Raw genomic sequence first — 102,697 nt, 5'->3', positions numbered from 1 at the left:
GTTTCTAATGTCTCTTCCCTTCTTCCTCTTGGACATTGTGAGTTTGGGTTGCTGTAAATTAGGCTACTGCAGTCGATCACACCGTTGTGATTAACGGTCAGTGCATGACGTGATCAGCTGCTGAATTCAAATGTGCTTTCGCGTGTTGGCTGGCGCTGAGCCAGAGACAGGCGCGATCAGAGCTGTCATATATCACAACTTTACAGTGTTTTCAACCACATAATGTTTATTTTAGGTTTTAGACATATAAGTACTAAAAAAAACAGTACATTTAGAGTTTGTAAAATACACACTGATGTGAAAGGAAGAGGCAATAATAATCCTTTCAATTATAATTAGACACGTTTTATTCATATCAGATACACATTGTGTAAGTAACTTTAAAGTTTACTCTATTCTTCTCCCAGTTCACCAGCCACTTACTTTTATGTATTTCGGGAGAAGTGGATGAATTCACGTGTTGTAAATCCAACAGATCCGATTCTCTGAACTGCGTCTGCGGCACAACTCGCGCATACAGCTCAACTAACGCGATCGTTATAAAGGTGTTTAAACAGCAAAACACTTCAACTTGCATATATTTGACAATCGGAATATCAGTAATTTCATGCCATATCTACAAAATATTTGAATATTTTGAATAAAAAAGGAAAAATGACATAAAAGCAGATCATCATTCATTCAGCTCTATTGTTGCTGCGGTGTGTCACGTGACAAGCAATGACGCGTCACCATGGAAACCATAAAGCGACACATTCTAAATTACGGGTGCCTTGAAAAACTCATACTGGGGGGTCAGCCAGAATATTTCAAACTTACGTGTGAAAGGGTTAAATGTTTAGCTAGCTAAGTTACTGCATTTTTCTACAATTGATTATCCTGTGCAAGTGTTGCTTATTTATGCGTGTTTTTTTTTTTTTTTTGTCCCCACCACTTTTCAACACAAACTGACGCCCCTGTATATAATACATAATTAATATAGTCTATAATTAATATATAATTTAATTCAGTGATGCAAATCAGAATTTTCATCAGTTTCAGAGTCATATGGTCCTTCAGAGATCATTCTAATATACTGATTTATTACCAGCGCTGAAAACAGTTCTGATGCTTAATAACATGTGACAGTTTGTTTAGGATTCTTTGATGAATAGAAAGCTAAAAAGAACATCATTGATAGTAAATCAACATATTGGAATGATTTCTGAAGGATTATGTGACACTGAAGACTGGCATAAAGACTGATGAAAAAAAAAAAAATATATATATATATATATATATATATATATATATATATATATATATATATATATATATATGTGTGTGTGTTACACACAGTGTGCATATAAAAGTGAAGTCAGTGTTTTATTCATTACTTAAATCAATCTAAATATCTAAATAAAAATAGACTATAGATATACAGTATATGATCCAAAGTAACTAGTAACTAACTACTTGAGTAGTTTTTTTATCCAATACTTTTTTACTCTTACTCAAGTAACTATTCAGACTATTACTTTTACTTTTACTTTTACTTTTACTTGAGTAAATATTTCTAGAAGTACTTTTACTTTTAATTGAGTAAATATTTCTAGAAGTACTTTTACTTTTACTTGAGTACAGTTTTTGGGTACTCTACCCACCTCTGATGGCTACAAAGAAAACTGGAAAAACTCACACAGAAACATGTGCCTTGTTGCTAAGAGACACATGACAAATGAAAACAATGTGTTCTAAAATCAGCTCAAAATATCAAACATGGACTGGATGTAATCACAAGCTTAAAAAAAAATCTGTGAGTCTGTGCCCATTCTATACTGTGAAATTCAGTTAATAAAGGTATATCATTGAAAAGTGCCGAAAAAGATTTCACAGAAGAAAAAACAGCCTGGTAAGCTTTTCTTCTGCTTTAGACAGTTTTTACGTTTAGGTTTTAAAGAATAACTGCCGTTCAATTTTCATATGAAAGGGGCACTAGAAAAGAATGATATTTCAGTAGAGTCTTTTTCTAGACAGACATCAGTTCCGTTTAATGCCAACTTCCTCTTTCACACCATTACAAGATTGACAAACACACAAGTTTCAAGAAAAAGGAAGATGTTGAAATGCACAGATGACGTAAGACAGTAAGATACCATGGGAATTTGATTCTAAACAGACAGAAATATTTGCTATAAATGCATTTGAGTTGTATCACAAATATAAAAGTGGTTTCATCATAGAATATGCAGTTGCAATTTAAGTTATAACATCTTAGTGAGTATTAAAATATACTCAGAACACAAAGAACAAGGCACAAGCAAATATTTTACTTTTCTTACAGTCTCATTGTACTGTATTCAGACTTATGTGCCCTCTAGAAGCTTGTGTTCTGCAAGTGAACGTTGCTTGATTGTGCCATCCCAAAGAAGCACAAAATCACTTTCCCAGACTTTTAAATGAAATGTTCCCTCCTGGTGGAATGACCTGCCCAACTCAAGTCCTTAGACAAACACAAAAAAAAGCAAAAAACCCATCTCTTCCATACCCTCTAAACCAACCAACCCAAACACTAACTATACTAATAAAAAAAAAAACAAAAAAAAAAACTTTTAGACTTGCAGTCTATTCATTTACTAATTGCTTGTTTTCTTTAAAAAAGATAGCTTCTCTAATCTTTTTGTATTCTGTTTTCTTTTTATTTATTATACAGTTAACAAAAGCAAAAAAAGACCTCTAACACTAGCTTGCTCTATTCTTTTTTTACTCTGTTTTCTTTTTATTTATTATATAATAATAAAAAACCTTGCTATGTGTACTGCATTAAGCTAACTGAGACTTGTTATAGCACTTGTATATCATTGCTCTTTTGTTGATTTTGATTGCTTCCATTGTCCATATTTGTAAGTCGCTTTGGATAAAAGCGTCTGCTAAATGACTTAATCTAAATGTAAATGACAAAATGTACAAAATGTTTACCTTTGAATACAATTCTGAAATACAAAATTACATGAAAAACTTCAAGCACTCTTTTTTTTAGAAATAACCATTAAAATGGTTATAACGCTTCTTACAAAGTCAGTCTGAAGTAATGATGCTTGATTCCATAGCCACATCTACAGGCACTTTTGAGTCCGTGAGACACTGTGAGTTGGTGGTGTGTGAATTCTGTCTTTTGGACACAAATGATAACTCTTTATTCCCTTCACCTGATCCTGCACTGGACAAATGCTGGAAGAGCTTCTGTATTCCAGTTTCCCGGAGCGAGGTGCGGAAGGTACGTGCCGCAAACACGTAAAGCACTGGATTGACTGAGCTACTGATGAATGCCAGGGCTCCTGCTATAATGGTCATTGTGGTGCAGGCGTCCTCCAAACTTTTCGCCATGTCGTGGTCTGAATGCTTGAGAGCGAGTGAGATGAGGGCAAGAAAGTTCCCTGCATGGTAAGGAATCCAGCAGAGAGCGAACATCACCACCACACTGCAGATGAGAACCGTCGACTTACGCTTGGATTTGAAGTTCATCTGCACTATGCGACTGAAGAGGCAGCCGTAACAGACCAACAGAGTGAAAAAAGGGATGACAAAACCTATAAGAGATTCTAAAATGAGCAACACAGCCTCCTGGGTGTCAGTCTCATACTCCCTGAACAGACATTGATTTTGTCCTTGAACTTCTTCCAAAGTGTGAGTTACAATGACGGGAATACTGAGGAGAAATGAAGCCGTCCATATCATTAGAAGTACCTTGTTCAGTGCTTGTCTCCTCCTCCAGACCACTGAGGCAAAGGGGTATCTGACGGCCAGGAAGCGCTCCACACTCATGGTGGTGATGATGAAGACGCTGCTGTACATGCAGGCATTGATGATGTACACCATGGCTTTGCAGGCTGCCTCTCCAAACACCCAGGAACGGGCCAGCGAGTAGATCCACAGCGGCAGAGTGACCAGCACCAGAAGATCTGCGACTGCCAGGTGGAGGATGAGAAGCACCGTATGTGAACGCTGTTTTACATGCTTCAGGATGGTCCACACCACTAGCAGGTTCCCAGGTGTTCCCACTAGGAAGCACACACCCAGGATCACACAGGCCCCCACCAAGCCCAGATCGGTCTCCTCATCTGCCTGAAAATCAGCTGTAGCGTTCATGATTCCCTCTCTGTCCACTCGAGTCTGCTATACATCTAAACACTGAATTAGAAAACCACTTTGCCTCAGCAAAACTTACTTCCCGTTTGTGGAAAAACAGAACTTGAGCAAAGAAGAGAAGAAACGTCTGAAGTGATTGTCTGCTAAAAACACAAACAAAAAGTATGTACGTAAGCATGGGAGGAGAATCACAACTGTGAAATTAGATGTAGAAAGAGGATGCAATTACAGTTTCTGTTCACACTTAAAACTTTCACATGAATTTCTGGCAAATTTGAGTCAGTTTACCACACTGTTCATTTTAACTAGGCCCATCTTAACAGCACAGAACCCTTCAGATATACAGCAATGGAGCAGAGAAATGCTCAAGCAGAATATTTTATTTTACATATTTTTTAAATAATTCTTTTCACCTCTGTTTTAAGTATAATGACATTTAAACAACTTGAATAATTAAAAAAAAACAAAACATTGTGGCATTTAAACAACTAAAAAAAGAAAATATAATGGGATTTAAACAACTTTGACCACAAATGTTTGAGATATTATGGCATTTACACAAGTATTATCATTAAAACATCAAAACATTTTGTCATTTCAATAAATGTAACCACAAAAGTTTGATATTTCAACAATTTTGACCATAAAATAGATACATATTATGGCATAATAAAAACTTTTACTAATAAAAAAATCTAAATATTATGGTATTTAAACAAGTTTTACCAAAAAAAAAAAAAAAAAAGAAAAGATAAAAAAAAAAGAAAAAGAAAATAAATACCATGGCATTTAAATAATTTTAACCATTAAAAAATTTCAAAATTTCTCATAAGTCTAACATTTACTTAGACATCTGTGAGATCCCTCTGTTCACCACCACTGGAATCTTCAAGGATCTTTCCATGCTGCAGGCCAGAATCTGTGTTTGTGTGGCTAACTCCTGAAACATCTTCACTATCCCAGAAGATTTCAGATTTCCATGCAAGTTTTTAGAAGCAAATGCATACAAGACAGGGTTTACTGAGCTACTGATAAATGCCAGAGCTCCAGAAACGAAGACAATGCTATTTGGGACATGAGGCTGTTCATCTGATTGTCCTACTAGAAGAACCACCATCCCTATGACATTGAGGGTGTAGTGTGGTAACTAACAAAATAAACAAAATAAAGACCACGACCACTCCATGAATGAGGAAGACCGATTTCTTGGTCCTAAAGCGCAACTTTCTAAGCTGGACAGCAACTAGACAGTATAGGAGATCCCAAGTGTGAGAAATGGAATAATTAAACCAAGCAGAGTCTCCAAACACATACAAAAGACTTCAAAAGACATAGACTTGTACTCCCGGTACAAGCAATGTTTCAATCCATCATCATCATCATCTAGATACTGGGTAAGGATGACTGGAATCCCCGAAATGAATCAGAGAAGCACGGTATGTGAACACTGTTTTAAATGCTTCAGGATGGTCCACACCACCAGCAGGTTCCCAGGTGTACCCATGAGGAAACACACACCCAGGATCACACAGACTGCAGTGTTCCCTGCAGAAGACCAGCTGTCCAGTACTGTATCATTGTCACTATAGAGAGAGGAGCTGTTCATCTTTTGTCTGTGGTTTTAGTCTGATTTCTGACTGAAACTTTCTGCTTTTCAATTCCTTTTCATTTAGCTTACAAAGCAACACTTCTACTTTGTGTTATCCATGACTAAACTAGTATCATCCGAATTACAAAGTTCTCTTCTGTTTATTTTGAAATAATTAAGGCTTTAGGTTATAATTAAGTATGTGTCTGATGCCTGCCGTATAATTAAATCCTTATTATTATTATTATTATTATTGAATAAAATGTTAAATAATCAGACAAATGATATATGAACAATCCCCTCTGTAAAAACTTTCAGAATAAAGACAGGAATATAACTGAAAGGTTTGGTGTATGTAAGTGCTATTGAAATGATTTCTGACCCAGTGCAGGAGAAAAACTCCTTTTGAGAAAACAGCCTTTAAAGATATGTAGAATTGAAATCTGCAGACACAAACGAATAAAGGGATAAAATAAACTTTTTTGTAACAACATATTTTTCTATTTGACTATAATTCACACAGTTAAGGGATAAATTATATATTTTTAAACCACAAGTTTGAAATATTTAATCTATGTCTACTTAATTACACTCATTATTAGTATTTTCATATGACTAGGCCTATACATGAGATGTTTTAAGAAGTGACTATTTGATGATCAAATACGCAAAGTTTTTTTTTTTTTTTTTAATGAAAATCTGAAGTCAGACAAACATTTCTTACGTGCACGTCAAGAAGATTTCCAGGAAACAGAGAAGACATCTCAACAACAGATCTGTCACAACAGACACATGAAGGAAAGTCTGTGGCCAGGTGAATGTGACAGTAGCGCCATCTGCTGGTCACAATTCATGCATACTGTAACAGCCGCATTTCTTCTGGTGGAAAAGTTGCGTAGGCCTATTTATCCAAAACTTAAATTTCCCATAATATAGGCATATCTTTTGTTGATGCATTTTACTGATGGGTTTTTAGACATTTATGAAAGCATGCATACATTCCATGCACATTGTAATGCCGACTGAGTGTTAAAACCAACAGAGTGAGTTATGTCAGCTGCATGATATTAGTGCAGAAATTGAATTTTGTTTTAGTTCTTTATTTCTTCAGATGAGGAAGGTCTCTCTGATCCAGTATTTCATTGTCTGTGGCAAGGTAGGGAAAAACTGGGCAAGAAAAGCCAGTTTGATCCCTTTCATACAGGCACTGCAGGACAGGTTTAGCCTATTCAAATGATAGATCAATCATCATTAGCATTTTTCTTAAACTCTGTGTAATGAATATGTGATTTTACCATGTTACAAAGACATTTGTTTCTATTACTTATTAAAGCAATGCATAAGAGCTCCAGCATCTGGTACTGCATTCAACACTCCAGTATTTCACCCAGTCTAACCAGTACAAAAACACAAATGCAAATGGATACACCAGAGCAGCCTTTGTATGTTTTGTGTGGTGAGTCCTCCCTGAGCCAACAGCATCAGCAAACCTAATTCTACTGGTACAAAACAAAATCTGATCTTCTACAAAATATGATCCATGACAGAGGCTCTATGGGAGTTTTTCAGCAGAGGACACATATCTCTTTGTCACTAGCATACTTCTCATAAACTTCTTTGTTTCTTTCCCTTTCTTACCATGGTTAAGTTGAACATCAAGGATTTAAATGAAGCAAAAATAAAACTTATTTAACTTTTAACACAAAACCATAATTGATATAACAATTATTTATATATTAATCTTGCAGAAAATAATCTTTTATAAAATATATTTTTATTACACAGACAGGACCTGTAATGAGCATGTCATTTCACAGCCTATCCTCTCTCCACTGAGACTTCCAGCACACACTCAGAGCAACAGCATATATTGGTTTTCCACCCACTAACACACAAGTGTGAAAAGATGCTGGCACCTAAAAGAGACTGAACAGATGAGTTGTCCCAAGCATCACCTGGAAACCATTCCCATATGTAACAGGCAACAGCCAATAACTCGTTTCCCTCAGCCACCCGCGCCAGATTTCATGGAGTGCCTGAGATGCAACAGAAGTCTGTCACCTCAGTTACATTACAGAAATTGCCCTCATGATGAATATACTGTGGGACATTAGCAGACATCTGGGTCTCTCCAAGATGCGTCTGTTGGACGGGATGACTGTACTGGTGGAAGCCAAGGGGGACGGCTTGAGGACAGGACTGTCAGATTCAGTAAAGGCTGCACTGCTGATGAATGTCGTCTCCATCAACAGACAGATGATGAGTGGACGCCAGCAGAACCCGGATACAGGCAGAACTAATAGAGCACAATGACACACACCATTTACAATGCAAAGAGACAAACTATGACACCTGTGTGAGAAAGCAAAGGGAACTAACACAGATGCCGAGAAGCCCAGAGGGCCCTGGACGATCACTCAGCACAGTGTCAGCATGACAGAAGTGTCCACATTCCAGCAGCACAGAGCAGAGGAGGTTTGGTTGAAATTCAGACAGCACAGGGACAAGCATTGGGTTGACACAATGGTATAGAAATGGTATCAAATGATAAGACTGTGGTATTTTGTTTTCTGTACTTATCGAGATACTGCTATACAGTCATATACCATCGTATTTTATACCACCGTATTTTAAGGTCCTTAAAAAGAATTTCATGGAAGTAACTGAGTTCTTCTTCAGTGAAAGATTCTCTGAGGAGACACTGTAGTCATATACAATATTTATGAAAACAATGATGTATACACCCAGTTTAGGATAGGTAGCAGTTTTATGATTTATGTTATTCCCAATGTATCATAATAAACACTACAGAGGACGCAGAGAGAGCTTCAGTATTCACGGCTGGTTGATTGTGGTACAGGTTGATCATCCACCAGTGCTAGGAAGAGGAGACACAGTTTTTATACGCTAGGAAAAAAAGATAAGCAGATAAATATCACACAGCATTCATAACCAGTACATAATAAAAAGATAAAATAGTGCATTATAAATCTAACAATATAAATAACATGCATCAGAGATATAGGCCTACTGTATTTAACCTAAATTGACCTATCGGTAAGCCCCTCCCCTCAAACGCAAATGAGCCAATGCCTGTCGAGTATCATTTGCACGGGGAGCGGAACTCGGACTTCTGGAGCCATGGTTTCAGCGCCACAACATTCCATACACTGGAAGATCTGAAGCTCGCATTGGTTTGATAGTGTTTATGCTAAAAAAAAAAAAAAAGGTAAAACGATGTGCCTGGGGTACTTGTAACACACTGAGAGGATGGGCAATAGAATTTATTACATTTTCTAAACCCAAACAAAACAGAGAAAAATGTCCCTAAGCGTTTAAGGTTTAACCCCAGTCCCAATTAAGACAAAAACATGACTTTTCTTGTTGTCATACTGTCATTAAGTTACAGTTTTCAGCTGCTCATCTTCTGCTTCAGCAAAGTATCTCTGGCTAAAACTAGCTAACGTTAAAGTTAGTGAGTCCATGCTAAAGTACAAACCTAAATAGCGGACTGTTCTCACATCATGTACAGTGTAGGCCAAAAACACAGGTCTGCATTTCAGTGTCTCTCCATATTAAAACTAGTTAAATGTACATTAATTTAATCGTACTCTGCGATACATGAACAGTGTTGATCCTGCATGTTGTAAGGTGACCAGATTTCTGAAATGAAAACCAGGGACATTTCCTGATTCAGTGGTCAAAATATCACTGAAATCTCACTTGTCATTATCTACGAATTTAAAAACGGGGACAAGGTTTTTTTTTTTTTTGTGGGTTCCATACATTAATATCATAATTGATAACAGTGGTGTTAGTAATAGTTTTTTTATTTTTTTAATACAATTCACCAAAAAAATCACACTGAAAAATAGTAAATAGTAAATAGTAACTTTTGCAAATAGCCTGGGGTGTACAATGTCCACTCCCTGGTAAGAACATCACTAAACATGATTAATAATTAATTTTACATACAATGCTCATTTAAACACGTCTTGGAAATTTGTAACATTTAATTTTAAAAAAGCTGTCATCCCTAACAATATCCATTTTGTGCATTCAGCCAGTATACTACAGCTAACAAATATATCAAAATGAACATATATATATATATATATATATATATATATATATTTTTTTTTTTTTTTTTTTTTTTTTTTTTGAAGGGGTAAAAAGCAACTTTGCTACCTTGAAATGCTTCCTCAGATTTGATAGCAAACTTTTGATGCCAGAAATTTTCCTGATTAAAGTTATAACTGAAGCTGAAATGTGTGTGCTTGATGCGTGAAAACAAACCTTATTGGTTCTTGCACATCAAAGGCACTTTTGAGTTTCTGTTTACCATATTTAATGTGCATGAGATAAAACAAAAATGCAAAAAAATTATGAGTACATCTTAGGTAGAAATACAATTGTAAGTAATAAAAAGTAGGCTACAGTTTTTTATCTTCTGAAATGTAATCAAGTAAAAGTACAAGTAATCAGTTTAGATGAATAAAGTACAAGTACCCCAAAAATAATACATAAGTACAGTAATCCAGTAAAATTACTCAAGTATTTCACACCCCTGCAAATAGCAAACATCTCAAAACAGTAGGCTAGTATGGTAAAAAAAAAAAAAAAACAATAAAATTTACAAAAACATATTAGCAATAAAACAATAAATATGATAACACATGATAAATAAAACAACATATATGTTATTTTCTAACTGTATTTAACATTTTCATAACATTTTCAAAACCTTTCAAAATTTTATGTTTATAAGCATATGCTTCTGGAAATGGATCTTTTCTATACCTAATCAGGGTTAATATTTTGCATTTTAGGCTCATATTGACTACAAAGTATGTGCTTTTTAAAATGTAATTGTGCAAGTGTAATTGATTAGTTTATTATTTTTTATATTATTCATGTCAGAGACCTCAGAGTTGTGATGGCGGAAGTTTCAGGAATGTTTAATGGGCCTATTTTGTGCAAAACAATCCCGCAACCTACATGTCTTGTTATGCACTGCACACAAACAGTATTACTTTATTTTAATATGTATATAAAGCTGTCTCTTTTGATAACTGATAATAATAGCGCACTGATCTCGTCCAAGCTTTTCATGGCTACAGTAGCGGCTTGTGACCAAGTAATCAGCTCGCAGCGCCCTCTGCAGGTGAAAATAATCCCAATCATATGATAGCCAGCTGGCTAAATTGGTCGATACTGTGGGTTGTTTTGAACGTGCTGTAAAACGGGGACAAGACACCAAAAACAGGGACTGTCCCCGGAAAACGGGGACGTCTGGTCACCCTAGCATGTTGTGATCCGCGATCGTTATGACCGTAACAGGAGACTTCTCTTCTTTTCATCTATTTTCCAAAAAACACTGGAAAATTCTTCTCCCGCCTGCACTGTGATCTGTAAACCCTCGCTTCGAGCTATTCACCATATTTATTTTAAAATATTTTATATATCCCTCCATGGCGTATTTAATTCCCACTTGAATGGTGGACCATATGTGTCCAAAATTGTTCACAATTGTGACAAGGTTTTCACTGACAGCTGTCATTGTAAGTCAGTGAGCAACTCTGTCTGTTTGTCCGAGGGAGCAAAGGTAACTAAGAGGGGCGGGGCTTACCGATAGGTGGTTTGAGTATATAAGAATAATGCTAGGCTTAGGCTCTTTGTAAAGTTAGAGTTAAGAATATGATTCTGTGAATATCTCTATGTGCTGGTTGGTTATTGATTAATTTCATGACTGTCTGATGATTTAACATGATTGATTATGTTCCCATAACTCATATCCAGTTTTTCCCTCTTCATCAGCTTCAGATTTGGCTGTAATATCATTAAAGATAGATGGTGCAAAGTATTCTTGCCCATGCAGCGTCACTGGAACATTCAAAGCTCATCATACTCACTCACGCTGTGCATGATTCAGACAATTATGGCTCATTGAGTTCCGTTCCACTCTCAGGTTTGTGGTTTTCATCCATGTGTGGACAAAACAAAAAAACACTGTAAAATTCTGTGGTGCTCCCTACATGCTAAACAACGTAACGTGGTATCTCCCTGTCCAGATGTGGACTTTTTGGATATTTCAGTCTTTCTTAAAAGATGATGTTGGCCCATGGATGCCATGCTTTTCTCATGGGGATACACTGACTCCACCAAAATGGACTTAAATCTAGTCTATTTCCTCCAGATGAGGCTTTAGAAGAATAAAAGATCTATTCAATGAATCCTCACCCAAATTTGTTTTTAGATTAAGATTAAATTGATTAATGGGCTTCCTTCCTGTTACAGACAAACCTTGCTACTGTGGATTTATGTAGAGAAGAAAATATGGTTAAAGGTAACAATAGTTTCAGAGGCAAAGGCACAGTATTTCCTGACACATTAGTCTGTTTAAACTCATTACATGGCTGTTGCTTCTCTTATATATGTAATTATAAAAAGTGTTGCCAACGAAGTACAATTGCTTTCCACAAGCCATTCAGAAAGAGTAAGTGTGAAGAAGCTATTGATGACAATGTTCCTCAGGCTAAACCGCTACAGTAAACCAAACTGAGCATCATTTCTCACACCGCTTCTTTACAAGTATGTGAATGTACATTTAAACTACATACTGCTTGCACCCCAAGGCACAATAACATCATTAGTAACAATGAATCGGATTCTTAGCTCAGTCAGTGTGTAGAAATTGAACACCAGCCTACAGGGTTTGTGGGATATGTGTTTCTACTTTATGCCAATCATAAATGATTAAAGACAGTGAATAAAACACTTCCTTTATCGGTACAAAACAATCCGTCTTTATTACTTCTGTGAACTTGTTAAGATTGAAATATAAAACACTTGAGTTAATACTCATGCTTCAGCGTGAAGTGGATCTTGCAATGCTTTTTATTATTATTATTATTATCTTTTGTTTGTACACTTCCAATTTGGGTTGTCAGCAAAGAATGGCACTTGAGTGTTTCCCATGTTGACTGGTTAATACATGTATAAACATCACTTCCTAAAGGCTATGTCCTCAAAGCACCACTGGTGCAACTATTTACAATTTACATGTTGTATTTTGTTATACCTAATATAATGTAATTACGAGAAGTGAAGTGAAAACTCTCACCATCTCCAAACAGACAGCAATGATATCCAGCTCCCATGAGCAGCAGTACTGGGTAGAGCTGACCTGAAGCCAGTCGAATGATTTGAATGAACGCTCTCTGACTGTGGATCAGTACAGCTATCAAACAGCATACTGAACCGACTGACTACAGGTCCACAAACTACGAAACACTAGAAAGAACAGAAACTCTACAACAAATGCTTTAAACATTGCTTAATGTCTTTAGTGTACTGATGCTTAGAAATCTACATTAATGCATTTTTTTTCTAAATCAAACCAACTGAAGTCTGCAGCAAAGAGGGCAACAACAACAACAACAAAAAGAGTGGGAACTGAATAACTGCATCAGTTCAGAAGTGCATTGTACACTACTACAGCATTTACAGTTAATATACAGCTGAGGACAATACTGTATCTTAACATTTGGAAAGAAGATAAATACTCAAGAATATTTATTCAGTTTTATAGCTCATTTTTAAATTATATAAAAGCTATTGATGCTAAAAGTGGTTTAAAAAAAAAGAAAATAAGCAACAGTGCTATTTTGAGTGCTTTTTAAACTGCATGAGATTTGCTGGCACTCAATGGAACAATAAATACTAGCTCTGTATTCCTCTCCGGTGTGGCAATGTTGTCTTCTCAATCTGAAGCAGACAGGACTTAAACCTAAAGGACAATGGAGGACAGAATAATAAGCACGTGTAAAAGCACTAGTTTAAGCATGAAGAATATTTTTACTAAGCTGAGATGAGTTTTGATGCAAATAGCTATGGATGTGTGATGCCACAGAGCGAAAGCCAGACTTACTGTAACAGTGGTTACTGAGCTCACACTACAGTAGAGGGACCAATCACCTGAGCTTCCCCCTATGACGAGAAGGAGATGTGTGCAGGTGTTATCACAGGTTAAAGGGGAGGCTTCGATTCAATCGTCAGGTGATCAGTGTCTTCTTCAATGTGTTAATTAGTGCTGGCATAAGCATGGGTGTTATGAGATGTTTCTGCATGAGGCTGTGTCCACATATATCCAGATATATTTGAAAACAGTGTTTCTGTTTTAAAACACTCTATGATGATACATAGAGACAGCTATAATAAAGTTCTCTCGCTATTCTTCTGGAACTATCATTTCTTAGCACATACCCCACCACTCACTGGTGCATCCGGGTTGCACTTAAAATTGCCATTCCATATATGGTCTAAAACAACATTAGCAACATCACACAGGTACAACAATGCCAGTAAAACAATAGACTAAACATGCAGCATGGCTTTCGAATACCTGTTTTCATAGTCCACACTACAGCATGATGAAAACTGTTTTCAAATTTATCCACTTGGAAGCACATCTTCAAAAATCTCAGTTTTGCTGGATAAAATGCTATCTCAGAGTGGATAAAAGGCCAAAAGGTAGAGAAAAAGATGCGTTTTCAAATTCATCCGGATTAATGGAAATGATAGGTCATCTGAAGCTGGCAGAACCCTGAAGATGTGCAATCAAAATACTGAAATGGACACGTGCTATACTAACCGCTGAGATGTACTGGCTGGTAAAGCAGGGTTTCTCCTGGGAGGGAGAGGTGATGGAGGAGTAACAGGAGGAGTCACACGGCAAGCTGGGCTCCTCGGACAAAGCCTCGGGAAGGTGACTCGACACACATCCGCTGTCTGACCCGCTCGAGCCACTACCTGACAGACAGTGAGACGACGAACCCGAACTCTCTGTAGCTACAAACACAAGTCCAAGACCAACATCCTGTTATAAATATGTGCTTTCTGAGAAAGTGTTTAACACTTTCACACGTTATGATACATACTCATAGACGGCTGACTGCTGGTCTCATGTTCCAGCTCGTCTTCCTCGATGCAGGGGCTGATGAGAGGTCTCTCCCCTGCTAACAGGTTTTGGCTGTTGTACATATGCAGATTCAAGGGCCCCAGCAGCGTGGAAGATGAGGGCCCACCGGACACCGGGGGGCCGCTAACGGGAGCATTTACTGCAGCTCGTTTGAATGGGTTTGTGTGGTCAAAAAGCGAGACAGCAATGGAGGCTCTCGTCCTGGCCCCTGTAACAGAAGAAAGAGTATGACAATAGCAAAAAACAACCTATTGAATCATTTGCTGCTTTTTTTTATCAAAATATTATTCTGGTGAGAGCAAAGTTATTCTAATGAGTTTGTCATGTTAGACAGGCTCACCTCTGCCTTTCATAATGTAGTCAATGGCTCTGTCGTTGATAGCAGCATCACTGGGTTTAATGTCCAGGAAGGGTTTATTGCCCACCCCCATAGAGACCATCTCCTGCATTCGAATTTCTGCATACACGCAGAAACATGTTTAAAAACGCTGATATATATCAGAAATTGAAAAGTACTGATGATAATGATAACTGATGATAATACTGGTGATATTTAAATAATTTAATATGGATATCACGTTAATACTACACAAATGATATTATCATTAATAATCCAGCATCAGTAACCATATGGTTGACACTCCAATAACTAACATAAAGCTGCAGAAAGCACAAAGCACATATGAAGTATAAAAAGGATTTCCTTAGGGGTTGAGTAAATATATGCAAATACAGGATGAACAAAGCCCTGGATTTGCATCATTTTCTCACACTCATATCAAACTGTAGAAACACAACACTGGTGTGACTTGAAAGTGTTTTAAATAGCTTCCAATCTGCCTGAGGCCTATACAGATGAAATGCTAGAAATGTTTGTTTAGATATGCTAAGATGGTATGAGACAGGAAATATTATCTGCAATTATCCTCTCACGTTTAGCATGTTGAACAAAACAGATTTTATTAAAGCTCAACCGCTTCAGATTTTCTTTCCCACCTTTATTCCGTGTGGCCTGCTGCCATAGCATCCGTGCAATGTCGCAGGTCCAGGCGTGTTTGATCTCGGCGGTGCTGGCTTGGAGAACGTAAGTCTGGTTCTTTGAAGTTCTCCTCCTGAACCAGACCTCAAACCTCAGAGCATTCTCACCCGACGTCTCTGTCATACCCACATCAGCCGTCTACAAAGAGAATGACAGAGTAGACAGGATATTCACATATCATCTCAATCAATATTGAGGGCTCATGGCATCTTGTTGTTATCATGGCTTGCAGGAGACCAAACTGATGCTGATATTAACATAGGACAGAGGACATATAATAAAAGAATGCGAGTGTATTAGTAAAAGAAAGAATTTTCAGAATGCATTTGTGTTTTTCTGGAGATATTTCCTGTCCCTCTAAACTTCAGATGTCCTTTAGGTGCTTACCTTAAAAGAGTGCTTGTAAATGTAAACATCTAGGCCACCCTCAATTCGTTTGGGTTTGCTGAACAGCACTAGATCCTCAAACAGGAACACATGTCTTTGGCACTTCTTCCTGCCATACCAAACAGTGAACTCATCTTGCCGAACCAACTGCCCCTGCTCTTTCAAGTTCACCTGGAAGAATAAAATATGAAGTGATAATGCAGAAGATCTTTTGCTTTCCTGCCTCTCAAATGTGAAGTGGTGTGTGTGTGTGTCCACTTACATCACAATCTCTGATAGCATCCATGGCGAGCAGATCGTTGCCATGGCGAAGCTGGAATTTGACCATCTCGGCGGCGGCACGTAGGTACATTAGCTCCTGCTCCTGGACTTCACTCACTTCTTTGATCAGGTCTTTCAGCAGCAGGGCGTACTTACTCATGCGCTGGATGGGCTTCAGCAGGTAGGACGCCAGGTCCATCTTATCCCCCAAGTCCAGCTGCTTATGCTGAAACAGGAGAGATTTTACAGTTTCAGCTCATGAGGTGAGATGAATGTGCTTTGAGCAGTTCAACATGGAATAGTGGAATAAACTCCACTCCCAGATTAAAAGTCGTGTAAGATTTTATTGAAAAACTAAAAGCTTATCACAGGTGGTTTAAAGTGTAGCACTGATTTAGTTACTCACCCTGAAGAAGATGTTTCCATGGCTGGCCAGAAGTGTGTCTGACTTTGGCTTGTTCTTGCTGTATAAAGCATACAAGCTGAACTGGTCTTGCTATGTTTATATGGAAAAAACACAAAAGAGAAATATTTTAAGTGTTATCATCCACATTGCTGTATTCATGTTCTAAAGAATAATTCTCTTGTTGATCCAGAAATGGATTGTATTTTGTATTTTTGATGTATTTTTTCTTGGATGATTTTTAGTCATGGTCTGGGAACAAATGAGCACTGACAAATTAATCCCCTTTGTTTCATCTCCAATGAAAATATGATTCAATATGTGACATTTTATTCAGAATCCCGAATGATCTCTATTAGAATTGAAAACATGAGAAAAGTTAGAATTAATAGACAGTGAAATGTAAAAACAGATCTGAAGTCAAGCAGTTTGACATGCCCTAGTTTCTGTGAAAAGACTGTGACTGAAGGGACTCTCTTACATGTCGTAGGAAGCAGTGGCTGACGCGCAGTGGATGATTGCAGCAGCTCTCAAGCTCTTTCAGGAAATACTGGCTGTGGAAGTCCACCAGTTTCTCCAGGTTTCCGAAGATGACGCTGCGCTTTCCCCGCAGGTCCTGCGGCAGGTCAGCGCGCTCCATCTCAGGGAAATAGTTGTCAATGATGTACCGCAGAGAACGCACATATTCCCGCTCCGTCGTTACCATTTCATCTACGATGTGGCATAGTTTACTGAAAGACAGAGAGAGAGTGGACAATTAACATACTCCAGATGCTTACATTTTATAAGATTTTAAATTTTTTGTGAGATTTTAAAAACTTTTACAACAAAAAGATTAAGCGGCACAACTCAAGAAATGTTTCTTGAGTTCTAAATCAACAAATTAGAATTATTTTTGAAGAATCACGTGACAATGAAGACTTGAGTAATGGGTGCTGAATATTCAGCTTTAGCATCAAAGAAAAAAAAAATCATTTTAAAATATATTACAACAGATTTTTTTTTTTTTTTTTTATATTGTAATGATATTGCAAAATACTGCTGATTTACTGTTTTTTTTTTCTTGGGCTTGGTGAGCATAGGAGACTTCTTTCAAAAACATTTTTTAAAAATCTTAAAGACCCAAAACTTTTTCACAGTAGTGTCTATCAGTGTGACATCAGCATGTGTGCCCTAATAGCTTTGTCAGACTGTGTAACCATAAAGGACAGAGTTTTTCACACCTCTCTCTAGGATGTCATAATGCTTTCTCCCTGAAACACTCAAGCCAATCACTTGTGAGAGCCCATGATCTCTAACTCAGACTGGATGGCTCGCTGTGACAATTCCCTTGGAATTCGTTTTAAACTCAGTAGTTTTAAAACACAAAGTTTAACCTTGACTGCCTTTTTGACCACATGGCCTCTCTTCATAAACCCTCCATCATGTCAACCTAATGACAGCAAACCTGAATGCTATAAATAAATGAAAGCATAGAGCAGCTGTTGTCTGATAGTCTTACAAACATTACTTTCAGCACCTTTACCTTCTTACCACACAGCTAAACGTGTGTGTGTGTCCAGTACTGAGAAAAATAAGGTGATGTTTTAGTATTTACATTGAATTCTTATCAGAAATTTTTCATCAGCCTTAAATATTTGCAGTAACTGGACCACACAGAGCCGAATGGCATTTCTGTCTGAAAAACTGTGTCAACATCACCTCTGTACAGTACTATAATCTCAGAGAGTGAGAAATGTGTTTTGAAAGGAAGACACACAGATTTAAAGACCTACTTAAGACGTCTATATAATCAACTCCATCCATCTCTTCAGTGTGGAGGAGCAGAACACAAACACACTCCCCACCACTTCAAAGCCCAGAGGACCAGCGCCCACCTGGGTAAGTGATCTGTATCTCAGGATCTTTCCCAAGGGGGTCAAGTGGTGACCAGAGGGACCCCACAGCTGGAAAAGACATCCATGGAGATTCAGAGGATTATGGGACTGTGACCGTTTAATTGAGACATATTGAGTTCCTTTACGCACAAAATTATGAACATAATTTAGTCAATATATGTTTTATAGCTGGAAAAAGCTTTTTTTCCTGGATGTCATGTGTGTACGTGTTCAGTTTTCCAGCAGTTAGCTGGGAAACCTGTGAGTACAGATATAAAGGAGTTTTCAAACGTTTTTGATTCCAAGGATGGCCAAATATATGCAAAAGCACCTCTTCCTAAGAAACTAAAGACAGCTACACTGTCCATTTTCATGTATAGAGACCCATTTATAATGTGTGTAAAAAAAAAAAGTATGATTTTATACATGAACAACATTGTTTGCAAAAATAAATAATTGACTTTTATTTTGTCATTGAAATACAATTTTAAAAAAATTCTGGACATCACTATCTGTACTGTTGGATTTTTACTATAAAGATAATATTTCTAATCCAATTCAACATTATGTATGCAACATAAATGTATATATTCATATTTAATATGCAATATTAATAATTATATAATTTATTTATCATAATTATATAATTAACCCTAACCCTAAGTAATTAATTGTTTTGCTTTTCCATGGACCCCAAGGGCTCCCGGAACTACGTTTGAAAACCTTTGAATGTGTTCTTGTTTTGCAAAAACACTGAGCCAGGCCAAATATATTTGTCTGCGTTTTTTGGCAGCCTTTTTTTGGTTGCATTTAATCCAGTGTGAGTGTGTGTGTTCTGTGACACAGCTATCATAAAGTGGTGGATATACAATAAGTGGTTTTATGCTGAAGCATGTTTTAGTTGATGCCCTGGTTGATTGTGTTTATATTACAGCGAGTGAGTGTGGTTTAGCACTTGCTTAAGTGTACCCACCTGCCCTTGTTACGTGTTTCTTGTGCAGGACTCCCGCTGCAGTGTGTGTCAACAGAAGACCATCCATGCATGGGCGGCAGTCGCGGGCTGTACGGCCGATCGATCACTTCAGTGCTGCTCACCTCCAGACCCTTAATGAACACCCCTGTGTTTCCTCTCCGTGCAGGCTCACTCAAAGTTCTCTGACAGGTCCCATACCGTGACACAGACTCACTACCGGCCGTATCAAAGCTCTGGGTCTTCCGCAAAACCCTGCGGCTTGGTTCGATGGAGGTGAGGCTTGGGCTTGTAGCACACGCCTGCCCCTCCAGATGTGGCTGCTGCGGAGACTCGTCTGTGGAGATGCTACGTGTTAGCCTGTGGGACCGGACAGGGGTGCTGTGGGGGATTCTGTGCTCAATGCTATATGGACTTCCTGATGAGGTTCGGACAGAGTCACGGGTGTCCATGCGAATGCCTGAAGGACTGCTAGGAGTTGAGGATGTGCTTGACTGTGAGGAAAGTCTGTCCCGGCCCCAGCCTCTGCCGAATGCTTTCCGACATGAGAAGGAAATGCTACTGCTACGCTCCTGAGGTTTAGTGCTACAGTCCGAGTTCTGGCAAGAGGAGTCACCCCTTGCTGATTTGGAGTCACTCTCACGGCGGGTGCGCAGAGCCATCTCCAGCTTCTTCTCAAACATCTGCTTGGTCTCCTGACACTTGGACCAGGCAAACTTCCACTGCTTGAGTCCCTGTTCACTCTTCAGCTCCCCAGCGAGGTCCTTCATCTCCTGGAAGTGTGCGTCTGGGATCGGGGGGTGCTGACTGCTATAGGTCTCCAAACACGCGATCACACTCGGACACTTCTCAGACATGCCACACTCCTCCATACTAACACACGCCAAATGACGCATGCCCTCTAGTGCCCATTCATATGCCTAAAAGAGAGAGAAAGAGAGAGAGAAAAAAAAGAAGAGTCAGAATATGTGATGCCTACAATGAAAAAAAATAAAAAAGTGTGAGAGATACATTAAAAAAAAAATCTGTGTATGTTAAACCCAGTGTTATATACTATTGTAGTATTTATTAATATCAAAAGAAACTTTTTTTTTGAGTTTTCATTTTATTTTTAGTTTAAATTTACACTTTTATCCAAAGCAACTTACTAAAGAGAAACAAAAGAAATTTGTCAAAGAATATTTATAATATTCAATGCCAATTTATAGTAATTTTAAGTGGTTTTTTATTAGTTTATTTAATTTTCTGAATATTATTATTATTTATAGTTTTTATTATTTCAGTTTTAGTTTCAGTCATTTTAGTAATTCAACTGATTTCAATTAGTTCTATTTCTATTTTTTCCATCTGATATTTATCTTATTCTAGCTTTATTTCAATTACTGAAAGCATTTTTAATAGTAATAGTAGTTTTAATCATTTTTTTTATAATTTATTTTTACATAAAAATAACAACATTGGGTTAAACTGCAGCTTAAATATGTCATGTAATATGTCACAATAAGAAGTTTTTATGCATGTGCGAGAAGACAGGAGACTTTTTATGGAAAACAACTACACAACTATAAATGCAGCGTCACTGGGGGTAAGGGAGGGATAGAGTGAGTGAGAAACCTCCCAGCATTTCTTTCATGTGAAATAAAGAGGTTTTTAGCCAGGAGCTGGGAGGTCTGGGTAAGAAGGCTTTAACATGCAGCTCAGCAGCAGGAGGGCCTATAGTCTCAACTATGTGTGACAGCACCCTGCCACAAAGACACATGGAAACCACTTTACTAGCTGTCTTTCCATTTATGAGAAAATCTAATGGCCCCTTCTTACATTCCAAGATAGATGCTGTTACATCAACTGGGCGGCACTCTTGTTGTTAGACCTTTTTTCATCAGCACCCTGGCGGGCAGGTTTCCATAGTGAGTGCTCCTGAGGATACAAGTGCTCACCGTGCTGGGAAATGAGTGGTTAAACTTCTGAGAGGATTAAAACAGATCAAACGCAACCCCCTTCCACCGCATACACACACACACACACACACACACACTTCAGTGCTGACTGCAAACACAGCGTTGTGTTTAGACATTCCTGAGAAAGGAGCAAAACTCCCCCTGTTCTCTTTCTTTCTGTGCACACACAAAATCTCCACAATCTACTTTAGCTGCTATGTGACATGTTGACATCGCTTGGCTCCCCAAGCCCCTCGGCTCTGTCTCTTTTTCAGGTTAGGGTGACACGGAGGCCACATGCCAGCGTATGGGGCTTTGGCACCCAGATACTAAAGTCTCTCACAAGAGCAGGGGTCAGAGGTTAGCTGCCCACAGTAACAATACACACAGCTAAGAAGTGACAGAACAGATAGAGGAGAGAGACATATACAAAGAAGACACAAAAATACGCAAATGTGACATAATTGATCAGTGAGAAGGTCCTTGTTAACAGAGAAGTCCATTTCACCAGAAGATCGAGTTATGACATTTTCATTATAAATTGCTCTCTGTTCCTGCAGTAAAATAGCACAAACGGTTGATGGTGATAAAGTCCGCCACAGGTTCTGCAGAGAACCTGGGGCCAGAGACAAAAACTACTCCCCTTGGTGGAAAAAATACCCCCCCCCCCCACCCCCGCCCAGTGCTTTCCCCTTAGTGAAATAAAGCAGACACTTTGATCTATAGCCCAATATAGTTCCTCACTCTATCTGATGATGCCCGTAATACTGTGGGCAGGGGATGAAATCATCATTTGGTTGGTTAGCGTTTGAGGCTCTTTGAAGTGTGAATGGTGTGTGTGTGTGTGTGTGTGGTGGGGCTCTGAGTGGTGAGAGCAGAATTAGTTTGCCTGAGGGAGGCACCTCTAAAGGCCCCACTATTCAACCCTGCACACAGAATGAGAGAGAAACACAGAGAAATGGAGAGAGAGTGTTAGATGTGCTAAAACAGAGTGAGACAGATCCAGTCTTGGACTGAGCTTTTGTACACTCCCATAAATGGATCTCTTAGCAGTTTAAGTGGGTCAAGAGGAGCATTTTAAACTTGAAAGAAACTATCTTTTATTTTTTCCTCTAAAAGTAATCCACAAAAAGTTTTCATGACATCAGCCAGTCTCTGATCTCATGTCTAAGCCATGCCAAGAATGTGTTTTTTTTTTTCTGAAAGGATAGCGTGTGTCAAAATGTGGGTGGGTATTATGCACACTGGGTTTTTAGGAGGCACAGGTTTAAATTCTTCTGACAGTTATTGCTCTGTAACTCCGCAGGCCAAGCTACAGGCAGGGAGCTTAACCCCAACACAAGACCCCGGCATACTGCCTGTCATTTCATTACAGCTGAAATTATCTCCTCTTTTTGAGCAGCTGAAAATAAAGAAGGAATGGTAAAATTAGGGAAAATGTAAGGTGAATGGGCTGTGGACCCTCCTGAGCCAAAAAGTAGGATTTGGATGAGTGATTATGGAAAAAGAGCATGAAAAGAAAGAGAGGGAAGCAAATAAAGATGGAACACATACAGCTATGAGCTGCAGAATAGAGTCAGAGGAAAGAACTTTTTTAATGAAGACATCCTGCAGAGTGTAGGAAGACCAACCGGGACCAGTTCCACAAAAAATACATTCTTAGATCAGCAAAACTATTTAAATACAAATATTCACAGCACCCTTCATGGATAAAATCTAATAAAAATGAAACCTTGTCATTTTAATAATTTAACACCTTTTTAAATGTTTATGATTTAACAGCAACAACTAATACTTTCATAAATTAATGAAAAAAATATTTACGGTATTTGTTATAATAAATACTAAAAAATATTACTTTTCAGTTCAATGACAGCATGTTGTGCACATGCTAGTATATGCCATATGCTATCTGGAAGCTCAATCTAAAGTAATGGAAATAATATGAAATGAATAGTAAAGGATGAGGATTAGGGACGGAGAGCACAAGAGAGACAGCACCTGTATGATAACTAGCCCCTGTGATGTTGACTAATTCAATCTAACTGTGGTTTTCAAAGCACAAGAATGGTGCATTAAATTCACCAAACCTAAAAATCAGTAAAGGTCATTAATCTTAAACCGATCAATTAATGCCTAATGCTGTTGTATGATTGATGAGGTAATTTTGTGATTCAGTTTGGTTTTGTTCTTTTGTTGTGCGTGTCAGTGGTGACGCATGCAAGTATGCACGCGCTGACTGTGGGGGGAACGTCTCTGTGTTTCCTATAAAGCTTCATGAATGTCAAAGCCGGAGGAATCATGCTCAAGAAAGAAGAGTTCAGCGATGGCATGCACACACACACACACAGAGGAGGGGACTCGCAGCCTGTGACAGATGCGATTGCAGTCTCCTCTCTCTGGTTTAATATGTAGAGTGTGCTGAAAGACAGACGTGTTGCATATGTAGAGTTACGCGAAGCACATACACGCCAGCTGCTCCACAGCTAAAGACACCATCAAACACTCTCTGCCCACTAAAGGCCTCTCGGAAACATTAGGCCTTTGCGAGAGCTTTATTTCCTACTTCCTCTCTGGTTCAATTCCAATTCAGATGCAGGAAAAAGACTCATAATGATGCAGATTCTGTTTAACGGCTGCATAAGCTTTGATACTTCAAAAGGCACAAGAAGTGTGTCTATACAGAACAGATGTGGAACAAATTGTTGCACTGCAAAAGCGCAGGGTCTGTTTCTGATATAGAAAGGGTTGGCTGGCTTTATAGGGGGTAATGATTGTTTGTAAAGAGGAGCTGAGAGGACTGTGGGACTTCTGCTGACTTTTTGCCTTGGGCTGGTTGGCAGCAAGCTCACGTGAGGACTATAAAGTTGCCACTGTCTGCCCATTAGTCCAATTTTATGGGTAAAACAGGAAACATTTCTGCTTTGCAGGAGAGCACGTCTAACCCGGGCTTTTTGCAAAACAAGTGTGAGACCGTTTACAGCTGAACGAGAGACTAGTTTCCAAATGTTATGTACAGAATTTGGATTGATTCTAAAAAATGTTAAAGCTAAATATTTGAAGAATAATTATTCAATTATTTAACATAAAAATCAATTTGTAGCACATGCTTGAAAGTGAAAATATGGACTTTGTTGCCAAATAGTTATGAAAGACTGAAACTATTTCTCTTTCAATTTATCTGAACACAAGCTGAAATAATAAAAAGTGCAACCAGTCACCAGTTGTTGCATAATAATGGAAAAAAAAGTCATAAATGTTACATCTAAATTATCACCATTTTAGGCCCCTTTAATATGTATAATTCCTAGATAATAGCATTTCATCCCAGCAAATGCCCAATTTAATAGAGGTAGTGAAAAGAAAGTGGTATCGCCTTATACAGGGGTCTCCAAACTCTGTCCTGGAGGGCCGGTGTCCTGCAGAGTTTAGCTCCAACTTGCCTCAACACACCTGCCTGGAAGTTTCTAGCATGCCTAGTAAGACCTTGATTTGCTGGTTGAGGTGTGTTTAATTAGGATTTGAGCTAAATTCTGCAAAACAGCAGCCTTCCAGGACAGAGTCTGAAGACCACTGGCCTATTGCTTAAATTGTTGAAAGTCACTGGCTGGCACTTTCTGTGTTTGCACTTATAATGTGTGTGCACAAAAAAAAAAAAAAAAAAAATCACAGCAGTGTGTTCTGTTTTGTTCTGTCTGGGTGAGTGTAATTTGATTGAGTTGTGCCTAGGAGGGGGCTGGGAAAAAGGGTTCTACAGAGCGAGCCAATCATGCTGCATTTGAACTATCATAGTGGCATTAATCAGACCAGATCACAACACTGATCAGACTGAGTGGCTACTTACACGCCTCGCACACATGCGCACAGTGCTGGAAAAGCTTATTAGGTCACGCAAACACTCACGTGCCCTAAGGGAATACACATTAGCCAACCTAAAAAAGAAAAATGACAATAAAGTCTGAATGAAAATCTAAATTAAGACTAAAGCGGTTTGCTGGCTCTGCTTATACTTAATTGAAAAAGGGAATGGTTAAGCTTAAAATGATGGAAAAATCATGTTTGTTTTGGATGCACTTTGGATGACCAGGAAGTAAAAACATCAGCTCTCAGCTCTTTAAAGTGTTTTGTACATCCAGCACATGCTATCCAGGTGGCTAATGAGTGCAAGGTGCAAACTCACCAGAGATTAGTCAACATGTCATTAACAAGCTGTGAAACAGAAAACTGACAGCCCTCCTCCCTTTCCGCCTCTTATTCTTTACAGAACTCTATAAGGGCCACATGGGAGGCCTAACCCTAACTATCATACACATTTGTTTATCATCTTTTATTTCATGTCAATGAACTGGTGTGGAGGTCAGTGTTTTGTATCCACAGGTACTAACCCCAGGTTCTGCCACAACAGAGCAAGACACAGGGACTGCGAGACAGTCAGACAACCACAAAAGACAGACGCACCTAATTAATGGCGCTTTTCCACTGCATGGAACAGCTCGCTTTTGGGGGTTTTTCACTGAGTACAGTACTTGGTACTTTTTTCAGTACCACCTCTGCTGATGTTCCAAGAGAGCCGTATCGTTAATTCCAACGATATGCTCCATTGTTGTGTGTTTGTTTGTGTTACGTTTACAATGATGTCATAAGCAGTAGAGGTGGCTATAACGACAAATCTATAATCGCACCCACTCTAAAGTGGTACAAAACTGCAGTGGAAACACAACCTGAGCCAAGCCATGCAGTGGGAAAATGCCATAATAGTGCATGGGGCCTGCTTTGTCCCTCAGAGTGCCGTCTCCTGTTGTCCGTTGGGGGTTTGGGGGGCAATGAGGTGTAGAGAGGGGTCTAATGTTTTTGGGGGGAACTGTCCAGAAATGGCGGTCTACATGGGGGGCACATGCCTCAGGCCCAGTCAAGCAGCATGATGAGAAAGCACATCCATTAGTCTGTAAATGTTAGTGAAGACATGGATGATGAGCAGAAAAGAGACAAGGAGAGGCTCTTCAGTAAGTAGGGTCATAAATGCACACACACGCTCAGTAGGATTGGCATATGTTAAAAGTGACTGGATAATGAGTTTTCCAATCAGGGGCTCCTACTATCTCAAAGCAGTCACCTGCATTCTCTTAACCAATTAAACAGAGATCAGTCTGAATCCCTGCTTTGTGCTTTACTGACCTCCTCACTCCCTAAAGAAACTACAAGTCCAAAATAAACTCACTTTGACACTTTCTCTGGAGAGTCTCAAACAGAAGCTTCTGTTCTCATGTCCAGATCTGTGTTTAACTAAACTGCAGATCTCTCACAACAGTGGCTGGAGCTTTTTAAATGAGAGGAGACACAAATATTAGTTAATCATTGGCAAAAGGTGTACTCAGGTCTAGTTTATTATTTCGGAATCTGCAATGTTACACCCCAAAGCATCTACTTGGTTTTTTAAGTGTAATCTATTGTGTGTGTACATCATCAGCATACTTTGAGCGTACTGTATGCGTGTAGCCAGATTTGATTAACTGTGCATACCTTATGCTCAGCTCGAACATGCGCCTTTAATGTTTTTGTATTAATTTGTTTGTCCACAAGGTGGCAACAATGACCCAGCTCATTGTTTAACATTCGAAAATGAAACAAATGAGAATGAACAACAGCAACAACAAATTACTCGAGAAAGCATAAATTCTATAAATTCTGGAGAGAAATCGTGCAGATGCTGGACAAGGATGAAACTTTCTAGTGTGCAAGTGTCAATTGCTTGTGTTTGCACACACTACCAAATGGAGTATACTTTGAAAAGTTACGCTTTTGCCGTATGCATTCTACAGTAAAGTGTACACTATGGGCTTAAGTGGTAAGCCATTAAACTACTACTAAACAGTCTATGGAAATCAACTAAACATCCACCAGAAAAATGTGAATATATTAAAAAACACAATACAAAGATAATTTTGAATGGTTGTCATCAATAGAAAAAGTTGTGGTGTAGTTACAACTTCTGCCAGTAGGGGCTAATGGGGCCATGATGGACAGCTGACCCTTGACCTCTTTGATCAGTATCATTGAATACTCTGCATTTGACAGAATAACAGCAGTATTTTTTTTACATTTCAAACTCAAAGTATATCACAGTTTCATTCAGTGGTTAACTGAGGATTAATTCTGAAAGACAAACCCTAACCAAAGCTCTCAGAGTCATACAGAGAAGCCGTCTGGTCAGGACAAAAATACACTAATGAAAGCCACGTAACCTAAAAGCAATCAGATAATTATTCCCCGAAAAGAACACAATCATGAACGAAAGGCAACTCCCATAGACTCCCAGTGAGGTGCAGTACCTTTTCCTATTACAAAGTGTGTATTAATAGGGCTCCATTTCGTCAGACACATTCATTTATACACTAAAGCAGATGTTAACTAAATGACCTGCAAGATATTTTTCACTAGAATTTGCTTAAATACTGAAATGCACCATGAGTGACAGGAAATGTACGCTACCGTTCAAAAGTTTGCAGGTCATTTATACATTATACAATATTTTTTAAAATGTAATTAATTCTTGTGATGGCAAAGCTGAATTTTCAGCAGCCATTACTTCAGTCTTAATGTCACACGATTCTTCAAAAATTACTCCAATACACTGAATATATTCTAATATTCTAAAAAAATAAATGCTACTGACCCCAAACTTTTGACCTGTAGTGTAGATTATCCCTGCATACTGTATTTAAACGCTATCTGTCAACAGAATTCTGTGAGAAGCTGTACTTCCAGTGTAGTCCTCAAGCAATCGCCACTGATATATCACTTTCACAGTATCACATCACATCACACTACAGGATGCTTTATAAAGCAAACACACTAATACACGCAACAGCAGAAACGTCCTGTGGGCAGGAAGGTGAGTAAAGATATACTGATGTCACGATCATGCAAGTCACCTTAGATGAGCTGAATGACAAAATATATTAGTCTGCGTGCAGATCATCCCTCTTCAAAACTTGCTCCTGGGGCAAAGCTGTTGTAAAGTAATCCACTTCCATAATGATCTGACTCTCAAGGTGTGGAGTTACACTGAGATAATGGATGGCATAAACCCCCTGATGTGGCCATTTGCCCAGGGCACCAATCTCCAATCTTAGCTGTGTGAGAAATGTTGGTCAATACCACATGCAGAGAGGAAGCTCTATTAAAAACACTGCCGTTCACACACTTACAGCCTGGGCTCCCCTCACATACACACTTTACCAGTGCATGAATGAACAGGGGATTGAAGATAGACAGAAAGTAGGGGGTGGAGATTGAGTGAAGAGTAAGAAACTCTCCATGGACACCAGAAGAGCTCCATTCAAAAGTGTTTTGAGCAACATATCAGTTGGCCCTTCAATTATAGTGGCCTCTCATGAGAAAGAACATCTGTTAGAGTAGAAACATAAGCCTTGACAAGTCTTCAAAGATTAAAAAAAAAACTTCCTGTGCATCACTAAAAGCACCACATATCAGTCAAACAATCTTGTTTTAATAAGGATAATGCTCCTCTAAACTCCTACCTCTCCATGGTTATATCCGTTTTCCTGCTCGGCTAAGACGCTGGTGGTCCCATGATCAGTGCACGGAGCGGCAGCGGTCATCCTTTTCTCTCTCTCTCTCAGAAAGACAAAGTAACTGAGAGAGAGAGAGAGAGTCAGTAGCACACACTCCCCTCTTCTCTCCACCTCCCTGCTATTCACAGGCAAATGCAAGTCTAAATACCAGATGGGTCTGCCCCAGCAACTTCACTAGAGGGGGCGGAGGGGGTAGAGGGCAGAGAGGGAAGGGGGATGGGACAGGAGGGTGTCTGTCAACAATACTACAAAGCCCCTCACCAGAAAGGGCAAAGGAAAGATGGTAGAGCGATGGCTGAAACTTGGCACGCTGGTGCTAACTGGACCTTGTGAATGGAGTGAAAAAATCCGGAGCGGTGATGGGAAAGGGTAAAATGAGGGCCAGTTGATGATCCATAAACACACAGAAACACACACCAATGAACTGACTGGTATAATCATGTAAGGTGTAGCATGGTCAAAAGTATATCTGTTGTTTTTACTGGTTCTGTATGTATAACACTTTTGTGGTTGAGGCTTGCCTAAATTCAGCTAGAGCTGAATTAGAGGAAAACAGCAGCAGAAGGCATGTAGGGAAAGTGTTCATTCCTTGGAGACATGGGAGCATCAATAACCTGATCAATACTCAACTGCGCACAGTATGTTGCACACATACACACACATTATTCCAATACAACAACTGCTGCATGTGTCACTGCTGCATTTGCTCAAATGATAAATGACACTTTTTCTAAATAAAATGACATAAAATTTGATAAATAAAAAATAAATTGTCATTCCTGTGAGAAAAACAAAAGAAAATGAAAATTAAGCCTATTTTAGAAACACTATAATGTGAAAAGTGAATGGTATGTATACATCATATTAGTATTTGCTGAAATAGTTTATTTTGAATGCAATTAAAAAAGTGTTTTCTGTGATTCACTACAAATATTAATGAACTATTACGGTACTGAGCATCATTGTTGTTTTCAGAGTTGTTATTGTTAACTAAAACTGTTAAAATTATTTTTGTTAAATGACATAAAGCTAAAATAAAAAAGAAATATTACAAGAAAAACTTATGCATCTGGATCCATTAAAATTAAAACATCACAAATCAAAAAGCTTTCCTTTTCATTTTTGGTTAAAATGTACTCAGACATGTCTTTGTGAGATTCATCCATTTACATTCACTGTGAGAGAGCATTATCTGAGCAGAGGCCTGTAGTGAGTTAATTCAGTTGTACTGTCATATTATCATTATAATGACAACACGGAGGTGCTATTTCCTTTGACTTGCAAGGAATGACTGTATGTGTTTAGGGCATAAAACCATGTAGTACAAAAGAGTAAACGAGTTTCCTAGTTTCATTGTAGAGATCATCCTGAACCTGCATTTTCAAACACTAATATGAGGGAAAAATCTTCTCAGACTATAGTCCCACAATGGCTTGCAAAGATGAGCATTATGTTCAATACTGTCATTGCCCTCATCTATCCATCAAACACCATCTCTGTGATTCCTCACTCTGCAGTAGAAAGGACTCGGCCTCACACACTGAGCTCTACTGTGTGCTGTGCCTCAGGCTGTCTCACATCTTCACTGTCACTTTCTGCACTGCTGGACGCCTTGATTGCCCGCAGGGCTCTGATCCAGACAATAGATTGTCAATATTATGTTTGTCACCCAATGTGTGTCAGTGGGCTCATACAGCGACCAGTAAGGTTAGGGTAAATTCATTCATTCAACACACACTCACTTACTCACTATAGTTGTTTATTTTGAAGTGAAACATTTTGCTGTAAGTCACACAAAAGTGAAATCTCTTTAATTTCTACAGGATACTTTTTTTTAAAACTTACAAAAAACATTTCTAGCTGATTTAGAAAAAATCATTCACTACCAGTTTGGGGTCAGTAAAAATTTTTTTACTATTATTTTTAAAGAATTAAGTACTTTTGCTCAACAAGGATGAATTAAATCATTGAATTAAAGTGAGAGTAAATAAATCTTACAAAAGATTTAAATTTAATTTGAACTTTCTATAACCAAATAATTATGAAAAATATATAATGGTTTGCACAAAAATATTAAGCACAACTGTTTTCAATAACTTGTTAAGATTTTCTAAATTTCCATTACTTTATTTCCATTAAAATAACAATTTTACAATTCTATGCTTTTTCAGGTCTTCTATGACAACAGAAACATTATTCATTCATATTGTCCTGTTGAATAGTCTCGTGTCCTGTGGTTTCGCTCAGCTGTCATAGCATAACCACTGTGTTTGATAACCACAATCCACACTTGCCGGCTCATCAGCCGTGTTCGGTTTGGTTGCTAGACGACACACTCAAACAGTCAGTTTCTAAATCTGGGATGAGCCAGTCTTTCATCATAGACAAATCAAGTCCAGCATGTGGTCACTCATGACTTACAGAAAAACAAGACAGAGACTCTGTACTGTCAGTGATCTCTCTCTCTCTCTCTCTCTCATACACACACACACACACTCATACACATACATATGCATATAATGCTTACACAAGGCTAATACACACCTGTAGACTGTTATACAATGAATACATAACCACCAGCATTGTTCAATTCATGAGTCCAATCAAAAGCATGAAATTCACGTAAGCCAGTCAGATGACGGCAGTGAGATCCACAAGTGTCATGGCGCATCTTAACACAACGTCAAAAAGACTCTGCAGTGCCAAAGACTAAAGAGGATAAATGTGTGCTCCATCAGAGACTGATCTAGGAACAGGCAGTTGTATGTAAGCTAAGCCAGCTTTTGATTTATATACAAACAAAGCCTTTAATTAATACACAAATACACTGACAGCTTTCGTCAAAATGCGCTTGGAAGAGGTCGCCATGCCAACAGGGCAAAGGGTCTAAGTATGGATGATCTGATGAGTCAGGAAAGAGCACTATGATTATGCTAATGATAAAATCTGATAGCGGTCAGTCAACAAGACCATCTGTCCCTGCTGGGGCTCAGGGGGAAGCACTGAAGTCAGACTGAAGCATTCAACACTCACCCAGTGTCACCGCAGAGGAAAAACACAAAGGTCTGATCACAGAGACAATAGTGCATGTGTGTTTGTGTGTGAATGTGTTTGTTTGCCTGACATCACTGCCAGTCAGGGATTTCTGTAATGGCTGGTGCTTTAGAAACACTGTATTCTTTTTAGAGGAACTAGAGTCTGATGGAAAAAATACAAGAAAAATCCTCCATTGCCATCACTTAACACTAATTAAAACTTCTAGCCCTAGATTTTTAATAGCAAATTATCTGTTCATTCATAAAGTCTTATTGTTATTTGAGAAAATGGTAAAAGTTGAGCAAGGTGGGACAGGCTATTGTTTGCTAAAAGTCTCTCTGACTATAAGGGTTATCTCTTCTGACTATAGCAAGATAACAGTTTCTGTTCAAAATAAATAAATAAAATTAAATGAAAAACTGTTTCAATATCCATCTGAGGTCATTTAAACACTAGAGTATAAATAGTGTTCAAAAAGACAAGGTTTCACAACACACCAGGGGTCGCCAGAGCTACTTGAATATAGAGAAACTACATTTAGACTTAACTAAATTTTCAAAATTAATGAAATTAACTGAAACCACATTCATTTTTCAGAAAAGAAGAATGTGTCCTGTAAGAACATACTATGATATGTCTTGCGATATTAAAAAAAAATTACATTATGAAAAAAATCAGGGAACAATACAACAAAAAAAAACAGAAGTGCAGAACTTTAAGTGAAATATTGAACTACATCTGGCCAAACAAACATGCATCGAAGGATGGAAAACGGCTAATGCACGTCTAATCTAAACTGACTAAACTGCACTGGTTAGACATAGGATAGGTTAGAATAATCACTAATTTATGGATTTAATTATCAAGAAATAATTCTCAGCAATTTACACACCTTATAATCAGAAAGCAGTACTGGTGCACTGAGTAATCTTACGTTATCCACCAAACCAATTTTAAAAACTAGTAAAGCCTCAAACAATCCAGTACATATAATTAAAGGGATAGGTCACCCAAAAATGAAAATATTGTCATTATTTCCTCACCGTCATGTCATCCCAAACATGTATGACTCATTTTCTACACAAAAGAAGATTTTTCAAAACTAAATGGGGTCCAAACAACATTGCACCACAATGACTTTTAATGTATGTAGGAAAAATAAAACAATTTTTTTTAGTTCAACGTATTAAAAACAAAGCGAAAAAAGTGACGTCACAATTACAGAGAGAATATAGCCCTATGGGCTGTTGAAGCTCATTACCAAGAGCACAACAAATAATCTGATGTAAAAAAATGTAATTTTTCTGAAGTGAGCCTAAGTAGTAAATTTATAGAAATAGATGACAGAAAACAGCAGGGGAGTTTATATTATGAGCAACTACTGACCACTCACCTTGTCAAAGAACTCATAGAGTCGAACAGTCTTGTCAATTTTATCCTTGGTTTCCTCCACTCGCTGGGAGAAATCATGTAGATGGACCCAGAATGAGCGTACTTTCACCTCATACACCTGCAGCTCGGCAGAAGAGATGTCTTCCCACTTCTCTAAGCGCTTGAGGAGAGCTTCACCGCTCTTACAGTGCTCCTGAACACACACACACACACACCCAGAATTACGCAGTGAACTGGTATGAAAACAGAGGGTGCGACTGAGGTGACTACATTTGAACGGTTACAAATGTTCTTGAAGCCCAAGTTGACATAATAAAGCAAATGTTTAACACCTGCTGTAAAATATTACCTCTCAGTTCAAATAAAAACATCATAAGGAATTTGCTGAGAAAATATGAGAACTATGCAAATTAAAACACATGCATATGCTGTGGCAGGGGCAAAAAGGGCTGTGTTCAACAAGTTTAATAAGAGTTGACATACATATGCAGCTGTGTAAAAATCTCTGAAGACAGTCTGTTTATGATGTAACTGCTCCAAGGAATCTTCCAGCTCACTCAGTGTCTGAAGACGAGACTCGCCCACCTCTTCTATCCACTGACTCACCTAAGAGACAAACAGTTATTCCTGACACCGTCCCGCTTTACTCTGTTAGTTTCACCCAGAATGACACATATTTATACTCTTTGTTCTCTGTGGCAGTAGACTGAAACATAAGCACACAAACACATCAATCACGTGTCTGTCATCTGATACAGATGCTATGGTACTAGATTACACTTTCTCATGATGTGCATGAATGTGTGTGTGGGTGTGCTAGGCTGATTTGTTTCAGCAACTTCCACTATATCTATGCCAACAGGATTTTTCCCCCTCTTTCTGCCTGCTGGGCACAATCATGCATTAAAACAATCAAGCGGATAAATCACCAGGAGGTCAGTGTGTAGCTTAGTACGGCTGTTTGTGAGTCAGTGTGCTTGTGTGCAGCACTTCAGTACAGTATTCACTATTTTTCAAGTGTTACAGGTAAATTCTCAAGAAAAACCACTGCTAAGAATAAGCCTGTCTAAATGGAGTCCAAAAGTCTGAGACTACCCATGCAAATGCTTAAATTTTATTTCCCAATAAGAAATTTATTTCCTTAACAAATTTCTAATTTTCTGCATAATTCAAATTAATTAAAAAGGTAACACTTTATTTTAGGGTTTCTTAACTAGTTGCTTATTAGCGTGCGTATTACTAGAATATTAGCCATTTATTAGTACTAATTAAGCACATATTAATACCTTATTCTACATGACCTTATTCTACATCTCTAATCCTACCCAATACCTAAACTTAACAACTACCTTACTATTAATAAGCAGGAAAATTAGGAATTTATTGAGGGAAAAGTCGTAGTTAATAGTGGTTAACCCTCTGGAGTCTAAGGGTATTTTTGGGGCCTGGAGAAGTTTTGTCATGCCCTGACATTTGTGCTTTTTTCAGTTTCTTATAAATATCTAAATGGCTAAAGTCTAATCTCACTGTAATCAGCACACACTGGGCTATAATAATATGTGAGCAGTATGTATGTACATGATTGTGTTTTTTGAGAAAAAAAAATGTTATGCGTGGTTAGTGAAAAAACTAAAAAATGTTAAATCACTTGAATAAGGCAATAAAACCACATATAGAAAATTGGTTCCCAGGAATTTGGAGAACTGGAGCTTGTAGCCTAGAATTTTTTTTTTCTAAATGAGGTGAAAATCATCTTGTTTTACTCACTTACAGACAACAATATATTGATTTAAATTTTCTAAGACACTTTTTGTTGGTAAAAAGTCATATGCGAGTAGGCGTCAACTATCATGAATTCACACCTGAGAAGACAAAGGCCCTGCATAATGAGCTGCATAATGAGCCATTCAGTCAGCTGTGTCACTGAGAGGGATGAGTTACAAGAAAGAATGTGAGGACAAAATAACTGTATATAATTTTATGTTTGTAGTTTATTTAGAATATATTTAATTATCCCACAACATAATTTAATATTCACTTGTGAGTGCAGTTAAACAGTTTATTAGGAACAATCAAAGCTGACTTTCAAACTGAATTTTTTGCATCATTACTCCAGTCACACAATCCTTCAGAAATCCTTTTAACAATCTTATTTTTCTACTAAAAAAACATTTATTGTTATCATTATCATTATTATTATCATTATTATTATTATTATTATTATTATTAATGTTGAAAAGAGCTGAGAATATTTTTTTTAGGTTTTTTAGGGGGGATAAATTGAAAGAACAGCAATGATTGTTACATTTGTTACAGTTACATTTATTGTTACATTTATATTATTTACATCAAGCTTTATGAATGGTATAGTAGTGTATATTGTTATTGAAACTTCATAATATTTCACTTGATTATACATTTAGTCAGGAATTATAGTTTGGAAAAAGTCTTTGGAAAAAGTCTAACTAGTAAAATGTTTACACGTTATGTGAAAACTAGTACAAGTATATAAATAAATAAAAAGAGACTTACTCATGTTTATGATCTCTGCTGAATAAAGTGCTTCATTCTTTTTTTCTGAGGAAATCCAAATCTCAAATCCTCAACCACATCACATCTTTTTGGGGTGAATTATGTCTTATTCCTCTCATCGCGAAGCAAACAGTAAAATAATAAAAACTTGAAGAACAATCTCGCTGCGTTGTCTTCTGTTGTGTGGGCGTATTCAAAAGCCGCGCGCTTCAGTGAAACATTTGAATCTCAAAAGCGCGCTCGGCGCGGGGGCGTGGTCGCATTAGAAGATAATGAAGGAAGACGTGAAAAACGGACATCGGGTTGTTTTCATATGGATTACTTTATCACAGAATATTTGTTTTCAGCAGCACTCGTTTAGTTTAAAAGTAGACATGTCAGGCTTTCTATAGATATATCTCTCATGTCTCTTCGTTGAGTATTCACTGAGTTACAGTTCATTTTAATGACGCATTTGTATCTGAAGATCAGCGCAGACAAAGGCTGCAGACAGCACTCCTTGTTTGTTATCTTTATTTTATAAGTGCACAAAGTTTTGTTGTTATTATGTCTGTATACAAAAAAAAGTAGACCCTTTACAGATTCGATTGATGTATTGCTCTTCTCTGTACGATCAAAACTGAAAGTGTAATTTAAGTTCTTTTCGGGGTTATCAGGAGAAAATACCCCAAAACGCGTATACGCGTTAATCGACTCCAGAGGGTTAAGTGCTCCCTTTTCCAAAGTGTTACCATTAAAGATTTAGTAGAACTCTTATTCTTTATAAATCCACACTGAAACTTTGATTCAATGTTAGGTATGATATTTAGTGTATATTTACTGTATAGAGGATTTTTATAATAAAGTATGAAAAATAAATCAAAATGATCTATTTTCAAAGCCAATATAAGAAATGGTCACATTAAAGAACATTTGTGTCTCAGACACAGCTGTTACAGTCACCTGTCATGAATATAGTTCATAATAGCAAGTGCAAAACTTGAGTCCTCACCTCTCTGAATCCCTCCTCCAGAGTCTTAAACTCCATTATGAATTCCAGTTCCTGTGTGCATTTGTTGGACAGCATCACCAGTCTGTGAACCAACTCGTCCACTTGGTTATACAGGCGGCCTGCATTCTCAATGGCATCTCTAAAACACACACCAACAGGATGTCTTTAGCATATTAAAATTTAGTCTACATATTGTCTTGAGCTTGTTTCTAATCCCTGAGAGAAACTCCAAGCATCTGAGCTTGGAGAAAACGCTGACCGCAGGACTCGCATCTCATTGGCCGAGACACTCTTGTAGAACTCTCATCTTATTGGCTAAGACAGCCTTAGAGAATGTATTGACTGGACAGGGCTTTTAGAGTTTGAATGTAATTAGATGTGCAAGTTGGTTTTACAGAACAGTCTGGCAATGGGAGACAGTATGGAACAGAGCTGGAGTGTGTGTGTGTGTGTGTGTGCTGTATGAGAAAAGAAAAAGACTATAAATGAGAGAAACTATGTGAGAAGTCATTGACTGTATACTGTGTTATGCATACAAACAGTTGGTGAGAAAATATGTATTTCTTTAAATGCATAATTGTGATGAAATATGAGTAAAGATGCATTTTGTGTATCTGTGTGTTTGTGTGAATTGCCAACACTGTGACAGCGCACACTGTGCACAGCAGCAGAGGTTGATGTCTACTGGATGACTTCATCACTGCTGTAGTTCACTTACACAATACTGTATTGTGCCCTAGTCAAACATACATACAACATTTCCCCTCAATCATATGCCAACTGACTCAAATCCACTCTCTGATCCAAACATAACACCAGTGTCAATATTAGAATAGAGAACTGTTTTTGAAGAGTGCCACATTCCCATTTTGACTGCCAAAATACTTATCAAAGCAAATAAGGCTTAGTAATGCAGACAGACACGTTGCACATGCATAATAACACAACCACACTGAACTGTGCCCCCTGCTGTTAGATACACATTTATGCATATTCATTTTAAAATAAAGTTATCTCCATGGTAGTGTGTTTGGAGTTTGACAGCCCTAGTTCCTATTTAATTTCAGTGCGTGGAAAAGAGCTGCAACAGAGTTCCACAGAAAAAGAAAAGTTACACAAGTTCGGAAAGACATGAGGGTGAGTAAATGATAATTGAATTTTAATTTGGGGTGAACTTTAGGGTGTCGGTTGATGTAAGTTCAGTGTTGGAAACTATCTGAGTGTTAGACACAATGAGGGGCATAAGGGGCAAATCAGTGACCTCAGAATCAGTCCAAAACCCATCAATTATTCACAGCACACACCCAGAGCAAACATGGGTTAACACAGCATGCAGGAGATATCAAAGACATTCCAGCAGGAGAACGACAAAAGAGTAAGGATGGAGGGATGACAAAATCAGTAGCCTTCATTATCAGTTCAATTAAGCATTCACAGTACTGATTAAATATGTTTCTATATATAACCAGACAGATATCTACAGATATCAAAAAATTAGCATATTGTGATAAAAGTTCATTATTTTCCATAATGTAATGATAAAAATTAAACTTTCATATATTTTAGATCCATTGCACACCAACTGAAATATTTCAGGTCTTTTATTGTTTTAATACTGATGATTTTGGCATACAGCTCATGAAAACCCAAAATTCCTATCTCAAAAAATTAGCATATTTCATCCGACCAATAAAAGAAAAGTGTTTTTAATACAAAAAAAAGTCAACCTTCAAATAATTATGTTCAGTTATGCACTCAATACTTGGTTTGGGAATCCTTTTGCAGAAATGACTGCTTCAATGCGGCGTGGCATGGAGGCAATCAGCCTGTGGCACTGCTGAGGTGTTATGGAGGCCCAGGATGCTTCGATAGCGGCCTTAAGCTCATCCAGAGTGTTGGGTCTTGCGTCTCTCAACTTTCTCTTCACAATATCCCACAGATTCTCTATGGGGTTCAGGTCAGGAGAGTTGGCAGGCCAATTGAGCACAGTAATACCATGGTCAGTAAACCATTTACCAGTGGTTTTGGCACTGTGAGCAGGTGCCAGGTCGTGCTGAAAAACGAAATCTTCATCTCCATAAAGCTTTTCAGCAGATGGAAGCATGAAGTGCTCCAAAATCTCCTGATAGCTAGCTGCATTGACCCTGCCCCTTGATAAAACACATTGGACCAACACCAGCAGCTGAGCATGGCACCCCAGACCATCACTGACTGTGGCTACTTGACACTGGACTTCAGGCATTTTGGCATTTCCTTCTCCCCAGTCTTCCTCCAGACTCTGGCACCTTGATTTCCGAATGACATGCAAAATTTGGTTTCATCCGAAAAAAGTACTTTGGACCACTGAGCAACAGTCCAGTGCTGCTTCTCTGTAGCCCAGGTCAGGCGCTTCTGCCGCTGTTTCTGGTTCAAAAGCACACGCCTGTGCACGGTGGCTCTGGATGTTTCTACTCCAGACTCAGTCCACTGCTTCCGCAGGTCCCCCAAGGTCTGGAATCGGTCCTTCTCCACAATCTTCCTCAGGGTCCGGTCACCTCTTCTCGTTGTGCAGCGTTTTTTGCCACACTTTTTCCTTCCCACAGACTTCCCACTGAGGTGCCTTGATACAGCACTCTGGGAACAGCCTATTCGTTCAGAAATTTCTTTCTGTGTCTTACCCTCTCCCTTGAGGGTGTCAATGATGGCCTTCTGGACAGCAGTCAGGTCGGCAGTCTTACCCATGATTGCTGTTTTGAGTAATCAGGCTGGGAGTTTTTAAAAGCCTCAGGAATCTTTTGCAGGTGTTTAGAGTTAATTAGTTGATTCAGATGATTAGGTTAATAGCTCGTTTAGAGAACCTTTTCATGATATGCTAATTTTTTGAGATAGGAATTTTGGGTTTTTCATGAGCTGTATGCCAAAATCATCAGTATTAAAACAATAAAAGACCTGAAATATTTCAGTTGGTGTGCAATGAATCTAAAATATATGAAAGTTTAATTTTTATCATTACATTATGGAAAATAATGAACTTTTATCACAATATGCTAATTTTTTGAGAAGGACCTGTATACCTGGAGTCTTTATTTTATAATATACTACTAATAATTAGAAATAATAGTATACAAAAAGCACTAATAAAAATATAGCCAAATAATAATTTTTATATTAAAAGTTATATTATATTAATATCATGCACCATACCAATTAATACTAGCACTTATCTATTCTATTCTTTCTAATTTATATATACACATATACATATACACATATACATACATATATATATATATATATATATATATATATATTAAAATCTTGTGCTAGCCTAACTGAGACTTGTCACATCATTTGTATAGTGTTGCTCTCTTGTTGTTGGTCTGATTGCTTCTATTGATCTCCTCATTTGTAAATCAGTTTGGATAAAAGCATCTGCTAAATGATTAAATGTAAATGTAATGTAAAATCATCATCATCATTATTATTACAAGGCTAATTTCTTTTAAGGATTAATTGTGACAATTTGATGTATTTTTTTTTTCTTATTACTGTTAGTATATATTGTACTGTTCGACAAGGACTATAGAGAAGAGATAAAAAGAGGGATAAACAAGATCAAATTTCCTGTTTATATATACTTGAAACAAAAATCAGCAGGTTATAGGACCACCGGTGAGTAACAGCGTAATCATTCCAGTCAGTAAAAAAAGCAAGGGGTCATAGTTCACCTTAAGGATCCAAAGGAAGTGCTGAAATGACAAAAGGTGCGTCCCAAATGGCGTACTTGTGCACTATTCTATAACTTTTTTAGTATGAATAGTGCGAGTAGTGCGTTCACACTGAAAATTCCAAAAAGAAAAAGTGCACTTTAAATACACAGATGATGCACTTAACTGAAAAAACAAAGTGTGGAATGTTGAACACTTTGTGCACTCAACTGTTGCAGCTTTAATTACGTAGCAAAGGGGGAGGGGCTATCAGACTCCGATTATGAATGACAAAATAACCTTGTATAATTCATACACTACAGAGTTGAGTACATAAGTACAAAGTGTATGAGTGCATAGCGTATAGTGTGTCATTTGGGACACAGCTAAAGTCTAGACTGAGAGGGATTATGTGTGAGGGAAGAAGTAGGAGTCATGGTCACAGAAAAAAGGGCTGGATTTGTTCACTGTTGTCAAGCACTTTAGACTCAGTCACACCTGTGAGACTGAGTGCTTTGTGTGTCTGTCAGCATCCAGGTCATGTGTTTGTGTGTGAGCAGTTTAGGCCACTAAGGTTTCATTTCTGCATTTGTTAGGCAGCAAATGAGCAACTTGAAGTACATGTGCAGCTTTTAAACTATAATTTCACCTAATATGAAAGGGACAAATGGACGGAGATGACAAGGCTCACATTAAATCAGGTTACAGAACCAGAGAGGCTGGCTCAGATTCCTGCCGCTTGCATGTTTATTAAGTAGATGGAGACTGTGGGAAACCTAAATCCGAACCCTCAGTCTCAATGAGCAATTAACCAGGTCTTTATCAGCAAAGACCCTTACAAACACCAGGCTTGTGTCTGAGGCTTTGAAAGTGGGCTTGAGTAAGCCAGTGCAGACGTGCCCGTGTGTTTTAAGCAAAGTCAAACAGGAAGCAGCACCAGAGCTCTGCTGCATCCAAACCACAATATGTTATCAGAGAGACAGACACATGCGCATACTGGTGTCTGTTTAGCTCTGAGATTATGTGAGTACGTTTCAGTACGAAATGATTGTGTGCAGATAAAGACATTTCTCTTGGCTTGGCTGTGGGAAATACCAGTCACACTCCCTCAACCTCGAGCTGAACCCAGCCCTGATCATCAGAGTCTGAACATGCTCTCCCACGCTCTCAACACTTCTTTTTGTTCTCTCTTTATCCCTCTCTTGTTTGACATTCTCATGTCTCTCATTGTTCAATTTACTTCCAGAACTGCCTCGCTGCCTACTGCCTATTTAGGCAGCATCCTTACTGGAACTTCATTGGTGGCTCATTTGTAATGTTTTACATAGGCAGAAACTCACATGAAGCACACAGGAGACTCAATTTACAACTGATTTCTATACGTGATAAGGACGTGATACGTGATAATGAGTATGCATATAACATACAAACTTTATGTAAAACAGTCATTTATAGTCACTCCTTTTATAAATACCTTTTCAGTATTCATTGAATTGCATGTACATGTACATCTCACCTGTAGTCCTCTGTCAGACTGACATTGGTTTCTTCTTTTCGCAAACAGGACAGAGCGGCTCCTCCCTCCAGCTGTAGCCGCACCAACCTGCTGTCCTCCAGAACAGTCCTCATCAACTCTTTGTACTTACACAATAAGATCTGTGCCTCCTGCAAACATATAAACACACACATGTCTTACTATAAAACACAGACACTGCTCTATAACTGCACACATTCCCATACACCTTATTATTACATATACACATCTCATCTACTGTTCCTGTCTCACAAACTCCCTCCACATTGAGAGGAATATCTGTGGTTTCCACAGCAGCACACATTACCTGTACACACTCTCATGCACACTGGCATTATTATTCATTAAATGATATCTACACCTCCTTCATCTAATACCAGCTCATGTTTGTGCTCATTAAATGATCAAATGAGCTTAAGCTAAAGTACAATGTGTAATACACATAACTGCCACACCTTCGGGTGTGTGTGTGTTTTGCCATTTTACTTAAAGCTGGATTTTATTCTTAACAATACAACACGTCTTGCACTTTATGTACTGACCCCCTTTGGTGTAGATACAGAATGATAGAGCAAATGTTTAGTAAATTCACTGTAGAAATGCGCACAGGTGTAAGTTTTCAGCAGCTCCAGTCTACAGTGTCACATAATACTTTAAAATAATTTAATGAGATAATTTGGTGCTTGAGAAACATTTCTTATTATTTTCATTGTTGAAAACAGATGTGCAATTTAATATTTTTGCAGAAACCATGATACTTTATTCCAGATTTTTTTTAAATGAATAACAAAGTTCAATAGAACAGTATTTATTAGAAAGAGAAATAATTAGTAACAAGTTAAACTGTTAGTTTGTATCAATTTAATGTATAATTGCTGAAGAGTAAATTCTTCTATATATGAATGAATGTCATTTGAACTTTTGAGTGTAAATGATTTGAAACACCATCATCTCAAGCACTAATACTATTTTTTTTTTTAATCTTCTTAAGTGTAAAATGTTTAAAATGGTTCAAATTACTTGGCACACATTTACGTTTCTGAAAATTGCCTGACAAATGTACTGAAACCACTTCTGAAAGTGGTTCTTGATAGTAAACAAGGGTCATAAATTAGCAAAACGCTATTTTAATTAAAATCTAAAAAGGGGTAGTATTTGAGGTGTAATACTTTTTTGGGGTGTATGAGCCTATTTGTGTGTGTACCACCCAGAAAAGCATCCATAATACCTACCCAATGATGCAGATGGTGGTCTGACCACACTATGCAGAGTTTATAAAGTACTAACAAGAAAATCTTACAAGTGAATTTGAAAAAGTACTCAAAGTGATAAAAATCTCAATTACTGTCATGCATCTACACCCTAATTAGCATGTGTGTGTGAAGTGGGATGAAACTGAAGAGCAATTACACAAATTTCAAATGGATGTTTCGGTGTTTTTCACAGAACTGCTTTAAAATTCTTCATAGACGGTGTATTTTTAACTGTTAAATGGGTGAAAAATAGAACATATGTGAGGCTTTTGTAAAAATATAGGGAGAAAATAACAATATTGTAATGAAAAGACATGAAAAAGAAGAGGGCACACATTCAGACTAATGTAGGGAGACTGAAGACAAAAAAGAAACGGCCGAGAAATGAGAGGACAGGCCGAGACTTGCTTTGGTTTTCTATTCATTTAACATCCAAGCATCACTTCATCCACAAGAGGGGCTGTTTTAGCATTCAGCACAAAGTCAAGCAGAAATCCATACCCTCAACCACCAGAGCATTTCTGCCTCTCCATTCTACTCTTCAAATAAACCCTTTCAGGGCTCTAGACTAACTTTTTGCACTGGTTGCACTGGTGCGCATAACTTTTTTTCTTAGGTGCACCAGCACAAAAGTTAGGTGCACTCAAAATTTCGACCGCATCGCATTTAACACCGCAGTTTTAAAAGTTCACTTTTTTTTTAAATCGCTGTCCATATAGGCAATATTGACTTGTAAATGATTAACTAACAATCTGGTCAACATAAAGTTCTTTATTTGAAGCACAATTCTACAAGGAATGGTAACTAACTGAAAAAGTGTTGGTGCTTAAAGTGCTTCACTGAGCTGAAATTTAAACTTAAAACATCTCAAGATAAATTAAATAAAAAGAAAATCTAAATTAAGTGTTTTAAGGGCTTTAAACTGAACATCTCATGGCTCAATGTCTTATGGACTATCCTCCATTGCAGTCACATGCTCCTCGGATGGCCAACTCCTATAGTTTAGCCTTCTTGATCTTTGGCCTTGACTAAACCAGCTGGCCACACTCTCTCTAGCAGCAAAATCTTCCAGACTTGGTCCCTCTACACTGATTCCGATCAGATCTTCACTGTGTCTGAATGAAGGGATGCTCTAGTGTCTGATTTGAACAGCTAAACAGTCCCTAAACAGCTTATACTACTGTCTCAGCTATTACAATAGTTCAGTTTTGTATGTAATAGCAAAGTGATTATATTTCGTTTTGTTTGTTTTTTGAGTTAATTTAGAAAAAACGTTTGGAGCATTTTTTTGTTTGTTAAATATAAGTTTCAGGTTTTTTTTTTTTTTTTAAAGTAACGACCAATCGGCCAGCGTTAGACAGTGAGCCTATGTTTGATCAATTTATCCTTCTCAAATCATCACGACTCGCCTAAAATAAAATCTATAGATATAAAACAGTTCAAGCATATAACAATGTTTAAACGTTAGACCCAGATAAATGTGCGCTATATCCAATAGTTTGTGCGGAGACGCTTCAGGAAATGGAGACACCAGCGTGAAAACTTGCGTCTCGTATTGTTTTCGTCATGTGATAAAGGTTTGTTGACGATGATATTTAGTCATAATTTTCGTTGACGAAAGCAACACTACTGTTGAGCCGCTCTTGACAGTCGCGGTAACACGGTCTCGTGTTGTTTCCACCAGCGCAAATTTTTTTATCACTAATTGATGGATGCCTAAAATACAAAAGTAAGGAGAAGTCTAAAACAGGCGGGAGGCCCGACCCGCGTCTGAACTATGATGTGGAAATTATCCTGAAGCCCGGCTCGAGGGGCGTAAAAAAGTTGGGGTCCATCGGGCTCGGGCTAAAATGCAGGGCTGTAGTGTCTGTTGTTGAACCAAAGGGAGACTTTCAGAGACTTTTTTCCCCCCTCGAACGGCTGGTCACACACAGTGATTTTTTTTGTCGCATGTAGAGTCCTGTCTTTGGAAGTGATTTTAAAGATGGCTGCAGATAAACACCCCTCTGGGAGATCATTTTTTCTTCTGAGGCCCTGTTTTTCCCCAGAAGCCTGTGGATAAAAAGGTTCTTTGTGACCTCCACTGACAGCCAGAGGTCAACTCAGTCAAAGCCTTGACACACTTACCCCAACCACAAACAAACCGAACCTATTTTTCAAAACTAGACATCGCTTCTAAAACTAAAACTAGAAATCTCTTCTTTAAATCACCGTAACTGGACACCAGTGCCACTGCTGTACTTCATGGAAACAGAATAGAAGTCTCTCAGACTCAAGATGTCAGTGCCATGGTGGTGATGCCCTCCTGAGGTAGAGTTCACTGTCAAGCTGACTGATGCAGGTAGTCATACAGAGTCCTCAGGCTGCATTCCAAGTAAACATAACTAAAATCAAGAGTTTGGGGGCCTAAGTGGATCACAGACTAAGTACCCACAATATATATCCTTCAAACAATACAGCAAACCAACGCCATGAGTTCGGTTTCCAGGGAATGCAAGAACTGAGAAAAATGTCTACCATGAATTCAACAGAAGAAACATCGGATAAAAGAGTCTGCCAAGATGTATAGAGTACATACAGTACACAGCTCTCTCATTCTGAAAAGGACTGGGACAAAGCATTTTCTGTGAGACCACTCAGCTGAGCTGTTTTTAGAAAAGTATTTTATTGTCTCTTGCAGTACCTCTGCTGTAGGGGGCAGCACTGTGGACTCCAGTTTGCTGATGGTGTTCTGAAGCAGGTTCACAGCATCATCACAATGACTGGTCAGCTGTTCCAACCTCTGAAATATAACAGCAAGAAATGTTTGATTAGGAACAAGAACCCAACAGAAAATAAAACCTCCAGAATAATAACCAGAAATTGTCAGATATGGTACAACATCTAATATATGCATATATATGACTGCACATTAAATTATTCATATGTAAATGTTTTACGTTGTCTGGCAACTATAAAAATATTAATTGGCAGAGGAACTGTTTATTGTGATCATTATTAATACATTTCAACCACTAAACACTTATATTATGGCTGCATGGCCTTCTGTGGCTTATTTCTTTATTTATCCATAATAAGGCTGGAATGCAATACACAATTTAAAAAATCTGAACAGATTGTAAAACAAAAGGCATCATACACTTGGCAACTTTTTATAAATGGTTACAAAAAAAAAAATTGGCAAAATGACTGAGGATCACACACTTAGGGATTTTTCAAGTTGTTCCTGAGCTGTTTCTAACATTTGCAGAAACGTGTCTCTTTTTTAGGAGGCACATGACAGATTTAATATAGAAAACAATATGTGTTCTAAAATCGGCTAAAAATATCACACATATTTAATATCTTTTGACTAATCAGATATAGGGTAAAAGACATGTAGTGCATTCCTGCTTTCAGCGATATGAATGATGAAGATGATGATTTTCTCACCACTCTGAAACAGATCCAGCTGCTGTGAGAGTAAGGGAAAGTGCCTTCAAACTCAGTGGGGAGTTGAGAGATGTCCACATGCTTATAGAGAGATTTGAGCGATGTCAACAACTCCACCTGACAGATGCCAAAAGAACACAACAGTCCTCAGGTTTAGCTTCTGCATTAAAAGGGGACCGATATGTATTGCAGTGCTATCATGAACACTTCAGATGCCACAATAGCTGTTCTAATAGCTTAGATAGATGTCTGAGCTACACTATCTGTCCAGCTGTTGTGACATTCTCAACTGAAGCACTTTCCTACGTAGCTACAAGAGTCTATCTCTGGCAGTCTGATTTGTGTCAGGCACAAGCGTACAAACACTTGTGTTTTAAAATAGCCATCTATTTCTCAGAGAGTGCAGACTAACTAGCTGAACGCATGATTTTTGACGGTGCTGTTGGATGCGGAGGGTGGTCACAATGCTCTGGAACAAAACCATTCAGCTACATTTTATTAAAGGATGTTTTTCTGTTTTCCTTTATCACTAACTAGAAGCCTTCATTAAACTGACATTTTTCTCCAGGACCTAAAGGTCAAAACTGACTCCATTTCCTCTCCTACAGTCTAAACTATGGATTTATGTTTGTATTTTCCATTCTACAATCCTCATTGGTTTTGTTACTGTGGCTGTAAAGTCATAGCAAGTTACAGATGATGGGTAATATCTGTGTGTTACCGGTACAGAAGTGGTTTTCTCCACACGTAGAGTCAGATCTCTGTCGGCCAGCAGCAGTACTGTATGGATGCATCCCGGCATGGCTTCCTACAGAGATTGAATAGACTATACATCACAGACAGCACCATGAATTACACAGCTCACAGTCCTACTGACCAAAAAAATAATAATTTGCAGTTTTTATGATTAGCAAATATGATTTTTTTAAACATAATATTATAGATATTGCTATTGAAACAGATGGATACAATGGAGCTTGCATTTGTACTATTTGACTATTCCTTAAATTCACTTTCTTTTGTATTGTTATGTATATCTGATAGTAACAGATTACTGAAAAACAAACAAAGTAGGGTAGGGCTTTGATTCCATCCATCGGTTGTTGATTGGTGGAGGCAGATCTGAATGTGAGCTTGCAGTCCATAGTTGTGAACAAAATGTTTGGGAAAACATGAGTGTATGTCACCAGAGAAAAGCCTGTTGTTTCACAGGAAGATCGAGTTATGACATTTTGACTAAGAATTACGACGTTAAAAAACACAACAAAATAACAGAGAGCTGAGAGCTGTTTTTGTCTGTTTCCTTGTATGTCATCGTGCATTCTGATCATGCATGCATTATCATGCCATCATAGCCACATCAGAACAGAAGGAAGAAAAGCTTTGCTGGAATGAAACAATAGCATATTTACTAAGGAATGTTCCAGAAACATCAACAAACTCTTCAGGGTTGAGATATATTTACTGCAGATATTTACTGCCTACTTACTCAGACAGGAGTTTTCTTCACTTTGTTTTTTGAGTGTATTAAAATAATGCATGTATTGTGAGTTTGGATCAGGTTTCCAGTTTTCCCCTGTCATGTGGGGGCTGAAGAGAGGGAATGATAAATGTGGGGACTGTTCCAGGTTAACAAAAGCCTGGCAGAGAATATAATATTTTGGGAATATACCTTTTTATTAGACTGATAAACTAAACTCAAATATGTGTCAGAACTCTAACAACTACAAAAATATCAATCCTTTTATATACTGCTGTTCAAAAGTACTTTTTTTTTTTAAATACATCTATTTAGCAAAGATTCAATTGTTTCAGTTGATCAACAGTGTGCTTACACACACACACACACACACACACACACACACACACATATATTTATATTTATATATATATATATATATATATATATATATATATATATATATATATACAAAAACAAACACACTTATATGCTTTTTATATATATATATATATATATATATATATATATATATATATATATATATATATAGATATAGATATATAGATATTTAAAATCAAATCATAATGATTTCTGAAGGACCATGTGACACTGAAGACTGCAGTAATGGCTGCTGAAAATACAGCTTTGGCATTATAGGAATACATTAAGTATTAAAACAGAAAACTATAAAATATAAAATATATGTTTTTGCTGTATAATAAGATAATAGTATCAGAGGAAGAAGGAGAGCCCGTGGCTGTTTCCTGAGGACCGGTCACAGTGCTATTGCATTCATTCAGACAGATATCATCTGTCAGTGTTAGCACTGACTTGAATACAACAAAAGGTGCTCCAACACGTGACGTTCACATAGTTTAGCAGTATATCATCAAGAATCTCCTAAACATTCAGTAAAACCTTTTCCACAAGACAGCACTTGTATGCTATCCATCATGGATTACAGATACAGACAGAAGATCAAAGAGAAGAAGAAAAATAAATGAAGGAAAGGGCACACAGGGGTTTTCTGCAGCTGTGCTACAGCTTAAATGAGTAGAGACAATAAAAACCTCTCCTAGCAGCCCAGTGCTATTTAAAACAATACTGTTATTAAAAACCTTCTAATTTTTACTTCTATATTGCTAATGTTTATTGCTCTCCATCTCACTCAGGAAGTTTAAACGGTGAAGTCAGCTTGGGCACATCCTCAGTCTTTAGAGTGAGGCAGGAAAGCAGCATTAAAGGGTTACTCCACCGCAAAATGAAAATTTTGTCATTAATCACTTACCCCCACATGTCGTTCCAAACCCGTAAAAGCTCCATTCGTCTTCAGAACACAATTTAAGATATTTTGGATGAAAACAGGGAGGCGTGAGACTGTTCATAGACTGCCAAATAAATAACAGTGTCAAGGTCCAAGAAAGTATGAAAGCATCGTCAGAATACTCCATCTGCCATCAGTGATTCAACCGTAACGTTATGAAGCGACGAGAATACTTTTTGTACGCAAATAAAATAAAAATAATGATCTCTCCTCTGTGTCTCTCCAAATCAGCATAGCGCCATTTTGGCAATTCTGAGCAGTACGCAGGCGGCGTACGCTCTTCTGTGTCAGCCGCACTGCGCCGATGCGCTGTTTGCTTTCAAACCAAAGTGTAAATACACATAAAAAACGTATCTTTGTGGCACAGCTGATACAGAAGAGTGTAAGCCGCTTGCGTACCAGTCAGATTTGTCAAAATGACGCTACGCTGATGTGGAGAGACACAGAGGAGAGGAATTGTTGAATAAAGTCATTATTTTCTTCGTGTACAAAAAGTATTCTCGTCGCTTCATAACGTTACGGTTGAATCACTGATGGCAGATGGAGTATTCTGACGATGCTTTTCATACTTTCCTGGACCTTGACTGTTATTTATTTGGCAGTCTATGGGACAGTCTCAAGCCTCCCTGTTTTCATCCAAAATATCTTAAATTGTGTTCTGAAGACGAACGAAGCTTTTACGGGTTTGGAACGAAATGGGGGTAAGTGCTTAATGACAAAATTTTCATTTTGGGGTGGAGTATCCCTTTAAGGTCCACGGCACAAACTCTAAAGACACTTCTATTAAATGTGCTCAGGAATCATGTTCCTGCAATATTTCTTTATTGGTGTCCTCACATCCCTCGTGTAAATGACTGGTGAGGTGAGTCATTTCACTTGAGTATCTTATACAGTTTAAGCCCACTCAGATGAGATAATCCATCCACTGTCCATAAACACCCAAAACAAATGTATATAATCAAATCTGACAGGATATGATTTTTGTGTACTGTGTCTACTGCCACCAAGCCAGGCTACACTTGTAAATGATGAACCTTTCTTTAAGCACTGAGATGAAATCTAAGTAACTAACTACTGACAAACAAGAATCCAGGTTCTTCATGTACAATAACCAATCCCAGATGAGGAAAGGAAAAGCAAACCCATCTCCCTCGCTCTCTTACTCTCGTGTGAGTATGTCCTATTGTGTAACCTATTGTGTTTCTGTTTGCTATGACTATTTATTTCCACAGCTGGTAAATCACAGTTAACATCTATGATGTGCTGCTTTTATTTGCCTTGTTTAACCAAAAATGACTGATTTTGTCGATGGAAACTCTTCTCAAATGTTTGCTTTAGTTTAGTGAGCTGTCTTCTGAATTCCTTAGCAGCAGATGTCTGTTTGAAGTGAAATATCAGGATACTTGGCATGTTTGCATTCCATTTAGTTTTGAAGCAAGTATGAGAAAGGAAACGCCTTGAGGATGTGAACGGTATGTGACAGTTCTCTGTGAGTAGGATTCTCTGGAGGTTATGGACGAATGGTAGACTGTATATGTGTGCGTTATCACAAATCACACTATCAGGGTGTTCTTACCCGGAGGATGGTGAAGGCTTTAAAGAGGGCGGGGACAGGAGAACACCTGCGGGCATCCACCAGGACAGTCAGTCCCAAAGCACTAACCTCCTTCCTGTTTGTCAAATCAAGGTCACATTTTTAATGAAGGATTGTTTGTTAGTCTATATACAAAAAAAATCACAGGTTGATAAAAGTAGACTTAGAAAAGTCTGTTGTCTAACGAATCGCAGAGAAAACACCAACACCACCGTTCAAAAGTTAAGGGTCAGTAAGATTTTCTTGGCTTTTTGAAAGAAATTAATACTTTTATTCAGCAAGGGCGCATTAAGACAATCAAAAGTGCTGGTAAAACATTTATAATGTTATAATGCTATTTCAAATAAATGCTGTTCTATTCTATTCACATTCTATTCTAAAACATTCTATTCATCAAAGAATTGTGTAAAAAAAAAGTATCATGGTTTCCGCAAAAATATTAATCAGCACAACTATTTTACACATTGATAACAATAAGAAATGTTTCTTAAGCACTAAATCAGCACATTAGATTGATTTGTGAAGGATCACGTGAGACTGAAGACTGGAGTAATGACTGCTGAAAATTCAGCTTTGCCATCACAGAAAAAAATAACATTTTAAATATATATTCAATTAGAAAAAGTAGTTTAAATTGTAGTAATATTTCGACATTATTACTGCTTTTACTATATTTTTTTATCAAAAATATGAAGCCTTGGTGATCATAACAGACTTCTTTCAAAAACATTAAAAAAATAAATAAATAACTGACCACAAACTTTTGATCTATGAATTGCAGTAGTTACCTGAGTGTACTGAAGAAGTAGAGCATGATCCGCACCAGCTCTCCACTATTGCAGTTTGGATTCAACCAGACAGTGTTTCTCGTTGTCACTGTCACAAGCGCATGGCCTGATTTATCTCTTGTTCCTAAAATTTATTTTAAAAGATGAGCTTTTGGATCAAATTGACGGAAAGACCACATTAACAGCAATTAAAGAAGACCCTCACCGGGCAGGCAGAGCACTCCTGAGCTCAGGACGTCACGATTGATGTCATGAGCCTCACTCTGGACAGGCTGGGTCTTCTGGGAGATGGGCGGCAGTGGTGGAGGAACTGCTGAGGGGTCTTCACTTTGAGTTTTCACAGACAGGTGGGAAACAATACTGTCTACTTCCTGACTGGATGCTGGAATATAAATAATAATAATAATAATTTCAACACAAACAACACCGGCACGCACACACAATGTTGACAATAATCATAGTCTTTAGTTTATGGTACATTAGTACAGAGACTTTAGTAAGCCCACAGATACAGTACACTGATTTGATCAACGTGAGTTAGTCTTTACTGCCATGTTTGATTGCTCAGTAACAAAAATGGATTTAACTGAGACGCTTACTCACTGAAAGATATACAGCACAGTTTATAGATGTCTGACTGATAACTTAATTTGCCTCAAACTTCAAAAAAAGCTAAATCTCTGGGTCGTGAAAAACTTATTCAGAATCTGAAAACACAGAGGTCTTTTCACATGACAGATCTCTTTATAAAGCCAGTAGACCCACATTCTCTTAATCCCCTATTAACAAACAGCAACACAGAGATGTTGGATCGGAGCATGAGCATTTGTCCAATCTGTACCATCATGCAGCTCGACCCTCAAATCACAAACACACTCTACTAGCTAATTTTAAGCATCCCATGTATCATCCTGTGCATCGACCCATAGGGCAGCTTGGATCTCTGCCCCATATACCTGACAGCACGATAGGGCTCAGAGATAACTGGAGATAAGCTTCCGACAGTCATAAAACTAAAGTTTCACTCTGCTGCGCTGCCACGCACTGCTGCTGTGTAGAAAATAGATACTGAGATAAAAAACAGATGAGATAGAGTACTGGGAATTCCAGGACTCGTAAAACAGCTTGCACAAGGACAAGGAAAACAAGTATAAACTGATCTGAAGCATAATCTGGCTGAGATTGCTATATTTCAGAAGGGATCTGAGCTGGAACCGCTGAAGTGTGCTTCTGAGGAAGAAAATCTAAACATAATGGAATGTACTTCTTCAGTTAGGTAAAAAGCTACAATAATAAAAAAAAATACACTGTTTACCCCCACTTTCTCTGTCTCCTTGTCTACCCAACATCCTCCTCGCCAGAGAATGCTCACATTGAGGAAGTCGACCATATGAGCCCCCCGAGGAGCTGAGTGCTTCCCCAGACAGGGCAGAGCAGAGAGGGTCTTGGCTTCACAATGTCTCACCACAGTCTGGAGTTCAGTCTGGCCATCATCCATGTCCTCAGCCTTTATTCTTTGTGCATTTCTTCTCCTTTCTATCTGATTTTCTTTTCTTTCTGATGTGGCCAGACACTGAATAGTCAGACCAAACTCTATAACATGCTATTTATACTAAATATTTTCATACAGCAGACACATTCATTATTTTTATTGTAATAGAATGACTGCAATTACATGCCTCCCTATTAATGTGTGTACATACTGTATATGTGTCTGCTGTAAAAAATGACACATTAGTAAATGCATGGTCTGGCCAAGCAGTCACAAATCAAACATTGCTCACTTTTGGAAATTTTACAGATTTTATCCATACTATCTAGTTCTTTAGTCAGTTTTTAAATGTGTGCGCTCCATCTGTCCAGCTCATCAGCTCTCTCTTTCACAGACTGAATACTCATCAAAGTCTGTACTGCTTTTCAAGAGGTTTTCATAGATCTTCGAGAAGCACTGTCCAAAGATAATTTTCCTTTCAGAACTAAAAATAGTCAATCTAAACTCCCAGCAAACTGCTGACACTGAATATTTGAAGTTAACTTTTCAATTTCTAGTGAGTCTTATACACTCGAAACAGTTGATTTAAAATGTTACACCTGAAATACTCTGAAAAATGCATACATGATGAAAAGACTAAATGAAAAAATAGCAGATAAGCTTACTTCTTTGTGTGTATAGAATCACTGATGTAGTACTAAAACTCAAAAAATGGTTTAGGGTTTGTGAACCTCCCACTAAGAGAGAAAGAATCAGATCTATCATAGTCAAACTACCACAACAAACACACCATCATTTCTTCTTTCTGCTGTTCCTGTCTTCAAAGCAGTGCAACCAGCACCCGTTCTCCATTACTTAAATACTCCATCTATAACCCCCATCACACACATTTAAACATCACCCTCCACTTACCCCCTGCAATTTCAGAGGTCCCGCAGCAGGGTTTGTGTTCAGGCCCACCCACCTCACCTCATTTAATGTATCTTTCTTCACACCTGTAGCACACCTGAGCCAGGTGAGCACATCCTCTGGATGAAGAGGAGGTGGGACACTGACAGCAACCTTTGTGGAAACTCACAATGTGTAGGACTTATTATATAAAAAAAAAATGATGTGGCCACATATTAAGAATTTGTTAGTTTGAGTTAATCAAACCGTTGCCATGTTGTACTACTTATTTAATATAATTTAATATATTGTGGGAACTAATTAGTACAGAGTGGCCTTGCTTTACTTAAAATGAGGGAACAAATTAATAAGTCATAGGAACAAACTCATAATTTGTGTACAGGGCTTCATAAAAAGCAGATATAATGCATTATGTATGTGCAGACAAGCAGCTCCTGATCACACAAAAACACTCTGCTTTACTCACTACAACAAATGTCTAAAAATAGTTTAATCTAAACGAAAGCAGGATTGAGTTACTAAAGTACACAAAGCAGAAATCCTGCACATGACCCAGGCTTCTCTTCAGCTGTTTCCTTTAGCAGTTCAGATGTGAAAAGGCGTCTATCTTGGACGATGTTCAGTTCTAGAGGCCGGAATATGACCTGCTACGAAGTCACTCCTTGTAAAGCGCCCAGTCTAAGTAAAACCAGAGCCTCCCACGCTTTTCTTTCAGCCTAAAGAGAAAAGGAGCTCTATCAGGTCACTGCACGGGCCATTTGAGAGCCATTTGTAACTTGTCAGCGGCCTGTATCTCAAAACGCCAGAGCAAGTCTGCTAATCTAGAGTAAATATACTATAATATACTGGGCATGGCAATAAATGAATGATGAAAAAAATGACTCATAATGAACAACTGCTGAGAACCATGGAGTTTGTGAAGAAGAACACAATTCATGCGTGAAACTCCATTAAACAAGCTAAAAGTCAATAAAAGTGGGGATTATAATGATCAAAATTAAAATATACTGATAAAATGTGAGGAAAAAGAAACAACTTTGAAAGTGGGTTATGAATGGAATCAATGAAGAAGAGAAGTAGGTCCTTCTTCATCAGCAGAGGCAGTAGAGGAAGTCTTTAGATTCAGCTGAAGCAGATGAAAGTTTAGATGCATCTGTTAAGATGAAGAAACGGGGATGGAGGTAAAAAGGGAAATAGAATGGGAAAAGTGGGAGGAGTTTAAGGGGGAAAAAAGCATGTGGATAAAGTAAAGGTGAGCGGAATGGACTTTGGTAAAGATGACTCTACCTTGTTCTTCCTGCTGATGGTAATGGGTCTCCATGTCTGCTTGTTGCTGATGCCCTGCTGGAGAACCATTCACAGAAGAAGTAACCTCATCCTCTTGCCTCTCCTCCTTTTCCCCCTTTCTCTCCTCCTCCTCTGTTTTTTGCCGTTCTTGTTCGGTGGTAGGTGTGTCTTGAGCGTGCATGTGTCCATTTGTGTTCTGCACATCTGCGTCTGCATCAACAACTTGATTGCATGCTGACTGGACTCTATTTTCAGAATAGCTGGTCACTATAGCCCCTTGCTCACTCACAGTAATGCCCTCTGTTTCCTCTTCCTCCACCCCTTTCTCTTCAACATTGGTTTGTTTCTTCTCATCCGTTCCTTCAGAGAAGCTGCCCTCCTCCTGAACTTGAACGTTGGAATCAGACTTGAGTGTGGAATCTATCAGACCTGTTTGAGCAGTCTCAACTTCTTCTGCCCTACAAACTGCTACTATATCGTTCTCTTTCTGTTTGCTTTCTGTCATTCCAACACTTTTCTTTTCTACCGTTTCTCCCTCCTTACAAGGTGACTTTCCCACTACTTCTCGTTCTGCATGTGCTGCTTTTGTTGTGAGTTCCACCTCAGTCTTGTTGTTTCTGTCCTCACAGGACTCGGACCTCACCTGACCCTGTGAAATGAGCGTAACCAGATCCTCCTCAGGTGCCGTGGTGACAGAGGCCAAAGCTAACTGTTTGCTTTGTGAAACAGTCGAAACAGGCCCACTTTCTTCCTCTGCACTGAAACTATCATCACTATCAGATTCATTAATGTCATGGCTATTGTTACTAAATGCTTGATGGTCTTCTTTTGTGGCAGAAAGATCATGCACTTGCTCAGATGGTGTTTGGATGTGTCTGTGTACCTGACATAGGCTGTGCTCTGTTTCTTCCGTCTGTTTTTGTAAAGACACACTGACAGTTAGAGGCTCAGAAACCAACACTTTGCTATTCTGCAAATCACAACTGCCTTTCAGGCCATGATCACCGCTGACCTGCTCAGATTCAGACTTGACTTCTGCTTCCACAGTAGGATCAAACACAACAAGTTCAATAATAGCCAGAGAAACTTGTCCCGAGTTTTCACTCTCTAAAACACCAGATAACATTTCATTCTCTGGTTGTGATATACTAGTTACTTTGTTGTCTGGTTGCTCCACGTGAACTGTTCTGTTGTCTGCTTGTGATGTACTTAGTGGCATGTTGTACAAATGTGATGTATTGAGTAGGTTGCTATCTGGTAAAGATATACTAACTAGTTCACATTCTAGTTGTGATGTGTGGAATAGCTGGTTATCTGGTTGTGATGTGCTGACTAGACTGTTGTCTAGCTGAGATGAGCTTAGTGTTTTGATGTCTGTTTGGGATGTCTTGATTGGATCACTGTCTAGTTGTGATATGATGATTGGTTTGCTCTCTGGTTGTGATGTGCTGACTAGTTTGTTGTCTAGTTGAGATGTGCTAACTGGCTTAATGTCTGTTTGTGATGCCTCGACTGGCTCAATGTCTAGTTGTGATGTGTTGACTGGTTTGCTGTCTAGTTGAGATAAGCTTTCTTGTTTGTTGTCTAATTCAAATGTGCTAACTAGTTTGCTGTCTAGCTGAGATATGCTTACTAGTTTATGGTCTGGTTGTGACATCTTGACTGGCTCACTGACTAGTAGTGATGTGCTGACTAGTTTGCTGTCAAGTTGAGATATGCTTAGTGGTTTAAGGGCTGGTTGATATATGCTTACTGGTTCAACGTCTGGTTGTGATGTCTTGACTAGCTCATTAACTAGTTGTGGCATGCTGACTGGTTGGTTGTCTGGTTGTGATGTGCTGACTAGACTATTGTCTAGCTGACCTATGCTTACTGGTTCAACATCTGAATGTGACATCTTGACTGGCTCATTGTCTAGCTGTGATGTGCTCACTAGTTTGTTGTCTAGTTGAGATTTGCTTCCAGGGTTAACGTCTGATTGCGTTGTCCTGATTGACACACTGACTAGTTGTGCTGTGCTGACTGGTTTGCTGTCAGGTTGTGATGTGCTGACTAGTTCGTTGTCTAGCCGAGATGTGTTTAATGGTTTAATTTCTGATTGTGGTGTCTTGACTGGCTCGTTGTCTGGCTGTGATGTGTTGACTAGTTTACTGTCTGTTTGTAATGTGTTGACTTGACTGTTGTCTAGCTGTGATGTATTGACTGGTGTGCAGTTTGTTTGTGATTTGTTATGTGTTGATGTATCAGAAAGTGGAGCAGAATCACAGTCGGAGTGTTGAGACACAAACTCACTCTCAGACACACTGTCACAGGAGGCTGTACCTGCAGCACAGGTGTGCTCAGACCCGTCCACCTGCTGAAGTGGACGCTCTGCCTCTGCAGGAGCAGTGGGGATTAAGATCACAGGTTGGTAGGTATCACTCAGGTTTTCTTCAATCAGCATGGCACATACCATGCTCTGTGAGCATGCGCCATTCTTCAAAAGACTCTGCTCTTGTTTGGCATTAAGCGGATTAGAAACCGCAGTCTGTGGTTTATGTAGATTTCTGTAGTTCATGCTAATGGCTTGAGTGAGAGAGCCCTTCTGTGGGGAAAAGCGTGGTAAGGAGATATCAGCTAGCTCCACATACTCTCCCTCTGAATCCTCTGCCGTGCTGCTGGAGCTCCGTCCACTGCTCTCTTTACCGATCTCACTGAGAGCAGGGAGGAGCTTAACCCCCTTGCTCTGACAGTCCATCTCCCCGGATTGGTCAGTGGAAGTGTCAATAAAAATCCTACATTGTATGTCCTCAGGGTTGTCTTCTTGATCCATGTCTGAGTCCCTTTCCTCTCTGTTGGCAACTTCCTTGCACACCCCTCTACTTTCAGCTTTTTCTGTAACTTTGGGGGGTCTGCTGATAAACTCCGGGTGAACAATATCCTCCCAGGGTACCCTAAAAATATCATTATCCGCTGATAAAAGACAGTGTTCCAGGGCAGCTCTTCTGACCACACTCCTTTCCCGGTTGATGGAGTCCAGCCAATCCATGGTGAATATAGAAGTGTATGCTAGCTCTGGCACATCCAGCTCCTCCACATGCTGCCCGCTAACTGCCAGACACTTCACCGTGATACGCGGGGGGCTTTTGGGCGAAGGTGTCACCTGTAAGTAGAAGTCACTGGGCCGTATAACACGCCAGTCCAAAGAGGAGAGCTGAATTATGACCTTTTCATGGACACAGAGCGGCCAGCCCTCATGACGAAACAGGAAACCACAGTATGGGAACTGCAGAGAAAACAGAGAGGGAATAATCAGTCAGGCCATCAATAATTGTTAATTTAACTATTGATTAGTTACATAGAACGACTTGCCGGACACATTTCAGTTATCTTAAAAAACAACATTCCAAAATGTAATATACTGCTAATAAATAAATAAAAAATCTAGAGTTAGAGTTAGAAACAGAGTTAGAGGCAAGGTTCTGTCAATGGGTCATACAGCTAATTTATAATATTTGGCACATTATAATTTTCAAGATTATAATGTGAAGATAAGACACGGTGGCTATTTATGTTTGCCATTTTTCCCATTCGAAGTGACATGAGATAACAGGTTTGTCTCTCATGGGAAACTATCGGTAACAACAAACTGCCAAGGTTTACTTTGGTTTGCTCAATGGGGATTTTATGGGAAAATATGTATTGCAAAAAGTAAAATATATTAATAAATGAAATAAAAGCAACATTCTACCACTTTTACCAAGGTTTTTAAAATGGCATTTTATTAACGCAGCACAGTGAATGCTACACATAAAAAGATCACAGGGACAGGGATTATGAGAGATTCTTTCTTGCTGAATCCAGATGCTTCTAGATGATTCAATGAGCCAGTCTGCACAATAAGCCCCTTCACTGTAACTCAATTTCAGAAAGAGAGAACCCCTGTAGTCACTCTGTACCCTGCTTCATTCATTTGAATAAATTCTGCTTGCAGAGTGTACTACAACGGAAATGTACTGGGACACTAAAGAATGAGAAAACAGCCTTAAGAGTCCCGAAACAACTGCATAATTCAGTGGGTTTCTTCCCATATGCCTTGACAGTCATGTCACAGACTGTAATACTGACTCTGTCTGTGTAACTTGATGCAAACATGCTTTCGGATATACCGGCGATGAAATGAATATTCTGCTTAAGTTGACTACGGTAGTCTGAAAATGACCCGTTTCCTATGAAAGGCAGAGCAGGCCAAGGGAGGAATGAGGATTGCGTGTCCTTGTGCCCAAAGTAAGGGGGGGGGGTGAAAGAACTTTTTATTCACAGACCTCTCAGTTTAAGCTTCTGTTTCCCTTTATTACATCCTCATTCACCTTCAAGCTGCAGCCCCCACCTACACAGGGGAGGAGACCTGGAGATACTCCGCTGACCCCAGGTGCAGCGAACAGCTGCTGTTCCCACAGGGTTCACGCGAGCATAAATGCAAATTGACACGCACACATGCACACACAAACTACAAAAAGTGAGACCGTAAAAGGGGGTATAAATAAAATGGTAGGAGTCCTGTTAAAGGGTGCACACTGGAACCACTCCAGCTCTCCCCTGGCACTGGCTTTCAGCTCCTGAAACACCACCGATATTCCTTTGTGTGAGATGATGGGAATTTCTGAGGTCTTTCTGTTCTCAGAATCATACGAAGTCATGAAGTCTTCACATGCACTTTAAATGTTTGATTTCAGTCAGACTAAAACCACAAGTCATCTTTTTAAAGGGGTCATGAACTGAGAAATTTTAATTCCCTTGATCTATTGACAAATAAAAGGTCATTGTAATATAAAAACATTCTGTATGTTTCAGAACTCAAAACTTTCTCATTAGTCGAAAAATAGCTTATATTGAAGCGAATCTGCCAAAATGTCAGGTTGTGTAACGTGTCACTTTATGACATAATAGTGTGGCTAAACACTGCTTCCACAGAAGAAGATCAACGCCTGCTTCTACATCACTGCCTATTTAGCCCCGCCCACCGATTCATGCATCTAGTGTAGATAACGAGAGAGGCAAATGCAGGTCTATGCTGAAATCAAATGATAAAGATGGCTCTGAAGACAACAAGAAGACACTGTGCAGTGCCAAGTTGTGGAAAAACACATGTCTGCATTGCCTTCCTTTTGATCCCAACATTAGGAGAGAGTGGATGAACTTTATTTTTAATAAAGATTCAGACTGCGTCAGTAAGAACTTGGTCCTTTGTTAACTTAATTTTACTGTGGATTCATTTTCAGAAAGATTGAAACTAAAAGACGATGCAATGCCGATTATATTGGCACTGTGGGCGTAAAGTGGGCATTTTACTTCAGAGTCTACACCCGCCACACCTATACAAACAGAGTGTTCCGATGAGGGGGTCAAAACAGGACAGAAAATAGCCTTTTTCTTCTAAATTATAAGAGGACTTCAGAGAAGAGTACAAAATAATAAAAAGGCAGTTAATGACTTCCTTAAAATGTCATATTGTACAAGTCAGATTAACAGAAAAAAAACGTGATTTTAACTCTGCTCTGTTAAGCATACTTGTTAAACAGACTACAATTGGCCTCTCAATTGATATTAGTCAAAGCTGTGTGTAGTGTGAATTTGAGCCCGGCTCTTGCTATTTCCTGATCTCCATCTATCCATCATTTCCTGTCCACTCCTTGTCACTTGGAGTAAAGTATGCTGTGCGTGTAGCATATGGGGGCGTCACAAAGAAAACTGTAACTGAGGGACCAGCAGCTGAAGTCGAGTGAAAAGAACGTGTGTGTGTATACAGCTGTGTACAGGTCCTTCTCAAAAAATTAGCATATCATGAAAAGGTTCTCTAAACGAGCTATTAACCTAATCATCTGAATCAACAAATCAAAACAAAACAAAAACAAAATATTCCTGAGGCTTTTAAAAACTCCCAGCCTGGTTCATTACTCAAAACCGCAATCATGGGTAAGACTGCCGACCTGACTGCTGTCCAGAAGGCCATCATTGACACCCTCAAGCGAGAGGGTAAGACACAGAAAGAAATTTCTGAACGAATAGGCTGTTCCCAGAGTGCTGTATCAAGGCACCTCAGTGGGAAGTCTGTGGGAAGGAAAAAGTGTGGCAAAAAATGCTGCACAACGAGAAGAGGTGACCGGACCCTGAGGAAGATTGTGGAGAAGGACCGATTCCAGACCTTGGGGGACCTGCGGAAGCAGTGGACTAAGTCTGGAGTAGAAACATCCAGAGCCACCGTGCACAGGCGTGTGCTTTTGAACCAGAAACAGCGGCAGAAGCGCCTGACCTGGGCTACAGAGAAGCAGCACTGGACTGTTGCTCAGTGGTCCAAAGTACTTTTTTTTCGGATGAAAGCAAATTTTGCATGTCATTCGGAAAATCAAGGTGCCAGAGTCTGGAGGAAGACTGGGGAGAAGGAAATGCCAAAAATGCCTGAAGTCCAGTGTCAAGGACCCACAGTCAGTGATGGTCTGGGGTGCCATGTCAGCTGCTGGTGTTGGTCCACTGTGTTTTATCAAGGGCAGGGTCAATGCAGCTAGCTATCAGGAGATTTTGGAGCACTTCATGCTTCCATCTGCTGAAAAGCTTTATGGAGATGAAGATTTCGTTTTTCAGCACGACCTGGCAGCTGCTCACAGTGCCAAAACCACTGGTAAATGGTTTACTGACCATGGTATTACTGTGCTCAATTGGCCTGCCAACTCTCCTGACCTGAACCCCATAGAGAATCTGTGGGATATTGTGAAGAGAAAGTTGAGAGACGCAAGACCCAACACTCTGGATGAGCTTAAAGCTCCAATATGTAGGAATTTTGTAATAAAAAATTTCCGAAAATAACTTGCACAGTGTGATATATTTCCTCCAGTTGTGTACTTACAATATCTCAAAAGTCTCCAAAGATTTTTTATTTCAGAGAAATTCCGATTTTAAATAACTGGCCGTCCCGGAAAAAAATATGTCGCCTCTCAGTGACGCAATGTCCGCTCTATACATTTTTTCCGGTGTAGACCGTGATGTTCCACCACACCGGAATATCACATGGTCAAATGCGGAAGTGGTGGTTATGTTATAGCCGCGCGTATGGTTTGGTTGTCATTGTTATGGATCACGATAACTCTTTGGCGAATATTGAAGTGCCAGTAAAACGTAAGTTATATTGCTCCTTTAAGCGTACTAAGGTAAGGATTTTTATCACGTGTGGTGACCGAGATTATGGCAGTACAATTAAATACAATCGGATATGTGTTGTTAAAAATATATTTAGTCATTACTTGCAAATGTTCGTTCAAATTTACTTTTAGAACGATTGGTTTGAGCATGTTAAACAACACGGCATTAACCATAAACATGTAACACTGCACAACATTAACCCAACAAATCATTTAACAAATAGCTGTAAGTTGTAACGGGATAATATAGTATAACATTTCACGTTCCTTGCAGTTCATTAATTATGATGACATAAAATAATACGATCATATATACAGGTAATACAAAAACGAATAAATTACCTCATCTGTGATCATGATTCGTTTATCCAATTTAGATACATTGCTATGGTGAAAACGCATTAAAAACGACATCTCCCATCGTCACCTGCTTCATAGCGTCATCAAGCTTCGCCTTTGTTATTGTTGGAAATGCGCCCTCTTGTGGTCAATTACAAAAGTCACATACTGGAGCTTTAAGGCCGCTATCGAAGCATCCTGGGCCTCCATAACACCTCAGCAGTGCCACAGGATGATTGCATCCATGCCACACCACACATGAAGCAGTCATTTCTGCAAAAGGATTCCCGACCAAGTATTGAGTGCATAACTGAACATAATTATTTGAAGGTTGACTTTTTTTTGTATTAAAAACACTTTTCTTTTATTGGTCGGATGAAATATGCAAATTTTTTGAGATAGGAATTTTGGGTTTTCATGAGCTGTATGCCAAAATCATCAGTATTAAAACAATAAAAGACCTGAAATATTTCAGTTGGTGTGCAATGAATCTAAAACATATGAAAGTTTAATTTTTATCATTACATTATGGAAAATAACGAACTTTTTCACAATATGCTAATTTTTTGAGAAGGACCTGTAGTGCATGTGAATATGTGTATCCATACAGATCTGGCTGGGAAAGATCCCAGCGCTCTGCAGTGTTGATAGAACTTCTAGTATGGAATCATATAGGTAGCAAAATTCTATTTAATATGCAATATGCAAAATGGCAATAAAATATTCAAAATGGCAATGTGTTTCTGTATTTAAATTTACATTTTCCATTACCCATATGTGCAAAGTTTGGTGCAAAAGCAAAATGAAAGTATATAATTTACATTTTCTATTTCCAACATTAGTCTTAAGATGTAAATTGCACGCTAATTTTAACGCTTTATAAGTTGCGAAATGAAAATCAAAATGTATAACCCACACTGATTTGATATGTGCATGTCCAAGCAGAAATAGTAGCAAAATGCTCATTTAAATGCTATTTGTCCTAAATGCATTTAGACTAACAGTTAGGACACTTTGCATTTTCATCATGACGCTGTGGGATATTTGTAGCAAAACTATTCATCCTGCCATAAATAGTACATATGTGTGTACGAGAACAAGCTTCACACTTCAAGCTGTACAACTACTTAAAGCTTTCCATTCGGGTTTCCTCAAGCCTACTTCAAAATTGTATGCATCAAGCTGGAACTTTTATTTGTGAGCTCATTTTAAGATGTACAGGTGCAGATAAATCTTATTCAATTAATGTGAAGAGCTGATGTCAGGGCTCTCAGTCAGGCTCCTGGAGGGCCAATGTCTGTTTTTACTCCGCCAAATAGCATTCAAGTAACCTCAGAGTGTTACAATTACAGGATATTGCAGAAACTTAGAAAGCTAGCTACACTTTACTGCAGGGCCGGCCCAGGCTCTGTTGGTGCCCTAGGCGATATTTTAGATAGTAACCTTGACAGTGTTACTTATTTGGCAGTCTATGGGACAGTCTCAAGCCTCCCGGTTTTCATCCAAAATATCTTAAATTGTGTTCCGCTTAATATATGGGTGTAGGAGAGCACGATGGTCACTGCCGACAAAAAAAAAAAAAACTTTCCTGCGGCGCCCCCCAGTCAACTACAGGAGAAACACTGTGTGCAATGAGACAATCTATACATCGCCATCATTTACCATGGATTTACTGTAGTAACAGTCACTGCACCATGGTATTGTGGTAGGAATTTGGGATATTCACACTGAATTTTATTAACGGAGTAATGGTATATAATTGTAGTGGGAGACCAATGCTTAATTTAAAAATAAATAAATAAATAAAAACTTGCTCAGAATAAATTTAACCATTTACTGTAAAACTGAGGTTGCTACAATTTTAACAGATGTTGATAATGAACAAAAATTTACCTCTACTTCCCAACTCAAGCTACTATCAAATGTGCATTTCTAACAGACGTGATATAAAATGTGATATTAATGAGTAGTTCAGCCATGAAACTCTATTGGCGCTCTAATTGGTTCATTCAAAATCACGTTCCCAGCCAATCAGGCTCTAATTATAATTACCGTGTGCCTATAAACTGGACACATTCCATGCTCACCACACCTGCGCCCAATGTGTATCCTCTTGCTAGCCCACTGCCACCCCAGCACCACCTGTCTAGATCTGCTACGGGGGGATCTTCCTCTCTCTCTAGCAGCAGTAGCAGCATGTTTCCTTTTATTTTATGATCTGTGCATTTAGTCAAAGCAAGTCTACTTGCTCTGCAGCAGCTGCAGCACAGCAGATCTAGTCCGCCAAGACCAAACCCATGCTTTTCTAATTTTATCAATAAAGCTTTTACAATCCTTTCCGAGAGTTGTCATGACTGAATTATTATTGATATTATCAGGCAACCCAAACCTATTTCTTGATTTGAAACAATATCACTCATTAGAACATGCAGAAACTAATTTTTCTATTTAGATATTTATTATGTTAAAGGGTTAGTTCACCCAAAAATGAAAATTCTGTCATTAATTACTCACCCTCATGTCATTTCAAACCCGTAAGAGCTTTGTTCATCTTCGGAACACAAATTAAGATATTCTTGATGGAATCTGAGAGCTGTCTAACCCTGCATAGACAGCAACGCAACTGAAATGTTCCCAAGTCCAGAAACGTAGCAAGGAGATTGGTAAAATAAGCTACGAGAATACTTTTTGTGCCCAAAAAAAGACTTTATTGAACAATTTGCCTCCTCAGCATCACCCTGTAAAGAACGTATGCTGTTCTGTGTCAGCTGCATCACGCCAGATACGCTGTTTTCTACATTGTTGTGATTTGATCTGAACGGAAACAGCATATCCTGCAGCGTGACGCATATATTTCTCTGTTCACGCTCCACTTCATCTACCAGTGAATTCAACGATCTTATCAGATCCGCCATGTTTCAAACGATCCAAACGTAGCACGCTTCTGCCAATCCCTGCCTTGAAGCAATGACTGACGGAGGGTAGGCCTGGTCAGCTCGGAATGCATTTTCAAAACCGCACTGAATTTTGCTACAAATATCCCACAGCATCATGATGAAAATGCAATCCTAAGTGTCCTAACTGTTAGTCTAAATGCATTTAGGACAAATAGCATTTAAATGATCATTTTGCTACTATTTCTGCTTGGACATGCACATATCAAATCAATGTGGGTTATACATTTTCATTTTCATTTCACAACTTATAAAGCGTTAAAATTATTGTTTTTTTATTATTAATCCTCCTCATCCCACGTGAGACATAAGGCCGCATTAATTAAAATTAGTGTGCAATTTACATATTAAGACTATTGTTGGAAATGGAAAATGTAAATTAATCTGAACCAAACTTTGCACATATGGGTAATGGAAAACGTAAATTTAAACACAGAAATACATTGCCATTATGAATATTGCATTGCCATTTTGCATATTGCATTTTAAATTTAATTTTCCTACCTATATGCTTCCATATTCTAGGGGCTTCTTCTCAAATAACCAAAACATGAAGCACTAACATTCAGGCCAATAGGCTTGCTGTGCCTTTTGTTTAAACATACGTGTGTGTGTTCTGGACCACCCTCATGATGACTAATGATGAGTTGGGGCTCAGCTAACAAAGCATGACACACAGAATACGACATGACAAAACACAACCAGAGGCTAAAAGAGAAATCATGAACACAAAAAGGTTGTAGGGTAAACGTACCTATTAAGCTCACCAAAATCTACATTGAGACATTTTTAGTGCACAGGATATTGGTTTCAGTACAAAAAGTTATGTTAAAATAAAAGATTTATCTCTCACACAAAAATATTTTATTTTATTTTAAATGACAAAACTATTTCAATTAAGATATACATCATTAAATGCAAAAAGTCTGGCTGTGCTTAATGGGTACATTTACATAAAAATCAAACACAAAAAATTCAAAAATAAAATAAAACAAAGTTTTATTAGAAACAACCTTTTTAAAGAATAATTGAAAAAATATTTTTTTGAAGGTACAAAGTCAGTCACAAAAAACAGAACACTAAATCAGTTATATAGTCATAGTGAAGTGTCACTTAAGCACATTGCAACATCTAGACTAGTCCATGTTCAGCTCAATAACACAAATTCAAAAATCAAATAAAACAAAATAAAACATTTCATTCATGGGAATGAACACAGAAACTAGCCTCATCATGAAGCCTCTTATTAAATGGATGTCAACTTATCTATAGTCTCTTAAGGCTGAAATACACTACATGATCTTTCCCCCGATTTTCCACTGATTTACAGTCTGAAGAAGTCGACACCATTGCCGAAGGTCAGAGCCAGTCTGCAGATTTGAGTTCTGCAGAGAATCGATTGACTTAACTTAAAGTGACAACCATCAGTTAATATTTAAAGTCTGTTTATGAAGTATTTATATAGATGTTCAATGTGGAAGAGCTTATAGAGAGCACACTGAGCTTAATGGGAGCAGCACCAATTTTTAATAAATTTCATGTAATATTTATTAAAATGACAATATTTTGAAAAATAAATAATCTAGGTTGTGTATTATTAAGTCCATACATATTTTATTATGAACAACTATCATTAACAATATCTATGAAATTATACTTTTTCTTATTGATGTGTGATTTTCATAGTAGTGTACCCTTTAAGATCACCTTAAAATAATAACTAATCTGAACTTTGCTAAAACTATCTTTTGGATCTAACTGTAATTATTTCCCACTTTCAAGTTCCAAGTTTTAATATGCAAAAGTCTAAACATTAATCTCTTAATTTTACAATAAGTAGTGAAACTTACTCCAAAATAAAGGTTTAAATATTTTACATTTAAAGTGCTCCTCCTTTGGTGAAAGTTTTTAGACAGTTTTCAAAACGGCCTCCAGACAGTGTGAACACATGAAGTGTGCAATGATCTGATTGACTTGAAATTACAAGAGGTTTGTAGTAACAAACACATCAATTTGTTAAGACGTCAAGTATGATATCATTATTTTTTCTTTTTATAATTTGAGCTCAAATATGGAAGTGTGCTTAATGGGTACGTAAGCTTAATAGGTACGTTTACCCTAAATGTTACACTAAGATAAATGACAGAATGAGTTAAACAGCGAGTAAGAGAAAAGAAAAGAATGAAAGGAAATATGTCACACATTCATCCTGTTGAATGCATGTGAATGCATGTCTATGAAGTTTATCAGCCTAGATTTGGGGTTTGTATTAATTTAGATTTATTAATTGATTTATTCACTTTTTATTTCTGATATGATAAAAAAAAATTATAAGAATAATAATGAATGAACGAACAAATAAACAAATAAAAAGAGAAATATGATACTCACGCATGCATCCTGTTGAATGCTCTGTAGGATGTGTTTAGCGGGCACCAGGAAGTCAATGATGTAACGTAGTCCATCCCCATGGTATGTTGTCTCAACCACGTCTAACACCTGGCATAGCACGGTGGCCGCAGTGGCTTCAAATGGAGGGTAGAGAGCAGAGAGCGTGCTCTGAATACAGCTGTCCAGAGATTCAGAGTCCTGTAGAGAAACATACAAATAATCAGAGGAAGCACAAAAACTACAGTTGTGAACTCTTTAATCTCAATCTCAACAGTACTGACATAATTACAGCAACATTTTTTTATTATTAATACGAACAATGAGAATTCAAGATGACCTCAGTTAGGCTACAGATCATCTGACATCCTACATGAAATGCAATATACTGCCCAAACTAGCAAAATGGTATTAAGTCCAACACAGGCACACAGATAGACACACTCTCTGGAAGTGAACCCTGTCAAAACCCAGACCAAGCTTTTCTTCTACCATGTCTACACATGTCCTGAAAACAGCTGATCAGCATCCCTGGTGGTCACCATCATGAGCCTTCCGATCTTCAGAGAAGCACAGCGACTGGCGGTGAAACCTGACTCTTGAAGCCAGTGCAGGGAGCGACGAATACACTGCCAAAAATAACAGCTGCACCAGCCACATTTTAAGAAATAGGCCTCTAGTCTAAATTTACTTTATCTATTTGCTCTTCCTAACCATGATATCTTAAAAAAAATAATTAATTGCGCTTATTGACTGACAGCAGATTAATCAATATCAGCATAAATGCAATTATTAATGATTTCTTTGTACAGTAAATACAGATTGTGTTGACTGCAAATACTCAACCAACAATCATGTCAGTACTCGCCAGGCTAACATGAAGGTAAATTCGCATGAAATCTCAGTGGTGGTATGTTATGCACTGGAATCATATTTGGGTATTATTAACGGGAATATTTCAGAATCCACAATGTTACATTTTAATGGTGAAAAAGTAATGAAGAGACAGTTAATTAATTAAGTGACAGTAAAGACAATTATAACGCTCACCATGTGGGTCCATCTAAACTTCCTCTCCTGTTCTTTGTAAAACACTTAACTGTGTTGAATTATTTTCATAATCACTAATTTCCCATAGATTATTACTAAGTGCCACCCAAACCACACAACTGCCCTGAAAGAAGCTCTATACCTCACAAAACTACTAGGGTTACTAACGATCAAAAGTACAGTCTAGCATATCCAGTGACTGAGGCATGTCACCCAGGAGAGATGGAGGAGACATTCAGACATCGCCTTAGAGACCCCTCGAAGTGTGATTACCTATATGTGCACACAATGTGTAGATGGTAATCTGGGGTACTGATAGAAGATATGGGAACCATGGCAAAGCCAGAGTTGAAGATGTTTATGTTGAGAGTAAGAAAGATAAAGAACATGGGAATGAACAAACTGAAAAACAACACGACACAGCTGCGAGCTAAGCAGACACACAGGTGCACTGTGGGTAAATATTGTAATTCCACCAGCACAAAACAGAAGACGAGAGATTTAAGATGTCACGTAGAAGCAATGAGAAAGAACTTCTTGCATACAAAAAGGCATCAACAGAAACTAAGGCAACAAAAAATCAATGTTATATTTTTAATGGAGGAAAAAAAAAACATTTTACTGGACAGAAATCCTTGGCAAACCTAGTGACTACACTTTATGTTTAAAGCTGGTTAGTAGAAGCACCATGTCTTACAATCTAACTGCTGCTTCTGTTAGGGTTTGTCTACAGTATGTATACTTGGCACATAAAATTAATAAAAATCTATTACAGTTGTTATCAAACAATAAGGGTGCCCTTGTCCAAGTTCCAGGGGTGGCATAAGAAGTCTTAAAATTACTTATTTTAATGATATAATAATATAAAAAAAAAATCCATTATTATAAATAAACCATAATTTTATTTACCATTTAAAATTATATATATGTAATAATATAATTATATTCTTAATTAAAATTATATTTAAAACACACACACACACACACACAAAAAAGGCATCATATTTTTGAGTTTTGTTTTATTACAATGGAAGTACCAAAGTTTCATATCAGCTCAGATAAGAGGAGCCGAAATGTTTGAGAATCACTGGGCTATGGTATTTCTCTGTTTACATAGCCAAGTACATGTCTTTTGTGGCAATATCATTTGTGCCATACTGTTATCAGTGCTGTAACTCAGCCAGGGGACTGAGATTCCCCCACACACATCTCAACCATCTGAAAAGAGAAAGAGAATGAAAACGTGATCATTCTTTAACACTCATCTTGATCCTCAGATCAGTTTGAGTGTCTTATGTCGGTCGCATACACTGATCCATATCTGGAGCTGTAAGAACACACATTGGTCTATCTTGTTAGGTTTCTCCAGCTCTGAAAACATGGTTAAATACTGTGGCATTGATGCATTAGATCCATTAGCAGGACAAACTCCATTTGATCAACTCATTTTACATTACACAAATCTAAACTGCAGAATCTGTGTTGTTTGAAGTGAAAGTTCAACTGATGTTTACCAGGTCTAAACATCATCCGCATGCCTGAATGTTCTTCATCAACATCAGTCATTTCAGATGTATGAGCCACTTCTTGCACAGAATACATTCTAAACAGCCCTCTTCAAGAGTAAATGAATTCCAGGTTGTGAGATCTTCATTGGTTTTTGACGAATGTTCAGATTCAGCTACACTCTTAAATATTAAGGTTCTTTATTGGAATCGACATTTCCATTTTTCTTTCAGTTGCACAAAAGATTATTAAAATGTTCTCCACCCTAAGAAAAAAAGGCTCTTTTAATAGGAAGAACCCAGGAGTTCTCAACAAATTATGTCCTTTGTTGTTTGAGAATTTGGGATGAGTTTTTTTTTACAGTTTGGCAGCAGGACTGACTTCAAAAGCACAGAATGCGTTTCCTCTCAAACAGTTCCGACTGAGGTGCCAAGAAGGCTTCAATCAAAGAGCAGGCTCTAGAGCTTGGGGAAAAGCTCCCTTGAGGCCTGCAAAAATCCTGCAGACTCTCTCTGTTGAATAATGCATTACATCATTAGGATCCCCATTTAAACCTGCACAGTAACACACACCACCCATCATCGCGGGCCATCGCAGTATCATTTTTCCAAGAGCCGTCACTCTAGCTAAACTCAGCTGAACAGTGGCACGGCATGAGAGAAAGATGTTGATTAGAGGCGGCTGTTGTTTCATGTGTTCGTCATGACTAATGTTCAGTTATAATATTGACAATGTCTGTAGCGTGCTGACCCAGTAAGGAAGAGGAATCAATGCAGACTTCCTGTCTCAAACAGTGTAAAAGCAAACATTTCCAAGAGTAAGTCAAATATTCCACATTCCTTCTCCATTTTACCTTTTAAAGGTAAGAAACAGCAGCTTAGACTTTTCCTCTGTGAGCTGAAAGGGAGACCCTAGAAGGGCCCAGTCTGAGAGAGGAGAGGGATTTACTGTTAGTCTGCAGCAGACGGCTTAATTTTCTCCAGATCTGAATGGCCACACAAGCTGCTCATTCCTCTCTCTCTTCACTCATCTTGGTCTTTTCTCTCAGGCATTACTGAGACAAGTTGGTGAGATTTGGGTCTACAGTGGTATCATTCTGCAAAGCTCTGTAGTCATGCCTACAGGATAAACACAGTGCCTCATGAGCTTGTGTGAGTGAGCTGTACCTCACTCTGTCAGGGGATATTCTGTGGTTTACTTGTGGTTGGACTTGTTCTTCGTTACACTGAACCCCGGCAAAATCTGATGGAAAGTTTTTTAACATCTTCTGCAGTGATTTTGGGAAAAAAATCAGTAGTCAGTACTTTTTTATAATCAATATTATTATTCAGACTTAAGGCTGGAATACACTACACAATTTTTGCCCTGATTTTCCACCGATTTACATTCTGGAGAAGTTGATGCTATTCCAACAAGCCAGAGACAGTCTGCAGATTTGAGTTTACAGGTTTCTTAGAAAACATGTTTGATATTTTCGGTCGATTTTAGAGCACATATTGTTTTCATTCGTCACACGTCTCCGTCTCCTAGCAACAAAGCACATGTTTCTGTGTAAGCTTATTTAATTATACTTTGTGTAATGTGCAATCAGACTTTTGCAATTGGTCTAACTTTTGAAGACTGAGGCTTCAAAAAATAAAGAAAGAAAGAAAGAACAATCCAAAGTTCCTTTGTTTTGTTTTTGATTTTTGAAAACAATATCAAATCTTGGCATACATGGTGAATTGATCCATTTCCCAGAATGTGACAAAGCGTCTAATGGCGGCTGTCTGTGTCTAGGGCTGTTGTTAGGAGGAGTTTTTTTTATGGCATGGGCTCTCACTAATGATAATCATGACATGAGTGCACGGCATACGGCTTTGTTAAATCAAGCCTGTCCCCTTTTAAGATGGCAGCTTGGCCTTTGGCTAGACAATATTAAATTACTTAAATAAAGCATCTCTGTGGGTCACACTCTTACTGGTGAATAATCTAATCAATTGCATCTGTCCCAAGGGAACACTGAATCCCTCTGTTGACTGTTTAACCCTTACAGAACAACATTTTAAGGAAATTAAGGCACAAAAATGTTTGAAAAGTAGCATTATGGAACACAATCTAGGTGTGCAGTTATAATGCATAGTTGAGCTATAGTCTTCATCTGTCAAGTATAGGAAACAATGTGTAACTGAACGTTTGAAAGATTGCAATCAAACTTTTAAAAAGTGCATTTAAACTTACATACTGTGCTTGTGTATAATAATAAGATATTTCTATGCATAGCATAGTGGTTGGATAGATGATAGGAATGTCTAAAAACTGCCATCTGATCAAAAAGGACAACATGGAATAACTTAGCTAGAGAGATAACAATCCATAAAAAATGTAGGTCAAGTTAACATATGTGTAAGGTAATAAGAAATGCTGTCAAATGTGTGCACACACTAAAACACACACACTGACTCTGAGAGACAGCGTATGGCAGGGCAGAGCACTGGGGACCTGACCTTTCACCCCAGCACAAGTGACAAAATGAACAAGCTGTCCATTAGAGCAACACAGTGAAACAGAAAAGGGGTACAGAGAGAGAAAGGGACATGAGGTACCAAAAAGAAAGAACAAATATTCCCATTTCCAGTGTTTGTTCTGTCCCTGTGTCCCAGCTGATCATGTGACCAGGCTATTGTGCATGAGCGTGGCACAGAAGTTTAGAGGGCGGAAACTTTGCCAGGCCACAATGTGATGGTGCTACAGCAATGGGGAATTATGAACACAAAAGGGGTGTATAAACCTCTCTCTTTCTCTCCTCCTAACCCCCGATACAGACATTTTCCTACTCTGTTATCAGCAGGCTGATAAGAATCAGGTCCCGGACAAGTCAACATTTACCATCTACTGACTTCCTGAAGAGGTGAAGCATCTGTTGCACTATGACACCTCCCAGTCACCACATCAAATGATTGTCCAATGCTCAGATCACTCGCTCACAGATCACTGATGGGGTCAGATCTACCTGGAACACCTTCCAGTGTTAAATATAGCTTGAGAAAAACACATTCGGGAAATATTTATCAACTGGCTAACTACAGAAATGGTACCTGGATAGACATTTTTCCAACAAAACAGACCCCCAGAGAGACAATTTTGCTTAAGAGAACAGGAAAGGATTTTAGAGAACAGGCCTAAATATGGAACTACGTTAAACTCTGGCTGTCAGTAACATTTCATTTATAACTGTGTAGACAGGGTTGAGATTTTGGCATGATGCTACTGCTTGTTTATAAAAGATCTGCATTAGAGCAATAGATGCTCACTAACATGTTGCTGTGTGTGAATGACTTTCTTCTGTGGAACACAAAAGTTTGTACGAGCTTTAAAAACCAACAAGACATTTATCAAAATATCATCTTTGTGTTCTCTCTGTATGAGAAAAAAAAGTCAAAAGGGTTTGGAATGACATGAGTGTGAGTAAATTTTGAGTGTTTTTTTTTTAGTCAATTATGTCTTTAAGATTGAGTTATGAAACCCTAGAGAAGTTACGAAAAATATGAAAAAATGGTGCCAAGTGCTAAAACAGAGCTCATCACATTCCTGGGGTGAGTGAAGCAGAAAATGAGAGCTGTCTGACATTCCACAGGGAAGCAAACCTGATGCTCACACAAGTCATAACTGTTCAAACAGCCCTCAAAGATATCAACAAACCCTCCCCACATGCATTTTTGACTCAGTGTCCTAACTAGACACACTGTGGTAAGTTTCCAGTGACAAGAAATTTGTTGGTCCAAATGGAAAAATGATATGCTGTGCCAATCAGAACAGAGCTGATGTATATTATATAAGGTTGTATGACGCTGGACCAATGCTATTCATTGTGGGTGAAGCTACTCAGCACATTTCTGCAGAAATAAACCAAGTAATCAACAAAACGTTACATCTGGTCAAGACTGATTGACAGCCTTAAGGCCCTTCTTAACTTTGTCAAATGAATTGTCTTCCATTCTGAATCCCTGTCTTTTTTTACATAAAGCTGTGCATTGTGCTGACAAACAGATATAGAAGTATTGAAAAACAGTACTCTGGTGACAGCAGTATAGAGTATCACATCAGAGTTCTCTGAATGCTTGAAGAGGGGCAGTCTTCAGACGGCCCACATGCTGACCCAGAGGCGTCAGGCCAGCGCTCTGATTCACACTGTCACTGCGTTGGCATCAAGCTGTAAACAATGTGCGTGAAATCAAGACTCATAAGAGGCTCCATCTATATACAGCTGTCTAATCACAACAATCAAATGTGCATCATTAGCACCATTTGGAGCCCACAGTCATCCTTTAGAGCTTTGAAGAGTGTGACCAATTGATGTGTGTGTTTGTTTCTGTTTGTCTTATCTTACTAACACATCCAACAGAGAATAAACAGGCAACTGATCATCTAATGATCTTACCCAATTTTGCAATCAAATCACAAAACCTTGTCCAGCAGGTTAGGACGGGATGGCAAACTACATTCTGCAATACCGAGAATTTTGATGAAATCACTGCACTACTACTATGGGGTATTTGCTATGGCAATACTACGATGTTCTTTGAAGTACCTTGGTACACAAAATTAATACCATGTTACAAGTGCTACTGCTTAAATCCAATGAGTAGGCAGTACAACAGAGGGACCTTAGTTGGGACTATCAGGTCACAAAGTCCATTATATTGAATAGGAATATAGCAATCCTTAAGTTGCGATGAAACAGAAGTAGCAACAGACCTTTTCTTCCATATACATGAAATGGATTATTGGAAAAAAAAACATATAGGGCAAAAATTAGTTCTATGTATTGGTTGATGATTGGATTTTGAGGTGTGAGTGTTGCATTCAAAAATGAGTTTGCAGTCAATTGTGCAGGAATGAGGTTTAAGTTGACTACATGAATGGAGAAGTCCAACATACATCACCAGAGAGAAGTCTGTTGTTTTGTTTTGGATTTTTTTTGTTTTTTACTGAAAGACAATTATGATATTTTGATTAAACCTATGGTGGGGGGGGGGGGGGTGGAGCACACATGGATGATTTGTTCACAATACGATCTACAACATGCATAATTAAACTAATTAATTCTCAGGTAAAATCATGTCTACTTCAATAAATCCTGAATAAGGGAATATGGATTAAGACATGGCTGAGTGCCAGTTGCTAAATGATACACGTTTGTATGAATGAAATGCATACAAAGACCAGACTTACAGGGTCGGCCCCTGTAACAGCTTAGCTTCTAAGCTTCAAGTGTCTCCTCAAAATAAATCCCATCTCATTTTAATCAGTCTTTCCCTGAAATCCAAACCTGTAGATAGGCCCCCATCTAAACTCACTGGCACATAATCAGTCAAATATACAACTCAAATCCTGAGTCCTTAGGTCTTTGGGGTTAATCTCCAGAACGGTGTACAACTTCATAGCAGTTGCATTGAGATCAAAGCCTATTCATGAGCTAAACACAAAACAACGTTGACTTTTGGCCCTCTGCCACTGATGGATTGAGTCATGGTCTCTTCTATTGTGAAGCAAGACTCCATTGGCTGAGAGCTGAATTGTGTGGCGACACTGTCTGGGGCTGAACTCAGCAGGATGTGACAGTGTAGGGTCATGTGGAAGGGGTTACATAAATTTGGGGGGTTCCCAATGTTTGACTTTGACACAAGCAATGGGCACCAACTGTGAAGATAAACACAATTTAGAAGATCACATGACAACATAGTATGTTCAGTTATGCTTTACACATCCTATAAGTTTAGACTTCAACTGAACGTAGATTTGTGCTTCTAATGGCAAGTATATTTAACAACTTTCTGTGTAAGCTAACAGGTCAGTGAGAATTTCAGTTAATGGTGACTTTCCCAATTTGCGGTCTGACACAGAATTTCAGGGATAGCCTGTGTTATCACAGTGATTATGGACACAACATTTCTGCCCACTGCTTAAATAGGTCATGGGATGAAATGGACAGTGGGAATTCACCTAAACGTGTGTTTACATGTCACTAAAATGTGTAAACACGGTTATATTTATGGTCCTCCTTTTCATCCGTTCCTCTACAAATGAACCATTCATTTCCTCCTCAAATGGTCCACACGGAACAGTTTTTCTTTCCTGCCTAGTGTGTTGGGATTACTATGTTAAAGAAAAGAGACCAAAAGGGTGTGACAGCATTCTTGAAGCAGAAAGAACCACCCAAACAAGATCCATAACAGTATGCGGTTATATTAAATTTGAGAGATCTGTTGTCTGCTTTGTCAACCCCGATTTCTAGAAAAGAAACAAAAAAACCCAACCTGTATGGCTTTTCTCTGTTAAAAAAAATGTAGAGAATTATGAAATGCATACAGGTATGGAATATCTGTCATGTTTTTTACATTCTTGTCTGACTACTTACATATAGACCATATCAGGTATTGACATTAATGACAATTTACTAAAAAATGGAGACAGTCTGTAACTTCAACGTGTGAGGTGATGAAATGGCATGAAAATGACTTATGATTAGCATTAATGCCTCAAAGGAAACAAGTCAAAGCTTGATCCCATACATTACAGCTTGGTTACAGTGTACACAGGAGAAAACAATGAAATCCTTAGCATTGCATAGTGCTCTGTCACTACCCCACATCTTGAGTTGTGTCTGTATGTAACGTCTGTCCCAAAGATGACCAGTGCGCAGTGATTTACAAGCATGTAGGACAAAATTAACCCTAAAGGTCTTTAGTCAACAAAGAGAGCGAGAAAGAGAATGCTGTGATCATGTTTTATACTCTGTATTGAACAGGTCTGATCAGGAGAAGCATCACAAGCATTCTTCTACCTCAGCAGGAGTTTGGAGTCTGTAAGATTTAGTAAGATAAGTAGCACAACTGTTTTCAACATTGATAATCACAATAAATGTTTCTTGAGCACCAATTCAGCATATTGGAATGATAGAATGAAGGCTCATATGACACTGAAGAATGGAGTAATGACAATTGAAAATTCATCTTTTCACACACACACACACACACACACACACACACACACACACACACACACACACACACACACACACACACACACACACACACACACACACACACACACACACACACACACACACACACACACACACACACACACACACATGCCTACGCCTACAGATTTAATATCATAGGTGTTAGTTATTACTGTTGAGACTCTCTAGTCATAAAAAGCCCTGCAGCTGCATTTCTCATGAAACCCCTAAAGAACAGAGATGAAATTCTTCAGTCAAGAGTCTTAGAAGCATGCAGCGTTACTCGAAAGGGTTAAAGTTTAACACATCAGAGCAGGCCTCTACCTGACAAGAGATCTGGACAAACCTCAGACCTCTCTAAAACATCTGAGTAAACCTGCTCTTTAAACACAACTACTAGATAACCCAGTGACCCTTGGACAAATGTCTCCACAGCGAGGTGGGTCAAATTAAAGATCGCCTCACTGCCAAGTTGTCCTGAGACACACAAAAAACCCCACAATAAATGGGCCTAATTTAGGCCTCCGACATCTTGACAAACAGTGGTGGGTTTAAATGAACGAGCGGTAGGCTCTTTTGCTTTTAAACGCATTTGTTTCCAGTTACCTCTACAGCTATTGTAAGCTGCAGATCACTGAGCCAGAGCTGCAGTGTTTCCTGAAAACTGAACCACATGCAGCTTGGCCGGTTTGAGGGACTGGATGTTTAGATTAACTTTGTAAATTTTACCCAGCTCACTCAATTACAAGGACAAAGCGAATGCTCACAGGACAAACCTATCAGCGCTCTTGGAGACGATACACTCCAGGTCAGAGGAAGTTCCTGGTAAAGGGTAAGAACTATGAATGTTTTTGATTCAGTGCAACCTGCTCGGAGCGTAATTGTGGTTTGGACTGATGGATGTGCATATGAGTATACTAATAACAATGTACTTCTACTCCAAACACTTAATTTTGCCCCTCTTTCGCCTCCCATTCTTTCCTTCTGGGCTCATTTTCAATATCAACCCGGCAAACCCAAACACAAAAGATGAAGCTAAATCGAATCCACACATTCAAACCCGATGAAGAGGAAGAAAATATGGTTTCAGATGAAACATACCGACTTCTCTCTTCACCTTCAAGGCAGCAGTCACCTTTAAGAGAACGAAAGGCCAAGAGTATGGTACACACATACACACTTTCCTTCCTCTCTGCGTGGTTGACCTCTTTATAGGCTCACTGAGATGTAAAGGAGATGAGTGTAATGCAGAGAACAGCTGGCGTGACAGGCCTGAGCACACACACATTTGGAAGACCCCAACAGTCATGAAGAGAGGTCACACACAGACACAGTCAAACCGGCTCCATGAACCCTACAGAAAAACAGCAGCATGTAGTCAGCTCTCAGCAGAGCGTATTCATGCTGAATCCACAGTTTCACTCTCCTCGGCTGCTTTACCTGCGTCAAGGACAGTACAGACCACCACCAACACACACTCTGACCATTTATTCATTAAAAACACACAGTGACTAAAGGTCCTGTATATGTTTTAGTCAATCAGCAGCAGTACAGTAAAACTCCTAAAAACAGTAACAGTAACCTCAACCTACCCCCCCCCCCAACCACCGTCTCCCACCCCTCCCTCATCTCAACCCCCGTAAGGTAAAGCCATTAGCACCACACAACTCCAGAGTTGTCTGTACTCACCATGCTGTAGGCTGATTGTTCTTCCCTTCATTAGAGTCATTTTCCAGAGAGTCCGGCGGCCTCCCGTGCCGTGGTTGCGTGTGAGTGTGTGTGCATGCGTGCTGAATGGGCAAGTTTTTGTGTGTGTTTCTCACGCACCCTTCCAAACTGTAGGTCTCCAACACACTGACACACTCCGCAACACACTGCAGCAGCTCACGAGTTAGAGACCGCCCACTCACTCTCTGCCCCTCCCCTCTCACACTGCCTGCCTGTCTGTCACTCAGAAAGTTCTGTCCACACCCACAACTCAAAGACCCTCCCAAACACACTCTACATAAGCTGCTGGAGCAGAACAGACACAAGGGAAAATAGTGTCAACACAATATGCAAACTACATATTAAATATGCAGTGTCTTACATTCAAAAAAAAGTATTTAAAGCATAGTTTACTCAATATATACACTCTAATGCATAACATCTTTCAAAAAAACAACTCCTACATTACTACACATACAAAACAAAAGCCCTATTCGGACGGGACTAGTTTTCCAGGGGGACATTAGAGAAATTTGTATACTTGGAGATTTTATTCCCATGCGAATCTGCTAAGTCTGTGTTTTTCTGATACAACCTCGGCAAACTCTGTGGTCCTCTGAGAAATCTAATCCTGTCCAAATGCAAATGACTGTGACTGCTGATACTGCATTATCCCAACGCTATTCCTCGTGTTCTTTGGCCTACCTGAGCTACCATTTGCTGCACCTATCACTATGGATTGTATCCGACAAAAAAAATTAAATTATGAAATTAATAAGGAGAGCCAAATCACAGAAACTGCTAAGACTGGTTGTTTATTATAAGCAGCCACTTCTATAAACTCATCTAAAGTTTATTTAAATAATGTTTTTATAATAAATTTAAATTATATTAATACATATTTCATTAGATATATGTGCCGTGTGTGATTCACGCAACTACATCACCTCTACAAAACACCTCCCAACCCTCCGCAATAAACAAGGAGATGTTAGTCCCATCCGAATTGGCACATGAAAATCGCAGAGGTTGGGTGATAAGTACTGAAACTCAAATGTAGTTTAGTAAAAACTAGTCCCGTCCGAAAAGGGCTAAAGTCATACAGGTTTGAAAAGCCATGAGGGTGAGTAAATGATTCATTTCCATTTTTGGGTGAAGAATCACTTTAAATTATGTATTTTCACACAGTCGCACATCAGCAGATCAGCTCAAATCATCCAAGTGCTGGTAATGTTAACTAAAACTGTTGAAACTTTCCAGTAATTGAAATTAACTTAAAAAACGTAATAAAAAAAATTATGTTACCTTGGCAACTAATGGAAATATGTACTAAAATGACTAAAACTTACATAAAAATTAAAGCTAAATGGACATAAAAAATTACACCTAATGCAAATGACAAAAGCACATAAAAAGACTAAAATTTACAAAAATGAAAATCTGAAAATAAACGCTAATTCAAAATGTTCATAAATAGTATAATAGTATTTAAATAACATAAAAAAATACATCCAATTGAACTCACTGACTCTCTTTAAGTAACCTTAACCTACTTTATGTGATGTTATTAATGGGAACAGCACTTTTAAATTACATGTTTACCAAAATACATCACTCAGTCAAATTTCATTTACTGCACAGGGCTCTTGAGGAAACACAGTTGTAAACACTGTAATCTGGCTACATACACCCAGAGACTGGCTCCCTGCTGACAGAGTGAATGGACACAGCTCTAGTGGGGGGAGATTTTGATCGACACTTGATCTGCTCACCACTGTCTAAAAGCTGAGAAGGGATCAAGAAGGAGAAAGACAGACCGCAAGGGATAAAGTGAACATGATGCACAAGGTTTCAATGCCTCAGTCAAATGCACAGCTGATCTAAGTGGAATTAAACCAACTCTAACATCATTTGAATCTTAATACACAGTTTTAATCGAATAATAAATTAATTATTTGTACTTCAGAATGCTTTCTTCTTTCTTTAAAAGTCTGGATACCTCTTTCTTGTCCATCTGCAGTTGTTTTTTCTTCCACCATTACATATTTTATATTAAATAAATATCCAACACTGATGACAGAATTGTCATTTTTGAGTGAACTTCAGCTAAAGCTTTTAAACAACAAAGATGTCTATAATAACACTGCATCCATGTATATGCTACTGTTTAAAAGTTTAGGGTCTGTGAGATTTTTTTCACGTTTTTGAAATAAGTATCTTATGCTCAATAAGGCAGCATATATTTAAACAATAATACAGTGAAAATGGTAACCTTGTAAAATATTATTACAATTTAAAATAACTGATTTCTATTTTTATGTATTTTAAAATGTAATTTATTCATGCGATGGCAAAGCTGAATTTTCAGCATCATTTCTCCAGTCTCCAGTGTCACATGATTGTTCAGAAATCATTCTAATATGCTGATTTGGCACTCAAGGAGCTGTCATACTGGGCAAACACAAACGATAAATCGCTAAATACATATGGTTAAATAAAAACTAAGTTTAATCAACCAATGCCTTTCAATGTCATCCTGGATATTGATTTTCTTAAGTAACATTGACAGGGCCCTTAAATCAATAATTCAACCACATTCAATAGATAAAGCATTTAGGCAAGTCAACAAATACAATACATTAATTCAGATTCATTCAACAGAATGAATTAATGTTGCTCAAATTAATTTGGTATTTATGTCTCCCTTGCTGGAAACAGCATGCTCTCATACTCAAACATTTATCTTTAATTTGAGGCTGACCTGCAAGAGCACAAAGGAGATTTCTCAACTTGATACCAAGCTGCTTTTAAACCTGAACAATGAATTAAGGTAATTTTGAATCCACATATGTGGGTCAGTGTGTTTCAATTTTTCATAACTGTGTTAAGTTTGTATATTTATATAGGGGTCCAGTATAAATAGAGTATGTGCAGTGTACGACCCTTCCTCACTGAGAATGTGAACATTCCTCAATTAAAACACATTTACTTTTAACCAGGCAAGTAAAAAAAACACATGTTCCTTTGGCTCTACACCAGGGGTCTTCAAACTTTTACAGGCCGAGGATCACTTGATGGATAGAGAGATGGACCAGGGACCCCTGTAGTGTATAAATAAGTGCAGCATTTTAAGCCTGTCCTATAGTAGCATTGGTACAATACCATATTAATGTATTTATATACTTTGTTATGATGCATACATTGCAAAAACATTTTTCACAAAAAAAAAAAACATTATCAATGTACAGAGTCATACTATTTACACTTTCACTTTCAGCTTCTTTAACTTTTGGTTGAACTTTATTTAACATTGTATTTTTATTTAACACAATACAATATAAAGCAATAATCGGCAGACCCTCTGCAGTACTGCCACAGATACCCTATTGACATCTGAGGACACTATTTTGTGGAACATTACACAAGAACACATTCCCAAAAGGTGCTTATAATTTTTTTTTTACCTAGAGTGTTCATTATTTTTGCAATTCCTATTAGGGCCACTAATGGCACTAAATTTACTTCACTTGAAGATAATTTGAGAAGCTGAGGTGCAATGATAACCCCCTTACAGGTATCTGATGTTGAAAATCCATAATGCTGCTGTCTGCTTCTCTCTCACTAAAAGTTGGTAGAGAATTTGACTTGAGAAAGGGAGTTAAATGCAGTAACTGCGGGAGCCAAAGCACTCTGCAGTGGCTGGGACATGCACACTCACACTCCAGCTAACACTCACACTCACACTCCAGGTAACAGCAGGAAGCCATGTAGGAAAGATTCCTCAAACAACAAGATCGATTCACTGCCATGCCAAAAAATATTAAAATTCAAAATGTAATAAAAAAAAATATGATTTTTTCCCCATTCCAAATCTTTAATGAGCTTTATTGCATGACAAATATTTGTACAATGTATATTGCAATATATATTTATATTTTCAATAGCATTTCCAGCTTAGCTGCATACAAATAAATTAGTCCAAGGAAAAAAAAGCCACGAATGACAGCCATTGTGTTTCCCTATTAAGAAAGGGAGTATTTCATTGTACGAGAAGGTTTAAAATGTGTGCTATATATGTCTAACTTAATATCATAATACATTACAATTCCCGGATGTCTGTGTATTTTGTGCATTCTGTCTCCCCTGTAAGACTTTAACCAGATTGACACTGATATGTTTCCTTGTAAACACACAAAAATGATCTCATAAAGTCCACACAGTCACTAAATGGCAGGAAGTGCAAAAAGATGGAAGAGTGGATTTTTGGCCATGGGGCAAAAAGTAGCTCTTGTAGTGCACCCTTTGTTAATGGCTTGTTATATGACATGTTCCTTCACCCAAGGCTGTCATCAGGAGTAATGCTCAGTTCCTGTTTGTGTGTGTGTGTGTGTGTGTGTGTGTGTGTGTGTGTGTGTGTGTGTGTGTGTGTGTGTAAAATAGTATATCAGTCTGGCGAGTACACTAAAAAATTTACTAGCCAATGGTGATTATACACGGTACACATACACACACACACACACACACACACACACACACACACACAAACACAAACACACAACAACAACAACAACAACCAGAGTCTGGCAAGGGAAAGGACTACATCTACAGGCCAGAGCGAGCGTGTGCTTGATGGGTGTCTTTTGATGAAGAGGTCAGATAACATAATGACTGATCAGCATAATAGCTCTCAACAAAACAAGGAAGAAACAGTAAAAGAAGGAAGGAGAAAATGGGGACAATGATCACTTCAGCTGTTTTCTTACCTTTAATGGTAACGAAGGCCATAAATGAGGAAAACTACAAACATCTCCAGACATACCGGAGATAGGAGTCAGTTGTGTGTGTGTGTGTGTGTGTGTGTGTGTGTGTGTGTGTTGGAAATAACAGCATAACATGTCCAAGCCTCAGGCAGCAGGCAAATGAGGAATAAACTGTGGAGTTGGAGGCTAATGGTGTAACACATAAACACATAAACACCTAGAACCCTGAAGTACTGTACTTATAGACTATATATATCACCCTCTCTCTGTGCTTGTTGATGCAAGCTGCAAATCTCCAACATCAAGTGTTAAGTACCCATACATGGATTTTACACACTACTTACGCAGGGAACACACGACTAGCTGAAACATTCTAAGACTGACCTCAACACACTTAAAGACTGTTTCCATCGACTGGTGCAGAATCTAGTCTTTGACAGTTGGAGAGGAGCACAAACCTAATGACTGAGTCGGTCCACTACACAACACACTTAATGACTGGTGCGTCCCGACTGGACAAATTTGGCCGAACCAAAAAACAAAACAAAACGCAGTATCCGATTCTACCCTCGCTCCCGCAGCCGCTCCAGCCCCAACAAAGACAACACAGCGGACAACACCGGTACTTTCAGTACATTATTGAAACGTTTAAAAAAAACAAAAACATTTTTTCTTAGTTTGTGCTTGTCACGACACGCACACAGACAGGTAGATCCAAAAGCAGTATGTTTATTGGGGTGAACCAAAATCAGACAACATCCAGGCAAAGGTCAAAATCCAGGTAATCCGTCCAAAACAAGAAACATAAAACAACATCCAGAAACACGAAAAACCAGGGTGACATTCAACAAGGACTCCGTAACAATGACAGAAACAACCAGGGTATTTGTAGACAGGTGCAAACAAGGTAAGTGGTGACAGCTGAACACAATGAACAGTGATGAACAGATAAGGCTAGTGGGAATTGAAGTTCAGAAGGGGGTGACAATCAAGGGAAGTGAGACCTCTAGTGGCCACCCAGGGAGACACAGAACAGACACCGTGACACTACCCCCCCTCTAAGGAGCAGCTTCCAGATGCTCCTCAGAACACAATAAACACAAAACAAAGAGACCAGGAGGGAGGTGGACTGGTGGAGGCAGAACAGGGGGAGGGATGGCGGGCCAGGCCCGTGTAGGGGAACTAGGACCGGCAGCGATGGCTCCCCTGGTAGCCCAGGTGGCTTGGTCAGATCAGGGGGCCATGGTGGACCCGAAAGTTCAGGGGACCACGAGGGACCAGGCAGTTCAGGTGGCCACGGTGGACCCGAAAGTTCAGGGGACCACGAGGGGCCAGGCCGTTCAGGTGGCCACGGTGGATCAGTCCATTCTCGTTGTGCAGACGGCCAGGGAGGAATTCGCCATTTGAGTGGCCCGAACGGAACCTGCCAATCGGGGAGCCAGTAAGGAGCAGGCTGTGGCGATGGCCAGGTCACGGCATTGGGAACGGCATCGGGAACGGCCTCAGACAAGGGCACCGCCTCGGGAACGGCCTTGGACACGGGTATCGCCTCCGGAACCATCTTGGGCCCCGCATCGGCCTCCGGAACAGCATCGGGCACCGCCTCGGGAATGGCCTCAGGAACGGCATCGGACAAGGACACCGCCTCGGGAACGACCTCGGCATCGGGCACCGCCTCGGGAACGGTCTCGGACACGGGTATCGCCTCCGGAACCATCTCGGGCCCCGCATCGGCCTCCGGAACAGCATCGGGCACCGCCTCGGGAATGGCCTCAGGAACGGCATCGGACAAGGACACCGCCTCGGGAACGACCTCGGCATCGGGCACCGCCTCGGGAACGGTCTCAGGAACGGCCTCAGGAATGGCCTCAGGAACGGCATTGGACAAGGACACCGCCTGGGGAACAGCCTCGGGCACGACCTCGGGCTCCGCCTCGGGAACGGCCTCGGGCTCGGCATCGGGCACCGCCTCGGGAACGGCCTCGGGCTCGGCATCGGGCACCGCCTCGGGAACGGCCTCGGCATCGGGCACCGCCTCGGCATCGGGCACCGCCTCGGCATCGGCCTCGGGAACGGCCTTGGACAAGGACACCGCCTCGGGAACGACCTCGGCATTGGGCACCGCCTCGGGAACGACCTCGGCCTGCGCATCGGGCACCGCCTCGGGAACGACCTCGGCCTGCGCATCGGGCACCGCCTCGGGAACGACCTCGGCCTGCGCATCGGGCACCGCCTCGGTCTCTGGAACCAACTCGGGCACCGCATCGGCATCGGGCACAGCCTCGGGCACCGCCTCGACCTCCGGAACAGCATCGGGCACCGCTTCGGCATCGGGCACAGCCTCGGCATCGGCCACAGCCTCGGGCACCGCCTCGACCTGCGGAACAGCATCGGTCACTGCCTCGACCTCCGGAACGGCATCGGTCACTGCCTCGACCTCCGGAACGGCATCGGTCACCGCCTCGGCATCGGGCACAGCCTCGGCATCGGAAACAACATCGGGCACCGCCTCGGCATCGGAAACAACATCGGGCACCGCCTCGGCCTCCGGAACAGCCTCGGTCTCGGGCATTACATCGGGAACCGTCTCTGGCACCGTCTCTGGCACCGCATCGGGCACAGCCTCGGCATCGGGCACCGCCTCGGCATCGGGCACCGCCTCGGCATCGGGCATCGCCTCGGCCTCGGGCATTGCATCGGGAACTGCCTCGACCACCGCCTCGGGCACCGCCTCGGTCATTGCATCGGGGACCGCCTCGGGAACCGCATCGGGCACCGCCTCGGCATCGGGCACCGCCTCGGGCACCGCCTTGGCATCGGGCGCCACCTCGGCATCGGGCACCGCCTCGGGCACCGCCTCGGCCACGGGCACCGCCTCGGCATCGGGCACCGCCTCGGCATCGGGCACCGCCTCGGGCACCGCCTCGGCAACGGGCACCGCCTCGGCAACGGGCACCGCCTCGGCATCGGGCACTGCCTCGGCATCGGACATTGCATCGGGAACCGCCTCGGCCACCGCATCAGGCACCGCCTCGGGCACCGCCTCGGCATCGGGCACCGCCTCGGCATCGGACATTGCATCGGGAACCACCTCGGCCACCGCATCAGGCACCGCCTCGGCATCGGGCACCGCCTCGGCATCGGGCAACGCCTCGGGCACCGCCTCGGCATCGGGCACCGCCTCGGCATCGGACATTGCATCGGGAACCGCCTCGGCCACCGCATCAGGCACCGCCTCGGGAACCTCGGGCACGTCCACCTGGACGACAGCGGCCTGCTCGGGAACGTCCTCCTGGACGGCAGCGGCCCGCTCTGGAACGTCCTCCTGGACGGTAGCGGCCCGCTCTGGAACGTCCTCCTGGACGGCAGCGGCCCACTCTGGAATGTCCTCCTGGACGGCAGCGGCCTGCTCGGGACCCCCCTCCGGGCTTTGAGGAACGGCTGACGCCTGTCTCCTCCTCCTCCTCCGCCCTCTATGATGGCGAGCCGGTGGCTCCTTGACGGAAGACTCAGGCGTTGAGTCAACCATCCTGTGCTGTGGTGCTGGGCTGGCAGCCATCTTGTGCTGTGGCGCTGGGCTGGCGGCCATCTTGTGCTGTGGCGCTGGGCTGGCGGCCATCTTGTGCTGTGGCGCAGGGCTGGCGGCCATCTTGTGCTGTGGCGCAGGGCTGGCGGCCATCTTGTGCTGTGGCGCTGGCTCAGCAGACCTGACGTGAACACTCCTGGGAACCTCTGGGATCTTGTTCAACCTGGAGAAGTAATTCAAAAATGTCTCAGTGGCCATCTTGGACAGTGGCGCTGGGCTGGCGGCCGTCTGGCCTCGTGGCGTGGGGCTGGTGACCACCTTGTGCTGTGGCGCTGAGCTGGCGTCCATCTTGCCTCGTGGCGCTGGCCCTGGCAGTGGCATCATGGGCAGTGACGCCACCATGGCGGACGCGCGCTTCTTCTCCCCTCTCCATCCGCCATGGTGAGACAGTGGCTCTGATCCATCCCACACGAGCCCCGGATCGAAGGGGGGCCATGGTTGAGAGCGATTCTGAGCCTCCTCTCGACCACTCACTCCTCTGCGACCTCCCCGGGTCCCACGAAAAATGACCAGGCGGGTTTCCCTCAAACTCTATCCTTCTCTCCCGCTCGATGGCTGGGGGAGAAACCTCAAAAAAACATACCGCTGGATCTAGGCATGACGGAGTCCTTCTGTCACGACACGCACACAGACAGGTAGATCCAAAAGCAGTATGTTTATTGGGGTGAACCAAAATCAGACAACATCCAGGCAAAGGTCAAAATCCAGGTAACCCGTCCAAAACAAGAAACATAAAACAACATCCAGAAACACGAAAAACCAGGGTGACATTCAACAAGGACTCCGTAACAATGACAGAAACAAACCAGGGTATTTATAGACAGGTGCAAACAAGGTAAGTGGTGACAGCTGAACACAATGAACAGTGATGAACAGATAAGGCTAGTGGGAATTGAAGTTCAGAAGGGGGTGACAATCAAGGGAAGTGAGACCTCTAGTGGCCACCCAGGGAGACACAGAACAGACACCGTGACAGTGCTTAATATAACAGAAAATATAACTTTCTTGCTATGTAGGTGTTACTAATAAATACAACAGCAATGTCTTATTCAGGAATAAAAGTCATATAAAATGCTGTTTGCGTATTTAAATTTTGATTATATTAGTTTACACTGCACTCCTACAGCTGACAGAGGAGCTGCACAGAAATTCAAGGCCCTGTAATTTCCTTATCCATTTGACTCAAAACTGCTATGCCCTATATAGCATATAATTAAATTGCGTATATAAAATCATTTTTAGTTTCATATTTGTGATTTTTTTAAATGATTTTTTTTAATGTAAAATTTATTTTGAATAGCTATTTGTTATGTTCGTATATTCAGCTTTGTTATGAACTTGATTTAAAAAATCTTCATAAATTTTTTAAAAAAAGTTAAAAGTTAAGAAAATAAAAGAATAAAAAATAATTCTTGATAATATCTTTAAAATGAGAGAAATCACTGAGATAAATGTATTACTATTTTACTTTATTTGACTGCAGAAAAAAACAAATAATCTAAAACCATTTTACTTGCAACGTTAATTTATGAAATAAAATAAAGACAATAAATAAATCACAAGGTGATGTGTAATCAAGAAAATTATTTGACAAAATTACAAAATGAACCTTTAATGATGTTTGACAGTGAACACACAGCCGCATATACAAACGCTGGTGGCAGTCGCAAATATTAAACATTTAAAAAAAAAAAAAATCTTTGTCAAAACGACTGATAACTGCCGACTGCAAACAGCGACTGAAACAGACCCGGTCCATCTGGGCACGATCCGTCGTCAAGACCAAATTACATTCATAATCGGCCTGACAGTTGTGCAGTGTGTTCTCGGCTTTAGACTTCAAAAACAAACCAGTAAGGATCAAATACTGACCTTTTTTTTTTACCTCTTTATTGTTAAAATCTAGAATATGTATCTCCCAATCGCTACTTCGTGTAAAAAATATAGATTTTTTTCCCCCCGATTTTAATTGATTTTCAATTTTATGAAACGATATCGTTCTTAAAGGGGTCATGAACTGGCTTTTTTTAATAATTTTATATTGTTTTCTGAGGTCTACTTATGACGTTTGCGTAGTTTTTTTACACTCAAATACATCAAAACCAATAAGCAATAGGCTATTTTCTCCCCTGGTTTTGAGGCCGGCTCAAGAAACGCTCGGATTTTATGGACTTGGAAGTAAACGCCCACTGCTATGACTGGATAACAGTTTTGCTTAGTAAACTAACTTTCTATGTGTCTGTTTGACAAGCTGTGTCCTTTATAGCTGGAGCCTACTGTGACTTTGATAAGACAGAATCGAAATTACAAGCTTGTGAAGGATAATCGAATCGAATTGTGAAATTTGGGTCAAAACCCAGCACTAGACTTTATGATAGTATCTTTGTATGATATTGTGTCAGCGAAGCAAGTAATGTCTTGAAGAAAACATAATACTTCATGCACCTTTACAATGACTTCTTACTGGCATTGATTTGTTTGCTTCCACATACAGATACTCTCAAGAACACATACACAAACACAGATGATGGAAAAACAAGACCGTCTGTCCTGATCTGTTTCTCCAAAACTCAATCTGATTAAGTGATTAAACATGAAAAGAGATGCAGTTTGTCAGGCATGACTGACTAATGCACTGCTGATACCAGTTAACCTGAAGCCCTCTGCTTTCTGACAGGGTCAAGGGACTAAGAAACTGATTTACTTTTAGATTTATTAGATTACACAGTTTATATAAAGAGAGAGAGAGAGAGAGAGAGAGAGAGAGAGAGAGAGACAGAGAGAGAGAGAAAATAATAGATCAAGAACAGGACATGCTTCTTCCATTATATGATACGAATGGATAAAAAGCATTAACACAAATATGACCTTATATCATAAGAATTAAAAAAAAAAAAAAAAAAAAACTAGTGCAGAGACTGCTGAAATAAACTCTCATGTGTTCCAATAATAATTACATAATTACATCAATTTGTTGCAGAAGGTGAACATTACCAGTTAAAACCAATCGAGATACAGAGAGACATAATAGCCTATCTGAGCTCCAACCATATCAGCAATGAAAACATGATTAAACAGATGAATGACAGAACACACAGGTGAGGTTCACTGAATGAATATGCTACGTGTTTTCATGTGCTGAAAAAAGCTGAGAGAGAATGAAGAGAGAGACTGTTTTCCTTCTCAAGAGCAAAACAATGTGTGAGAAGAACCATCACAGATCTCAACAGTTAAATCTATAAATTTAGGTGTGTGCACTTTGTCGTAAGTTGTTATAAACTGATCTGCCAAGAGTGGAAAAAGGTGACTTCAGAAATTCTGACTGAGGGAGTTTTATTCAAGGCCACTGCGACAGATGGACAGAAAGAAAGCTACATAAACCTGCCCATGATCTATACCAAAGATAACATCTCTAAATAAACCCCCTAACAGGCTTCCACCTTAGAATTACTGCTGAATTCAGTGTTCTCTTGCATTAATGTGACTGTATCACAATAATGTGAGTGATTTGTGCTGAATCACAAGAGATTCTATATATGTTCAGTTCAATGGCTGATGTTTTTTTTTAACAGGGGCCTGAACTCACTCAAATCCTGTCTCTCAAGGATCAAGGTCAACAGAAGGACAGGGACCGCCATCCACCCCAAGACATGTATTTTTATTCAAAAGTATAAAATCTTGCAATTGGAAAAGATTTGACAAACATTTCTTCTTAAGCATAAGAGTGACGCTTTTTTGTTCGATTCCTAGTTTGTCTAAAAGAAAACCTCTTTTAGTCCATTGTGAAAGAGGATTTCCTCCAAATAAATCCGTAACTGGATGATGCCCTTACACCAGTTTTAAATATCGACTTCAGTTCTGTAAACCACTACTGCTCTGTGCACCTGTCAGCAACAGCCTCAACAAAGAAGAGATTAAAAATTGTCTTCATAATCATTCCACCAGAATCACATCCTGATGTCATAAGCAATCTGATGCTTTAGTATTTTCTACTTGTTGAATTTACTTAATTAAAATGGAACACAATTCTGTAAAACGGAATGGAACATATTTTGTCAGCTTCATTTAAATGTGTGGCAGTAACAAGTGAAAGATGACAGGAGGAAACAATGACACTTTCCTAGAGCATATTAATGTGTCTCTAGTGGTGACTGTGCCAGAAATAAGTGTAGCATCTGTTAAATAACTACTTAGCAAATCTCCAAAAAGTCAGAGTAGTTCAGCTTCAGTTCTATCTATTTAATCTATTTGTGCACTAAGTGTCTATTAAATGGATGGTTAACCACAGCTAGACGTGCTTTTGTGGACATAAGCTCAAGTAATCCGCACTGAATAATAAGACTATGTCCACACATGCTCATAGGTGCACCTGTAGACTGAATAGTTAACTAAAACCAGAGCATACAAGTCTAATAAAACACAATGCATCTTTTGCACCAAGCTAAACAACATTCGTGAACAAGCACAGTTTCCATCCAACGAGTCAATGAGAACAAAATCATCACTTCCTGATAAACTGGCACTATACATCACTAAGAAAAGTAGGAGAAGTGACTGAACATAAAAATGTTCCTATGTAAAACATTACACGCACCTCAGAACGAGCAGACGGAACACAATGAATGCGGTTATTGCTTTCGGAGCTGGATGCTGCTGTTTGGGAATGCAGTCGAATGCAGTCAGTTCTGGGAGGCAATTATACAGAAATACTTTGATGACAGACTTTGCTCGGGCATTTCCGAATGACCATATAACAACATTTCAGATGTGGACAGCTGTGGAACAAGATCGGTACGCTGGTTAGTCAGGATTTACCATCTCATAGCGCAAAGTCACATGACTTTTTTGATGCGTTTGGAGGAATTTTTTTGCAAAATGCATTTTCATCTCCCATTACTCCCTTTTCCGCAAAAGTCAAAAACCACCTCAAGTGAGCATAAAAACTTTTTTGCAAATTAAGCCAATTTTATTCGAAATTCAGCGTTTCCATCACTCGTTTCTGATGCGATACTTCAAAATGTGCATAAAAGCAGGGTGATGGAAACCCAGCTAGTGATGGTGATGACCAACATGCATTTCACTTATTTCACATACAACCAACAAACACACCCAATACTTCACCTTTTTAGATACTATGTAAAGCAATCTGTTTTTTATCTGTTAATCTGTAAATCAGATTATTAGAGTTTGCAGTTAAATTATTCACGTATGCATGAATTAAGCACAGATTAATTATGAATGTATTCTTTATTGTAGGATAAAAGTTCAGTGTTCTACACACTGAATTTTGAGTAGGAATATGATTATGATTGAAAGAACTGGAACTCACTTAAAGGGCTAAACATTGTTAGGATTGTGGATTAGTAATGTGATTTAAGGATAGAAACTCACTTACAGGTGGAGCCCCTGATGACTTCACTCACCTGTGATTAATCAGAAGGGTGCGTCTGTATGCTGCTTTACCGTGTGTGAGTCTCATTCATCTTTATATCCTGAAAATGAATTCAGGCAAAAGCTAAGGACCTTGATCCACTAAACACTGGGTCACTGCTGACTCAACTTCCTGCAGCGTGACTACTGGGCAGTGCACTGATTAATAAGGTAACTGACTGAAACACACCCCTACATTTGGCCTTGCAGCATGTACACAAGTGTCCTGCTCGGTCTCCATTTTCCATCACCCAAAATGGGAACTCTCCCTAGGCATCTTCGATCTGACACCTGGATACACCTTGTTAGGACTGACTCCTATTTCTCCTAGACCACTGGCTCTCAACCTTCTTGACTAAAATAATATTTTAAAAACAAATAATGTTTAAAAAAAAAAATTCACAGACAATTTCTACCTGATAAAATATTTTAGAGTATGAAGTATTAAGCTTTTCTAGATCTTAGCAATCATCCTTTTAAAACTGTGGGAACCCTGGTTCTTCAAAGAAAAAATAAAACAAACAAATAAATAAATATCATGATTTTTAGTTGTTTTAGCTCATTTTAATACTTGTTTTGTCTTAAATAATTTGAAGTAATCTTGAGGATGTTTTCTGAGGCCCACGTCCTTCTGGTTCAGAACCATAAAGAATTCATGTTATATTATCCCAGCAGGCCTCTCACAGCATATCAATGTTTTATAGACATTATTCTTTGGTGAATGAGAAGAGAGGATAAATACAGAATATGGTGATTAAATGATAAACACATAGACCAATCTCTAAATTATTCCCAGTGGAAACCTAATGACGAACAGAAAACAGGAAAACAGGATGAGTATGACTTCTCTTAACCTCTTAACCACTGGATGACAGGGATGAAGAGAAGGAGACAGTGTTACATGTGCTGAGAGCAGTGTTACATCAGAGCAGGATTGAGCAGGTCCACCCAAGCACAACTGAGCTTTAAATATATGTGGATTTAGTCACAAAGTTCAGTGTTATTATCTTGACCGGTTCTCCCTTCATCTCTAGCCTCTTTAATCGTTCGGTTTCTTATATCTTTATTTTGTTATATGAAACATTATTATTTGGGCAGAAAAATGGAGAAAGACAGATCCTTTGGGGGGTCACTAAACGAAGATGAGACAACAGGAAACAACAGGCCTTCACTGTGATGCAGGAGAGATTTATAGGGCCCTATGATTTCCGAAACATTATTTTTTAAGGAATAATCACACAACATTTCTTCCATGTTTTAATTTTAATAGTAAATCCCCTTTGTTTACCAAAAAATAAAGTTTGCTTAATTTTCAATAATTCAAAGATATATTAAATTAATGTTTTATGCCTTCATTTGATAACCAGAAAAATGTAAATACACAACAGAATTTCTGAGGGGGAAAAAAACATTTCATAAGGCTATTTTAAGAAAAAAAAAATTAATTAAGTTGTTTTTATGCCTTTAAATAATTAGACATGCTAAAACACAGAATTAGGTAACAATACAACATGTTGAAGAAAAAATAAAACATTTCATAGGGGCCTAAACTTTTAATAAATTGATGTGAAAATGTATAAGTTTCATGATTTTAATTAATTAGACATGCTTATTGATTAATTAAAATTTTATTTATCCTTTAAAAAAAGAGTCGAGAAAAGTTAAAACGGAAAAAACTAACTAACTGCCATCCCACAAAAGACAAATAATTAAATGTGTAAAGATGACTTAAGATCACTGTTTCATCCAAGCTTCACCCATCTAAATTAATTTTAAAAGGGCAAAACAACACGTGAAACCTCTTGTAATACTGTTCAAGGAACTTCCTCAGAATTTAATGGATGTTCAGTGTGGCAGACAACATTATTCAACTAAATGAAACATTACTGAAATAAATATAACAGACATTGTGAGTGAATCATCTCTCATTTTCAACATATAATCCTCTGTTCTGGACCCGCCTGCAGTTCTGTGAATTCACTTGATCTTCCTCATTGAGCCAAAGGATTCACCTACAGCCAACATGTTATGCAAACTGAATGAGACCGTCCTAGATACCATCACTGGGGAAATCACCAGACTGTTTGTGTAATTTAAACATGAAACACAGGATATTCCAAGAGAAAGAAAGAATGTTTGTGAGAGAGGATATGCTTTTGATTTGAATAAAGAAGTGAGTAGTTTAACCTGGGGTTATGAAAATCAGACAATCCAGATCCAGTTCTAAGCATCACAGAAAACCTCTGTAAAAAACCTAGCGCTAACTGCCAATTTATTCAGTCTCTCTCTCACATCTGCGTCTAAGCAATGCATGAGCACATGTGTATTGGGATGGGAGAAGGCAGATAACTGAAGCTTCAGCAGAGGAAATTGAAGTTTAAGAGCGATGTATTCACTATTGTCCTGTACAGACGAACTGCAATATCCTGTGCTTGTGTCTGTCCCTATTTTTTCTACCTCTCTGTTCAAGCAAAAAAACTGACTCATAATCATCTCTAATACCAGGCAGCAGTTGTGCGAGGCCCTGTGAGGTGAGTCCTCTATGGTAGAGAGGGGGCCCACCTATAAACACTTTGTCCTGGCCCTGTGAATTTTAGCGACAGCTCTACCATGCAGTGCTTATTTTGTGCACATGACACTGATATAAGTGTCAAGGGGTTGTACACATCTACTTTGAGGCCAATCTGTGTTTACTACAATTGGTGTGCTGGCAGTCCAACAAATGCCTTCAAACAACATAAATACTTTCATGTGCCTCCACAATCTCCCTAATGATTCACTCAATTCACAACTTTGTTTCGATTTGAGACAAATTATAAATTAAATGTGTCCTTTTATTATTGCATGGACAAAATGCTACATGTTTCTTTGTGAAATTGAAAAATAACACTATAATAATATACTAATATAGCACTTGCATATTATTGCTTTTTTGTTGGTTTTGGTTTTTAAATAAAAGCATCTGCTAAATTACAAAATTTAAATATAATGTAAATGTAAATAACAAAACTAAATTGAAATTTTAAAACAAGCCCCAAATCAAAAATAAAAATAACACAAATAAAATAAATCTCTTCATATAAACAAAAAAAGGCTTTGTCTGTGCTCTTTCCATTTAAAATTAGAGGCAACCACTTCATTTTAATCATGATCCAAACAAAGATGCTGCATACATGCAACATGAGTAGTTTTTAATCTAAATTATATTGTATAATTTCGAAATTTGAAGCAAAAACAGAATGGTTTGACTTCAGTTTTGTGACACTATACATAAAAAATATTTGAATGAAACAGAAACAGCAGTCGAGCTGAACGAGACGTTTACATTTAAATTTATGCATTTAGCAGACATTTTTATCCAAAGCGACTTACAGTGCATTCAGGCTATAATTTTATTTTATTTTTTTTACCAGTATGTGTGTTCCCTGGGAATTTAACCCATGATCTTTTGCGCTGCTAACGCAATGCTCTACCACTGAGCCACAGGAATGCCACATAGAAGCAGATTCACTCTCTGCCAGCAGGTGGCGATTAAAGCGTTTCCTTGGTTTCCGCTGTAAATAAAGCAGCCCTGCACTTATGAACTTTAATATGCATCATACAGAGGCAATATGAAAAGAAAAAAATACCATCTAAACTTTTCTAAAGACAGTAAGTTTTCCCTCAGATATGTATTTATATAAACTCCTACACCTAATCGCGATTTGTTTAGCATCACAACCATTTTGAATCGTCACATATCTGAATCGTTTTTCAACGGCTCGCGGTTAATCGTTACATTCCTACCCTGCAACAAAGTTCATCTCACAAAACATACCTCTCACTGCTCAAGACATATACATCACTTTCCAAAATATTATCAGTACTGCACATTGAAAAGAAGTCAGGACAGAGAGACATAGAGGGGATGTTTCCCACAATTTCAGTGCCCTCTGGGTCAGACATTATAGCTTTAGTTTCAGCTGTACTGCATAGACGCATCCAGCTGTGACGGCACTACACTCCACACACACTAGAAACGGGGCTCACAAAGGGGTCTCAACATAATTCAGAGCCGTAAACCTTTACCAACTGACCCTCTTAATGATTTGATCCTCATATCTGGGCCAATGCATCATCTTAACAAACAATTCAGCATTAAAACACAGCTGTGCAACATAGCAGACAGATGACGATGAGAATCCAAAACTAAAGAATTTGTTCACTTCAGTCCTCCTATGCTTTGTTAAGAGTGCAAGAACAGTGTAAATTACAAGCCGGTTAGACTGAGGTGTCAAACAGGGTCTGCACTGCAGCACTATTAAATCAACAAAGTCACATTCATCCTGTCACGTCTAAAAGTTCAACAGCCATTCATCTGGAGTCCTCATTGACCTAGCTGATGTAAGAAAGGTCTTCTTTATGTGTGTGAGGTTAATGGTGTGTGAACTTATCGCAGTCACGGCACACAAAGTCTTAACAAGGCTATTTAAAACAAAAATACTGAGCTGTGCAGGCATCTGTCCACACACACACACATTCCAGCACAACACTCACGCCATCTATCACTCTCTGTATGGACACATACATAGTAAGTCAAAAAAAAGTTTATATAAGTAAAGAACAAAAACTTTTACAGTATAAGGATGGTCCAACATTATATCGGTGGTTCTCAACCAGAGGGCCGGGGTCCACTAAGGGAATTGTGACCAGTTACATACAATACACTTATGCATATTTTTTTTTTTTTTTTTTTTTTTTTTAAAGTCCACGTAATTCAGAGTTTCAACTATAAAAAAAAAAAAAAAAAAAAAAAGAGTGGGGGGATTATTAGTTCAGAGATAAAGGGAGGGGACTACACAGTAAAGGCACGCAGAAGAAAAAGTGGGGGAAACAAACTGTCAGGATGACTTGCTCGGGCATGGAGAGCTGTGACTGCAGGCTGAGTGAGTGGACAGGCAGAATTCCAGAGACAGGTGGAAAGAGACAGAGAAACTAAATGTTCAATCTGAGAGTCACTTACCCTTAGTACAGCAGCTCTCCTCTGATCCAGTCTTCAGTCCTACAGGATCACGCTAATCAGAAAACAGCCCGTCTCCGAAGACCCTCCATGGTAATGCTGACAGCATGTGAGAGGAAAAACCAAAACACCCTGTGAGATACTCATACACACTGAGATTGTCTGTCACTGTGGTAACTCAGCCGAGGAAAACTCCTCCCCTTTCCCTTCTGTAAAACCTCCCTCTCTCTCCTCTTTTCTCTCTCTCAGGGAGAATAAACTCCTTTATTTGTCCATTTCCTCACACTGTTCCAAAATCTACTTGTTGGAGCATGTGAGACCTCTCTATCTAAGCAGTTTGAGTAGTGAAGACTGACATTTCAATAAGAGTTACCTCACAAGACACAAATACACGCCGAGCACTGCCTTTCACAACCACCCACACACTTACAGCCAAGCCAAAAAACTTGCACTGAAACCAGGGGAACATATACTCAAATTACGGCGTACAGCTTGTGGTCTTTGGAAATGTTCACAGGCACAAGACATCCTGATATACAACCCTTAACAAAACAGCCCTAAAGTACACTTGCGTCTGGCTGCAGGATGGAAACTGTGCCAAATGAAAATAAGTGGCAATGAAGGAAAATATAAAGTACATTTAACATTTTGTTTCTTTGATGGTTTTTGAAAAATTACTTTTGGTGGAAACTACTTTTCTTATGCGTCAACTTTTCCATATCCACTTCCTGTATTTCTACAGAATCATTTTTAGTGCATCTATCATGTTGAGTCTTCATCACGTCAGAGAAAGAACCCAAGCCATTACAAACAGTGACAGCCTGGTGTTGTTCAAAATAGATTCCCCTTTAGCTCATGATGTAAACAAAACAAAGACATGCACTTGATGGATCACAAAACGGATGGAGAGTGTTCGAACTCTGGCAGAGCAGGTTGACCCACCTCTTTATGTCAACAGAAATTGCCCGCAAAAGGTGTGGAAGTGAAACAGGCATAAAGTGCGAAAAACAAAAGCTTTTCTCAGTTCTGTTGAAGCCTGCTTAAAGACTGACTTAAGACAGACGTGTTACTGAAATCCTTTTGTTAAAGGTCATCGGAACTCAATACAGACAGGAAATATAAACCCAGACGCTATTTTGTCGCTTTCTGTTTACACGTGCATTAAGTTCACATCCTGTTATAACTTTACTCGAAATGCATTTGGGGATTTGTCCATGTATTAAACACCAGTGACAGTACTCATCAAAGGTACATGTATTTAATCAAAAAATAAAGTAAAACAGTAATACTTTGAAATATTACTACAATTTAAAATAAATGTATTCTATTTTAACGCATGTTAAAATGTAATTTATTCCTTTGATGGAAAAGCTGAATTTTTACTCTAGTCGTCAGTGTCACATGATTTTTTTGTTGTGAGAGAAAGATAACCTTGTTCAGCTTCCCAAAGAACCCAGGGTTGATGGAGCAGTGCATGCAGTTTGTTTCTCCGAGGCAGCAACAGAGTTGTACAAGTGTGTTCCCGGCATTTTGGTGCCAAATGTTTTATAAACAAATTAAATCAAATTTAAGTCAATAAAGTTTTTGTTCCTATTTTATTTTTGTCAATGTCACAGCTTGCAGACTATGGCTACACAAAAGCTGTGTGTGCTCGAGACTCTTTAGCTCCGCCCACAGAGAGAAGCGTAAATCATTAAACTAAAGACTCCTCGGAGCAATGAAGGATGCAATACTACTCTATATGTACTCAAGATTAACATGAGATTGGCAGAAACTCTGTATGTTATGTCCCTTTTAAGTATTAATATCTTTCAAAGAAAAAGACCCCAAACTTTTAAACTGTTCTATATAGGCCTATATACAGTATGCTTATTCTTTCAACTGGAGTTAAGCTACTGAAGAGAAACATGAATGATGGCACAAGCTGGTCTGGAGAAGACATAACACACATTAAATCTATTCAGTTTCTAACTCTGTAAAACCCTAGAATACCCAGGGCGCTCATCATGGTGGATGGTGCAGACAACTGGGCCGTCTGAACTTAGACAGGGGGTCTCAAATGGCACGAGAGTGTCCTGCGTTTCTTCTTTACTCAGGATCTGCAACAACACCCAGAGCACTCATTAGAATGTGGTCTTTACATTAGGAGAGATTTACTGTCATGATCTAGTGTGAAGCGTGTTTCCTGTCTGGGGTCTTTATAGACATGACTGAAGACTTCAGTTTTCTCAGTGTTATTTAAGTATCACATTCAAAAATATATTTTAAAAACCTAATAATAACCAACAAGGACATGGAAGAGGAAAACTAAAGGTGCAAGAGTCAGGACTTTTCCAGTGCTGAGAAAGACCTCTTTTAATGGAGTGCTACAACATGCTAAACTTTTGCACTTTTTCCACTGCATTTCAGACAACCAAAAATCATCACTGAGTGTTTGTTATAACTTCCGATTGCGATCTAATGTGTGATTTTGGCTATATAATGTTGCTGAAATATGTTATTTAAAGCTTATATCAGGCTAATCCCTACACCTGCTTAGCTTTTCTCATGTAAACACTCTGTATTGTTATGAAAATAGGCAGAATCTCATGAAAATCACATACAAATCATATCGTAATCGTGTTTCTTAGGTTCATGTTTCATCTGTAGGAATGTTTTTCTGGGATTCTTATGTACAGAATTGAATGCAAAAGTGTGATGGACGTTCATCATAGAAGACAAGGTGGGTTATGCACGCATAATATGATTGACTTAAGAGCAGCGAATGAGCTTCCTCTGAGTCAGAACAGCGATCACTAGGGGTGTGACAAGATCTCGTGGCACGAGATCTTGCAAGATCCGATGTGTCTCGTGAGATCTGACTGGTCTCACGAAAAGGTGAGATATTATGTTCACATCATCAGGCAAGTGGCCGCATGATAAGCGGGAAAATTACGCAGTGAAGTCTTTATCCAGTCATTAAAATGTAATTCACAGTTTAACACGGAATGTCACCGAATTTCTCAAATTTTTTATTAATTAACCAAAAGAAGCTCATTACACTTAAATCAAATCATGATATGGACTAGTATCTGTAAATATAAAGCTGCAAAAGTCAATTTAAATATGATTCCTGCATGTTTTGTCTTTCTGTTAATGAATTGTACAGGTGCACGTTTTTTTATAAACACACACGCACGATTTCAGCATCTGCCGTCTCACTAAATGAGGACGTAAACACATGAACAACATCTCCACAATTGCTCTGAGAGTAACTTCATGAGCATTTTACCATTTGATTTGAGTGAAACTAGCGTCATATCACATACATAGAACTGTAAAGGTATTCACGGCAACCTGTCAAAATAAAAGTCTGCTAAAACACAGAATTTGGCAACAATAAAAAATATAAATAATATGGTGAGAAAAAAATAAAACATTTCATAGGGCCCTAAACATGTATTTTTTGTTACACTTTTAATAATTTGAAGTGAAAATGTATATACTATTAAAAAGGAGTTGAGAAAAATTAAATGGAAAAAAAAATTTTTTTATTAAAGTGGAAATCAGTTTACTAAATAATAAACTTGACTGACTGCTACTTTAAAGGGATATTATTAGTGTTGTTTATTATTTATTTTAATGTATACTATATAATTTTGTGCAATTACTTGCCTGTCAGTTGAGTTTGTGGCAAAACCTTTTGCAGTGTTTACATGTTGTTTATACCTGCATAAAATTTATTAAAATAGATGTTTAATTTCATAAAGTACAATTTGATTTCAAAATGCACCTACATATTTTTGCATTTTGTGTTTTTCAGTTGAATAAAAGAAAAATTTTCCCGATGTATTTCAACATTAAGGATTTCTTTTAAAAAGTTTAAAAATCTCGTCTCGTGGGATAAGTGTCTCGTCACAGCCCTAGCGATCACAAAAGAG

At 39.0% G+C, this 102,697-nt stretch overlaps 2 protein-coding genes and 1 pseudogene across 5 annotated transcripts; all 3 read right to left on the bottom strand.

Moving 5' to 3' along the window:
- Positions 1-2,903: 2,903 nt before the first annotated feature.
- LOC109102084 (leukotriene B4 receptor 1-like) lies at positions 2,904-4,436 on the bottom strand. The gene has a single exon (XM_019115397.2). It carries the CDS (start codon positions 4,126-4,128, stop codon positions 3,058-3,060), a length of 1,071 nt encoding a protein of 356 aa, XP_018970942.1. The 5' UTR covers positions 4,129-4,436; the 3' UTR covers positions 2,904-3,057.
- A 527-nt stretch (positions 4,437-4,963) lies between these two features.
- Positions 4,964-5,734, bottom strand: LOC109102657 (annotated as a pseudogene).
- Positions 5,735-12,501: 6,767 nt separating this feature from the next.
- plekhg4 (pleckstrin homology domain containing, family G (with RhoGef domain) member 4) lies at positions 12,502-80,167 on the bottom strand. Of its 4 annotated transcripts, none has more exons than XM_042760285.1 (24): positions 79,985-80,167; positions 68,737-68,934; positions 55,878-59,142; positions 52,395-52,571; positions 52,190-52,313; positions 51,384-51,477; positions 47,743-47,829; positions 47,022-47,138; positions 46,273-46,371; positions 42,319-42,467; positions 37,117-37,255; positions 34,077-34,199; positions 33,595-33,786; positions 19,637-20,553; positions 17,268-17,517; positions 16,790-16,879; positions 16,385-16,609; positions 16,123-16,293; positions 15,693-15,873; positions 15,037-15,153; positions 14,656-14,904; positions 14,370-14,566; positions 13,647-13,705; positions 12,502-13,505 (listed from the first exon to the last, which is right to left on the bottom strand). In XM_042760285.1, exons 1-23 carry the CDS (start codon positions 79,985-79,987, stop codon positions 13,667-13,669), a joined length of 7,203 nt encoding a protein of 2,400 aa, XP_042616219.1. In that variant the 5' UTR covers positions 79,988-80,167; the 3' UTR covers positions 12,502-13,505; positions 13,647-13,666. The 4 variants fall into 4 exon arrangements, with proteins under 4 accessions (XP_042616219.1, XP_042616221.1, XP_042616222.1 ...); XM_042760287.1 differs by having other exon boundaries at positions 14,370-14,527; XM_042760288.1 differs by having other exon boundaries at positions 58,200-59,142; positions 79,985-80,166.
- Positions 80,168-102,697: the final 22,530 nt, after the last annotated feature.

This window comes from Cyprinus carpio, chromosome A7 (genome assembly GCF_018340385.1).
Source record: "Cyprinus carpio isolate SPL01 chromosome A7, ASM1834038v1, whole genome shotgun sequence".
In the NCBI taxonomy this organism is placed as follows: Eukaryota; Metazoa; Chordata; class Actinopteri; order Cypriniformes; family Cyprinidae; genus Cyprinus; species Cyprinus carpio.
This window is presented reverse-complemented; position numbering and strand designations above follow the sequence as displayed.

Excerpts from the sequence above, each read along its gene's own strand:
- LOC109102084 (XM_019115397.2), bottom strand. The coding sequence starts at position 4,128 with ATGAACGCTACAGCTGATTTTCAGGCAGATGAGGAGACCGATCTGGGC.
- plekhg4 (XM_042760285.1), bottom strand. Across the intron at positions 42,468-46,272 it reads TGCTGCCCCCTACAGCAGAG|GAGGCACAGATCTTATTGTG; the intron begins GTACTGCAAGAG and ends ATATGTTTGCAG. Across the intron at positions 34,200-37,116 it reads TGGAGGAGGGATTCAGAGAG|GTGAGTCAGTGGATAGAAGA; the intron begins GTGAGGACTCAA and ends TTTGTCTCTTAG.